Raw genomic sequence first — 144,179 nt, 5'->3', positions numbered from 1 at the left:
GTGGTTGGTGTCTGGATGTAGGTGGGATGTGCCTCAACAAGGGGAAAGATGATGGAGTCGAGGTAGGAGCATGCTGAGAAAATAGGTTGGCCAGGGTAGTTGGGCTTGCGGATCTTGGGGAGCAGGTAGAAATGGGCAGTGCAGAGTTGGGGGACTATGAGTTTGGAGGCAGTGGAGGGGAGATCACTGGAGGCAAATGAGGCCATTGATTGTGCGAGTGATTTTGCCCGGATGGGTCCCAGTGGGGTCGTGGGCAAGAGGGAGGTAAGGCTTGGTGTCGGAGAGCTGGCACTCTGCCTCTGTGACAGATTACCACCACCCCATCTTTGTCAGCAGGTTTGATGGTGAACTGGGGGTTGGTGCGGATAGAGTGGAGCATTACACGCTCAGAGGGGGTGAGGTTGGAGTTGGTGAGGGAGGTGGGGTGGGGAAATTGAGGCAGCTGATGTCATGTCAGCAGTCAGCAATGAAGATTTCCAGAGCAGATACAAGGCTAGTTGGACGGGGGGTGGGGGTGGGGGGGAGGAGTTGGTGGTAACTAAGTGGATGAGGAAGGTTGGAGGGAGGAGAAGGGATCCTCAGAGGGAAGTTGTAAGTTTTTGTCAAAGGAGGCATGGAGGTGGAGGAAGAATTGCTCCATGTCAAGGCAGGAGCAGAATTCATTGGTGTGTGGGCAGAAGGGCATGAACGGGAGCCTTTTCCTGAAGATCGGCCGCTCGGCCTCAGAGTTAGAGGTCGGGGAGATAGTGAATATGTAGTAAGGCTCAGGGGTTTGCTTTAGGGGTGTCCTGAGTGGCAGGGTGGGTGGGGTGGAAGGGTGATGGCATGTGATGGTTGAAGGTTGGGTGTGGTGTGGTGGGTGTTACCTTTGCCATACTTCTGCAATTATGAATTTTTGTGGTTCACTGCACCTCAGATGTGGAATGAGCTACATAGTCTGCATGAGGGAATCTAAAAAGATACTCATGTTCCATATGCAAAGTTTTATGCTCCATCTACCATCGAAAGCCTCTCTTGAATGCTATGCCTAACAATGCCCTCCATGAGCTCCAAGGACCTTTCTTGCCTCCAATGTAAATCTGTGGCACCTCCATGCACATTCACCCAGCATATACTATATAGGAACTAAAGTAACAATAACCTATGGATATCAATTAGCAGAAACCACAATCACTTTGAAACCTCTGTCTTATGTAAGTGATCATCACAACTGGAAGGCTCTCTTGTGGTGCAGTGGTGGAATCCCTACCCCTGGAGTAGGAGGCCCAAGTTCAAGTCCCATCTGCTCCAATGGTGTGTTATAACATTCCTGACCATGTTGTTAGGAGAAATATGTGAACATCATGGGGTTCAGTTTTTGTTGGTTGGCATATTTCATTGTTGAGTTGAAAGGTTTGAGATCATGTGGCAATTAAACCATGAACATCATGGGAGTCTGTATTGCCCTTGCCTGGCATAGCACATAATTTAATTGGAAACCTGAGTGATTTATTGGTGGTCAACAAGTACCACAGGTGGTGTAGTCTTGAGTTATAAAAAATCTGTTAGGTTGTGTGATGCCATTCAGCCCCTTCAGCTTGTTCCTTTTTTCAATAGTTGATCTATAGTCTAACTCCATATAGCAAATAGAGATGCCCAATTGTGGGCTTGAACCCACAATCCTGAGAAGGGTCTCATGCTCTATCAACTGAGCAAGCTGGGTACAAAAAGGAGGAGCTCTTGTGGCACAATGATAGTGTCCATACCTCTGAGCCAGAAAATGAGGGGTCAATTCCCATCTGGGCCAAAGTAACCCTTGTGTAACAACTCCACCAAAATCTTGTTTTAAATAAAATGGTTTCCACTTGGGAAGATAGGTCCTTATCTTGGTCTCTAAAAACAGTAAACACCCTGAGAACCTCTTGTAATACAGTGGTGAGGCCCCTAACTGAGCCAAGAGTTCCAGGTTTAAGTTCTACCTGCTCCAGAAGTGTGTAAGACCATTGGTGAACAGGTTGATTAGAAAATATAAACATCATGCATTTAACATAAAAGCAAAGAGCTGAAACCCATTCAATGTTTTCCCTGGAGCTCAACTGATCTAGTGGAGACATTGAGTTTCTTGCAGTGAATCATGTGCTGAAATATCTCAGCTACAGAATTGAGCTTCTTATACCTTGAAGGCCAATGAGAGTGGATAATACCATAAAATACTTTGATTCATCTGCAAGCTCAGTTTGATGGCAGCTTGTATTGAGGTCAAGATTAGCAAAACACTTAGCATCACTCACTAGATGAGATTGCTTGTCAGTGCCAAGCATCTTTCTCATTTGCCAGCTTGTTTTAGTGTCTACATATCAATGCAGATTCCTGTCTGGTTTTTGTTCTTGCATTTCTTGATGATTTGAATGGATGAGATCCAAGGTGTATGCTCTTTTCCAACTTTCCCAATAATTTCAAAGTCAAATAAGTGCTGAAGATCCTTCTCTACATTTTCTGACATGAAATGTTGTTATTTGTTGCTGTTGATGAACAACCCACAGTTGATTATGAAGGGTGTTCTAGAGCTTTGATTCAGTGACAGTAAAGAAATGGTGATATAATTCCAAGTCAGATTGGTAAGTGGCTTTATTGTGCAGCTAGCAGATGATAATGGTGTTGCCATATATCTGCTGCACCTGTCATTCCAGATGATAAAAGGTTGAGAGCTTGGAAGGTGCTGTTGGAGGAGCATTGATTGTACACTGCAAAGTCTCTTGTGGATGCTATACACTTCCAATGGCTTTTCATTATGAGCAAGAAAAGATTTCCTATTCCCTGGCTTGCAGAGATTGGGTCAGATCTGGAGTTTTATCAATATTTGCTCTATCATGTCACAATCCCAACTGATGGTGACACTGGATAAGTCAGATCCCAGAATAAAATCTGCATTGATACATTATATATTCAATGTTGGCATTAGATTACCATGATAAGTAGTCACTGAAACATAATCATGTGAAGCTGCTAATGTGCTTTCATGCCAGAACACAAGAATGTTACAGAAAAGAAGGAAATATCAAAAATATACATGTCACTTAAGTACATTCATACAGGAAAAGATTTGCAAACTGTTTTCCAACATTATCCTTTTACTGATGTCAATTTCAAAGAAAGTAAGTTAAATTTAGAGTTAGGAACTAACTTCTCCAAGTCTATTTCCCTTGAATGCTGGAGACAATTTTACAATTATTTGAGTTCTAGCATGAACCTAACACAATTCTGATGATAGAAATGTTTTCAGTTCTGATAACTTGAAGATTTTTATCAAAGCTTTCCTGACTTGAAACCTCCACCAATTAAAACTTTGCTTGCCTGAATTAAAAGCCCGATTCTTCCTTCTGAACTCAACTTGAAAGCTGAACCTAATGACTTACTAATTTGTTGTAAAACTCAGCTGTATAAAAAGTTCCATCCCTTCACGCTACAGGAGTACTGCCAAAAGTCACATCCTTACTTGGAATTGATAGATCACCATTTTATTTGCCATTTCGACATTTCTTTTTAAAGTCCTTCACTGAATTGACTCACATCCATTAACCTCTATTTTAAAATAGAAATCCTAACACATTTTACACCTTTTATCAAAGCATGTTTCAATGAAAGCACTTACTTTCATGCAATCAATGGTCACTCATAGCTGGTTGCTGGCATCAGAAAGAGAGCTCAAAAATATATTCAGTGTTTTCTGCTCTTTACATTGCCTGCATTCTTTCAACCTCTCACTGCAGTATGTAGAAGTGGCACTCGTCTGGTAGTATTGGCCTTAATAGTTGATTTCCTGGACAAGCAACAAACACTTTATTAAACAGCTCTGAGAAGTTCTGTCTTTATCCAGTGCTCTTTGGTATAGTTCAGTATGGAGACACACTTACTTGTTCTTTGATTTCTTGTTCATCATGTTCAATATAATGGAGATCACATTTCGTTTCTAGTTGCTTACAATCATGTGCCATTTTGGTCAATTGTCTATTTTACTACTTGCTAATTATGTTAGAAGACAATTTATTTGTACAATATGTTTTTCTTGGGCATGTAATAATTTGTTGTGCATTTTTTTTGATGAGTCATGGTAGTTTTGTTTAAGATTAACTGTTTCAATTATAGTTACCAATTCTTCACCTCCATAATGGAGAAGTGAGGCCTGTTTGCTTTTTACATCTAGATTAGTGGTGCTGGAAGAGCACAGCAGTTCAGGCAGCATCCAAGGAGCAGCAAAATCGACGATTCCTGATGAAGGGCTTTTGCCTGAAATGTCGATTTCGCTGCTCCTTGGATGCTGCCTGAACTGTTGTGCTCTTCCAGCACCACTAATCCAGAATCTGGTTTCCTGCATCTGCAGTCATTGTTTTTACCTGCTTTTTACATCTGCTTGCAAAACCTGCCATCATGCTTTTGAAACATCAGTGAGTGGGAATACTGATGGTGGCTCTCAATGCATATCAAAAACTGAGTAGCCTCCTGTGAGAATCTCATACAGTTTCACTCCAATTAAAATATGATGCTCTCCAAATAGTCGAACACTTTTAAAAAGATTTTCATACCTCAAAGCAGTGTTTGATTTTTCGAAACGTCGAAATGGCAAATACAATGGTGATCTATCAATTCCAAGTAAGGATGTGACTTTTGGCAGTACTCCTGTAGCGTGAAGGGATGGAACTTTTTATACAGCTGAGTTTTACAACAAATTAGAAAGTCATTAGTTCAGCTTTCAAGTTGAGTTCAGAAGGAAGGATCAGGCTTTTAATTCAGGCAAGCTCGTTGGTTTCTTCATATGAATTACCCATGAGGAATTCATTAAGGATCTAGAATCTGAACTACACGTGCTGTTACAACATTGATTGCTCTTTTTCTTTCTAGATTCACTCAAATAATGAATGTCTGAGTATTAGGTGGGTGAAATGCATAGTGCAACTTTCAACACATTAAATTGTATATCTGAGACAGCCTTTTGTAGAATGACTTAACCTAAAGATGACACATCTAACTACATGTTCCATTAATGGAGCTCTAAAGTGTCAGCCTGGATTATCATCTTCAAGTGAGATTAGAATCCATGCGTTTGACTCAAATGTGACAGTACTCCTGTTGAGCAAAGCTATTGCATGGAATTTATCAATTATTGCTGTTATATCCGCCAAATGAGAGACCAGTTCATGGTAGTATAATTAACAATTTAATTAAAAATTGGTTTATGAAACTAGAAATTTGAAATGGATATTCTGCTGGCAAGAGGTGCGGTGAGCTGTGGTCCCAGCAATTCAGAGCATCTAATTTTTCTCAAAGCAGGAGAAAATGATGTCTGTTTTGTCATAAGAAAAGTCACTTTCCCAGCTGTAACTTGAGTCAGCTTTACATTAAGTACTTTGAGCAAATTTGAAAGTATGGAATATGAGAAAGCACCTTTATTTCATTGTTTATCTTATGTATCCACCTGCAATTTAGACGTTTTTCCCCTTAGAAAACAAATCAAGGATTATAGATTTCACTGCACCCTGGGAAAGGTCTCACCACTTTACAAGTTTTGTAATGGCAGTGTGCTGCACAGAAACAGAAGGCATGAGTAGAATAATGAACATGAGAGTTTCTTCTGTAGTAAACATCAGACTTACCGAGCAACGACTATACTCAGTTAGAGAGATTTAATACATAGCACTATGTGAAGGATTCAGAATTTATAGGTGTCAATTGGAAGTTTCTCCATCCTATGTATTTTCCTCCTAGAGTGAAACTATGATTGTAGAAGTTTCACATTAGAATCCAAGCACCAAAGCACTCTTCCTACTGTTGGATCTGAACCTCAGTCCATTCTCCTGCTCTGCCTTCAAACAGTTTTTGGCACCAGATGTGCTCTTCCCATTCTCCATTCCATATCTGCCTTCCCTCCAATGCCACAAGAGGCTGCTGCTTAACCTTACACACCCCCACACACCCCCTCTTACTCCACTATTGGACATCTTCAGCCCCTCCCTTCACTGCCATACCTACTTTCCCATCCCCTTTCCCCTGCCATAGAATCAGTTTCTACTAGCCACCCAGCCCACCCCAAATCCTGGATCATTTCCTGACCTCCTTCCTTCCTGGCACCCTATCACCCAACACATTGAGCATCCTAATGTCTTCATACTTGGCACTCTACTCCCACCCAGCTGGCACCCTACATATCTGGCATCATCTACCCTTATGGCACCCTACCTCACCTACATTTAGCAGCCTATCTTCCCACATGGTGTTTAAGCCTTTAAATTCCAGAATACAGCAGCTCTCTGCTGTGAAAGAATTCATCTTCAGACAGCTTGAAAGAACTGTCACAATGGAAGTACGACCCACATGAGTATATCCTGATTGTAATCCCCTATCAGAAATTCAAACCCATTCCTTTTGTTAAGTAAAAGGCATAGAGTGACTCTGGAAAACAGCTCGCTTCCAAAACTTATCTAAATGCAGAGTTTATTTTTAAAAGCTTTTGTATCAATAAACTGCAGATTAAACTACGTAGGGCAGCCTGCAGTTCAGATCATTTTAAATGTTTATTTCCATGGAAAACTGAAAAATGTGTTGCTGGAAAAGCGCAGCAGGTCGGGCAGCATCCAAGGAGCAGGAAAATCGATGTTTCGGGCATAAGCCCTTTTTCAGGAAATGCCCTAGCTCCCTGAAATCCTGCCTTACATCCCTATCCCTCTTTCTACCTATGTCTTTGGTACCTACATGGACCACGACTTGAGGCTGGTCACCCTCTCCCTTCAGGACCCCAAAAATACGATCCGAGACATCACGGACCCTGGCACCTGGGAGGCAACACACCAACTGCGAGTCTCGTTTGTTCCCAACAAACTTTCTATCAGAGCCTCGAACGACTGAGTCCCCAATGACTAACACTCTCCTCCTTTCCTTCCTTCCCTTCTGTGCAACAGGGACAGGCTCTGCCCGGAACGCCGATTCTCCTGCTCCTGACCTGCTGCCTGACCTGCTGCACTTTTCCAGCAACACATTTTCCATTCTGATCTCCAGCATCTGCAGTCCTCACTTTCTCCTAATTGCTATGGAAAACATCAAAGAACTGAAAGCAAACATTTCCTGAAGTAACGTTACAAATGCCCTCCTGCTAACGGTTTATGCTGGAAGTTGGCACAAAGAGTTCATGAAGTCCTGCGGATTCAGGATTTAGTCCTGTGAAGGCGTGACTAGCACAACATAGCTGACTGATCATCACCATTGTCTTTATGCTGGGGATGTTGGCATGGACACTGGACAAATGAATGACAAGTGAGAAGACAGACTATTAATATAGAACATGAAGGTGTTATATCTGATGCACAAAATGTAAGGAATCAAGTAAGTGAGGTTGTGGTGCAGATCAAAACTGACAGGTATGATGTACTGGGCATCACAGAGCCATGGCTGCAAGGGGTAGGTTTGTGAGCTGAATATTCAAGGATATACATCCTATCAAACCGTTTTGGATAATGTTGAGGGGGACAACTTACGAGGGGAAAGCAGTGAGCCTTTCCCTGTTGCACAGAAGGGAAGGAGGGAAAGGAGGAAACTGTTAGTCATTGGAGACTCAATCGTTAGAGGGTCTGATAGAAGGTTTGTTGGGAACGAACGAGACTCGCGGTTGGTGTGTTGCCTCCCAAGTGCCAGGGTCTGTGATGTCTCAGATCGTATCTTTGGTGTCCTGAAGGGAGAGGGTGACCAGCCTCAAGTCGTGGTCTATGTAGGTACCAACGACATAGGTAGAAAGAGGGATAGGGATGTAAGGCAGGATTTCAGGGAGCTCGGGCAGAAGCTGAGAGCGAGAACAAACAGAGTTGTTATCTCTGGATTGTTACCTGTGCCACGTGATAGAGAGGCAAGGAATAGGGAAAGATATCAGCTAAACACGTGGCTGCAAGGATGGTGCAGGAGGGAGGGTTTCAGGTTTTTGGATAATTGGGGCTCGTTCTAGGGAAGGTGGGACCTGTACATACAGGATGGTCATCACTTGAACCAGAGGGGTACTAATATCCTGGGTGGGCAAATTGTTGGTGCTATTCGGGTGGCTTTAAACGAGCTCAACAGGGGGATAGGAACCAGAGGTGTAGATGCAGTGCACAGGAGGATGAGAGTAGGAAGGACAGGGACAGGATTTCAGGTTCACAGGAATGTGCTGGCAGACAGCAAATTGGTTTGAAGTGTGTCTACTTCAACGCCAGAAGTATCCGAAATAAGGTAGGTGAGCTTGCAGCATGGGTAGGTACCTGTGACTTCGATGTTGTAGCCATTTCGGAAACATGGATAGAGCAGGGTGAGGAATGGATGTTGCAGGTTCCAGGGTTTAGATCTTTCATTAAAAACAGGCAAGGCGGTAAAAGAGGGGGAGGTGTGGCCTTGTTAGGGGAGAAAGTGAGGACTGCAGATGCTGGAGATCAGAGCTGAAAATGTGTTGCTGGAAAAGCGCAGCAGGTCAGGCAGCATCCAAGGAACAGGAGAATCGACGTTTCGGGCATCAGCCCTTCTTCAGGAATCAGACTGGCCTTGTTAGTCAAGGATAGTATAACGGTGGCTGAGAGATTTTTTGATGAGGACTCGTCTACTGAGGTAGTGTGGGCTGAGGTTAGAAACAGGAGAGGAGAGTTCATACTGCTTGGAGTTTTTTACAGGACCCCGCAGAGTTCCAGGGAGGTGGAAGAGAGGATTAGCAAAATTATTCTGAGTAGGAGTGAAAGGAACAGGGTGGTCATTATGGGGGACTTTAACTTCCCTAACATTGACTAGGAATGTTATAGCTCTAGTACGTTGGATGGATCAGTTTTTGTCCAATGTGTACAGGAGGGCTTCCTGATACAGTATGTCAAAGGGCCAACAAGAGGGGAGGCCACACTGGATCTGGTGCTTGGTAATGAACCAGGCCAGGTGTTTGATTTAGTTGTAGGTGAGCACTTTGGAGAGAGTGACCATAATTCAGTTACGTTTAGTTTAGCGATGGAAAGGGATAGGTACATGCCACAGATCAAGAGTTATCGATGGGGCAAGGGAAATTATAATGCGATTAGGCAAGAATAAGGATGCACAGAATGAGGTAGCAAAATACAGGGATGCAGACAATCGAAATGTGGAGTTGGTTTAAGGAACAGATATTGCGTGTCATTGATAGGATGTCCCTGTCAGACAGGGAGGAAGTGATAAGGTAAGGGAACCGTGGTTTACTACAGAAATTGTATTTCTTGTTAAGAAGAAGAAGGAGGCTTATGTGTTGATGAGGCAATATGGTTCAGATGAGGCGATGGAGAGTTACAGATCAGCTAGGAAGGAGAGTTAAAGAGAGAGAGTTAAGAAGAGCAAAGAGTGGACACGAACAGTCTTCAGCAAATAGAATAAAGGAGAACCCTAAAGCTTTCTATAGGTATGTGAGGAATAAAAGGATGATTAGGGTAGGAATAGGGCCAGTCAAAGACAGAAGTGGGAAGTTGAGTGTGGACGCTATAGAGATCAGAGAGGTGCTGAATGAACATTTCTCATTGATGTTCACTCAGGAAAAGGAGAATATTGTAGAGGAGAAGAATGAGGTATGAGACAGTAGACTAGAAAGGATTGAGGTTAGTTACGCACTGGTGCTATCAATTCTAGAAGGAGTGAAAGTAGATAAGTCCCCTGGGCTGGATGGGATTTATCCGAGGATTCTCTGGGAAGCTAGGGAGGAGATAGTAGAGCCTTTGACTTTGATATTTGAGTCGTCATTATCTACAGGTTTAGTGCCTGAGGACTGGAGGATTGCAAATGTTGTGCCATTGTTCAGGAAGGCAGTAGTGATAACCCAGGTAACTATAGACCAATGAGCCTTACTTCTGATGCAGGAAAGGTTTTGGAAAAGATTGTAAGAGATAAAATTTATAATCATCTAGCAAGCAACAATTTGATTTCAGATAGTCAACATGGTTTCGTCAAGGGCAGGTTGTGTCTCACAAACCTCATTGAGTTTTTTGAGAAGGTGACCAAGCATGTAGATGAGGGTAGGGCAATTGACATGTTATACATGCACTTCAGTAAAGCCTTTGATAAGGTTCCACATGGTAGGCTGTTGGAGAAAATGTAGGGGCATGGAATTGAGGGTGATTTAGCAGTTTGGTTTAGAAACTGGCTTTCTGGAAGAAGGCAGCGAGTGGTGGTTGATGGAAAATATTCAGTCTAGAGTCCAGTTACTAGTGGTGTGCTACAAGGATCTGTTTTGAGACCACTGCTGTTTGTCATAGGTGGATGGATTAGTAAATTTGCAGACGACACTAAAGTCGGTGGAGTAGTGCACAGTTTGGAAGAATGTTACAGGTTGCAGGGGAACTTGTATAAACTGCAGAATTGGGCTGAGAGGTGACAAATGGAGTTCAATGCAGCTAAATGAGAGGTGATGCACTTTGGGAAGAATAACAGGAAGGCAGAGTACTGAGTCAATGAAAAGATTCTTGGTAGTGTGGATGTGCAGAGGAATCTTGGAGTCCATGTGCATAGATCCCTGAAAGTTGCCACCTAGGTGGATAGTGCTGTGAAGAAGGCATATGGTATGTTAGGTTTCATTGGTAGAGGGATTGAGTTCCGGAACCGCAATATCATGCTGCAACTATACAAAATGCTGGTGTGGCCACACTTGGAATATTGTGCACAGTTCTGGTTGCCCCATTACAGGAAGGATGTGGAAGCATTAGAAAAGGTGCAGAGGAGATTTACCAGGATGTTGCCTGGTCTGGAGGGAAGATCTTATCAGGAAAGGCTGAGAGACTTGGGTCTGTTCTCTTTGGAAAGAAGAAGTTTAAGGGGGGATTTGATAGAGACGTACAAGGTGATCAGAGGATTAGATAGGGTAGACAGTGAAATACTTTTTCCTAGGATGATGACGTCACCTTGTACGAGAGGGCATAACTACAAATTGAGTTTGTAGTTGAGTTGTAGTTGTTGTTGTAGTTTGTAGTTGTGGATAATTGAGTTTATCCAGAACTCCATCAACCTTTGTGTCATCAGCAAACTTGCTAACCCACTCTCCCACTTCCTCATCCAAGTTATTTATAAAAATCACAAAGATCCCAGAACCAATCTCTGCGCAACACCACTAGTTATTCAAGCTCCAGGCTGAATACTTTCCATCTACCACCACCCTGTCTTCAATGGGCCAGCCTACTCTGTATGCAGACAGCCAGATTACCCAGTATCCCATGCCTCCTTACTTTCTGAATGAGCCCACTTTTGGGAACCTTACCAAAAGCCTTGTTAAAATCCATGTACACCACATCCACTGCTTTACCTTCAATGCACTTTGTTACATAGTCAAAAAATTCAATAAGGTTTGAAAGACATGACCTGCCCCTCAAAGCCATGTTGACTATCTCAAATCAAACTATAGTTTTCAAATAATCATAAATCCTGTATCTCAGAATCCTCTCCAATACTTTGCCCACCATCACCTTAAGACTGACTGGTCTGTAATTCCCAGCATTATTCTTATTCTCTTTCTTGAACAAGGAAATAACAATAGACAATAGACAATAGACAATATACAATAGGTGCAGGAGTAGGCCATTCTGCCCTTCGAGCCTGCACCACCATTCAATATGATCATTACTGATCATCCTTAATCAGTATCCTGTTCTTGCCTTATCTCCATAACCCTTGATTCCACAATCTTTGAGAGCTCTATCCAACTCTTTCTTAAATGAATCCAGAGACTGGGCCTCCACTGCCCTCTGGGGCAGAGCATTCTACCCAGCCACCACTCTCTGAGTGAAGAAGTTTCTCCTCATCTCTGTCCTAAATGGTCTACCCTGTATTTTTAAGCTGTGTCCTCTGGTTCGGGACTCACCCATCTGCAGAAACATGTTTCCTGCCTCCAGAGTGTCCAATCCTTTAATAATCTTATATGTCTCAATCAGATCCTCTCTCAGTCTTCTAAACTCAAGGGTATACAAGCCCAGTCGCTCCAGTCTTTCAGCGTAAGGTAGTCCCAGGAATTGACCTTGTGAACCTACGCTGCACTCCCTCAATAGCCAGAATGTCTTTCCTCAAATTTGGAGACCAGAACTGCACACAGTACTCCAGGAATGGTCTCACCAGGGCCCTGTACAGCTGCAGAAGAACCTCTTTGCTTCTATACTCAATCCCTCTTGTTAAGAAGGCCAGCATGCTATTAGCCTTCTTCACTACCTGCTGTACCTGCATGCTTACCTTCATTGACTGGTGTACAAGAACACCCAGATCTCTTTGTACTGCCCCTTTACCTAAATTGATTCCATTTAGGTAGTAATCTACCTTCCTGTTCTTGCCACCAAAGTGGATAACCATACATTTATCCACATTAAACTGCATCTGCCATGCATCTGACCACTCACCTAACCTGTCCAAGTCACCTTGTAATCTCCTAACATCCTCCTCACATTTCACCCTGCCACCCAGCTTAGTATCATCAGCAAATTTGCTAATGTTATTACTAACAGCATCTTCTATATCATTAATATATATTGTAAAAAGCAGCAGTCCCAGTACTGATCCCTGCAGTACCCACTGGTCACTGCCTGCCATTCCAAAATGGAGCTGTTTATCATTACTCTTTATTTCCTGTCAGCCAACCAACTTTCAGTCCAAGTTAGTACTTTGCCCCCAATACCATGTGCCCTAACTTTTCTCAGTAACCTCCTATGTGGGACTTTATCAAAAGCTTTCTGAAAGTCCAGGTACACTACATCTACTGGATCTTCCTCATCCATCTTCAGAGTTACATCCTCTCCAATGGCCCTACTCCAATGGACAGTGAGGACACTAAGATCATCACCAAAGGTGTAGCAATCTCTTCCCTTAATTCCTGTAGTAACCTTGAGTACATCCCGACCCAGGGGATTTACTATCCTTGTGATTTTCAAAATTTTCAGCACATCCTCCTTCTTAACATCAACCATTCAAGCATATCAGTCTGTTTCACTCTGTCCCCAGAAATGCCAAGGTCCCTCTCAATAGTGAATACTGAATCAAAGTATTTATTAAAGACCTCCACTACCTCCTCTATCTTGAGACACAAGTTCCCTCCACTTTCACAGTTCAGTCCCACCCTCACTCTGGCCATCCTCTTTTTCCTCACAAGTGTACAAAGCCTTAGAGTTTTCCTTAATCCTACCTGCTAAAGCTTTTTCCTGCCCACTTCTAGCTCTGCTAAGTCCATTCTTGTAACCCTTTAGAGTCCTGTCTAATCCTTATCTCCTTAACCTTAAGTAAGCTTCCTTCTTCTTGACTAGAAGTTCCACATCCCTTTTACCCAAGGTTCTTTCAACCTACCATCCCCTCCTTGCCTCAGTTGGACATGCCTGTCCAGCACAATCAGCAAGGGCTCCCTAAACATCCTCCACATTTCTGTCATTCATTTCCCTGAGAACATCTGCCCAATTTAGATGTCCCAATTCCTGCTTAATAGCTTATAATTCCCCTCCTCCAGTCAAATGCTTTCCCATACCATCTCCTCCTATTCCTCTCCATGAGTAGAGTAAAGGACAGGGAGTTGTGATCACTATCACCATAATGCTCTCCCACCAAGAGCTCGGACACCTGGTATGGTTTGTTGCTAAGTAGCAAATCCAAAATGGCCTCCCCTCTAGTCAGCCTATCTACATATTGAGTCAGGAACCCTTCCTGGACACCTGAAAAACTGTTCCATCCAAACAATTTGAACTAGAGAGGTTCCAGTCAATATTAGGAAAGTTAAAGTCACCCATGACAACAACCCAGTTACTTCTGCACCTTCATAAAATCTGCCTCCCAATCTGTGCCTAAATGTCTCTGTTGCTATTTGGGGTTGGAGGAGGCGTTGGGGGTGGTGGGGGGGGGGGGGGTGGGGAGGTGGGAGGTATAGAAATCTTCCAATAAAGTGACTGCTCTTTTCCTATTTCTGAATTCCACCCATACTGATTCTGGACAAAACCTTCCTTGATGACCTCCCTTTCTGCAGCAGTGATACTATCCCTGATTAGCAATGCCATCCCTCCACCTCTTACCTCACCCTCTATTCCTTTTGAAACATCTAAATCTTGGAACACCCAACAACTGTTCCTCCTGGGTATAATTGTAGAATTGACTGGGAGAGGGGCCAAGCAGGAAGGACAGTGGAACAGCCATGGCAGGGGTTTCTGAGAGTAATCCAGGAGACACAGCAGAGATTCATCCTGAGGAAAAAAAAAGCATGGTACAGGGAGGATGAGGCAACCATGGCTAACTGGACCAGTCAGGGATAGCATAAAAGTAAAAAAGAGAAAGCATGCAGTGTGGCAAAATGCAATGGGAAACCAGAGGATTGGGAATCTTTAAAAACCAAACCAAATGCAATAAAGAAATAAAGAGGGAGATTAAATGAGGGTAAGCTGGCCAGCAGTATAAAGAAAGACAAAGAGTTTCCTTGATATATAAACAGCAAAAAGAGAGGCTGAAGTGGACATTGGGCCACTGGAAAATGACACTGGAGAGATAGCAGTGGGGAGCAAGGAAGTGGCTGAGGAAGGATACAAATGCTACAGGAAAGTGTGAAGTGATTCACTTTGGTAAGAGTAACAAAAAGATGGATTACTGGGCTAATGGTCGGATACTTGGTAGTGTGGAAGAGCAGAGGGATCTTGGTGTCCATGTACACAGATCTCTGAAAGTTGCCACCCAGGTAAATAGTGCAGTGAAGAAGGCATATGGCGTACTGGCTTTTATTGGTAGAGGAATTGAGTTCCGGAGTCCTGAGGTCATGCTGCAGTTGTATAAGACTCTGGTGCGGCCGCATCTGGAATATTGTGTGCAGTTTTGGTCGCCATACTATAGGAAGGATGTGGAGGCACTGGAACGGGTGCAGAGGAAGTTTACCAGGATGTTGCCTGGTATGGTAGGAAGATCCTATGAGGAAAGGCTGAGGCACTTGGGGTTGTTTTCATTGGAGAAAAGAAGGTTTAGGGGTGACTTGATAGAGGTGTACAAGATGATTAGGGGGTTAGATAGGGTTGACAGTGAGAACCTTTTTCCACGTATGGAGTCAGCTATTACAAGGGGGCATAGCTTTAAATTAAGGGGGGGTAGATATAGGACTGATGTTAGGGGTAGGTTCTTCACTCAGCGAGTCGTAAGTTCATGGAATGCCCTGCCAGTAGCAGTAGTGGACTCTCCCTCTTTATGGGTATTTAAGCGGGCATTGGATAGGTATATGGAGGATAGTGGGTTAGTGTAGGTTAGGTGGGCTTTGATCGGCGCAACATCGAGGGCCGAAGGGCCTGTACTGCGCTGTATTCTTCTATGTTCTATGTTCTATGAAAGATAGAAAGGGAGGCAAGAGAGGAGGGGGAGTGGCATTTTTGTTAAGGGATAGCATTACATCTGTGCTGAGGGAGGATATTCCCAGAAATACACCAGGGAAGTTATTTGGGTGGAACTGAGAAATAAGAAAGCGTTGATCACCTTATTGGAATTGTATTATAGACCCCCTAATAGTCAGAGTGAAATTGAGAAACAAACTTATAAGGAGATCTCAGCTATCTGTAAGAATAATAGGGTAGTTATGATACGGGATTTTAACTTTCCAAACATCAACTGGGACTGCCATAGTGTTAAAGGTTTACATGGAGAGGAATTTCTTAAATGCGTAGAAGACAATTTTAAGATTCAGTATGTGGATGTACCTACGAGAGAAGGTGCAAAACTTGACCTAGTCTTGGGAAATAAGGTAGGGCAGGTGACTGAAGTGTCAGTGGGGGAGCACTTTGGGGCCAGCGATCATAATTCTATTAGTTTTAAAATAGTGATGGAGAAAAGGATAGACCAGATTTAAAAGTTGAAGTTCTAAATTGGAGAAAGGCCAATTTTCACGGTATTAGGCAAGAACTTTCAAAAGCTGATTGAAGGCAAATGTTTGCAGGTAAAGGGACAGCAGGAAAATGAGAAGCCTTCAGAAATGAGATAATGAGAATCCAGAGAAAGTATATTCCTGTTAGGGTGAAAGGGAAGGCTGATAGGTATAGGGAATGCTGGATGACTAAAGAAATTGAGGGTTTGGTTAAGAAAAAGAAGGAAGCATATGTCATGTACAGACAGGATAGATTGAGTAAATCCTTAGAGTATAAAGGCAGTGGGAGTAAACTTGAGAGAAATCAGGAGGGCAAAACGGGGACATGAAATAGCTTTGGCAAATAGAATTAAAGAGAATCCAAAGGGTTTTTACAAATATATTAAGGACAAGAGGGTAACTAGGGACAGAATAGGGCCCCTCAAAAATCAGCAAGGCAGCCTTTGTGTGGAGCCACAGAAAGTGGGGGAGATACTAAATGAATATTTTGCATCAGTATTTACTGTGGAAAAGATATGGAAGATATAGACTGTAGGGAAATAGATGGTGACATCTTGCAAAATGTCAATATTACAGAGAAGGAAGTGCTGGATGTCTTGAATCGGTTAAAGGTGGATAAATCTCCAGGACCTGATCAGGTGTACCGTAGAACTCTGTGGGAAGCTAGAGAAATGATTTCTGTGCCTCTTGCTGAGATATTTGTATCAATGATAGTCACAGGTGAGGTGCCGGAAGACTGGAAGTAGGCAATCGTGGTGCTACTGTTTAAGAAGGGTGGTAAAGACAAGCAAGGGAACCATAGACTGGTGAGCCTGACCTTAGTGGTGGGCAAGTTGTTGGAGGGAATCCTGAGGGACAGGATGTACATGTATTTGGAAAGGCAAGGACTGATTGGGGATAGTCAACATGGCTTTGTGCATGGGAAATCATGTCTCACAAACTCGATTGAGTTTTTTGAAGAAGTAACAAAGAAGATTGATGAGGGCAGAGCAGTAGATGTGATCTAAAGGGACTTCAGCAAGGCGTTCGACAGGTTCCCCATGGGAGACTGGTTAGCAAGGTTAGATCTCATGGAATACTGGGAGAACTAGCCATTTGGATACAGAACTGGCTCAAAGGTAGAAGACGGAGGGTGGTAGTGGAGGGTTGTTTTTCATACTGGAGGCCTGTGACCAGTAGAGTACCACAAGGATCGGTGCTGGGCCCTCTACTTTTTGTCATTTATATAAATGATTTGGATGCGAAAATAAGAGGTACAGTTAGTAAGTTTGCAGATGACACCAAAGTTGGAGGTGTAGTGGACAGCTAAGAGGATTACCTCAGATTACAACAGGATCTTGACCAGATGGGCTAATGGGCTGAGAAGTGGCAGATTGAGTTTAATTCAGATAAATGCGAAGTGCTGCATTTTGGGAAAGCAAATCTTAGCAGGACTTATACACTTAATGGTAAGGTCCTAGGGCGTGTTGCTGAACAAAGAGACCTTGGTGTGAAGGTTCATAGCACCTTGAAAGTCTAGTCGCAGGTAGATAGGATCGTGAAGAAGGCGTTTGGTATGCTTTCCTTTATTGGTCAGAGCATTGAGTACAGGAGTTGGGAGGTCATGTTGCCGCTGTACAGGACATTGGTTAGGCCACTGTTGGAATATTGCATGCAATTCTGGTCTCCTTCCTATCAGAAAGATGTTGTGAAAATTGAAAGGGTTAGAAAAGATTTACAAGTATGTTGCCAGGGTTGGAGGATTTGAGCTATAGGGAGAGGCTGAACAGGTTGGGGCTGTTTTCCTTGGAGTGTCAGAGGCTGAGGGGTGACCTTATAGAGGTTTACAAAATTATGAGAGGCATGGATAGGGTAAATAGACAAAGTTTTTTTCCCTAGGGTTGGGGAGCCCAGAACTAGAGCGCATGGATTTAGGGTGAGAGGGGAAAGATATAAAAGAGGCCTAAGGGGCAACTTTTCACACAGAGAGTGGTACGTGTTTGGAATGAGCTGCCAGAGGAAGTGGTGGAGGCTGGTACAATTGTAACATTTAAGAGGCATTTGGATGGGTATATGAATAGGAAGGGTTTGGAGGGATATGGGCCGGGTGCTGGCAGGTGGGACAGCTTGGGTTGGGATATCTGGTCGGCATGGACAGGTTGGACTGAAGGGTCTGTTTCCATGCTGTACATCTCTATGACTCTATAACTAAATAATTACTTTGTGTCATTCTTCATGGTGGACAACATAAGTAATATCGCAAAATTCAGAGTGAGGTTTGAGAGCCAAGTATGATGGCCATCACCAAGGAGAAGGTGCTAGAAATACTGAATGGCCTGAAGGTGGACAAATCACCTGGACCAGATGGACTACACCTCAGAGGTTTAAAGTAGACACATGAAGAGATAGAGATGTTAGTGGTGATTTTTCAGAAAAATCACTAGAATAAAGGAAGGTCTCAGGACTGGATAAATTTCTGACATTAATATTTCTTTAAAAAGGGAGTATGACAAAAGACAAAATTACAGACTCATTAGCCTCACCTTGGTCATGGCTAAGATCCTGGAATCTATTGTGAAGGATGAGATTTCTGAATACTTGGGAGTATATGGTAACATAGGGCTAAGCCAGCTTTGTTTCATCAAGGGGAGGTCATGCCTGACAAATCTGCTCAAATTCTTTGAGGAGATAATAAGCAGATTAGATGAACAGCCAACAGATATTATTCACCTGAAATTCAAGAAGGCCTTTGACAAAGTATCACACAGGAGGCTATGGAGTAAAATAAGAGTCTCTGGGGTCAGAGGAAAGGTGCTAGCATGGATAGAAGCTTAGTTGTCTGGCAGATAGCAGAGAATGGGAATAAAAGGGTCCTTCCCAGGGTGGCAGCTGGTGAAAGTGGTGTTCAATAAAGCTCAGTGTTGGGACCACAACTTTTCACGTCAATGATCTAGATGAAGGAACTGAGGGCATTCTGTCTTAAGTTTGCAGATGATACAAAGATAGGTAGAGGGACAGGCAGCATTGAGGAAATAGAGAATTCAGAAGGATTTGGACTGGTTAGGAGAGTGGGCAAAGAATTGGCAGATGGAGTACAATGTGGGAAATCATGTCCTTTGTTAGGACGAATAGAGGGATGGACTGTTTTCTAAATGGGGAGAAAATTCCTAAGTCTGAAGTGCAAAGAGACTTGGGAGTTCTAGTCCTGGATGCTATCAAAGTAAACTTGTAGGTTGAATCGGTAGTTCGGAAGGGCAAATGCAATGATGACATTTATTTTGAGAGAACTGGAATATAAAAGCAGGGATGTACCTGATGCTGTAAAGCTCTGGTCAGACCACATTTGGAGTATTGTGTGCAGTTTTGGACACCATATCTAGGAAGGATGTACTGGCCTTGGAGCGTATTCAGAGGAGATTCACAAGAATGGTCCCAGGACCAAAAAGCTTAATATCTGAGGAACGTTTGAGGACTCTGGGTCGACATCCAAATGGATGTTAGAGGAATGAGTGGGAATCTAATTGAAACTTACAGAATACTGGATGGCTTGGACAGAGTGGATATTAGGAAGATGTTTCCATTGGTAGGAGAGACTAAGACCTGAGGGCACAGCCTTAGAGTAAAGGGGAAAACTTTTAGAATGGAGATATGGAAAAACTTCAGCCAAAGTGGTGAATCTATGAAATTCATTGCCACAGAAGGCTGTGGAGGCCAAGTCATGAAGTATATTTAAAACTGAGATAGATAGATTCTTTTGTATCAAGGGGATCAAGTGTTATGGGGAGAAAGTGGGCGAATGGGGTTGAGAAACTTATCTGCCATGATTGAGAGCAAACTCAATGGGCTTAAAGGCCTAATTTCTGCTCCTATGTCTAATGATCTTATGAGGGAGGACAGTGGGATTTCTTTCATGGTATTGGAATAGCAGGATTTTGCAATTACATTACTGGTGATATTTCGTCAGGATTTGTCTGTTGTACATTATCTATCTTCCTGACATGTACAAAAGGGCTAGTAGCACTGCAGGCATGGGGACCACAGAGTTTTTTTTTTGCAAGGTTTGAGGACTTCACCAAATTCATCTTCATTTCACATGTGCCAAAAGCTGTGTTCCTCCATCTGAAGTGACGTTGACTTGAATCGTCAATACAGCCCTCACTGAACAGTCTTCAAAAAGGTATGAGAATTGATCCAAGTTGTTCAATGACTCACTATGGACATTGATAGTCAAGAGACAGCATTATGCAATGGGGAAGATGGAGGTCCGTTCTCTTCTGCATTTTTAGCCTAAGACCTGTTCTTCTGCTCACCTCTTTGAGCCACCAATAATGTATTGGAGATCAGCCTCCAATTCTGTGCAACTGCAATTCAATGGTCTAGGTTGGAGTGGCCTCAATTCTGGATTGGTGGCAATGTGTAGTTTGGTTAACTCCATGTGTTTGGGGTGAAGTGTTGCAGTAAGTAGTGGAATAGTACAATGGCACAATCCTGTCTGGCTTCATTTTGAACAAGTACTGGGTCTGTGATAAATCCATTAGTGAGGATCACAGCTTGCATGTGATCATGTAGCAGGTAGAGGGTGATGAGGAATTTCTATAGACAGTCAAATTTAAGGAGCAAGCTTCACAATCTCACCCAACTGTCAAAGTTAAAAGCCTTTGTGAGTTGGAAAGGGTGTCATATTGCTGTTGCTCTCTTCGTGAGGAGTCATAAAGCAGATACTTGAGACAGTAGGTGGTGATTGTGGAGAATCTTGCAATCATCTTCCGTATGCTGGACAGCAGGGAGACACCTCTGAAGTTAGCTACAGTTGGTTTTATCTCCTTACTTGAAGGTAGTCATGATTACAGCATCTCCTAGATCTGCTGGCATGGCCTCTTCCTTCCAGATGAGGATAATGAAACTACTTATTGCATAAGTGCTTTATTGCTGTATTTCAGATTCTCAGCAGGGTTTTCAGCTGCCCTTGCAGCACTGTTACCAATGCAGCTTCTCAATCTCATATCCGGTTGGGATTGTTCTGAGGTAACATGATGTGGGATGTCAATTTATCAAGATTCTGGGGTTTTTGTTTGCAGATCCTTATCTGCTATGTAACATCTCAGATGGTCCTCCTTTATAATACTAAATCAATAAATCACAATAAGTAATTTCCTAATTTCTGTACTCCACTTTTTATTAAAGTATTATTTCAATCTGTACATTGTACAGCTTTGAAATTTAAAATGCATGTGTAGAGTTGAACATTATTCATTGCCCTATCCAGGGTGTTAACAAACAAATGAGAGAACTGTTGTTTGAAAGGTTTTAAAAAGGCTCAATCTTCTGGGAAAGGGAGTGGTCATTTTTAAAGATATTATTGGAAGAAAAAGACAGATAAGCGTTTATATTTATAAAAGACATAATTACTTAAGTTCTTCACTCAGAACAAATTGAAAACATTTCAAATGTGAAATAGTCAAATATCTTCCAATCTGTTATGTTTATTCAACAATGGAAATGTCATGTCCTCAAAGTTATTTATAGAGACTGATTAAAATAACCACTCAGTTTGGCACTCAAAGCTATCTTGCATCAAGGGCATAATTATTACTTGTTCCTGGGACAAACCAATCTCCTTGCAACTGTACACGAATGGCAGAAGCATGTTTTAATTTTGGCACATAAAGGAAACTGTTCACTGTCTTGCAGGATTTGACTTCTCTACAGTTGCATCAATCAAAGCAATCAAACAGTAAAGCAACAATTTCTCAGGTCATGCCTGTACCTGGGACAGAAATGAAGTTGTGATTCTCTGCTAAATACGTTCAACCTCTTTCTTGGATGGCTAAGGTTCAGATTATGTGCTCTCAAGGTCATAATTAGCACTATTTTCATTAGCTTTCCCCAAATGAAATGTCCATAATAGAAGGAAGAAAAAAAAGCAGCCAATTACGTGCAGATTCTATGTATGTCCTCAGATATGTCTTTATCATAAAACGTAGAAGATATATATAGTTGTAGCAATATCAAAAATCAAGGTCAATTAGGAGCTCATTATGAGAAATACTAAAATTGATTTGCAACCATATCTTTTCAGCTTGGTAATTTTTAGTGTTAATACTGTGGTGAGGAGCTTCATTAGAACACTTAAGAGAAGACATCCAGCGACTACCCTGAACATTATCAAGAACTTATTCCTTCTGGTAATAAGGCTTGTCAAATGATTCAAATTAATGAGTTGGGATGGAAAGAATTATAACAATAAGGAGTACTCCATATCTTGGATAATAAATTTGAATAGCTTATAGTTTCTAAGTGCTTTCAGCGACCAATACTCATTGAATAAATCTTTGCCATATCACATACTATTTTCAGATTAAATGATTTTTATCTTCTGCAAAAATATAAAATGTGCAGAATACGCATTTCAGCCATGATGATACACCAATAGATTTCTGCCAAAATTAAGTTATTTCCTTGGTTAAGAACTTTGAAGTTGTACTGATAAAATGATATAGTCAGTAATATTCCAAATGTACATATTTCACAATGTTTTAGTTACAATGCAAAACACCAGTACAATTTGGACTGGATTAGTAACACATCCTTGGGAATAGCAAATATACTTGACATTTATTTTAAAACCAGTGAGTCACTCTTAGTACCCACTGTGGATAAAGTCAGAGATCACAGTGTAGTCAGACTGCACCTGATGAAGAAGCAGCACTCCAAAAGCTTGTGATTTCAAATAAACCTGTTGGGCTATATACTGGTGTTGTGTAACATCCGACTTTGTCCACTCCAGACTAATCCCAGCACTTCCACCTCACTACCCATTGTAGGTTAGCACTGATATGATGTACCAGCTTTTATAGCTGTCAATAAAGTCACATCCAGTTACTAAAACATCAAATTGAATTAGAAAAGTATTTAGAAGAAAACACCAAAATTGAAGTGTTAAACATCTTTCTGTACATCAAGAAGGAAGTAACAATCTTGGATTAGCAGGAATTAGGATAAGGGAAACTGTTGTTCAATGAGGAAGCCATTTTATGCTATCAAAAACTAAGACAGTAACAGACCATGAGACCTGTCAGCGAGAGACATTTCAAATGCTTGCTCGCATTTTTCTTATATTGACTTTCTTTCCCTCTAACTGAAATTTCTATTGTCCAAATAAATGTAGAGTCATAAAGTTGTACAGCATGGAAACAGACCCTTTGGTCCAACTTAACCATGCCAACCAGATATCCTAAATTAATCTAGTCCCAATTGCCAGCATTTGGCCCAAATCCCTCTAAACATATACTTCTTTATATGCCCCATCCAGATGCCTTTTAAAATGTTCTAATTGTACCAGCCTCCACCATTTCCTCTGGCAACTCATTCCATACATGCCACCCTCGGAAAGATTGCCTCTTAGGTCCTTTTTAACCAATCCATGCAATCCACCAGGATTCACAAACATTTCCTGCAGACATAATCATCAATAACATGAAAACTCTCCCTAATCTCCCACACCTGACAGGAAGAGCACATCACTTTACTAAAAAAGGTGCTCTTTGCACCTTGACAATCTACAGACACAAAAAAAAGATAGTCTTTCTGCTCCAAAGACACTGCTCCATTACCTATGTTTTGTATTTGTTCATTTTTCTTAGGTATTTGTTTCAAAACAACAGACACAGGCAGCTGTCCGGATTACTGCTCATTAGTTTCACTTCCCACATGGTCAGTCTTTGTCTCTCCTCCATTTTAAAGAGCTCTTGTTTTAATCTTCCCCATTCCCCCACTCCCCCCCCAAAAAAAAACCTCCCAAAACAATGCAACAGCTTATAAAACAGTATATGCTACTCCTGGAATTTAAGCAAATCCATTCCAATACTGAAAATATCTCAAAAAGGAGCAGCTCTTACAGCCATAACTTTTTCCTGTCCTCCATCTTGGATTATCCAGAAACCACCCTAATGTTAATTAAAAGAAACATGCAAAAATATTAAGCAACAATTTAATTTCCTCAATACATCAATTAAAAATTTTACTTACAAGTTCCTACCTCTCCCAAAAATTAAACAAAATAAGTCATTCAGCCCATTATGCCTCCTATGCCATTCCAACATGATCATGGTTGATCTTCTTTGAATTATTGAGTTAAGTTTATGTTGTCTCTCCCTATTTGTTTTGACCTCCTCTTCCTTAATATTTTTCTGAAGTGTTGGTAGGAGCTGAATTTGAATTGCCCAATCTAAGCACTTGCATTGTGGCTGATTTCTTCAAATGTATCTGTTCTCCTGACAGTACTGGTGGGATCCTTCTATTTTCTGCCTAGGATATTTTTCCAAACTGTTTCTCTTTAGTGAATGTCTTTTTAAAAAAAGTTTCATATTCCATACAAAACACTGTAGTTTTTGCTTTGTATTCTATACAGTACAGTAAAATATATTAAACAGAAAAAAAATGGACAGTTTAAGAATACATTAGAAATGTGGGGAGAGGAAGAATTACACATGAATTATTCAATAGACACATCAGTTTTACATAGAACACACAATTAAACACTGTACAGGCCCTTCAGTCTTCAACGTTGTGCTAACCTTCTATCCTACCAAGATCAGACGAATCTACATATCCTTCATTGTACTAACTTCCATGTGCCTATCCAAAAGCCCCAGCTCCCTCAACCTTTCATAGAAATGCCCTCCAGTCCAGCCGGAATTCTTGTAGATCTCCTGTGCACCTTCTCTAAAGCTTCCATATCCTTCTAAAATGAAGGGACCAGAACGGAACATAATATTCCAAGTGTAGTCTCACCAGGGCTCAAGTGAGCTGCAGCATAAACTCATGGCTCTTAAATTCAATCCACTTGCTAATGAAAGCCAACACACTAGACTTCTTCTTGACAACCCAAACAACTTGGGTGGCAACTTTGAGGGATTTCTGGACATGGACCCCAAGATCCCTCTGTTCCTCCACGTTACTAAGAATCCTACCTTTAACCTTGTATTCTATATTCAAATTTGACCTTCCAAAGTAAATCACTTCACATTTTCAGGTTGAACTCCATCTGCCACTTTTCAGCCCAGTTCTGCATCCTGACAATGTCCCATTGCAACCTACAATAGCCCTCCACACGATCTACCACTCCACCAACCTTTGTCATCCACAAACTTACTAACCCACGCCTCCATTTTCTCATCCAGGTCACTTAATCACAAAGAGCAAAGATCCCAGGACAGATCCCTGCAGAACACCACTGTTCATCAAGCTCCAGGTTGAATACTGTCCATCTACCACCACCCTCTCAGTGGGCCAGCCAATTCTGTATCCAGATTTTCCTGTATCACATGCCTCCTTACTTTGAATGAGTCTACCATGGGAAACCTTATTAAATGCTTTGCTAAAATCCATGTATACCACATCCAGTGTGCTACCTTCAATGTGTTTTGTCACATCTTCAAAGGATTCAATAGCGTCTGAGGTATGACCTGCCCCTCAAAGCCATGCTGACTATTAAAATAAAGAAAAAGCAAGGCTGGATTAAATGCTGGCAGACATCCAAGTAGTTGACCAGCAGGGTTTTTAAAGTTCATTGATTCCTAAAATAGTGATGTCCCATCCTATCTCAGGTAATAATCAATAGAGAACAGCAGAGAGGCCAAGGCTGCAGCTGGGACTATAAGTGATGTCCAGGGGCAGCAGGCAATGCTGGTGACTTTGAGAGTTTGGAGATTCATGAGGTAAAAGGCACACAGAGTAGGGAAGGGCATGGTCAGGCTTTTTGGAGGTAAGGTCTGAGTCTGGCTTTCAGCTGCCACCTTCCTGCCCCAATCTTCCCTAATCTGGAGATGATGGAAGCCACTACTTACCAGACATGCTGCACAGTTTTACCAGTTGGGAAAGTTACCACTATTCCCATCTATTGGGAGCAGATAACAATGGGATGAGGCCCTTATTTGACAATTTAAAGGTACAAATTGGCAATAGGATAGATATTTGAATCTTGGTCTTTCCCACCCAGAACCGAATTTGTCAGGTGACAGGAAGTCAGTGGGTATCTTACTCACACCAGCCTATCCCGCACCCCCCACCCCTTCTTGGAAGGGAAAATTTCTATCTAGAGAGAAGGGAAGGGTCAATGTGTTCACCAGAATGATATCATTACTGAAACTGACCACATTTCTTTGTGCTAATTTCCTTTTGAAAGTCAGAAAGGCAATTATTTCCTTTTTCTGTTTTTGTTTTGGAATTGAGAGGTAAGATCAGAAGGAAATCAGTTACTGAGAGTGTGGAGAGTTGATGAACAAGGAAAAGAATGAGTGAATCAAAGGACAATCACCAACTTGCAGCCACTGTGGCTTGTAACAACCCACAATATCAGAAAAAAGATACAGACTGAGAAGGAACAAAAAGATGTTAGAGTGCAAAACAACAGCAATGAGAAAGGTCTATCATATTCTCAGATTTATTATGCGCAACACAATAGTAAATTCAGTAATATTTACAAGGTTACATCGGAATTAATAGTAGACTGTGATGCTGTTCTTCATGTTTGCACTGTAATTCACTGGAACACTGCAACATGCTGAGGATAGATATGTGGGCATGTGAGCAGGAAGCTGCAGTAAAATGATCGACTGTGGGAAGGTTGGGGTCTTGCTTGCACACAGACTGGAAGTGTTCCACAAAGCAGTCACCTAACCTGCATTTGGTTTCTCCAACGTAGAGTAGGCCACATTGGATGCAGCGAATACAATACACACGATTGGTGGAGGTACAGGTGAAATGCTGCTTCTCCTAGAAAGACTGTTTAGGTCTTTTCATTATTATGGTAGCTGCAATTAAAGTATTTTTAGTTGTTTGCGATGAATATTGCCTTAAAGCCCCTTCTAAATCATAATCAATCCAGAAAACAATAACGTTTCTTCAAAACAAGAGAAACAGCAAATTCTGGAAATCTTAATTGAAAGCATTTTGAAAATCAAGGTCAGATTAACTCTTTTGGTTGTTCCACTGTATTAAGAGTACTATTACCTTTTCTATTTTCTGTTGTAGACATATATTATTACCAATGTTTGTTACAATGTAGTTTGAATAGTGCAGTGCTGAAGTGTTTCGGATGAATAATAGCAGAGTTGAAACATAATAAAGTTAGCATTGCCAAAAACAGATACTGTCATGAATACATATTCTGACAAAGTGCATAATAATACTCAGATAAGATAATGTGCACTTGAAAATGGAAGGTAATAACATAAGAATAGCATATGAAGAACAATAATCTTTGCATCCATGACAAAAATATTTACATTGCGATTGTGTTTAACAGAGTCTGATCTTCAAGACTGTTGTGGACCAACCTCTGGTTCTACAGCTTTTGGGAAGGTCAACTTCAAATCTACAAAGAACTTTTAAGCATACTGTTGCAGAAAGGTGTTGAGTGTTGGGAAGAACATGAAATAACATCTTCACACCAAGGGCATATTTCAATGTGCTGTGTGACACTACCACATGCTAATTGGAATAGTTTTAGAGTAGATCTACCAGATCAAAACTGTATTCATTAGTCTCTGTGAGCCATGAGCAGTGGAAAAAATATATTCAATCAATCAAAATCTTAACCTTATGGCCTGGGTTTTCCCTCTTTCTACCACAACCATCAAGTCACTTGTTAGAAATCAGAGCAGATAACAGGTGAATTCAACTGGCTGCTTTCTCTGAACTTCATGTTGCATATGACCAAACTGCATCTCAGCCCACAATCCATCAGCTGAAGCCGCATTCACCCCTTGTCCACAGGCTTTGGCATCCAGCATTTTCCAACCATCCACACCTACCAAGAACCTCTCCAATATACACGCACATCACTTAGGGAGCATTACCTGCATTGCAAGGCACACCAGTGACTAGCTACAATGGGGCCACTTTGCATGCAGGAACAGGCAGCATCCAGGGCTGATTGCTTGCTCTCTTAATATTTCATTCACTTATTACTTACTTGCATGCTCACAACATTCCTGCTTTGCCATATAATGCCATGCCTGATTGGAATATGTAAAACATAAACCTTAAACACCAAAAGCTATATTGATATTGATATGCTCTTCAATGCAGACCCACAGACTGCTTGTCATGCTCGTCAGTCTGAATCTGTTTTAAAGGAACTATGTGCTGTAAGACACATTAGGGTATCAATTTACCACATACAACATGTGCTAACTGCCCATTCAACAAAAAATACTGCATGTTTTTCAATCAAATGGTAATTCTGTAAACTGGTGGGGATAGTCAGTTCAGTCAATGAGGTGCTGTCTGTCAGGGATTCCCAGTACTATCAGTCTGCATACAGTCCAGGGCTTACCACTGTCAGTTGTCCACTTGGCATGCTCACAGTAAGGATATCTGTCTGACTATTGTCTGGGGGTGGGCAACAATCAGTTAGATGAAAGAGCTTGAATATGAGACAGCCTGAATACAGCCTCATATGAATTATTTTGCATAAAGGATAGATCAGTCAACCTGAAACAGGGCATTTATTTAAATGTACTGAGTTTTAAACGCATCTTCTATTTTACTTCTACTGGATGCTATCTGGTGTTCACTGTTGACATGAGTCCATTATTGATGTTCATAGCTTAGCAAGGATAGTGATCAGGTACATGCATCCTTTGTGTTGCCTTAATATCATCTAGTCAAATGATACTTTTGGCTACCTCTGTTGCACTCAACAGATAGTGTCTCTTCACTTGGATACTACCTTTAATACCCATTGCTGCTTGTCCCAGTGGTGCCATTTCTTATGTCTAATCCAGATGTTGTTTCTCTTTACTATTAGCAGCTTCAAAGCGAGCCACTAAATCTGCACTGTCATAGTCAGCAACATCAGCTATAATAGGAGGAAGCATTTCTAATTCTTCAACTGAATGATTCCAGTGTTACAGCTTCTTTGCCTGATGTTCCAACAGTAAGATCAGACATAGCTTGTGCCATTTTAACTGAACTTGAATGCAACGAGAAGCTGTAATGGATTTGACCCCATGTGTCCCAAGCATTAACCTGTGTTTTTGGATTATTAGGCCATGTATTATGTCCCATCTGAAGGGAATCTCAGAGTATCACATCCCAGAATAAAACCTGGATTGTTAGATTCCCATTGTTTTGTTTCAACAGCTGTTTACCGTGGTGGTTCATCACTCAAACATATTCACACAAGTCCCCAGATGTTCTTTAATATAACTTAGGTTTAATAGACAAAGGATAGCAAAAATATTTATATAAAAATATAAAATAAATCTTAAACACAAACATTAAAACATCTGAAATGAAATCAAAGTGCTGGAGAAATTCAGCAGGCCAGGTATCTGCTCTCTTAATATTTCAGCAGGCCAGGTATCTGCTCTCTTAATATTAATGAAACAAAGTTAATATTTTGAACCTGATAATTGTTCCCCAATTTTAAAACCTTTCAAACCATTGTCCAATGCTACCTTTCTATAGATACATGTCAATTGTTAGAAAAACCCATCTAATTCACCAATTGCCTTTCCTTAGGCAAGGAAATCTGTTGCCTCTTACAGTCTGGCTGACATGTAACTCCATATCCATAGTAATATAGCAATTAGGGATGGGCAATAAATGTTGGCCCGGCTAGTGATGCCCACATTCCCTGAATGAATAATAAAAAAAGTCCCTGGGAACTAACACATACCTCAAATAAAACAAAGAACTGAAATGCTGGAAATATGAAACAAAAGAAGTTATTGGAGAAACTCAGCAGGTCTGGCAGCAGCTGGAGAGAAAACAGACTTTTCTCTGCACAGATATTGCCAGACTTAATCATATCTCAATGTGAAGGGTCAATATGACCCTTCCCAGTTTCTCAGACAGCCGAAACATTTTATGATTCACATCAGAGTCTGTTGGATTGAATCTTCTTTCAATTCTGATGGTGAAAACATTTTAAGTTGTGTAGCAAGAACACTATAAACTCCCTTAATCTGGACCCTTCACAGACTAAACGATTGTCAGGTTGACAGGGTTCTCTAAACTGAAATCTTGATGTTTTGCTCTGAAGTTAAGACCTAAGTAATGGTTTCTGGTCTGTTGTTTACTCAACAATATAAACATGGTAATCATTATTTTCAGAGGTGTCCCATGACTACTTGACTAAAATCTCAGGCCTTCTTGGAAATTATGGCTTTCGGTCTCTGATCCAAATGAATTATTTGACTTTTTCCAAGTCAAAAACATAACACTGACCACAATCCATCTGCTTATAAATGCATCTTTTATTACCACTACATCATCTTCCTATGGAGTCTGAACAAAGTGGATATGTGGGAAATAGGTTACTCAGTTAAGTCTCAAAATTTCAGCTACAATCTTCCAGGAATAAATGGACTGGTTGTGCAATGAGCACGCATTGCATGTTCTGTTAAGTTGTGCCAGTCATTGAGTGGCAAAAACCAGCCATCTTTAAAGGAATTACCAGGTCCAGCTCAAAAATGGTCCAGGCATCTTCAGGCTTTTTCTTGTAGATCCAAGATCCCAAAATGTCAGTATACCATTCAATTCTTTTGAGTAACCTGAAACTACTCCATCCTCCATCATCTAGCCCCCAACAAGCCCCACTGTTGCTTCTCTCTTGCTGTAGAGAGAGATGTTCAGCAGTCCATTTCCCAGCTATCCAGAGCAGTTGAGCTGCAGCATGCACTCATGACATGTCAGTGCTAATTACACTGAACATTCAAAGCATTAGGGAGGAGTGATGGGTTAATTGGGCAAATTAGTTGCCCAATCACTCTGCTCCTTCTGAGCACACTTGAAATCAACGCCAGAAAAAAACCCTGAAAGTTGGTAGCAGGGCAAAGAAAAATCAAGTAGTCAATTCACAGTGGCAAATAACTTTGTTGAAGATGAAAACCAGAAAAACAAAGTGCTATTTAGCCCTGAAAGATGATGTGTGAAATGAAGTTTTAATAGGGGGATGTAAACTATTCATTGACATATAAGTGTTAATTGCAGAAATTGCTTCAAGATAGAGGATTAAGGGTTCCAGGAAGAAGGCAGCAGAATGGGGTTGAGAAACATATCAGCCATGATTGAATGCTTGAGCAGACTCAATGGGTAGAATGGCTTAAATCTGCTCCTATGTCTTATAGTCTTATGATCTTATAACATACAACTTAAGAGTGTTTATTTCTTATAAAATTACTATACAAAGGCATCCATGTAACTATATACCCTCCAATTATTACATTTACAGATCTGCATAATCTATTTTGGTAGAAAAATGATGGAAGTAGTAAGGGTGATTAATTTTATTTTTAACATTGTCTGAAATGGGAGTAATATTAACGACAGAATATTCATTCTTCCATGTCAGAGGTAAAAGCAGCCAAAAGATGAACAATTTCAATTAATTCTTGGTTCTTGAGCATTTACCAATCTTATTGACGAAACAATAGACCTATAGCAATTCCATAATAGGGATATTCAGTGTATTTGTTAGGAAAGTGAAAAAGCATGAGCAGTAATACTAAGATTTTTAAAATACTATTATAATTCACTGGGCTCCAATTTTATTATAGTTAGTCCAAGAGACCTTAATTGTACAAAGTATTGATGCTATTATGATCTTTCTGAAATGTGTGTATTTTTTCCTGTAAAAACGTCACTAGAATATTTAAGATTTTAAAGTGTCCCACTCCATGATTTACCCTTTTCTAGAAACATATAGACATTGTCAACTAAAGTTGAATTGAGATTGTTAATACTTAAATCCTAGAAGTTACTTTGGCAGGAGAATGAAAACACTAGCTTGATTGCTGCTTTGTCACTCAATTGTCAAATCCTTGATCTTGACTAACGGTTTTGATGATTATGACTATTTAAACATGCTTGAAGTCATTAAAACTGTCAACTTGCATATTTTGCTCTCATATGCTGATTAGAAGCTATTTTTGTGGACAATTATGTAATAGCCCCATTCACCCATTCCCTTCAACCGTGTGCATTGCCTGACACAGGGCAAAACCTTACAGGGGCCTGAGCGACATGGGCTATAGCAAGATTTGTGGAAGAATGGAGTTAGAAGTCTGGTAAGTCTATTCCCAAGTCAGGAGCTTCTCACTATGTTTTATGCCTTTGACAAGCAGCAAGGCAAGTTTATCATGTAGCAATAGCGAGTTGCCAATTAAGCAGGATTCTTGTTTATTAAACAGCCTACAAATGATCCATCTCATGGAATTCATATTCAACTTAACTTTACTGACTGTGCTGAAACATCTAGATGTCAATAATTCTTCATATGGAAGTCAAGATTGTGCACCTTATGACATCAGCTCATCACTTGCTCTGAATGATATCCATGTTGGACAGTAGGCGCCAGCATTTCAGGGCATGCTGTGTGAGTACCAACCAGATACGTTCCACATCCATGGCTATTGGCATCTCTGCCCCACATACAGGATGCTTTTGCTCTTCAATGCTGTACCTTAGGTTGCAGTCTCAACTATCATTGACACAAAGAGGAATCTTAGCATGATTATTAGTAGGCAGGGTAGAAGTCCAAAAAACAAAAATGCATGAATGATATCAGGCCAAATATTGGGTTGGGTGACTTTTGAACCATTTATTGTGGCTACCTAAAACAGCCATTTTTGAGCATTACATATATAAATAAAAGTCTTTAAGCCTGTTCCTGACCCTTTCTACCAAACTGGATTCCAAGAGTAGAGCAGGTACAACACCTAGAAGCCTCAGCTTCTTTATAGCTACAGCAGCCACCATTGATGGATAGTTACAAAATGAATATCTTTCAATGTTGCTTTGAAGATGTAGGACTCCTTCTACTCACTGGGGTTCCAGTCAACAACTCCTATCTATTCACCCCATTACCAGTTACCCATTATCACTCTAATCAATACCACCTTCCAGACATACACCACAGTCAGATCTCAGGCACTATCCTGAGCAGCAACAGGCAAGGCAGATGGCTGGAAATGTATATCTTACAATTGTTGCATTCCTGATGGAACTCACAGGACAAGTGATCTATGTAATATCAATAAAAGTTCCAAGACCAGTTTTAAAGTCAGGCTTGTTGTGTATGGTATTAATTCCAGGCATGAAAGTGGATCCGGATGCATCTTAATTCCTTTTCCTATTCCATAAATTATGTTGGTGAAAGTCAGGTACTGAAATATGAAATCTGATTTATTAAGGAATTGAAAAATGTAATTGACCAATGTTGTTTTGTCTATTTTGGTAAAGTAAAAAGAACAGTTATGTTGCTGATCCATGATGAGAACGTGAACTTTGTGAAGGCACAGTGTTTTAAGTATCTCACTCTGGTCACAGCAGAATGACATTTTTAGCAGAAAAACACATATTTAGGAACAAGTCATACTTGAGAAGTCAGTTCACAGGACATTTCCCATAGTATCAGTGTTTTAATTCATCGAACACTGAATCAAAGAATGCTGTAGCACAGAAGAGGACATTTGGTCTATGGTAGCAATGGAGGTTCTCTGGTAGAGCTCTCCAACTAGTTCTCTCTTCTTTCCCTTTAGCACTGCAAATATTTTTCACCTGAAGAATCCATCTAACTTTCTACAACATAGACTTTCTGGAAATGCATGTCCACAAATATATTTGTTATAACCAGGTGGAGAAATGAATGTCTCCCCTCCTGCTAATCCCCTCTTGGTCAATCACAAGAAAATATTGTTTTTTGGCATGTTGCTATCACATTTCAATTGAACTTAGTTAACCAGATCACACAGCAAGGAGAGTCAATTGCAAGATTTCCCATTCTCAATATTTTTCCCAAGAGGGTAGTGTTTTATTACAAATTCAACCTAAGAAGAAAACAAAACAAGCCCACATGCATAACACACTAAGCATAAAAAGGGAGAGAGCAAGGTACGTATACACATAGGAAGGTACAGTAATTGGGAGTTAAAAGTTTTTAGAAGCCCTTAATTTGCCAGAGTGAAACCAGAGTTACAATGGTCTTCCTATTGCCTCGTTTCCTCAGGAGTGGTGAACCTTGTGAGAAGCCCTTTTATGCAAACTGCTTTATTATCACTGATTTCTGAGACTGAGAGAAAGGGAACGCAAAGCTTACTTGTCCATATTTCTTTGTTTGATGGAAAGCTACTGTATATGCCATTCCTTTGCAGATGCTGATGGCTGTCTCATTGTGTCTTCCTAAACTGGATTGTAGATTGCAACCTGTCATTGGGATAAGTGCATTTATCATGCAAGTGTAACTAAAACAGGATTTGAAATTGTTGTTCCTTCAGAATTTCAATGCCTTGTGATTAAAATGGTAATTCTGTTCTCTCCAGTCTCATGTGAGTTACCTGGTGACCTTAGCAGCATTTTAGGGCAAAACTGTCCTTTTTAAAAAGTTTAGTCTATGAAAGGCTCAGTTTGTAAAGACAAATGGTGAATATTGATAGACAATTTTTTTCCTTAATTGTAACTAAATTTTTTTTCTAATATAATACCTCAAGCAATATAGCATATTGTTTTGCAAACTTTCATTATCTAATTAAAATTCAATATCACCTAAACAGAATCATAGTTTGATAGCATTTTGCAGTAATGGCTCTTTTGAAATGGTTCATTGGGAGCTAAGATTTCCCTTCACCACTAAGTAAAAGCCTTAAAAGCATTTATTGCAGTGCTATAATGGTTTAAATCTTCCAGTGTCTGGATTGCCAGAGATTTGATGTGACCCATGATGTGGGCTATTACAGTCTTGATCGGAATTGTCCTGGATGCTTAAAGTGCCTGGGGGCAATCTCCACACTTCCTGGGATGCTCACAAAAGATCTTCAACTCAGTTAGAATCAGAGATTTCAGACAGTTCTACAGTCAGTCCTTCAATAATGTGATGGCTGCGTTCTTGTACAACTCCACATTTTATTTTAAAAAATACCCTTTAGAAATAACAATGTGTTGGTGCTGTAATCATGTTACAACTAATGCATTTTAAAAATTCACACTTTAGAAACAGCATCCAATTTGTCAATCATGTTACAGCGAATTTGCACTGAAGAAATGTTCATAATAGTAGAATGACTTGTATTTTAACTACCTGAACAGTTCAGGAATTAGAGATGGAAAATTCCTAGCCTAAATTCTGGTTAACTGTAGAACTGACTTTAAACTATGACTCCTGACTGTGTCCCTGTCCATCCATCTCCCTAGTAATTTGAGTTGACCCAATTCCCTCACCAATACTCCCATCTTGCCCAGTCTCCCAACTATCAACAACCTGACCTAATTAACCCCAATTTCTTCTCCCAGCCCTCTCTATCTCAGACTCTCCCAAACTGGGCCCCACTCCAAACAAGATTTCAATCAAGCTCCCCCCAATTTCCACCCATGATCCCTGGTGACATCTCCTCAACATGAGTTGAAAACCCTACCAACCCAACTATCCATGCCATCCATCTGTTGCCCTACCCTACCGCTAACCTCTCTACCCCATCACTCTGTTGCTGTACCATCTTTTCATCTTATCACCTTGCCACCTAAGCACCCTGACATTCCACCCACATGCCACCCTGTCCCTTTACTGACTTACTTCATACACCTACCCCATTAATCAACTATTTTTTTACCATATCTTTTCAAAGAACATTTGAGGAATGTTTAGACAAAAAGATTCTGAACCCTTTTATGCAGTCTTGTTCATAAGATTTAAGCTAATGTTTTTTTTGAAACATTATTGAATACTTTTTGCAACTGATAACCTTGAACAATCTTAAAATGAGCAGCCAAGTCAACACTTGCATAGATATCAGTTCATTGTTAATTCTCTCTTTTCACTTAATTTGCTCTAAGACAGCTTCTATTTTCACATAAGAGTACAGTAATTCATCAGTAATTTGATCTTTTACTGCAGAATGTGTACGTGTTTTTTACTATAGCGTTCTTAATTTGTTAAATTACCACTCCCAAACAAAATATTCTTCAATAGCTGTTAGACAACTCATAACTTGACATCTCCCCCATTTGAAAAAGTAGATGACAATTCTTTTCTGTATCACCCAACCTCATCACACAATAATCTAGAAGAAACATTCAATGTGTTGAATGGAATGCCTCACCTAGCAGTAAATGAGTAGTCACCAAAAATCAATGAGGTATCAGGATTGGTGGGTTGGAACATCATTCCGGGTAGGACAAACTGACAACAGCTAAGTGTCATAAACATGAATTTCTTAAAGATGATAAATGACTAGCATGATTGTATCATTTTACTCATTTTTAAATACTGTAAAACTGTGGAGCTTACTTTAAAATTTCAACGTTTGAAAGGAAAGGTTTCTTTTTAATTTTCTTAAATTATGTCTCCTTTCCTGTAGGGCTCAGTCTTCAATCAAATTTTGGTTCAGATACCACAAACCTGGAAATTATTCAACTATGAATGCTATGTATCCAAGATATATTCAGTTAATTTTATGTAACCTATGGCAAACAGTCTCATGAGAAATATATATGTTGTTTTACCTGATATATTTCAAAATGACTTGAGGAAATAATTTGAAGAATAACAATTAATTTCAACTAGCCTCTGTATCATTAGGTATCAAATGGACAGTGTGTCCTTCAGTCATTCATTCACCTTCAGAATGTGACTGTCATATCTACATTCTGATATGGCACTGATTCTAATCAGTGATTTCTTTTATAGGCCTTTAAGCGAAAAGAAACTGCTGATGAAGACCATAAAAATAAATGAGCCTTATCGCTTCTCGGCGTCTTAGTGCTTCCCTAAATTTTCGGAGAGAGCTGGAATGGCAGACAATGACTCAGAGCTGTGTGTCTGCAAGATAATGAAAAAAATAAATGTATCCACAAAAGCAATTGTCAGCCATGCATTAATGAGCTGGAGTGTTGACTGCTCTTGATGTGATGTTATTAATTTATATAATAGGTGTGAAGAAAAGCTGCTGTTCCTTCTTAACCTTACAACCATAATTCTGATTGTTGGCAGCTGCAAGTCTGTCATCTCTTTGATATTCTGCTGCCCGTGTTTTTTGTATGTGTTATCTTGCAAAATATTATGTCTTATCTTGTCCTGATTTTAAACAAGTGAAAAATAGGCAATTTATAGAATAATGAAAGGGATTTCAGGATATAAAATAGATAAGAATTAGAGAAATCAAGAGTTCTGGGAAGACAGGGGAAGAGACAGGTCGTGCCACGATGAGAGTTTTTCTGACTCATCGCGGGATATGAGTATGGTTGCTGTGGACAGTCTTTATCCCTGAAGATCAGAATGAAATGCCTTTTGAACTATTATATCCTACATAATTTGTGTTTATTCACAGTGCTATTAAATGTGGCAATTCCAGGAATTTGCCATTCCTTCAATGTTGTAAAGACAATATCATTCCAAATCAGAACGGTGTGTGGATTGAAATGAAACTTCTAAATGGTAGGTGTTTGATGTATCTGTTGCCTTACTCTTTCTAAGAGAGAGAAATCAGGAGTTTGGAAAGTACTGTCAGAGGAGTCTTAGTGAATTGCTGCATTGCAGCATGTGGATGGTACACAGCTGCCATTGTGCACCTGGAGTGAAGGGAGTGAAATGTTTTCAAAGAATGCAACACTGATCAGTTAGACAGGTTGATTTGACGTAGATGGAATTGAGTTCCTGGAGTGCTACCAGAGCTGTGCTCAACCAGGCAAGTGGGGAATATTTCATCACATTCCTGATTTGTGTTTGGAAAATGTAGAGCAAGCTTCGAGGCTTCTTGATTGGAGAGTTTTTCACAGAATAATTTCCAGCCTTTGACCTGGTCTTGTAATAAACAGTGTGATCCTGCTGAGTTTCTGGCTAATAGTGACACCTAGAGTATTAGGGTGTACGATTCAATGGCATTGAACCTCAAGGGGAAATGGACAGAATTACTCTTCTTGACGTTGGACATTACCTGAGCCTTTGAGACCTCAATGCCACTTGTCACTTCTCAGCCCTGTTTTATCATGTTGAAGAGATCATATTCTTCTATTCTCCTGAAGTACTGCTTCAAGTCCTTGGTATATTTTATGATTTTTTTAAAATCTAAGATTTATATTTTACTTTATTCATGGAAAGTGGGCTCACTAGTTAGGTCAGCATTTATTGCTGATCCCTAATTGCTCTGAGGACAGTTAGGAGTTGGCTCCATTACTATGGGTCTGGTGTCATATGTAAGCCAGACCAAGATTTCATTCTATAAAGGATGGTAACTAGGTAATACTTTTATGCAAATCAGCAGTAATCACATGATCACCATTAAACCAGTTTTCAATTTGGGATTTAATAAATTCAAATTTTACCATTTCCCATGGCAAAATTCAAGCCGATGTTCCTAGAACATACTGCATTTCTGGATCATTAATGACCTCTCCCAAATTATATCAAGATTCTGTTTGAGATTCTGCTCTCTTCCACCTCTTTCTAATGTAGAGCAAGCTTCGAGGCTTCTTGATTGGAGAGTTTTTCACAGAATAATTTCCAGCCTTTGACCTGGTCTTGTAATAAACAGTGTGATCCTGCTGAGTTTCTGGCTAATAGTGACACCTAGAGTATTAGGGTGTACGATTCAATGGCATTGAACCTCAAGGGGAAATGGACAGAATTACTCTTCTTGACGTTGGACATTACCTGAGCCTTTGAGACCTCAATGCCACTTGTCACTTCTCAGCCCTGTTTTATCATGTTGAAGAGATCATATTCTTCTATTCTCCTGAAGTACTGCTTCAAGTCCTTGGTATATTTTATGATTTTTTTAAAATCTAAGATTTATATTTTACTTTATTCATGGAAAGTGGGCTCACTAGTTAGGTCAGCATTTATTGCTGATCCCTAATTGCTCTGAGGACAGTTAGGAGTTGGCTCCATTACTATGGGTCTGGTGTCATATGTAAGCCAGACCAAGATTTCATTCTATAAAGGATGGTAACTAGGTAATACTTTTATGCAAATCAGCAGTAATCACATGATCACCATTAAACCAGTTTTCAATTTGGGATTTAATAAATTCAAATTTTACCATTTCCCATGGCAAAATTCAAGCCGATGTTCCTAGAACATACTGCATTTCTGGATCATTAATGACCTCTCCCAAATTATATCAAGATTCTGTTTGAGATTCTGCTCTCTTCCACCTCTTTCTAATCATGTGAATCTGACATAATACATCATATTATTTATTCCTCTCATTTTAATCTCATTACTTTATAGTTCCTTTTTTTCTCCTTATGAAGATCACCCTCAAGTCTCAGACTTCACAGGGTTAGTTTCCTAGTTCTTGGATAGATCTCCCTCACTTAGAGTCAGATGTTCAGCACAGAAACAGACCCTTCAGTCCAACTTGTACATGCCAACCAGATATCCCAACCCAATCTAGTCCCACCTGCCAGCACCCAGCCCATAACCCTCCAAACCCTTCCTATTCATACACCCATCAAATGCCTTTTAAATGTTGCAGTTGTACCAGCCTCCATCACTTCCTCTGGCAGCTCATTCCATATGCATACCACCCTCTGCATGAAAAGGTTGTCCCTTATGTCTCTTTTATATCTTTCCCCTCTCAATCTAAACCTATGCCGTCTAATTCTGGACTCCCCAACCCTAGGAAAAAGACTGTCTATTTATCCTATCCATGCCTCTCATGAATTTATAAACCTCTATAAAGGTCACCCCTCAGCCTCCTACACCTGAGGGAAAATAGCCCCAGCCTGTTCAGCCTCCCCCATAGCTCAAATCCTCCAACCCTGGCAACCATCCTTTTAAATCTTTTCTGAACCCTTTCAAGTTTCACAACATCTTTCCGATAGGAAGGAGACCAGAATTGCATGCAATATTCTAACAGGGGCCTAACCAATGTCCAGTACAGCCGCAACATGACGTCCCAACTCCTGTACTCAATAATCTGACCAATAAAGGAAAGCATACCAAACGCCTTTCAATGAGCTATGAACCAGCACATCAAGGTCTCTTTGTTCAGCAATACTCCTGAGGACATTACTATTAAGTGTATAAGTCCTGCTAAGATTTGCTTTCCAAAAATGCAGCACCTTGCATTTATCTAAATTAAACTCCATCTGCCACTTCTCAGCCCATTGGCCCATCTGATCAAGATCCTGTTGTAATCTGAGGTAACCTTCTTCACTGTCGATGACACCTCTAATTTTGGGGTCATCTGCACAGTTACTAACTATCACTGTTATGCTCACATCCAAATCATTTATATAAATGACAAAAAATAGTGGATGTAACAATGATCCTCGTGGCACTCCACTGGTCACAGGCCTCCAGTCTGAAAAACAACTCTCCACAACCACCCTCTGTCTTCTACCTTTGAGCCAGTTCTGTATCCAATTGGCTAGTTCTCCCTGTATTCCATGAGATTTAACCTTGTTAACCAGTCTCCCATGGGGAACCTTGTCAAACGCCTTACTGAAGTCCATATAGATCACATCTATCATTCTGCCCTCAAACATCTTTGTTATTTCTTCAAATAAAACAATTCAGTCAAATTTGTGAGAGATGATTTCCCATGCACAAGGCCATGTTGACGATCGTAATCAGTCCTTGCCTTTCCAAATACATGTAGATCCCTTTCCTCAGGATTCCCTCCAACAACTTGCCCACCACCGACATCAGGCTCACCGGTCTATAGTTCCCTGGCTTGTCCTTACCACCCTTCTTAAACAGTGGCACTACGTTTGCCAACTTCCAGTCTTCCGGCACCTTACCTGTGACTATCGATGATATAAATATCTCAGTAAGAGACCCATCAATGACTTCACTAGCTTACCACACAGTTTTAGGGTGCACCTGGTCAGGTCCTGGGGATTACTCCACCTATATGCATTTCAAAGCATCCAGCACTTCCTTCTCTGTAATATGGACATTTTAAGATGTCACCATCTATTTCCCTTTTATATCTATATAGATATTCTATATAGACATTCTATATCTTCCATGTCTTTTTCCACTGTAAAAACTGATACAAAATTCTCATTTAATATCTCCCCCGTCTCCTGCAGCTCCACACAAAGGCTGCCTTGCTATCTTTGAGGGGCCCTATTCTCTTCCTAGATACCCTTTTGTCCTTAATGTATTTGTAAAAACCCTTTGGATTCTCCTTAATACTATTTGCCAAAGCTATCTCATTTCCCATTTTCACCCTCCTGATTTCTCTCAAGTTTACTCCCACTGCCTTTATACTCTAAGGATTGACTCAATCTATTCTGTCTGTACATGACATATGCTTTCTTCTTTTTCTTAACCAAACCCTCAATTTCTTTAGTCATCCAGCATTCCCTATACCTATCAGCCTTTTCTTTTACCTGAACAGGAATATACTTTCTCTGGATTCTTGTTATCTCATTTCTGAAGGCTTCCCATTTTCCATCCATCCCTTTACTTGTGAACATCTGCCTTCAATCAGCTTTTGAAAGTTCTTGCCTAATACCGTGAAAATTGGCCTTTCTCCAATTTAGAACTTCAACTTTTAGATCTGGTCGATCCTTTTCCATCACTATTTTAACTCTAATAGAATTATGGTCGCTGGCCCCAAAGTTCTCCCCCACTGACACCTCAGTCACCGGCCCTGCCTTATTTCCCAAGAGTGGGCCAAATTTTGCACCTTCTTGAGTAGGTATATCCACATACTGAATCAGAAAGTTTTCTTGTACACACTTAAATTTCTCTCCATCTAAATCCTTAACACTATGGCAGTCCCAGTCTATGTTTGGAAAGTTAAAGTCCCTACCATAACCTCCCTATTATTCTTACAGATAACCAAGATTTCCTTACAAATTTGTTTCTCAATTTCCCTCTATTAGGGGGGTCTATAATACAATCCCAATAGGGTGATCATCCCTTTCTTATTTTTCAGTTCCACCCAAATAGCTTTCCTGGATGTATTTCTGGGACAACTCTCCCTAAGTACAGCTGTAATGCTATTGCTTATCAAAAATGCCGCACCCCTTCCTCTCTTGCCTTCCTATGAAATCTAAGATGTGAGCAAGTTTTGAGAAGATTTGTAGATCCAGAACTTCAACCTTAGCTAAGTTTGCTCACTGAGCTAGAAGGTTCAGTTTCAAATATTTCACCACCATACTTGGTAACATCAGTGAGCCTTCGGTGAAGCACTCGTGTTATGACCCACTTTCTATTTCAGAAGAAAAGAACAGGAAATGACATCACCAACCCAAGGAAACTTCAACACAAATAGAAAGCAGGTCATAACAACAGTACTTCACTAGAGGCTCACTGATGATGCTACCTAGTATGGTGACTAAACATCTGAAAACAAATCTTGCAGCTCAGCTTGCAAACTTACATCCAGATCTAAGAGGCTGTTCACTCTTCCTTTCTTCAGTCTCAGTGTTTGTCTCCTGGGCAGTTATACAATTAATATGAAAGAATTATGATTTTGTCGTATTATGCCAAGATCTTTTTCATGACATAATCTTGTTGCTATGCTTTTTTAATGAACATTCCACCTTTCAGGCTAGCCTGCCTTCAGGCTGTCACTCTGCCGAGACTCATGCTTCATAGCTTTGTTAACATTATCCAATGTGATGTCTTTTCATTCTTCTTTACGTCTTTTCACTAATGAAATTCCAAGTGATGTTTGATTAAAGTTTCTGAGAGCAGTAGGCAAAAGTTATGTTATCAATCTCTCCTCAACAATAACTCTAGTGATAATTGCTCATTTGCAAACTGTAGACCATTATCTAATATTACAGTGTACAGAATTCCATGCATTGAGATGATTTTCTTGAATGACCTTTCCCATTTTCTTCACATTTCACACTTGATTCACTATCTCAAGACAGTTTTGGAGTTTTTCTAATTTCCTTAGTTATTGGAAGTCTGTAACAGTTTGGTTTTCAGTATCTATTGTGACTTCATAGTTCTTTCATAGACTTTGTGCTGCACAGTAAAAGGTCCTTCAGCCCACCATGTCTGTGCAGTCATTAAGCATCTAATCATCCCAACCTACTTTTCCAACACTTCATCTGTAGCCCTGTATGCTATGATGTTTCAAATGCTCACTTAAATATTACTTAAATGTAATTATAGTTTCTGTCTCTACTATCATTTTAGGCAATCATTTTCAGATACCACCAATCCCACCCTCTCAGTGAAACAAGTACTTCCTCCAATTCCCTCAATCTCATACACCCTTTCCTTAAAATGGTGCCTCCTAGTTATTGCTCCCACTTCTCAGGGGAAATGTTTCTATGCCCCTACAAAACAAACAGTGAGAAACTTAACACAGAACTTTGTGATCTGCCATTGGACACAGACTCCCACACACAAACATTCTTTGATTATCACCCTCTGTCTCCTGCCCATAGGCCTATTTTGGATCCAATTCATTAAATTGCCCTGGGATTCACTGCTGTGACTCTAACTGACATCAAACCTCCAAAATACTGTGCATAAACTGATGGCATTTCCTGTCATTGTGGTCACCCAGGAGCATCCAAGTTTTCTACCATCCTATAGACCATGCAACACACAGAGCTAAACTTCCCTGACATACACACTCTCAATCTTAAATTTAGTTCCTTATATTAATTGTATTCACCTTATCATATCTTGAAGTAGTATATTGACCCTGACTTCAACTTTACTCTGGTGTTTCTGCATTAGTCCCTTCTTTGGGAAAAAAAACAAGCAAACAGTTTTAATTTAGAGCAATTTATAGACAGTCCCTAACAGCAGTTTCTTTACCAGCCAATGAACATGCACATTTACTGTGATGTCATTTCTTCTCAGTTTTAGTGCATGCTAGTTCCCATCAGCTGTATCCTGTTTCTCTACTCAGTTGTTGTTGTAAGTCAATTTTTCGCAATTAAGCATTTCTCCAAAAACACACTTTTAAAAAAAATATCACAGTCAACCCATTAATTCCCTTTGATTGTCACTGTCTGATTTTCAATTTTATCAGTAGTTCTCCCAAAGTTGCAGCTGTTATACCAGACTTCTACTGTCTCCTGAGTGCCATATGCTACCTCCTCTCTCATTGCTGTATACTGGGTCTCCCTCTATCCTCTGCCATCTCCTCTCACTGCTGTATACTGGGCCTCCCTTTATCCTCTGCTGTCTCCTCTCACTGCTGTTCACTGGGTCTCACTCTATCCTCTGCTGTCTCCTCTCACTGCTGTTCACTGGGTCTCACTCTATCCCTGCTGTCTCCTTTCACTGCTGTTCACTGGGTCTCACTCTGTCCTCTGCTGTCTCCTCTCACTGCTGTTCACTGGGTCTCACTCTATCCCCTGCTGTCTCCTTTCACTGCTGTTCACTGGGTCTCACTCTATCCCTGCTGTCTCCTTTCACTGCTGTTCACTGGGTCTCACTCTGTCCTCTGCTGTCTCCTCTCACTGCTGTTCACTGGGTCTCACTCTATCCCCTGCTGTCTCCTTTCACTGCTGTTCACTGGGTCTCACTGTATCCTCTGCTGTCTCCTCTCACTGCTGTACACTGGGTCTCACTATATCCTCTGCTGTCTCCTGTCACTGCTGTATATTGGGGCTCACTCTATCCTCTGCTGTCTCCAATCACTGCTGTGCACTCGGTTCAGTGTATCCTCTGCTGCCTTCACTCTCACTGCTGTAAATGAATTTGAGGTGCTGGGTCTCTGATTCCAAGTCTCAGTGTAGCCTCTCATTTGGTTGGGTTTTGTGCCCTAGAAATATTATTCACATTTTTTGCAAACTTGTGCTTCCTGTTAAATGTTAGACCTTCCTTCTAAATCACTTTCATGATCCTTGGTAGTTGGTAATGCTTTTCTTCAGCTTGATGAGCTTTTTAAATGCTTTCTTGTGTGGGAGATATACAAAATTGCCTTTCCAAATTTACTTTTTCTTTCCATGTTGTTTTATTTTCCTCCTTTATTGAATACCCTGTCCTGCCACTGAAGATGAGCATGCTTCACAATCTGTCTGGCTTTCTTTAGTGCCAAATCCTGTCTAGTCTGTAAAAGGTCTAACATATGAATCTTCCACCATGATTCAGTCGCAAGTTGATTCAAGGCAGAATCCCGAATATAAGGAATTGTCTGCTGGCTGGTAAAGACAATCCACAGATCTCTGCTTTTTTTTTTAAATTTTGCATGCTTTATTATCTACATACTGAAATACATATCAAACACCCTTAACATTTTTTCAGCTGACACTGCATTTTCATTAATGCCATCTGATACAGAAATGCTCTGGTCTAGTCCTTTTTTGCCTTAAGCCTGAATCTGTTCTATAATCTCTGTAACTGTTTTCCAAATCTCCCATTCCTGAATTTGTTGCAGTCCATCAATCAGATGGGATGGTTCAGAGTGGAGGATGAACCTCCATTCCTTGGCTAAGTTCGAGATTTGCACCTTCACCTGTGAATGCATTTATCCCACTGTACGCTGCTTTGTGCTGGTGCTCACCACTGTCTGATCTCCAGGTTTTTTTTCTCATGTCTTGTACTTACAAAGTCCCTTCATGTACTGGTGAAACTTGGAATATTTTCTCTCTTTCTTCTTGAGATTGAGGTTCACTTCAGGAGATGCATTTAACACCTGCTTTTTTCCATTAATGCTGCTTTTTCTGCCAACATATTTTGTCATATGTATAGGTTCTGAAACTGTAGTTTCCCAAAGTACTGCTTCTTGAGTCCATGTTACATTATTCAAGAACTATTTTTGATCTTGGTAAATACACACATTATCTCCAATCAAGTTTGAGCTTCTGTTTCCTTCCAGTTATCTCTGCATAATCATGTGACAATGACATCATTGAGATCATTAGACAAAAGCATAGTGTACATTCTTCTGCTGTTAATCCCAAGATTTTCCAAGCCCAAGCCTGACATTGTTCTAGCCTTGAGGGTAACGAGTGTTTCAGGTTGGACCTGGTCCTGAATTTATCTGTGAACTTTACAACTTTGGACCGTATGGAGAGAGGCTCATTGATGAAATAGTTAAAGATGGTTGGCCTTAGGCACTGCCCCCATTTCCTGTTATGATGTCCTTGGCTTGGATTGATTACCTCCAACAACTGGAACCATCTTCCTTTGAACACAAGGATGAGCATTTTAAATTTTAAGGCACTGGAGAGCTTGGAGCTCATTGGATCGACAAGCGCAGTGGAATTAGATATGATGTGTCAGTGGAATTAGATATGATGATGCAAAACTGAAGATTGAAGCTGGCCAAGATAGCGTTGGGAGTCTGATGTGACTGACAGAGAATGGTACAGAACACAAGGTTGTGAACAGTGGTCAGAAATACAGTTGTGATGAGTTACATCATTACTCATTCTTAACTAATTAATCTACAAGGTTTTGGAATTATTTCACTTTGGCATTTCTGCATCTTTGAGGTTACAGTTCACCAAAATGCATGCAAAGTATTACAGAGTTATTTGTTGTTCAAGGCCTCAGTGCTACAGTGGGCGCACAGAGAGGGGAGCCGGAAGGTAAGCGGAGACCAGTTTAAGTTAACGTTTTTCTTTTCGCAGTCTGTGTTTTTTTTTCAACTAGGAATGGGAACTCGGAAGTCGTTAACAGAGGCTTCTGGGAAGGTAAGAAGTTTGAGTGGAGAAGGGGTGGTAAAAAAGGAGGGGGGGTGGCGTTGCTAATTAGAAATGGTATAATGGCTGCAGAAAGGCAGTTCGAGGGGGATCTGCCTTTGGAGGTAGTATGGGCTGAAGTCAGAAATAGGAAAGGAGCAGTCACCTTGTTGGGTGTTTACTATAGGCCCCCCAATAGCAGCAGAGATGTGGAGAAACAGATTGGGAAACAGATTTTGGAAAGGTGCAGAAGCCACAGGATAGTAGTCATGGGTGATGTCAATTCCCAAATATTGATTGGAGCTCTTTAGATCAAGTAGATTGGACGAGGCGGTGTTTGTGCAGTGTGTCCTGGAAGCTTTTCTAACTCAGTATATAGATTGTCCGACCAGAGGGGAGGCCATGTTGGATTTGCTACTTGGTCACGAACCGGGACAAGTGGGTGAGCATTTTGGTGATGGTGACTGCAATTCTATGACTTTCACCGTGGTTATGGAGAGAGATAGGTGCGTGCAACTGGGGAGGTTTTACAATTGGGAGAAGGGTAAATACGATGCTGCAAGATAGGTTCTGAGGAGCATAAATTGGGAGCATAGGCTGTCAGGGAAGGATGTCATTGAAATGTGGAACTTTTTCAAGGAACAGATACGATGTGTTCTTGATGTGTATATACCTGTCAGGCAGGAAAGAGATGGTCGTGTGAGGGAACCTTGGTTGAAGAGGGAGATTGAATGTCTTGTAAGGAGGAAGAAGGCTTACATAAGGTTGAGGAAACAAGGTTCAGACAGAGCGTTGGAGGGATACAGGATAGCCAGAAGGGAGCTGAAGAAAGGGATTAGGAGAGCTAAGAGAGGGCATGAAAAATCTTTGGCGGGTAGGATCAAGGATAACCCCAAGGCCTTTTATGCATATGTGAGAAACATGAGAATGACAAGAACGAGGGTAGGTCCGATCAAGCACAGTAGTGGGAGACTGTGTATTGAGTTGGAAGAGATAGGAGAAGTCTTGAATGAGTACTTTTCTTCAGTATTTACAAATGAGAGGGTCCATATTGTTGAAGAGGAGAATATGAAATGGACTGGTAAGCTAGAGAAGATACTTGTTAGGAAGGAAGATGTGTTGGGCATTTTGAAAAACTTGAGGATAGACAAGTCCCCCAGGCCTGACGGGATATATCCTAGGATTATGTGGGAAGCAAGAGAGGAAATTGCAGAACCATTGGCAATGATCTTTTCGTCTTCACTGTCAATGGGGGTGGTGCCAGGGGACTGGTGAGTGGCGAATGTTGTGCCCTTGTTCAAAATAGGGAATAGGGATAACCCCAGGAATTATAGGCCAGTTAGTCTTTCTTCCATGGTAGGCAAAGTAATGGAAGGGGTACTGAGGGATAGGATTTATGAGTATCTGGAACGACACTGCTTGATTAGGGACAGCTAGCACGGATTTGTGAGGGGTAGGTCTTGCCTTACAAGTCTTATTGAATTCTTTGAGGAGGTGACCAAGCATGTGGATGAGGGTAGAGCAGTGGATGTAGTGTACATGGATTTTAGTAAGGCATTTGATAAGGTTCCCCATGGTAGGCTTATGCGGAAAGTCAGGAGGCATGGGATAGTGGGAAGTTTGGCCAGTTGGATAGCTAACTGGTCGAAGTCAGAGAGTGGTGGTAGATGGTAAATATTTAGCCTGGAGTCCAGTTACAAGTGGAGTTCCACAGGAATCAGTCCTCTGCTGTTTGTAATTTTTATTAATGACTTGGAAGAGGGAGTCGAAGGGTGGGTCAGTAAATTTGCAGACGATACGATGATTGGTGGAGTTGTGGATAGTGAGGAGGGCTGTTGTTGGCTGCAAAGGGACTTCGCTATGATGCAGAGCTGGGCTGAGGAGTGGCAGATGGAGTTCAACCCTGTCAAGCGTGAGGTTGTCCATTTTGGAAGGACAAATAAGAATGTGGAATACAGGGTTAACGGTAGGGTTCTTAGTAAGGTGGAGGAGCAGAGGGATCTTGGGGTCAATGTTCATAGATCTTTGAAAGTTGCCACTCAGGTGGATAGAGCTTGTAAGAAGGCCTATGGTGTATTAGTGTTCATTCGCAGAGGGATTGAATTCAAGAGTCGTGAGGTGATGTTGCAGCTGTATAGGACCTTGCTAAGGCCACATTTGGAGTACATGCAGTTCTGGTCGCCTCATTTTAGGAAAGATGTGGAAGCTTTGGAGAGGGTACAGAGGAGACTTGCCAGGATGTTGCCTGGAATAGAGAATAGGTCATACGAGGATAGGTTGAGAGTGCTAGGCCTTTTCTCATTGGAACGGTGAAGGATGAGGGGTGACTCGATAGAGGTTTATAAGATGATCAGGGGAATAGATAGAATAGACAGTCAGAGACTTTTTCCCCGGGTACAACAGAGTGTTACAAGGGGACATAAATTTAAGGTGAAGGGTGGAAGGTATAGGGGGGATGTCAAGGGTAAGTTTTTTACCCAGAGAGTGGTGGGGGCATGGAATGCGCTGCCTGTGGGAGTGGCAGAGGCAGAATCTGCAATTTGAGAGGGAGTGGGTACAATCTGAAGTGACAATATTTCAGTTGAATAAAGGGAAATATGGAGCTATGAGGGAGCAACTGGCCAAAGTTCAATGGTGCAATACCTTAACAGGGAAGACCGTGGAGGAACAATGGCGGATATTTCTGTGTATGATGCAGAAGATGCAGGATCAGTTCATTCCTAAAAAGAAGAAAGATCCCAGGAGGAGACATGGGCGGCCGTGGCTGACGAGGGAAGTAAAGAAACATATAAGGTTAAAAGAGAAAAAGTATAACTTAGCGAAGATAAGCGGGAAAACGGAGGACTGGGAAGCTTTTAAAGAACAACAGAGGATTAGTAAGAAGGAAATACGCAGAGAAAAAATGAGGTACGAAGGTAAACTGGCCAAGAATATAAAGGAGGATAGTAAAAGCTTTTTTAGGTATGTCCAAGGCAAAAAAATGGTTAGGACAAAAATTGGGCCCTTGAAGACAGAAACAGGGGAATATATTACTGGGAACAAAGAAATGGCAGAGGAATTAAATGGGTACTTCAGATCTGTGTTCACTGGGTCAGACACCAGCAATCTCCCTGAGGTAACAGTGGCTGAAGGACCTGAACTTAAGGGAATTTCTATTTGCCAGGATTTGGTGTTGGAGAGACTGTTAGGTCTGAAGGTTGATAAGTCTCCGGGACCTGATGGCCTGCATCCCAGGGTACTGAAGGAGGTGGCTCGGGAAATCGTGGATGCGCTGGTGATTATTTTCCAGAGTTCAATAGAATCGGGGTCGGTTCCTGAGGATTGGAGGGCGGCTAATGTTGTGCCACTTTTTAAGAAGGGTGGGTGGGAGAAAGCAGGAAATTATAGACCAGTTAGTCTGACCTCAGTGGTGGGAAAGATGCTGGAGTCTATTATAAAGGATGAAATTACGGCACATCTGGATAATAGTAACAGGATAGGACAGAGTCAGCATGGATTTATGAAGGGGAAATCATGCTTGACTAATCTTCTTGAATTTTTTGAGGATGTAACTCGGAAGATGGACGAGGGAGATCCAGTAGATGTAGTGTACCTGGACTTTCAGAAAGCTTTTGATAAAGTCCCACACAAGAGGTTAGTGAGTAAAATTAGGGCGCACGGGATTGGGGGCAAAGTACTAGATTGGATAGAGAATTGGTTGGCTAATAGGAAACAAAGGGTAGTGATTAACGGCTCCATTTCGGAATGGCAGGCAGTGACCAGTGGGGTACCGCAGGGATCCGTGCTGGGACCGCAGCTTTTTACAATATATGTAAATGATATAGAAGATGGTATCAGCAATAACATTAGCAAATTTGCTGATGACACAAAGCTAGGTGGTAGGGTGAAATGTGATGAGGATGTTAGGGGATTACAGGGTGACCTGGACAAGTTAGGTGAGTGGGCAGATGCATGGCAGATGCAGTTTAATGTGGATAAATGTCTGGTTATCCACTTTGGTGGCAAGAACAGGAAGGCAGATTACTACCTCAATGGTATCCAATTAGGTAAAGGGGCTGTTCAGAGAGATCTGGGTGTTCTTGTCCACCAGTCAATGAAGGCAAGCATGCAGGTACAGCAGGTCGTGAAGAAGGCTAATAGCATGCTGGCCTTCATAACAAGAGGGATTGAGTATAGAAGCAAAGAGGTGCTTCTGCAGCTGTACAGGGCCCTGGTGAGACCACACCTGGAGTACTGTGTACAGTTCTGGTCTCCAAATTTGAGGAAAGACATTCTGGCTATTGAGGGAGTGCAGCGTAGGTTCACGAGGTCAATTCCTGGAATGGCAGGATTGCCTTACACGGAAAGACTGAAGCGACTGGGCTTGTATACCCTTGAGTTTAGAAGACTGAGAGGGGATCTGATTGAAACGTATAGGATTATGAAAGGACTGGACACTCTGGCAGGAGGGAACATATTTCCGTTGATGGGGGAATGCCGAACCAGAGGACACAACTTAAAAATACGGGGTAGACCATTTAGGACAGAGATGAGGAGAAACTACTTCACCCAGAGAGTGGTGGCTGTGTGGAATGCTCTGCCCCAGAGGGCAGTGGAGGCCCAGTCTCTGGATTCATTTAAGAAAGAATTGGATAGAGCTCTTAAAGATAGTGGAGTCAAGGGGTATGGAGATAAGGCAGGAACAGGATACTGATTAGGAATGATCAGCCATGATCATATTGAATGGCGGTGCAGGCTCGAAGGGCAGAATGGCCTACTCCTGCATCTATTGTCTATTATTGTCTATTATTGTCTATTATTGTCTATTATTGTCTATTATTATTATTGTCTATTATTGTCTATTATAATCATTGGTGACCTATAAGCGGCAATTGGATAGGTACATGGATAGGTGCTTAAGCTAGGACAAATGTTTGGCACAACATCGTGGGCCGAAGGGCCTGTTCTGTGCTGTATTGTTCTATGTTCTATTTAATATAGCTAATTCACAGTTGAGTGAGGATGTGCTTGGTAAGCACTTAAGTGTATTTAGATTTGTTCACGTTTCATATTTTCTCAAAGGCAAACACAACCTTTTGAGACATTGCAAGATAACATGAAGCCCATAAAACAGAACATTGGGAGATATCTATTCCAAATTCTCCATTTTTGTAGGTAATTCTTACTATTGCATATCATATTGGAGTGTGCAGGATGGAAATTTCAAGAAGAGAAAACATGCCTAGCTATTTCAGCCTAGTGGGCATGAACAATATCACTGTACTGGTCAGAATATTTTCTGTTTGTAACGTGAATGTTTCAAATAGAAATTAATGTTTAACAGTTCTTTTGTTTATTTTAATAAAGAAAACTGGTCTCATTTATTTTGTTCCATATCAACCTTAACAATTTTGTTTCTTCTTATCTTGCATATTCAATTAAAAACCAGCTATTAACCTGTATTCTACACAGCTGAATGATTCAAATGCTTTATTTCTGTGGCAGGTGGAGATGGTCAGTGTTATTCAAGATAAGATGGGCATATTTCCCCGAGGCTCCATGTGCTTCTCAGTTAGAACATTGTCAGAATATTTGCAGGAAGCTCATTTACATCAAAATTACAGTAACGGAGCCCAGACGAGATCACCCCCATTATTCTTCTGATGAATGCTGACTCAATTTAATTCTGAATTTGATTTATCAATTGTAAAATCTAAAAGCAGATTTATCCCTTTGAGTGCACACCACTGATTCTCTATTTACGAAAACTGGAAATTGTATTATGAGGGAGACTATATTGAATTATACTCTTATCGAGAGCATTATGTAACCAAATTATATGAAATATGAACAGGAGATTCCCCTGTAACTCAGTGATGTTTGATGTTCACCAGCCTGAAGCCAATATCAAGAGGCTTTCACCATCCTCTGGTGTGGGTATTAACTAATTGCTGTTGGTGAGTTGTGGCTGTCATGCGTGAAACTTCATTGGCAGCCAGCGTGATCCCATAGCAAACCGTGAGTCATACTGAGACTGGGAACGCGTTTGTATGGGTATATAGGAAGCCACAGCAAATACTCCTTTTTGTATGACCCTATACAAATCCTTCCAAAAATATCCCTTAGTTTTGTCCTTCAGTGACCACCATGAGTTTGTCTAAGGGTCAAGGATGTGCTTTCAGTTCCCCATATCAAAGTTATTTAGCAGTAAGCTCAGGATCATATAGAGAACTTTCTTCATTTTATTTCAGCTCGTTAGCTTTATTGTAAGACACTGTGATCTTTCTTGACTGAAGGACAAGACAGAATAATTTAAAATGGGACTGTAATCTGCATTTTAACTGTCAGGAAAGTGTATTGATCAGCAAAGGAATACCTGAACAGCAACAAGCATAAACTTTATTGCAATTATTAAACGTAACTTCTTCGAAGGAAATTTTACTTTAATCGTTTGTAGGTTGCTGGTATCACTGGTTAGGCCAGCATTTGTTGCACATCACTCATTGCCGAGAGAGCAGTTAAGAGTCAACCACATTCCTGTATGTCTGGAGTCATGTGTAAACCAGATTAGCTAAGGATGGCAGATTTCATTCTTTAAAGAGCACAGCTGATTAGATGGATTTTCACAACAATTGATGATGGTCACCATTAGTGCAGCTTATTCTTCCAGAATTTTTATTGAATTAAAATTACATTATCTGCTCTGGTAAGATCCAAACCCATATCCCTAGAACATTAGTCTGGGTTTCTGAATTACTAACCCTGTGACATTTCCACTATGCTCCTGCCCTACTTAAAAAGTAGAACATTGGAAACTTCTGTTGTGAATTATAGATTCTTAAATGACTGATTTTATTTCTCCATTGCACTTTGGGGAATACTATATCAAAATAACTGCATTGATGCGAACGACCCCAAATGAAGGAATGACCAAGATTCCACTTCTTGTAGCTTTCCCTTCAATGCAGCTTATGCAATTGAGGCATAAAACAAGTCTGCAAACAGTATTTCAAATAATGAGTTGAATTTTACCTTCAATAGTTGATACAGCAAAGAAATAAGTTTTGTGACCACAAATGCCCCATTATTCCCTATTTAAATACGGTATGATGCAACTACACTGAGCAGTCATGAATTTTATCTGAAGGTCGATCTCAGCTCTGAGTTCCCTGAATGTGATTATCATCAGCCAGACACAGTTCCATGAAACCTCTTTCCCCCAGGCTGCGTCCTTCCTGATAGTTGAGCTTCTCAGCACTCCTTTTCAATTGTCTCACCGATAACATCGTGGTTCATGGCTTTGCCCACTTTTGGGAAAACACCATCTCTTTCGCTTTTCTAAATTATTCACAAAGTTTTCTGGGTTTTAGAATTCTTTTCAGTCAGCATGCATTTTGCCTCCAAGAACATCTGTCTGTTTTTCTGCCAAACAAAAAGTCACCAGAGATTGTTTTGCTTCTCCTCACAGCTATTTTCTGTGATCCTCTTTCTGTCTCCTTCTGCTTTAATTTTTCTCTGTATCTCTGTGATTGACATGTTCACCTTCCAATTTCTATGCTTGCAGCTCTATTTTATCTGCAGCTCTTTGTGTTTTCTAGTCACAAAGCTTCTAGTCGAATTGTTTGCCATTGGTACCACATCCAGATCAATAGTTTCTGGGTCACATGACCTCGCAGTCCTTTCTCCACAAGAAAATTCCAATTGATTGCATTACAGTTGATGCAAACTCTTAAAAGTAATTTTCAAACAATCGTAAAAACAGATTTCACAGGCATTTCCAAGAAATTACAAGTTTTCCTAGCTATACTGTTTCTGACTAAAGGTTTATTCATGGATATTTAGTTTGCTTCTAACTTCTTATGGCTTCAGACACATTCTCCAATTTCAACCAGCCAAATTGAGAATTTCTTTGCAGAAAGCAATCAACTAAATGATAGCAAAATCAGCTGACCAAGTTCATATTTCAACAAATCCCACAAGCTGTTGTTGAAAGCACCCCCATCATTTCTTGCCTACAAGTGGAACAATGTGGCTATGTAGTGTAATCAGGAATTTTATCTGAAAGTTGATCTGAAAGCTGTCCATCTCCCACCCCCAACCACTAGTCATTTAAGGAAGATGAAAGGCTCAAACAAACTCAATATTTTCCAAGAGAAAATCGAGCTTTCAGTTCTAACTACATCATGGTAGAATGGTACAGTTAAAGTTAAATATATAATATTCATGATTCCTGATGAAGGGCTTTTGCCCAAAACATGGATTTTCCTGGTCCTCGGATGCTGCCTGACCTGCTGTGCTTTTCCAGCACCAAATCTGATTCTGATGAGTGATTTTAATCTTGACTTTAATCTCCAGCATCTGCAGTACCAACCCCTGCCTATCCTTTTGTTGCTGAGCCTATACCCTTCCCATTATGGGGAGCCCAAAGCTCTGATGAGATGAATGCAAGACTTACTGCAGTAACTGTTGGCCAGCTACAAATGCTCAAATTAATCCTAACGTAATCAGTGCGATTTTATACAAAAGCCTGTTGGGAGTTGACATTGTGACTTCCCAGCTAGGCAAAGATGATGGGATAAGAAGAGCTCAATTAAGGTGAGGAATGAACTCCAGATCTTAACAGAAATTTGGACAGTTTTGTATTTGCTCCAGCTTTCAAACATGTAACTCTTATTGGGAATAAACCTTTCAGCCTTCACCTCTGTCTAAGTCTTTCAGTAACTAATTTTGCAATAATATTGTGGGATATAGGTAAATTAGTGTTACTTCTGCAATTCTGCAATTCCATTTTACAAAGGAGGTGAACTCACACCACTGGGTAATTGTTTTAGTCAAGAGCTGAGTCAACAAGAATGGAAACGATGTGGAGGAAATGTAGAATTGTTTTTGTATTAGCTAAAATTGTATGTCAGAATGAAATGTGCCAATGAACAATAGTAGGCACGGTGGGCAAATAGATAAGATGTTGTGAGAGGATGAAGTTAAGCTAGATACGCCTGTACAAACAGTAGGTATAAACATCTGCTTCCCACTTTTACGAAAACACAGGAGCAAACCCCAATTAAGAGGGTCATAGGGATCAGAACGGCCTCGGGAAAGGCACAGATGAAGGGGGTAGATAATGATGAAGAAAGAATATGCCTAACAATGACCTATAGCAGGGTAAGGTCAAACAGCCCTGTGAGACCAGGAATAAGCATTTTATCACAGACAAGGCCGGATAAGGCAAGAGGCAAACAGAGGTAATGGGGGCTGGTCTTAGGGAAGTGGATGATGTAAGCAGGGGAGGGAGCAGTGTAAAACAATAGACATCAAATCATATAAATATTATGTATGAATTGAACCTGGTGTGTATGTCCTCTGCCTTTTTAGACACTGGACATCACACCCACTTGCAAGTGTAAAATGAATGACACTATTGATTCAGATCTTGTCTCGGACTGAAATTATTGAAGTGAGTGGGCTTTGTTTCTCACAATATTTTCCCTCTTGCTTATTTTTCTATGTTTACCTTTTGAAGATGCACTTTTCTTTGAACTAGTGTTTGAATTCCAGAGTGGGGGATATGCCAAGCCATGAGATTGCAGTTTGTGATTGAATACAATTCAACTGCTGCTATGGCCTTTGTTGGGATTTCAGGACTGTCTGTGCTGTTGTCATTTCTGGTGCCTTGAATGCCAAATAGTCTGTCAGGTTTCATTGCATTAGTAAACTTTGTAGCAGTTAGAGTCAAACATTGATCAGGGCTGAGAGTCACATGGAGTGAAGATGGCCAATTTTCTTTCCCTAAAGAACATTATTGAATTGGATAGTTTTTTTTTCTCCATTAACAGTTTATGGTCATTATTAGTTGAGCCTTTTTTGAAAAATTTACAGATTTTTATGAACTCAATTCAAATTAAAACTCATGCCGCGAGCATTACCCTATGTCTCTGTACCACTTGTTTCTACATCAGAACCTTGCCCTGCAAAAATATGAATGAAAATTATATCCATTATTTCATGCAAAACAGGAAATGAAGAGAGGATAAAATTAAACATTAAATTTAAGTAAGATTTGTTTATTAAAACAGGGAATATATTTCTGCAAAAAATAGCAGTTATTTGATGGCACATTTCAGGCTTCTTACCTCACCTTTTTGTGCTGTCCCACATCATTCAAAAAAACCACAGCCTTCCGGTACTTCTACCTAGCCTTTTAGTGCAGTCAGGGAGGTGGACCTGTTGCTGTACAGCATTATGCTACGTTGATGTCACATCGGCAGTGAGTACCAGCTGCTTAAGCAAAAAACACACGACATGTACTTTAAATGAACAGCCATGTCTCAAAGTACAAAAGGGAGTAGCTTTCAGTCAGATCAAAATGGAATGTTGTCAATCAGTCTGTGAAGGGCTGCACCCTAAGGTCAATCCAGGGCTTGGACACAGTCAGTCACTTGGGGAAGTTGGAGTCCGCATATCTGTATTCCTACAGTCAGGGGGTGGGCCACAGTCAATCCTGTAAGTCCAGTGCAACTAGTCAGAGGATTAGTAGTAAATCAGTCTGGGAATTGCACAGAGATATGTTGAGTTATCTGTTCACTCATCATTTGGAGCTGACTTTCCTAATCACTTAAGGGAGTGGGCCACTGTCGAACCCAAATGATGACAAGATGTTATGCTGTGCTGGGCATTAGGGAAAAAGTAGCACTCCCTTTTGGTATGGGCCCTTTGAGTGTGACTTCATTTCTGTAGCTGTGGTAATGATAGCCGATCAGTGATGATGTAAAGTCACAATTCATTTAAGATATACTCTGATATTCTGTTTCTAATGAGATGTCAGCCACGTATGTGCACCTAGAGGCTTCTACTTTTATTTTCTCCCTCAGAACCTGTGCTGTGGTGGGTCTATATCATGGCTGGTAGAAAGTGACCTGGTGCACAGTGGCGGAAGGTCCTGACAGGGGTGAGTACTTCTGCCACTGCTGAATGAAGATAGACTGAGGGTGGTACTATATAGATGTGGTGCATACATAATGTGGTGAGATGCAGAGAGGTGTAGCTAGAGCTGCATGAAGGGAATCTCTCCTTGAAACTCCATGAAATTAATACTCAAATAATTTTGGGTAAAGTTCAGCCCATTCAATTTCATGAGCAAACTTATTTTTAGCTGTATTTAGTTTACATTTTGAGCATCTACTCTGTGAAGCATGCTCAGAATCTTGTATGTTACTACAAGATCATCACCTATCCTTCCAATCTCCAATATGTATTGGGCTAAAGTGCTCGACTTTACCCCATTATACAGCCTCTTCATCCCAGGCTCAGTTAACCTTCTCTGAACTGCTTCCAATGGAGGTACATCTCACATCAAGTAGGGAGATGAAAATAATGCACAATACCTCAGGTGAGGTCTCACTATTGCCCTATGGCAAGGTGTTCCTACTTTTGTATTCCATCCCCCTTACAATGAGGGCCAACATTCCAAAAGTCTTCCTAGGTACTTTTTGGGCCTAAATACTATATTTTTTTTTATTCACATCCGAGAACAGCCAGGTTTCTGTGTACTTCAGTATTTTGCAAATTTTCTCCACGTAGATAATATTATGCTTTCATATTCTTCATGCTGAAGTGGACATCCATCATTATAATCAATCTACCAAATTTTCCTCACTGGGAAGTCAGTGCCTCTGGAATCAGTCTATATTACTTGGTAGACTTTTTTGTATCCTTCTTACAAGTTGCTTCCTTGCTTATTATCTCAGTCATTGATGTAGGTCACAATTGCACCAAAAACCTCCATCTTCTTCATAATGACTATTATTTGAAAGGTTATAATCTGACACCCTGACCGTCTCCTCCCACCATCTATGTTTCTTTTCTTCAGAGGCAATTCCTTAATGTGTATCCCCTAGATCAGGATTCATTGTAATCACTTGCTCTGAACAACAGCAACATTTTTTTTAAAACCATAATGAAGGTCTTTGACCCAATTACATTGTACATTATTGCCCTCAATGGCAAAAACAGATCTGTATGCATTTCCCATAAACTGAAATAATTTCTGACGCTGCAAACATTCACTGTCTGTATTCAAAATCCTCTTTAAGATCAGTCGTTTTAAAGTATTAACATACACATGCCCTGAGTCAATGAATCAGTGTAGGATGAGTAGATGTGAGTTAGTTTAAATGTAATTGATACTGATAACCGGTGTAAATCTTTTGTGTTAATCGTTGGGAAAAAAATTGCCTTCTATTGAATTTCTGACCTTTTGGAAGATAATATGTCAAAAATTTGAAGAAAAGCATTATCATTGATTATGATTTGCTTCCAGTCGGTCCCTGCGATGCAATGAATGCAGGGCATATTCTGCTTCATTTATAGAAATATTGTTTCTGTTGCTAGGTTTATGTGGAAAGGAAATAAAAGAAAAAGGTTAAAGAAAAAGGTTAAAGCAAAAAGGTAAAAATAAACATATGTGACAACATCGAAATAAATTACATAAAGAAATGCCTGTATTTGGAAAACACTGCCCACTTGGACAGCACGGTGGCTCAGTGGTTAGCACTGCTGCCTCACAGCACCAGGGTCCCAGGTTCAATTCCAGCCTTGGGCGACTGTCTGTGTGGAGTTTGAGCATTCTCCCCGTGTCTGCGTGGTTTCCTCTTGGTGCTCCAGTTTCCTCCCACAGTCCAAAGATGTGCAGGTCAGGCGAATTAGCCAGGCTAAATTGCCCATATTGCTAGGTGCACTAGTCAGAGGGAAATGAGTCTGGGTGGGTTACTCTTCGGAGGGTCAGTGTGGACTGGTTGGGAATCTAATCAAATAACTCCAGCACAATGGTTGAATTTCCATGTTTCATTTGCTGTCAGCAATCACGCAATAGCAGCATGTAGGCAAAAATCAGAAATTTCCACCGCATATCTGTTCATGTGCATGGGGTCAGTTACCTCAGTTGACTAGCTGGCTATTATGTGATTCAAATTAATGCCACTAATGTGAGTTCAGATCCCATTCTAGTTGAGGTGGATTTGGGAACTGTCATCTTGCCCTTGAAAGTGAAAAGCAATAACAAATTGGCACTGATAAACTGCCAAGATAAATAGCTCAGGATGAAACATCAGAAGACACTGAGCCAAGGACCTGCCTTCGGGCAGATCACTGATGGAATGGTATGAATGAACTGAGTGCACACCTGGTTTTCCTCTATATGTGGTTCCAAGGTTACCTTCTACAGGAATTTCAATAACATAAAACTGTGTCTATTAGCAATAAATACAAAGCCCACAACAATAATGTTTGATGTAAATATATCAGTTAGCATACTTTCTTTGACTTTTTTCAATTACCAATTCTCAACACAATTGTAGTAAGAAATATTCTGCCTTCACATTGATTTGGTTTGATTTTCTTTTCAGTTTCATCATTAACATATACAGAAGGAATTTAAATACTTATACTGAAAAAAAATTTCAACTATTTCAGGGTGTTTGCCATAGCTAACATTTAGGTTATGTTTTTCAGCTCTTTGGTTCCAGCTTGCTCAAATCAGATATTATCAGTGTTACTTGGTGATTTTTTTGGGGAAATCATTCACAAATTCAAAAAATGGAATATATATCAGAGGATCTTATGAAAGAAATCAGAGCGGTCAGTTTGGATAAGATCAAGGTGATCACGGACAGTGAACATGCTTTTGTAAAAGTGAAATTGTATTTGACCAAACCATTGGAGTTTTTGAAGAAACAACACATGCTGTGAAGAAGAGAAACTGATAGAAATACTATACTCAGAATTCCAGACAGTTGCTAAGATGCCACATTGAAGGTTATGTGGAAAATAAAAGCTCTCAATACTGGACTTAGCAATTTGCATTGGCCAGCTTACAGGAAGCAGAGAGTAGATGTAGGGGGCCTTTCTCGGGTTGATAACTACACTTGATGGGGTGCCTCAGGGATTGTGTGCTGGGATTTCAACAACTTATAACTTTTATACCCGATTTGGAAGAAGGGACCTGATGTATGGTTGCCAATTTTACTGATGACACAAAGAAAACTAAAGAAAAATATATTGATAGGTTCAATGAATAGGCAAAATGATGGCAATTCAATTATATTATGGGAAGATGTGAATTTGTCCATTTTGGCACAAGAATAGAAAAGAAGCACATTATCTACTTGCTGCGATATTACTCGAGATCTGAGATACAGAGAGACTTTGTTGTTCTTGTGCATGAATTGCAAAAGGTTAATATCAGGTGCAGCAAGTGATTTTTAAAGTAATAGAATGATATCCTTTATCACGAGGGAGTATGAAGCTAAAAGTAGAGTGGTTATGCATCAATTATAGCAGGCTCTGATGAGACTACATCTGGAGTGCTGGGCATAGTATTGACCATATTTTTTAAAAATGGACAGAAATATTGGAGGCAGTTCAGAGTAGGCTTACGAACCTAATATCTAGAAAAGGCAATTGTCTAATATGAAAAGGTTGGATAGACGAGGCTTGTGATTAGAGGAGTTTAGAACACTAAGACTTTACTGAAATATAAAATCCTGACAGGGTAAATGTAGAGAGGCCGTTTTCCTTATGGGATTATCTAGAACTACAATTTGCTGTTTAAAAACAGCAGTTTGCCAATTTAAAACCTTTTGTTTCCCTCTCTCAGAGGTTTGAGTTTTTAGAACTTTTCTCTTGTAAAAAACATGGTGAAAGCAGAACTCTTGAATGTTTTAAAGCAGAGGTCAATGCGAGGGGTTAAAAGGTTATTAGGGCAGGCTGGAATATGTATTTGAGATTATAATCAGATTAGCTATGATCATATTGAATGGTAGAGCAAACTTGAAGGGCTGAATGGCCTGTCTCTCCTAACTTGTATGTATGCCCAAGAGGCTCAAAAGTAAGCATCCAGAGAATTCAAATTGCTTTGCAGAGTAAGCTGCAAATTTTCACATTTACTTGTATGCAAAAAATTGAATTCTTATAACAATAAAGCATGTATTCATCTCCTTAACTTTGCCAAAAGCCAAATTATTGGATCGCAATTGCTTATAATCATTTACACTGACTTGTCAGCGGAAAATCCAGTCACGTACTTATGTTTGAATGTGGGGACCTCTAGAGGACAAATCAGGCATCTCAGAGCAAGACAAGCAACAGGATAAGTAGACAACCAATCAGATTAAAGAATCCTAACTGAGACCTGCAGACCAGGTAGTTAAAAAAATAGATATTATGCTTAAGATATTGCACAAGGAGTAAAATAAAAAGTGGATCATACACAGGAATAAGTGTAGGCCATTCAGCCCCTTGAGCCTGTTCTGTCATTCAATGAGATCATGGCTGATCTGTGGCCTAACTCTAATTACCTGTTTTTGGCCTATGTTCCTTAATACCTTTGCTTAACAAAATATTATCAATTTAAAATTAACACCTGATCTAGCTTCCACTGCCATTTGTGGAAGAGAGTTCCAAACTTCTGTCAACCTTGGTGTGTAGAAATATTTCCGAACATTTCTCCTGAGTGTGGTTCCTAATTCTAGAATCTTCAACCAGTAGAAATAGTTTATCTTTAACTATCCTGTCCTGTTAATATGTTGATCACCCCTTAATCTTCGAAATTCAAGAAAAAAAAGGCCGAACTGTAAAATCATACCTGTGAAATTGAGATATCATTTTTGTAAACCTGTTGTACTCCCTCCAAGGGCAATCTATACTTTCCAAGATATGGTGCCAAGATATTCTCACAGTACTCCAAACGGGGTCTAACCACGGTTTTGGATAACTGCAGCATAGCTTCTGCACCCTTATGCTCTCATTCTCTAGATATAAAAGCTAACATTCCTTTAGCCTTTTTGACTATTTTATGCAGCTATTGATAGCATTTCAAGTCTCTGGACATCCACTGTATTTAACTTCATATTATCTAGAAAAGAAACTTTAAAGGAACATAATGCAAAACCTAGAGCAGAAGTGTACTATACAGCTCCTTGACCTATATTACTATTCAAAATACTCATGGCTGAACTTCTGCCTCTACTCTGTTTGGTTGCTGGCTGCTCATATCCTTCAGAGACTAATTATCTGTTGATCGCAGCCTTATATACATTCAGTGATGGAAAATAATTTCTCCTCATCTCAGTATTAAATAATTGGCTGTCTACTGTGAGGCTCTGAACCACGTTCTGGATTCTTCAGCCAGTGGAAGCAAACTCTCATTGTCCACTGCTTAAGTTCCTCCAGAGTCTCATATTACATTAAGATTACCTCTCATTCTTTTAAACTCCAGAGAATATAGTTCAAATTTGCTTATCCTCACTGCAGGACAACTTCCTCATTCCAGGAACTATTCTTGTGAATCTTTGATGTACTGCGTCCAATGGAATAATATCCGTCCTTAGATATTGAGATGAAAAATGCACAAGATATTGTCTCAACAAACCTCTACACAGTTGCAAGAGCAGTTCATTATCCTTCTACTCCAATTCCCTCCAATAAAGGCCAACACGTCATTTGTCTTCCTAATTGCCTGCTAGCTTTCTTTGTTTCTTGTTGCAAACACTGATTTCCCTTTGAACGTCAACATTTACATGTTTGACACTTCTTTAAGCAATACATTTTATTTTTCTCATATATGATGTTGGAATTGTTGGCAATACTAACATTTTTGTCCATCCCTAATTCTCCTTGAATTGAATAATTCTGTCGGCCATTTCAGTCACATTGCTGACGGTTCTGGAGTTACATATACACCAGACAGGAGAGGATGACAGATTTCCTTCAAAGGTGTTAGTGAGCCAGATGGGTTTTTAAATTATCTTAATCTGAATAATCTAATAAACAAATGTTATTGTTTAGAAGAGTTGGCTCACAGTTCATTGCTTGGAGTAAGAAATTATCACATTGGGTGACAGGTGCAACAATCTTAATTTCAGATTTTTAAAATTCCAATTTCATTCCTTGCCATGGTGGGATTCAATGTCCCTGCTACATTATCCTGGTGTTCTGAATTATCAGTCTGGTGATATTAACATTATGCTTCAACATTGACATAGATTTTCTGATCTTACAATTGAAGTGAATAACCTCATATATCTTCACATTTTACCTTTTGGCCACTCACCTCATCTGTCTATTCTTTTCAGTCTCTCCGAGTCCTCACAGTTTACATTCCAGCCTTACTTTATATCATCCTTGAGTCGTTAATATTGAATAAAAGCATGTGATATTTGTGACATGCACTGCTCACAGCATGCTAATATATGGAAAGTGTTTCATTTATCCCAACGCTTTACTTTCAAACCTCTATTCGTGCTCATGTGATATCCCAATTCCTTGCAATAATTGCTGTATGATTTCAATATTGCACAGTAGTGTATTTTGACATTCTGTCAAATAAAAACTATCCATACAAAAATCTTGAAGGGATCTAAAAACAACTTTGTGTGTAAGGTGGTGACATGCATGAAATTAATTTATGCAAGAAGCATTTTGGCAGCAGTCTCAACTATTTGCATTCTGTCCCCAATTTCACCCCCTCACCTTCTAACATACTCAATGAACATGTTGTATGTGTCATATCTTGTAGCTGTGCAATAATGACTAGTTTCTATGTGAGCAACAGGAATTTATTCAGTGTTTTACATATTATTGCAGAGAAAATAGGAACAGGAGTAGTCCATTTAATACTTCAAATTGCTACGCCATTCAATATAATCATGGCTGATCATCCAATTCAGTCTCAGGAGCTTCAGGTTCTGTTACTTTCTTAGCATACCTTTTGATCCCTTTAGCTCTAGTAAAAACAGTCAATGCAAACAAACATTCTGGGGAAGTTGGGACCTCTATAAACAGGATGGTCTACACCTGAACCTGAGGGACACCAGTATCCTTGGCGGGAGGTTTGCAAGTGCTTTTGGGGGGGGGGGTTTAAACTAACTCTGCAGGGGCAAGGGAACCTAGACTGTAGCTTTAGGGTGCAGGACCTGGAGTGTAGGGAGGTTAGGAACATGGCATCAATCTCAAAGGAGGGTGCCTGTAAACAGGAAAGTGGCTTAAAGTGTGTATACTTCAATGCAAGAAGTATACGAAATAAGGAAGGTGAACTTGCAGCGGGGGTTGGTACCTGGGATTTCGATGTTGTGGCTATTACGGAGACATGGGTAGAACAGGGACAGGATTGGCTGTTGCAGGTTCCAGGGTTTAAATGTTTTAGTAGGGTCAGAGGTGGGGGTGAAAGAGGGGGAGGTATTACAGCGGTGGAAAGGACGATGGATGAAGACTCGCCATCTGAGGTAGTTTGGGCTGAGGTTAGGAATAGGAAAGGTGAAGCCACCCTGTTAGGAGTTTTTTACAGGCCTCCTAATAGTCCTAGAAATGTAGAAGAAAGGATTGCGAGGATGATTCAGGAGAAGAGTGAAAGTAATAAGGTGGTTGTTATGGGGTCTTTAACTTTCCAGATATTGACTGGGAAAGCTATAGCTCGAGTTCATTAGATGGGTCGGTGTTTGTCCAATGTATGCAGGAGGGTTTCCTGACACAATATGTAGACAGGCCAACAAGAGGTGAGGCCATACTGGATTTGGTTCTAGGTAACGAACCAGGCCAGATGTTAGAATAAGAGGTAGGTGAGCACTTTGGGGACAGTGACCACAATTCGGTGACTTTTACTATAGTGATGGAGAAGGATAAGTGTGCACTGCAGGGCAAGAGTTATAGCTGGGGGCAGGGAAATTATGATGCAGTGAGGCATGACTTAGGATGCGTGGCTTGGAAAAGTAGGCTTCAAGGCAAGGGCCTAATTGATATGTGGAGCTTGTTCAAGGAGCAACTATTGAGTGTCCTTGATAAGTATGTACCTGTCAGGCAGGGAGGAAAGGGTCGTGTGAGGGAGCCGTGGTTTAATAAGGAATTGGAATCCCTTGTTAAAGGGAAGAGGGCGGCCTATGTAAAGATGAGGTGTGAAGGTTCAATTGGGGCGATTGAGTGTTATAACATAGCCAGGAAGGATCTGAAGAGGGAGCTAAGAGCAGCAAGGAGGGGACATGAAAAGTCCTTAGTTGGTAGGATTAGGGAAAACCCAAAGGCTTTCTATAGGTATGTCAGGAATAAAAGAATGACTAGGGTAGGAATAGGTCCAGTCAAGGATAGTAGTGGGAAGTTGCGTGTGGAGGCTGAAGAGATTGGGGAGATACTGAATGAATACTTTTCGTCAGTATTCACTCAGGAACAGGACATTGTTGCCGATGTGAATACTGAGTCAAAAGTAATTAGAATGGACGGCTTTGAGGTATGTAGGGAAGAGGTGTTGGAAATTCTGGAAAGGGTGAAAATAGATAAGTCCCCTGGGCCTGATGGCATTTATCCTAGGATTCTCTGGGAAGCAAGGGAGGAGATTGCAGAGCCATTGGCCTTGATTTTTATGTCCTCGTTGTCTACAGGAATAGTGCCAGAAGACTAGAGGATAGCAAATGTGGTTCCCTTGTTCAAGAAGGGGAGTAGGGATAGCCCTAGTAACTATAGGCCGGTGAGTCTCACTTCTGTTGTGGGCAAAGTCTTAGAGAGAATTGTAAGGGATAGGATTTATGAACATCTGGATAGGAATAAGGTGATCAAGGATAGTCAGCATGGTTTTGTGAAGGGCAGGTCATGCCTCACAAACCTTATTGAATTCTTTGAAAAGGTGACTAAGGAGGTGGACGAGGGGAAAGCAGTTGATGTGGTGTATATGGATTTTAGTAAGGCATTTGAAAAGGTTCCCCATAGTAGGCTACTGCAAAAAATATGGAGGTATGGCATTGAGGGTGAGTTGGAGGTTTGGATTAGGAATTGGCTGGCTGGAAGAAGACAGAGAGTAGTAGTTGATGGTAAAGGTTCATCTTGCAGTGCAATTACTAGCGGTGTTCTGTAAGGATCTGTTTTGGGACCATTGCTGTTTGTCATTTTTATAAATGACCTGGAGGAGGGGCTAGAAGGTTGGGTGAGCAAGTTTGCGGATGATACGAAAGTCGGTGGAGTTGTTGACAGTGAGGAAGGATGTGGCAGGTTACAGCGGGATATAAATAAGCTGCAGAGCTGGGCAGAAAGATGGCAAATGGAGTTCAATGTAGCTAAGTGTGAGGTGATTCACTTTGGTAAGAGTAACAAAAAGATGGGGTACTGGGCTAATGGTCGGATACTTGGCAGTGTGGATGAGCAGAGAGATCTTGGTGTCCACGTACACAGATCTCTGAAAGTTGCCACCCAGGTAAATAGTGCTGTGAAGAAGACATATGGTGTACTGGCTTTTATTGGTAGAGGAATTGAGTTCCAGAGTCCTGAGGTCATGTTGCAGTTGTATAAGACTCTGGTGTGGTCGCATCTGGAGTATTATGTGCAGTTTTGGTCGCCATACTATAGGAAGGATGTGGAGGCACTGGAACGGGTGCAGAGGAAGTTTACCTGGATGTTGGATTAGTGGTGCTGGAAGAGCACAGCAGTTATGGCAGCATCCAACGAGCAGCGAAAACGACGTTTCGGGCAAAAGCCCTTCATCAGGAATAAAGGCAGTGAGCCTGAAGCGTGGAGAGATAAGCTAGAGGAGGGTGGGGGTGGGGAGAGAGTAGCATAGAGTACAATGGGTGAGTGGGGGAGGAGATGAAGGTGATAGGTCAAGGAGGAGAGGGTGGAGTGGATAGGTGGAAAAGAAGATAGGCAGGTCGGACAAGTCCGGACAAGTCAAGGAGACAGTTACTGAGCTGGAAGTTTGAAACTAGGATGAGGTGGGGGAAGGGGAAATGAGGAAGCTGTTGAAGTCCACATTGATGCCCTGGGGTTGAAGTGTTCCGAGGCGGAAGATGAGGCGTTCTTCCTCCAGGCGTCTGGTGGTGAGGGAGCGGTGGTGAAGGAGGCCCAGGACCTCCATGTCCTCGGCAGAGTGGGAGGGGGAGTTGAAATGTTGGGCCACGGGGCGGTTTGGTTGATTGGTGCGGGTGTCTCGGAGATGTTCCCTAAAGCGGTCTGCTAGGAGGCGCCCAGTCTCCCCAATGTAGAGGAGACCACATCGGGAGCAACGGATACAATAAATGATATTGGTGGATGTGCAGGTGAAACTTTGATGGATGTGGAAGGCTCCTTTAGGGCCTTGGATAGAGGTGAGGGAGGAGGTGTGGGCACAAGTTTTACAGTTCCTGCGGTGGCAGGGGAAAGTGCCAGAATGGGAGGGTGGGTCGTAGGGGGGTGTGGACCTGACCAGGTAGTCACGGAGGAAACGGTCTTTGCGGAAGGCGGAAAGGGGTGGGGAGGGAAATATATCCCTGGTGGTGGGGTCTTTTTGGTTTTGGAGGTCCTGGGCCTCCTTCACCACCGCTCCCTCACCACCAGACGCCTGGAGGAAGAACGCCTCATCTTCCGCCTCGGAACACTTCAACCCCAGGGCATCAATGTGGACTTCAACAGCTTCCTCATTTCCCCTTCCCCCACCTCATCCTAGTTTCAAACTTCCAGCTCAGCACTGTCTTCTTGACTTGTCCTACCTGCCTATCTCCTTTTCCACCTATCCACTCCACCCTCTCCTCCTTGACCTATCACCTTCATCTCCTCCCCCACTCACCCATTGTACTCTATGCTACTCTCTCCCCACCCCCACCCTCCTCTAGCTTATCTCTCCACGCTTCAGGCTCACTGCCTTTATTCCTGATGAAGGGCTTTTGCCCGAAACGTTGATTTCGCTGCTCGTTGGATGCTGCCTGAACTGCTGTGCTCTTCCAGCACCACTAATCCAGTATTTGGTTTTCAGCATCTGCAGTCATTGTTTTTACCTTACCTGGATGTTGCCTGGTATGGTAGGAAAATCGTATGAGGAAAGGCTGAGGCACTTGGGGCTGTTTTCATTGGAGAACAGAAGGTTTAGGGGTGACTTGGTAGAGGTGTACAAGTTGATTAGGGGTTTAGACAGGGTTGACCATGAGAACCTTTTTCCATGTATGGAGTCAGCTATTACGAGGGGGCATAGCTTTAAATTAAGGGGTGGTAGGTATAGGACAGATGTTAGGGGTAGATTCTTTACTCAGTGAGTCGTGAGTTCATGGAATGCCCTGCCAGTAGCAGTGGTGGACTCTCCCTCTTTATGGGCATTTAAATGGGCATTGGATAGGCATATGGAGGATAGTGGGCTCGTGTAGGTTAGGTGGGCTTGGATCGGCGCAACACCGAGGGCCTGTACTGCGCTGTATTCTTCTATGTTCTATGTTCTATGTTCTATGTTCTATGTTCTATGCTTTGGCGTCAACCACATTCTGTGTCATAAAGTTCCATAGGCTCAGCACTCTCTGGATGGATACATTTCTCTCGATCTCACTCCTAATTGGTCTACGCCGTATCCTTGGACTGTGACCCTGGTTCTGGAGTCCCCAGTTAATGGGAACATCCTTACTGCATTAGCTCTGTCTAGTCTTGTTCAAGTTTGATAGGTTTCTATGAGATTTCCCCCTCATTCAAAAAAATCAAGCTAAACCAGGTTATAGTACAATTGGTATCTTTGAAATTGTAAGCTTTCGGAGCTCTGCTCCTTCCTTCGATGTGGTATGATAGGGAGGTATAAGAGATGGTATTTATGAGTAAAAAGTGAACAACTTTGAAACTCATTCTTCTAAACGCCTTTGAATATAATCCTAACCAACGCAATCTTTCCTTCTACGTCAGTCCTGCCATCCTGGAAATCAGTCGAGAGTGTAGTGCTGGAAAAGCACAGCAGGTCAGGCAGCACCCAAGGAACAGGACATTTGATGTTTCGGGCATAAGCCTTTTCCTGATGAAGGGTTTAAGCCCAAAATGTCCATTCTGCTGCTCCACAGATGCTGCCTGACCTGCTGTGCTTTTCCAACACCACACTCTCGACTCTGATCTCCAGCATCTGCAGTCCTCACTTTTCCATCCCAGAAATCAGTCCACTAAAGCTTTGTTGCATTCTCTCCATAGCCAGAACATCTGTCCTGAGATACGGAGACCAAAAATGCACACAATTTTAGCTTTTTGCATCCAGAAACTGCTGCAGTTTTTATTTACTTTTCTAAAAGCCCACACCCAGGCTTTCCCCATCAGGCAGAGTGAGCATCAATAGTAAACAGACTGTTGTTAACCAAATGTGGAACAATTGACTGCTACAATACGGACAAGGTAAAAACAATGACTGCAGATGCTGGAATTAGAGTCTAGATTAGAGTGGTGCTGGAAAAGCACAGCAGATCAGGCAGCATCCGAGGAGCAGTAAAATTGACATTTCGGGCAAAAGCCCTTCATCAGACTCTGGTAGACTCTGGTTTCCAGCATCTGTAGTCGTTGTTTTTCCCTAATTGATTTTAACCCTACTGCGAATCCTCTTGCAAGGATGCCTGCCTTGAAGAAGTTTTCCTCCTCTCTCTACAAGAATCTCAGGGAGTCCCTCTCTCACTGCAACTCCGAGGTCACCTTCATCCACTCCGTCCTCCCCCCTAACCTATCACCTTCATCCCCTCCCCCACCCACCTATTGTACTCTATGCTACTTTCTCCACCCCACTTATTTCTCCACCCTTCAGGCTTTCTGCCTGTATTCCTGAGTGGTGCTTTTCCAGCACCACTCTAATCTCGACTTGGCTACAATATGGACAGCAAATGTTGACTGGAGAAAAATCAGGTGACAATTGCATTGCCCAAAATTGACACACATTTTAATTTACAAAACAAATGTTAGCTTTCTGCTTTCTGGGAAGCTATATCATATTGCTTCATAGTTAAGCAATAAAATAAACCATTATATGACATCTGCACAGGCAGCCTGATTGTGAACATTTCGGCAAAATATGCTACAGACAATTTTTTTGTCTTTAAATATACTACAAGGAAATGTAAATTTAATTAAACTTTGGAGTTATTTCTCTGCCAGACTAAGAAGTAAGAATGACATTTTCTAAAATTTAAGAGGCAAATTAGCTCAAATAGTATTTGGTTTATGCCATGAGAGTTTATTTGAACTTATCCTCTTCTTTCCAAGATGGTCTTCATGTTGTTGTCACTGTATTGTAGGACAAAAGAGTAGGCTGCTTAAATTGTAGAATTTTACGGTAGAGAAGGAAGCCATTTGACCCATCATGTGACCCTGGCTCCTGAAAGAACTACCAAGTTAGTCCTATTCTCCAGCCCTATCTCTAAATTCATCACTTTGGATGTACGTCCAGCTCTCTTTTGAAACTTCATCTGGAATCTGCCTCCACCACTCTCCCAGCCAGTGTATGCCAAATCTGAACAACCCTGAGTAAAGATGTTTAATTTCATCTTACTCCTAATTCTCATGCTGACAAGCTTGCAATTGTGGTCATAGTTACTTTGGTTCTTGATAGAAAGATTGTACAAATTGGAGCTTGTGTAACTTGAAATAAAATGCCACATAAATCTGAGTATAATCTATGATAATGCCATACCAACAACATTCGAAAGCATCAGTGAGACTTTCATTTTGTTGTCAGTTGACATTTTATTTAAATGCGCAGTAGATAGAAGTGGTAAAGCACACCACAGATTCCACAGGATATATTGGTGGGAGACTGAATAAAGAAACACATTAATAAAATGCAAGTACTGTAATTATTGTGCATATGTAATTGCCCTGCAGAGATGGTGATGAATAGCATTCTTCAGTCACAGCAGTCCCTGCGATGTAGGACACAATGCTGCAAGAGTGGAAGTTTTGACACAGTGACAATGAGGGAATCTGAAAGTTCCAAGTGAGAATGGTGTATTGCTTGGAAAGAAACTTGCAGGTGGTGATTTTCCCATGCATCTGCTATCCTATCCTTCTAGGTTGTAGAGGTTATACATTGCAATTCAGACTATTAGTCATACTAGTTATAATTCAGGCTGATATCTAAGCAGAAAGATTTTATGCTAACAGTGAAATATTCAATAAGATGTCCTAAATTGTAAAAGATGTAATCAATCAAGAGTTTGTGTATTAGAATGCTATAGACATGGTTAAAACGATTACTTATATTTCACAGAAACATGCAGAATCCTAATAGGTTTATCGCTTTAAGTTGATTCATTTGTCACACCTTATAGTTCTCATAGTAGGTCACAAATTGAGAATTGCTAAATTTGAAAATGAAAAGTTCAGAACATCATATTAGGAATGCACCAGATACACCTGAAAATTGGGTCATGATGATCGTAACAAAATGGCAATAATGCAACATAGGCTCCATCCATGCCAGACAGCTATCTCAGTACATTTCATACAGAATACTTGAGGATTTGTCCATGTTTCAATTAGAGTGAGCCATCTCGGCCTCCTCCAGAGGACCCCACCAACACATACCAGTCTATAGACAATTCAATTCATTATATGTAATGTTTAGAAACAGCTGCAAGCACTGGATGCAGCAAAGACCAAAGGCCCTGACAACACTTCAGCAGGAGTACCCACGCTCCAAAACTAGTCATGCCCTGATACAAGCTACAACACTGAGATCTACTCATCAATGGACAAAATTAACGAGTGACCCCTGGCAATTAAAAGCAAGAAAAATCAAACCCAACCAGTTAGAGCCTCATCAGTATACTCCCAGTCATTAACAAAGCCATGGAAGCCTTCATCAACAATGCCACCAAGTTATGCTTGCTCAACAACAAATCATTCACCAATGCTCAGTTTGGATTCTGCCAGGGACACTCAGCTTTGGATCTTATCTCATCCTTGATTCAATTAAACTGAATTACTAAAAGTTGATAAACAGTGACTACCCTGGACATCAAGCATTTGACTGAGCGGGCATGAGGGAACAGTAGCAAAGCTGAAGTCATTGAGAATTCCTTAGCAGAAAGGAATCCTCTATCTCAATCTCAGAACATTAAGGAATTCCTTTAAGTAGTAGCTGCTTGATAAATGAACTTGTTTCTGTCTTAAGGTCAGAAGTGGTATCTTGGCTGATTGTGCACTGTTATTTAAAATCTGAAAAGCCTCAGAAATTAAGGCTGTCTATGCCTGCATTCAGGAATATCTGGACAACATAGGTGACACTTAAGTGCCAGGAATTTGTCATTTCCAAGAACAGAGCATTTAACCATCCCCTTTTGACATAAAATGGCATGACCATCACTGACTTCCCAACCATTTGGTAAAGACTTAACTGGGCTAGACATGCAAGTACAATGGTTATAAAGGGATGTCAGAGGCTGGGTATTGTGTAGTGCCTTGCTGACTTCATGACTCTCTAAAAAATTTCCATCATCTGAAATTCACAAATCAGGAGTGTGCTTTGGTTGCTGGATGAGATAATGTCAAACTATATTTAAGAAGCTCAACAAAGCAGCATGCTTGATTGGCCTTCCATCAACCACCAGCACACATTGGTTTGTGTTCACTACTGACAATATGCACTGTAGCAATCACCAAGGTCCTTCAAAAGGACCTTCCAAATTTGCAATAGCTACCACCTGAAAAATAAGAACAGCATGTGTGTGGGATATCCACCACCCGCAAATTCCCTCCAAACCACTCACCATCCTAACTTGGAACTCTAATACCATTTCTTTGCTGTAACTGGATCAAATATATGGAATTTCTGAAAACAAAGTACTAAAGTACCTACACCACATCGATAGTGATGGTTTAGAATGGCAGCTCAACACCACTTGCTCAAGTATAGTTAGGGATGACCAATAATTACTGGATCAGCATATGTATGGAATTTATTTGTTGAAACTGGATGGAGGTTGACTCAGATCAGATAGACAACTGTTGTTACCTCTGCCTGAACTGAAAACATTTTCCAGACTCATTTCCAAATTAACAGAAGAAAAATGTACATTGCTCCATTGGCTGTCCTGTATTTTCACAAGCTTTTAGTTATTACTTCATCTAAACCATTTTAATAAGTAACAAGTCAATGAATACAAGGGGCATGCTAATTTCATTTTTCCTTCTGCACCATAAATTTTAATGAGCATTTTAACTGAAATTAGAAAATGACGCCACGTTCTTGGTTTGTTAGCTGCACTCTTTGCCCTATAAAATGTATCAAGGAAAGTGTCATTAACCAATCCTGTGTTATATGACTTTGTCACTCATCCAAACATCGCATAAAAACTGATGCCACTTCAGCTTAAAATTATGGCCATTTGATGCAAATCCGTTTGTCTTTCTGTGGAGTAAATGTGATAGTCCACAAAGACATGTTAGGATCATGATATAAACACACAAATATGAACGAGGAATAGAAAATGTCATTCAACCCCTTGAGACACTTTATCATTCAATGAACCCGTAGCTGATTTGATTGGAATCTCAAATCTGGATTAGGGGAAAGTGGAAACACCATGGTACTGTCATAGGACTGGCAATCCAGAGCCTTGAGCCAATGCTCAAGGGGTATGGGTGCAAATCCTACTATGATCGATGGTACAATTTGAATTCAATAAAGAACTAGCCTAATTATTCTACATTTAATTGCATCAGTTGATGGTTGCAATCCATCTTTTCTTTCATGTGAAGGAGCCGTTATTGGACTGGCACAGACCAAGTTAAAAATCACACGTCACCAGGTTTAGCCAAGATGTTTGTTTGTTTGTTTGGAGTGCTACTCCTTCATCAGGTAGCCAGCAGCACTCTTAAAGGTTGTACTTCCAAATAAACCTGATGGAATATAACCTAGTGTTGTGTCTGTTCCTTTAGGGAAGAATATCTGCCATCCTTTGATGGTCTGGTCTACATATGGCTCCAGACTCACAGCAATATGGTTGACTCTTAACTTGTTGAGCAATTAGGGATGGGTAATGAATGTTGACCTGGCCAGTGATGGCCACGTCCTATGAAATAAAAATTCTCTCTATTCATGACAACCTTTCTCCGTTCTTTGCTTAATCAGCATTTATCTACCTCTGCCTTACAATATACCAAAATTTATCTTCACCACCTTTTCAGGAAGAGAGTTCCAAAGACACATTACCTCAAAGAAAACAAAAAGCCTCATTTCTATTTTAAATGGGTGACATCTGCCTTTTAAACCCTGATACATAATTAACAAGCACATGCTCATTGTAATGTAGGTGGTATCCATCTTTGAGCTGCCTGTTTTTTTAAAGGCTTTAAAATTCTAGCCAGTGTTACTTCAATGTAGATACATTATGTAAATGGCAAGCATCACTTCAAGAGAGCCTGAACTGTCTCGAGGGGAGGGATGTTGTGGCTGGAGTAGGTACTGGTAGTTGTGGGGGAAGTAAATCTAGCCAGAGAAACATCGAATTCTGGCATAGCATGCAGTACAGCAGTTTCTCAGGTTTTCAGATTTTGCACTGGAGGTTTTGGTGGAGGAGGTATATATTTTACTTTCGGGGAATAGGGACTTGCTAGAGACAGGGTGAAGGCAGTCGGAGCTACTGGGAGTGGGATTCATGGAGGTTAAAACCAGGAGGAAGACCTGGGCATCTGAATACAGTGCTCTGTGAATTTCAATGTACTACTGTTAGCTCAGCAGTGGGCAAATGGCTGGTGTGAGTGAAATACATGAAGCAAACAGTTGTGAAGTTACTTGGAGGCTTTGGGGGGGATTCCCTTGCAAAAAGGCACATTCTTGCCCTTGTTGCAGACACTGTGCCCCTCCCCTGAGATCCCTCCCCTACAACACCCCTCCCCTATGACTTGGAATGCAGCCATGGAGTCAGACCTCAATGTCCTATTGGCAGCGACTGTCACCTTCCTGGTAGCACTGCCATTCAGTAACACTGCCAACCTTCGTTTGGACAGTAGTTTGCTGTGGGTAGGACTTGAGCCCTGGGAGAGTTCATTAAATTGCATGCCACTTGCGAAATTAACTGGACAGCGACAGGCTTTCACTAAAACAGACAATGTAGGGCTCTTTGATTGATATAATAAGACCCTTCATCTTCATTAAATCCAGTCTATTGTGCTTGTTTCCATTTTAATACTGACATCTTAAATTTTCATGAAAATATATGATCCCTTTTTACACAATGTATATCTACATAATTCTGAGAAAATCCTCAATCCATGGAAATGTTAAAAGCTCTATTGCCAAATATTAAAGAACACACCTTGGATTGTAATGGTCTGGTTGACAAAACATCCATATTGACAATGATCAAAGCAACATGCAGTTTGTAGCTGAATAGTTTAACTAATGACATTGCACAGACATTACCACATGATCAAGCTAAATCATTTTTGCAATCCATGTAGTTTGTTCACACAGCATAAATTACATGAAAGAATTGTGATTAGATATTAATGGATTGAATTGCTTAATTTCACAGAGAGCAAGACCCCTGTGACTGCAAAGTCTACTGAAGCTGAATCAATGAGGTACGATTATGAAATCTGTCCTTTGATTTTCTTGTATTATTTGCTAGAATTTCTTTGCCTCTGATTGATGATTCTCAAATTTTTTTAATGCCTGAGATTTGCAACAGTGAGCATGCATTTCTGGGTATTTTAAATTGTGCTCTTTAATGTTATTTTTGTCACAGTCTCTGCTTTATAATCTAATAGACAAATGACATGATAGAAAGGAGCAAAACAGCAGTAAGGAACCCACAGAGAAAGGTTAATATACAGTATTAGATTCTTATTGATCATATTTAACCCTGTTCAGTGATCATAGTATTTTCAATTTGTTTAATGAGTATTACAGCCTTCCAGACAGGCTTAAATTAATATCAGCAGAGCAGCTATTATTTGCTATTCCTTTTGTTAAATAATGAGATGTTTCTTGAGCCTGTATTTTAGCACCATTGAAGAAAGTGTGCTGCATTGTTTTCGAGTAGTCCCACAGGTGTTTGATATTTTGAAGCTGACTCCATATTTGTAATAGTTATTATTTTGAGGTTTACATTGCCCTTCATTATAGTATGTGAATAATAATTTATATAAGCAATTAAGAATCATGCAAGTAAAACAATAAAATGATGAAATCACTCAGCATATCTGACAGCATCTGAGGAGAGAGAAACAGAGACCTGATTTTCTCCTCCGTGGAGGTCATAAAAAGAGGAAATAGGTTGTCCCTGAAGATGAACTCTCACCATTATAACAATTAAGTGCTGGGTGAAAAAGTCCAAGGATGACTTCCTTGACTTGCCAGAAATTAAGGTCCTTAAATTGTTAATTAGTAGTCATTTTATGACCTTGGCTCACTACCTCCTCAATTTCCTGCCTCGTTGATGGGTGGAAAGAGGATTTGTTTCTTGACCTGGGAAGCCATGGTGATATGCCTGCCAAGTTGACAATGGGTGGAGTCCAATTGCTTTAACCTGGGATCAATTAGAGGCGTGGACAATGGGCAAGGGTATGGCCGCTGAAAGCCGCACACCCGTAACCTTGTCTCTGACTTTCCACATCCCTCCCAAGTCCCTGACTGCCACACTGGATTCTCTGAAATTCTGCCTTGACTGGCAGACGTTAGGACCCAGTAGCTGCTGGACTGTGATTGGTTGGCCATTTCTGTTGACTTGAGTTGCCAATATCGGGGGCTGTGACAGAGTGAGATATTAACCCTCACTCACATGTCAGTGCTGAACAAGTTGATTGGCGGGCAGTTAGGTGAATTATTTCAGTGATAAGGGTGTCGAATTAGCACTTTAAAAATTTGGAAAAATTCTCCCAGGGTTGATGTTTCAGGAAATGATTCAGAACTGCCCTTCTCTCTAACGAAGCTGCCAGACCTGCTGAGTATTTCCACTGTTTCCTGTTGATTTCTGTTTTCAGGATTTCAGTAACCATAGTATTTTGATTTGATATGAGAATTATAAAACATATGTTTGTCCTTTGGGTGGATAGAAGTAGACTTTCAGTCATTTTTGGGTTGGCAATCTATTACTAATGATGTACCACAGGCATCATTGCTGGAACCTCATCTGGTTACAAACTATATCAAAGATTTTGATAAAGTGATTGAATGTGTGGCAGCTACATCTGCTGATGACATCAAGATAGGTAGGAAAGAAACTTGAGTTTTCTTTTTCTCAAAGGATCATTAGTCAGTGAAATAGTCTTCCACATAGGAGCAGTGGAGGCTGAATCATTAAATATATTCAGAGCTCAGTTACATGGAGTTTGAATCAACAAGAGCCATGTGGTGGGAGATGCAGGAAAGTGAAGTTTGGGCAACACCAGGTTAGCCATGACCTTATCAAATGATGAACAAGCTCAAAAGGCTGAATAGCTTACTCCTGCTCTTACTTCTTGGGTAGATGATCTGACCTATTCCTCACTATGGTACCCACATGGACATGTAAACTTGTCTGCAACTGTTGGGTCTGGAATACCAGTATCATCACTCTAAACTGCACAAAGCTTCTCAAATCATAGAATCCCTACAATGTGGAAGCAGACCATTCAGTCCACACTGCCCCTCCAAAGAGCATGCAACCTAGACCAACCCCTTACCCCATCACTGCATTTTCCATAGCTAATCCACTTAGCCTACATATCCCTGGACATTATAGGCAATTTAGTATAGCCAATCCATCTAATCTGCACATCTTTAGACTGTGGGAGGAAAGCAGAGAACCCAGAGGGAACTCACAGAGCCAAAGAGAGAACATGCAAACTCCACACAGACAGTCGCCTCAGCCTTTAATTAAACTCAGGTCGCTGGCACTGTGAGGCAAAGTGCTAACTACTGAGCCATCCTCTGCCCAAGGTATTCTAGGCATTACCCAAACCTGAAACTGAAAAAAAGTCCATCCAATCATAGGCACAGCAGCTTCTATAATTAAACATCAGTCTTGGGCCACCTGATCAGCTTTACAGACTGAACACAAGCTGTACTTTCATGTTTGAAAGTACAAACACAATCATGTTTGATTTCTGTTTCTGTGATGGAACAACCCAAGCCTTTTGAAGACAAAGAGAGTCCTAATTGCAAATAAAATCTCAACTTTAACATACCTCTCCCTAATTGTAATATGATGAAAAATAGAATGAGAGCAAAAGGGAATTTATATTTAATGATAATTCAACAATTTACAAGTGTCAACCCAAACACATGGAGATAAAAGGTAATAGATTAGAATGTGGACAATTTTAAGGCCTGCCTTGTTCTTCTCTCCTTTCTTCCAGCAATAACAGGACATTTTCTGAAAATGCATTTGCTGGAGATCTACTGACAGAGAAAAACAGTGTAATTTTACAAACAGAAACTTTAAAACAAAACAGGAGCATTTGACTCAGACAATGTATAATCACTTAAACATCTTCAATTTCATAGTTTCAGAGTTCTGTATTCAGTTGTTGATAAAAATTCACAAAGGAATTAATGTTAGTATTTTAGGCCATGTTCAGGTCCTGTCTAGTCTTTTGAAGGGATTCCTACCAAAGTCACCTCATTAACTAATTATGCTGCACCAATACATCCCTCATGTTCAGTTCTAACTCTATCTTATCATAAACCTTTCCCAGAACAAGTCACCATTCACTGGATACCTGCCAAAACACCAGCCTCCCTAGCCCCTCCACTGTTTTGAAAGGCCACAATGCACTGAGACAATGCTCTTCTCCAGCAATGTAGTGGTGCAACAGCCACAGATTAACTCTGCCCATGGCACATAGCCAGCCCGGCAAACGTGCCCTCACACGTGCAATACCACTCCCTCTCCCTCGTCATCGTTTAAACATCAGGCCAGACATTTTTCTGTCTGAAGGCCTTTCCTGCATCTCTGTTATTGTTCCTCAATACTTAGTGGTCACCTGCATCCTGTCTTTGTCCAGCAGGGTAACATTACATATTGACAAGCAGTGAGACAGTTCAAATATGAGCTGTTATTGGCACCAGCGAAAGGTAACACAAAGGAACTGAAGGGAAGCTGAGTTTGTACCCACAATATGAAGTCAATGTTGGCATGTTGACCTTAACAATCAATGATGGGCCTCTGCACCCAACTTGCATTTACCAGAACAAGGTATTAGACAAATCCTGTCTGGCTTATTGTGCCTGATGCAACTGAACTCTGGTATCCACAAGTAGAGCTTCTTCCAGTTCAATTAGCTCATCATTGTTCCTTGGATGACTGTACCTCCTTTCTCACTTCCTCATCTTTAGTCAACTATTGCACATTGCCTGCTCCAATAGTGCAGAGCACTATTGCCAAACTAAACTCTAATGTGGGAACTTGTAACCCTTTCAAAATTGCAAGAAAACCACGGTGTGTTAGCCATGATCTGACCACATTCCCATTTTGTTTTATGCCAAACTGGGATGAATAATTTTCATATATCATCAAATGTTTGATGTTGCATATTTTTTACCATCATCCCATTAAATGGACAGTCACCCCAGATTTTTGACCGACTTCGAGCAGTTCCAAGACATGACTGATCAGATCCCTACAGTCATCTTTGCAGCTACCCAGCTGATCATATACAATTCCCCAATTTGGGAATTGATGGCCCTATATGCTAAAAGTTACCCATTCTTTGGAATGCAGTCAGACAGATTCTCTGCTGACTGACCATGGTCAAGCCACTGGATTGTGCCCCTGACCAATGATACTGAGACACCCCTAACCAACAGCACCCCTATTTGATTAGACAGAGGATTAGTCCCCACCCTGATACAACATGGTCAATTGTTTGTATACACATGCAATATTTTAGCTGTGCAGGCAGCGCACACATGCTGTAGGTATTGAACTGACATCTTTGTGCACTATCCATCAAGATTCCTCCTTCCTTGCCAGACAACACCTTCTGAAAAGTATGATTAGCAGCCTGTCTCTTGGTCTGTGTAAAAGAACTCATTACAATACAACGCTCTGTTAGTCTTTGATTCTGGCTGAAGTACACGCTAACTGATGTCTTGCCTTATCTAACGTGTCATAAGGAATAGAAACTGCAAATACGTAGTCATGTGCTAAGTGAGCAAATGTAAAGAGAGCAAGTGACCAGTCCTGAGATGCAATCTGGTCCTACCAATTAAGGTTCACTGTTAAGAATATTTGAAATTAAATCAGAACCACCAGCAGAGGACCGGTCCTTGCACGTGTGAAATGTCCCTCCTGTGGTCTTTCAGTGCTAATTGCCAGAACACCCTGCAATACAAGTCAATACTTCCTAACCTGCCAACAAATATATCAGATGGATGCCATGATTGGCATGAGGGATTGACAAGTGTTGGCCAACAAGTGTTGGCCTTATCTGTAGATAAGGGAATCAGGTGGCTGGCAGCCATTGACTGTGCTCCAAGATGATGTTTTGGGCTGAACAATATGGAGGCTCCACATAGCCAATGGTGAGTTGAAGTCATCAAGTGCACAGTCTGACTTCAATTCACAATGACTTGCTTGTTTGGTACATGTGTTAAGTTAGGAAGTCAAATATTTATAGGTGAGTTGGGCCATAAATAAGGCATTTATCAAGCAATAACCTCTCCTAATTTGTAGCCTGGTAAGAAAATCACCTCACCACTTTGCAAATGCACAAAAGATGGAACAAGATGCTCCTCATTCACGATAGGCCTCACCAGACAGCTCGCCTGATTCAACAAAGTCTGCCCGAGCCCTCATAATTCTGCCCTATGTTTTCCAAACGAGTTGCCTTCCCGAGTCTATCAGATTACAATAATTGTGTACTTTTGAATCAAATGTGAATTGCAGCAACATCAACAACAGGCTGCTTTATTATTTAGCTCCGTTAACATGGCAAACATCGCTATGCAATCTCAACAGCGTAATCAGACAAAATTCAACAGCGACTGACATAAAGTGATAGGAGGACAGGTGACCAAATGCCAGCTGAAAGAGGTCAGTTTTAAGGATTACTTTAAAAGAGATCACGGGTTACAGTTAGAAAAATGGAGAAAACTTTAAAAAAGGTTGTGCCTTAGAAACTCTGGAGATCCTGCTTTGCTACTGTGGTGGTGCGATTTCAAATTCAGAACCAAATGCTATTTGAATAATCGAATTGATTATCCTCCTGGGGTACTAACTCTGTGGAACCAATAATATTTACAATGGTATTTTGTCATTTCACCAAAATACTCCCAGCCAGTGTGTGCTCAGTATCAGTGCAGTACAACAAAAATATCTTGTCTCTTCATTTCTTCTTCTGACACTTGTCAACAAAAATTGTTCCTTTCGGTGTGTATCTAGTTTGAATGGAGCCTTGTTGGTCAACTCATATTGTTGATATATGTAGACATATCCCTCACTGTAACTAAGGACCACCATGATTCTCCACTGATGTTTGGGCACAGATTTGCAACAGAAATTGAAGTGGAATGATTTCTTAATGGAGCCAAGAGTAGCTAGAGTTAAAATGGAAATTGTATCTGTGTAGCATTCTACCCCATCTCTCTGCTAATGACACTAATTCCATGCTGAAAGCAGATTTTCAAGACCCATGCATTCAGTGAGAAGAACAGCAATGTTTGTGATGAATGTATAATGCTTTCTCTCTTGTCCAATCAGTATTTTCACTGCCAATATTTCATTGCTGGATTGTAATGCAGCCTCTATTTGAAAAGTTCTCCAGCAAATTTTAAAAAGACATGCAACGTGTAGGAATGATGGGCCAAATGCATAGCTGAAGAAATATATTTAAAGATCAAAAGTTGTCATAATGTTAAAGAAGCAAAAGTGTTTTGCCACTGGACTTTAAAGAACAAAGGATCAGAGTCTAAAATCCATTGCAAATGTTATAAAGCCTTCTGATGCCCACACTTGGTTAAAAGTTGCCTTGAAGTCTCTTGGTGACTGAAACCCAGAGCAACTCTCCATGCTTGGACCAAGGCTGCAATGAACTCAGGACCAATGTGATTTTGGCAAAGTCAAAACAGAACAGTAACGAACAAGTTCTTAGTGGAAAAGTGACATTGATAAAACCTTTCACTTTCCTCTTCCTCATGAACCTCCACCAATGCTATTGCATTGGGGCCTGCAACTGTCCCAGCCTTAGACAGTACTACCTTAATTTTGAGGGGTTTGAATTCACAATTGCCCAATTTGACAGTTGATGATTTTTTGCAATTGTCTGGTAGTTTATTGAGAAGCAGCATTTTAGATCTGGTGTGTTGGTTAATTAGGCTAGGAAAGGAAATAAACAACGTGTGACAAAACAACGTGTGCTTCACTGATCCTGAATCCATCCTGTAAAATCGAGTAACGGCAATGCACAGATGTTCCCGATGTCTTGCTGTCTTAGATGGCAGCTGTCTTTGTTCTCGCTCAAGTAGATGTAGAAGAACTCCTGGTCTTTCCTCATGAAGATGGTGGTTCCCCACCTACCCTTACTGATACACATTCTTTTGGGCTATTGGCCACATCTGCTGTGTCAGTCACCTCTCAGTGTAAAACCTCTCAGATAATGTCCATGGGCAGTTACACATGATGCAAGGATGACCATTGTCTACTTGCCCATTTCCATTTGAAGGTTTGTTTTCATTCCTCCAAAGAATAAAACCTTCTCTTACCTGCATATACAATGCATTCATACTAGGGTAGTGTGATACCTGGTATGTTTTATTTATGCTTGTGTAATGCTAGTTACTAAAGTAACAATGTTAAATGAGGTTTCATAGGAATTACCAAATATGGAATGCTGAGTGAACATCAGATGAAAGGAGAACCCTAAAATTCGAACACAAAAAGCACTACCTGAATTGAAGAGCTACCATCCTAGCAGCTCTTTAGGTTAGGCTCTTCTCTTCAAAGGCACAAGAGGCATGTCAGCAGGCAGAGAACTGCCAAATGGGCATGCAATCCCACAGGGGCTTCCAGGAATGTGATGCAGCTATCATCCAGTTTCCTGATGGTGAGTGGTGACATTACCTTAGCCATTAAATTCAGTCCTAGAATGCAAAATTGTAGATTTCCCTGACTGAATTTACTGTCTGTGTCAAATATTTGTGTCTCTAAAGATTAACTTAGTTTAATTTTAATAATAATTTTAATAATACCATTTCACATTCTATTACAATAGCTAACTTGTGTCGATTCATATCTGCTCTTTAACAGACTTCCATTGAGGTAAATAAAAAGATTTTGCTTACCTAAAGCAGGATGATAAGACACAAACTTGACATCAGAACGCATTTCAATTGTATGATAAAGGGATTGTTAGGCGTCAGAAGGATTTGAATGATTATGCATGTACTCTCTTCAAAGAAAGTATTTATTCTGTTTGTAAATGCCGAGATTAAATATAATGCGATATTTAATTTTTACCCTTTTTATCTATAAGGTCAATCAATTATGGGATGATAGGATCAAATACACAAAGCCAGTAATAACAAGAGATTTGAAAGAGTAAATGTCTAGGGAGACCTGAGGGTATAATGGACTGGCTTAATGTAATCTGGAGATTGAATCCAACTGAAACTGATCGAAAGTGACAGTGCATAAATATATTACATTCAGATATTTCTTTTTTAAAGAGTTCCATGTTAGCTTGTATTATACTGAAACCAAGCTATAAATTCCAATTTATTTTATAATTTCTTAAATTCTCATTAGGGTTTTCCAATGCCACAAAGGAGTGGAAGATCGGTTGTAATTTTCTATTAAGTGGGCAGATGAGTTGTATGGGTCATGACAGTCTCGGCTTTGATTTCGACCTTGCTGAGTTAAAAACAGAAGATACTGGCAATATCCATTAAGAGAAAGTGAGGACTGCAGATCTGGAGATCTGAGTCGTGAGTGTGGTGCTAGAAAAGCACAGTAGGTCAGGCAGCATCCGAGAAGCAGGAAAATTGGTGTTTTGGGCATAATGGATACTTATTAGGTCTTCATCAGGGATACTTATTAGGTCAGACTGCATCTGTGGAGAGTGTGACGAAGACAGTGGTTCTGATTTTAACTTTAGTTAATTCATTGGGACTGCACTCTGTGGAAGTGTGCCAGGATAAGATCAGTCTTTGGCTGCTGGCGATGAGTCAGTGGTACCAATCAGAAGGAAGGGAGCAAACCATGTGTGATAACAGTACTGTACTGGAGATAAGGGACTGTTAGAATAAACCACAGGGTCCTGATGGGAAGGTTGGCAGACCCTAGGGTCTGTTTTGGAGAATCATTGATTGTGATCCAAGGAAAAGTATAGGAGGCAAAGGAACTGGGGTTTCAGTAGTCAGCAGAATGGGGTTGAGGTCACAAGTCTGAGTCCTGAGGAGGTGATTGGAAGCAGCACTTCAATGACCAAATTAGGGTGATCAAAGGCTCGGTATCAGGTCAGAGGCTTTCTGGAAAAATTGGAAGCTAGACTGAATCAAGTGTATACAGGTAGGGACCTGGGGGAGCACCTAGCAGCTGGATTTTATAGGAGATGTTCAACTAACTGGCCAGCTCCAAGTGCATTATCCAGTTAAGGACAGTGAGCAGTCTAGAAAGGGGAACATAGGACAATACACAAAACATAGCAGTCCTCACTATGTGACCAGTATGAATGTTGCTGAGACCTAAATAGAAGTGCCTGGAAGCGCAATTGGCTTTTAATTGGGAGATACTGGTGAATTCCCAATAAGACACTGGGTAGTGAGTGAAGTACTCCATCGCATGGGGAGTATCATGATGAAGCAGAGATTAGACTGACGTGACATCATTGAGTGTGGGAACTCATTAGGCCTCAGGGAGACAAACTCTCCAAAAAAAAGATGCTACTTGGACTTAACCAAAACCAAACATAAGATTTAAAACTTTGTTCCCTCTTTATTTACTTACTTGTGCAAGCACTTCTGCATATTCCATGCCATAACTATCCACAATGATTCTCCGTGGTGATATTCAAACTGATTCATCAGCTGAGGAAGGATAACAGCTGAAGGAGGAGGTCTCCTTGTCCTTGCTGACCTGATGTCATGACACTTCATGGGATCCTGAGTCAAAGTTACAAACCAAGAGGGCCACACCCTACTGTCCTCTGTCTCACTGCATTAGTGGATCTATCCTGACATTGTGGGTGGGACATTGGTTGAGAATATTGCCTGGTGAAACTGATTATGTCAGGCTGTTTCTGGACCATTCTGCTGGACTGCTCAACTAATTTTGCACAAAGTCACAAAAAATATCACTGAGAACTTTACAGGATTTATTGGTCTTTTCTCATGTTGAATCTAGTACAGGTTTCATGGATAGATGGTCAGTCTGTGTTTTTTAAATATGTGACTATTTGTGGTATAAAACAACTGAGTAATTTTCTTTAAAGTTGTCTCCATTTATAGGAAAAGATCAAACAATGTTTTTGTGTATCTGGAGTCACATATTAGCTACCACAGGTTAGGGAGGCAGGTTGGTGAGAATTTACCCAAGCCTGGTTGCTTCATGATTTGGAGATGCCGGTGTTGGACTGGTGTGTACAAAGTTAAAAATCACACAACACCAGGTTATAGTCCAACAGGTTTAATTGGAAGCACACTAGCTTTCGGAGCGACGCTCCTGCATCAGGTGATAGTGGAGGGCTCAATCGTAACACAGAATTTATAGCAAAAATTTACAGTGTGATGTAACTGAAATTATACATTGAAATATTGATTGTCTGTTAAGCCTTTCATCTGTTAGAACACAGTGATAGTTTCACTTCTTTCATGTGTAAATCACAAAACCTTTTTTTTTAAAGTTGCATTCTCGGGTTAGCTGTTAACAATGGTGATAGGCAGCATGATAGGCAATGGGGACAGGCAGGAGAGAAAAGTGGCCTAGCAGAGGCTGATAGCTAAGTTCGGTACCCATAGGCAGGGCCTCAACCGGGACCTTGGGTTCATGTCACATTACAGGTGATCACCATTGCACTACACGCATACACTCTCACATACACACGGACACAGGTACACACAGACGCACACACAGACACCCATACACACTCCCACACTCACACATGCACCCCCTCACAGACTTAAGACACTCTGCACTCACTACACACACACACACACACACACACGCACTTTCTCACACTCACAACCCCCACCCCAGACAGACAAACACACACAGACAGACAAAGACCCACATGCACACATATATTTTGTGGGGTGAATTTGTACTTGCAGAGTTACATTGTACTTTGCTCAAAAACTGCATGCATTCATGTAGAACTGGGAGCTCAAAAACTGCATGAATTTATGTAAAACTCTGTTATATCACTTTTTAGATTAGAATTAATCTAAACATCATGGCATAGACAGAGAACAGAGGGGGCCAACACCTTCAACAAGATGCCCTCCAACGCATCTTGTCTACATCCCGCACCTCCACACTGAGACCCCACCCCTCCAATCGTAACAAGGACAGAACGCCCCTGGTGCTCACCTTCCACCCTACCAACCTTCGCATAAACCAAATCATCCACCGACATTTCCGCCACCTCCAAACAGACCCTACTACCAGGGATATATTTCCCTCCCCACCCCTTTCCGCCTTCCGCAAAGACCGTTCCCTCCGTGACTACCTCGTCAGGTCTACACCCCCAAACAACCCACCCTCCAATCCTGGCACTTTCCCCTGCCACCGCAGGAACTGTAAAACCTGCGCCCATACCTCCTCCCTCACTTCTGTCCAAGGCCCTAAAGGAACCTTCCACATCCATCAAAGTTTTACTTGCACATCCACTAATATCATTTATTGTATCCGTTGCTTCCGATGTGGTCTCCTCTACATTGGGGAGACTGGGCGCCTCCTAGCAGAGCGCTTTAGGGAACATCTCCAGGACACCCGCACCAATCAATCACACCGCCCCGTGGCCCAACATTTCAACTCCCCCTCCCACTCTGCTGAGGACATGGAGGTCCTGGGCCTCCTTCACCGCCGCTCCCTCACCACCAGACGCCTGGAGGAAGAACGCCTCATCTTCCGCCTCGGAACACTTCAACCCCAAGGCATCAATGTGGACGTCAACAGTTTCCTCATTTCCCCTTCCCCCACCTCACCCTACTTCTAAACTTCCAGCTCAGTAACTGTCCCTATGACTTGTCCGGACTTGTCCTACCTGCCTATCTTCTTTTCCACCTATCCACTCCACCCTCTCCTCCTTGACCTATCACTTTCATCTCCTCCCCCACTCACCCATTGTACTCTATGCTACTTTCTCCCCACCCCCACCTTCCTCTAGCTTATCTCTCCACGCTTCAGGCTCACTGCCTTCATTCCTGATGAAGGGCTTTTGCCCGAAACGTCGATTTCGAAGCTACTTGGATGCTGCCTGAACTGCTGTGCTCTTCCAGCACCACTAATCCAGAACCTTCAACATATTGTCTAGCTATCACCATTGTTAACATCTAACCTGAGAATGCAACTTTAAAAAAAAGGTTTTGTGATTTACACATGAAAGAAGTGAAACTATCATTTAATTCTGACAGATGAAAGGCTTAACAGACAATCAATTTTTCAATGTATAATTTCAGTTACATCACACTGTAAATTTTTGCGATAAATTCTGTGTTACAATTGAGCCCTGCACAATCACCTGATGAAGGAGCGTCGCTCCGAAAGCTAGTGTGCTTCCAATTAAACCTGTTGGACTATAACCTGGTGTTGTGTGATTTTTAACTTGGTTGCTTCATGGCTACCATGCAGCTTTATCATTCTTCTTTTGGGGATTGCTGTCTCTAATTTTCATGCATATCTCCTTTTTAACTTTTTGCTTTGTCCATGAATCAATGTAGAGACTAAGAGTCAAGAATCCTGGATGTTGGAGATCATGAACATGAAAAGACAGCTTAAGGAACTATGTACATGACAACCTTGCCCTGTTGTTCTGAGAATTACAAGTCCTTCTTATGTGTTATGTCTTGCAGCAGACATATTTTAGAGGGCCATGCTCAAGATATCATTCCCTTGTCACAGGCCTAATGGTATAAACCACTGACTGAGTCCTCTTTCATCATGACACACTGAGGAAAGTGTTTTGCAGCACAGTTGAATTACTTAGCTTGAGCTTAGACATGCAAGTGCGTGTGATTGTAGTGTGAAAATGTATTACAACACCTGTTACCTACCAGCTCGCTGAGTGCTTCAGTACTACTTAGCATATATCTCATTCTTACATTCACTGCAGTAACATAAGGAATAAGAGCATAAAAGTTGTAGACTGTCAGCTATCACTTCATTATCACATAATCTTTTCTGTAAGAAATGCAAGAGTCACCAAATACTTTAGCTGAGAATGTGTGTAGTGTGTATTTGATGGTTACTTCTGTTGTGTGGGTGGCCTCACAGCACCAGAGACCCGGGTTCAATTCCCGCCTCAGGCGACTGACTGTGTGGAGTTTGCACATTCTCCCCCTGTCTGCGTGGGTTTCCTCCGGGTGCTCCGGCTTCCTCTCACAATCCAAAGATGTGCAGGTTAGGTGAACTGGCCATGCTAAATTGCCCGTAGAGTTCGGTGAAGGGGTGAATGTGGGGGAATGAGTCTGGGTGGGTTACTTCAGCGGGTCGGTGTGGACTTGTTGGGCCGAAGGGCCTGTTTCCACACTGTAAGTAATCTAATCATTAATATGTGCTAATTTTAATATTTGCTCATTTACTTCTACAGATTAGAGGATACATTCAAAAAATAGTCTTTTCTTTAGCTGAGATGCTTGTAATTTGATGCTTCAGAAAAATGTCAGTTCCCTTATAAAATCTTTGGGTAAATAATAGTGAGAGGGAATATGTCAGTACGTGAACCATTTTAATTTTAGAGCTGCCACTATCCATTTGTACCAATGGAATGAGTTAAAATTGGCCTTAATGTATATGATAGGAATGCAACAGAAGCTTTAACAAGCTAAGAAGGCTCAAAGCAAAGAAATCATCAGAGATAGATGATATATATTCTGTATGTGAGAGTCTTGAGAAAAATGATTTGCAAAATACTTGAAACCATTCAGAGCTAGCAACTGGACACCAGTGAAACGTAGGTAAAATAGAAACAGACAAATATGAGTTTGCGCTTACAAGTCACTTCACTGATGCGGTAAAGCTGACGTTAACTCCAGTAGAGTAGGAAACTGGGCATGGAAATCATATTATTGAAGAATCCAATTGTCAGTTATTAAAATAATTGTCATGCACAAACATTATATTCCTCAGACACTTAATATCTGGGCTAAGTTCTAGCTGTTGTGTGAAAACAGAGGAGCATACATCCAGTACAGTGTCAAGCTTTGTATGGTCCAGCAGTAGATGGAAAATAAGATCTTTATAATTTATGGTCACAAGCTAAAATATGCTGATGATGAATGAGCATATATCTTAAAAGGTATCATGATTTATTGACCTTGAGACAGATGATTCCCCTAGTGAAAATTTGAGAGACAAGGAACCAAAAGACACTTAAACCACACCTTGGTGTGCAAAATAATGGAATTGATTATCAAGAATCAATTTATGGATTTACTGTGTAGAAATGAGTGTGCAGCCATCATGTATTCAGAAGATGAAACTCCTGTTTGAACAAACTGTGTGATTTCTGTGAAGAAGTAAGATGAAGAAAACCGTGGAAAGCCATGTGCCAAAACTTCTAAAAACGTTTTTAAAGATTCCAACATAAAGGGCTACTGGTCATGTTTAAAGCTGTGAAGATTTGGGTAAAGGCACAGAAAAATATTATAGAAAAATATATTATGACATCCCATACATGATTATTGGTTAATTTTAAAATTGAGTCACTTGCAATGTGAGGAAATGGAAGTTGTGGAGTTTTTGAACTGGTTCAGCTCAATTAATTCTCAAATTGCACGTAATTCTGTGCCTAATCATAAAGACAAACAACAGATTGAAGTTGTTGCCTTCAGTTATTTGCTTGTACTGTTATTTTACATTTCAGTTATTTTATTAAAGTTATTTCAATACTATTAATTATCTCATCTGTGCTTCAATTTAACTTGTTAATGTCAGTATTCAACAAGCTATGAAGACTTCTGTTTGAATGTGCTGATCAGATGGTGATGATCCTCAAAATCATAACATGCAGTCATCAACATAGAGTACTTCTGTGCATTTGAATTTAAATATTTCATTTTTTATCTCTATTTCTAACTGACTGAATTTCCCACAAGTATGTTTACTAAAGTAACTAAATTTGAGCTTTACAATGAAGATGGTCTTTTATCAGAGTCAAAAGTTTGTTGCTGGAGAAGCACAGCAAGTCAGACAGCAACCGAGGAGCAGGAGAATTGACATTTTTGGCATAAGCCATTCATTCGGAAGATGACGAGGGGCTTATGCCCGAAACATCGACTCTCCTGCTCCTCGGATGTTGCCTGACCTGCTGCGCTTTTCCAGTAACAAACTCTCAACTCTGATCTCCAGCATCTGCAGTCTTTACTTTCTCCTATGCTCTTTTATCAGTCTTATTAAAACCAGAGAAAGTCAGAACATTAATAAAATTTATGATGATACACTGATCGTTGAAGGCACTGTAAGTTAATCATCTTAAATAAATGCAACTCTTTTTTTTATTTCTTAAATCCAATTATTTCAGGCATAGGCAGAAGAAAATAAAGCATTGGTTTCTCAGTGCTTTTATATGAAAATAGATGGACTATTTGAATTCAGCATTATTTGGAATACAATTAACACTGATGAAAAATGGTTCTCATGAAAATGAGCCTTCAAATTTTTTAATCAGTTGCCCATTCATTAAATAAAAAGCTTATTCTTCCAAATAAATGTCTTTAGGCAAGTTTGTTCTAAATATAGTAAGGCTGACATATGTCCATTGATAACCTATAGCATGATTTTTAACTAGTGCTGAATATCAAAATAATACAAACTTCAGTATTTGCATTTCTAGAATGATCTGGCAGATAATACTTTCTTGTATTATAACATATATTTGTATCAGGCTTTTTGGCCAGGAAGCAAATCAAAATAAGATGTCAGGAGAGTCCGGACAATTGTGTATTTATGTTAAAGAATGGCAGACAGGTACAAATGCAGTGTAAATATAAAGTAGTGCAGACACGCTAAAGAAATACGAAATACGTACAGTCAGCAACAGAGGCAATGCATTGTCTCTTGTCAAAAGTGAAACAAAAATAATTTAGACATGATGGTAATATCATCAATTGATTAGCTAGTTGATAAGAAGCAGTTGCTAATAAACTAATATTCAATGATGTTATGATAGATCTATGGAAACCTTTGTAAGGCCCACATTTTACTGTGACCAAATAATAGCTCTGGAGTTTGGAATTGATAATTGTACAAGTTGCCCTTGAATTGCATCTGTTGCTGCTCAACAATTCTGAACACAAAATCCTCCTGACATCTATTTACCTGATTTGATTTGATTTATTACTTTCACATGTACCAAGGTCCAGTAAAAAGTGTTGTTTTACATGCTTTGCAGGCAGACCGTACTATACAAGTGCATCAGGATAACAGAGTGCAGGATACAATGTAAAAGCCACCTGAAGTTTTCATTGTTGCTCCACCTTCAATTGGAGTAAAATTCAAGCATCTGAATTTATATTTAATGTATTTATTTAAATCCTGAATTGGATTTATATGGTATCTATGATGTGGATAAAACATTCTAAGATGCTTAATGGTTGTGATAGCAAAAAAAAAGATTAGTGCAAAAAAAGAGATAATAGAAATAGGTGACCAAAGGTTTGGTCAAATTGATCAATTTTAAGGAGGGTTAATAATTTAAAGAGAGCATTCCACCTTGTGAGGGCAAGACAGCAAATGACACAGTGTATAATAGTTGTTTTTTGTGGGAGCCAGGATCGCGTAATGAATGCAAGGACCTAGAGCACTGACAATTGTAAGTCTGGAGAATATTACAGAAATGGGAAAAAGCAAGACTATTAAATACTTTAAACAAACATGAGAAGTTACATTTGATGTTTGAGTGGACGAAGAGTAAGTGGGGACCTGAAAGGGCAGTAGCAATATGTGCTGAGGGCTTGATGTTGGAGATAAATTGGCAGGGATTTGGACAGGCTGCAGTATACTGCTGTGGGAATGTGGACTTTGATTGACAGAGGATGGGATCTTACCAAAAGAGGATTAGAATAATTGAGTCTGAAGTAGCAGTTGGGTTGAAGCATGCGATTGTCTTTCTGATTGGAAATTGCTATGGACCAGACCAAAATGCCTCAAAACATATCTAGCAGAAAGCCTAGAGCCTAAAATTTATTTTATTTTGATCTATTTATTGTTACACGTATTTTGTTCGAAATACAGTGAAAACTAATGTATAGTGTATGTTTAAAGGCAAAAATGACCTTAGAGGTCTATAAAATCATGAGGGGCATGGATAGGGTAAATAGACAAGGTCTTTACCCTAGGTTGGTGGAGTCCAGAATGAGAGGGCATAAGTTTAGGATGAGAGGGGACTGATGTAAAAGGGACCTAAAGGGCAACCTTTTCACCAAGAGGGCGGTGTGTGTATGGAATGAGCTGCCAGCAGAAGTGGTGGAGGCTGATACAAATACAACTTTTAAAAGACATCTGCACATGAATAGGAAGGGTTTAAAGGGTTTTGAGCCAAGTGCTAGCAAATGAGACTAGATTACTTTAGGATATCTGGTTGGCATGGACGAGTTGGACAAAAAGATCTGTTTCTGTGCAGTACATCGTTACGACTCTAAGTATAAGACGCTGCATTCCAAAAGTGATACAATTGGTCAAACGACTCAACTTTAAGCAAACACACTTTATTTTTATACCACAGTTAAAATGCAAGCAAAAAAATATTAGTTTAACTTTAACACTATTGAAATAATTAACAAACAATACACGATTTAACTACTATTCATCAACTGTACCAGTATAGCAGCATCCTATAAACACATGCTTGGCAAAGGCAAATTCAGCCAAACAGATTTCCCTTGCTTGCTATCTCCTTCAGTCCAGGAGAAGGAACACTGACAGAATGAATGTAGCAGCAGAGAGACAACTCAGGCTTTTCGCGGCAGCAGATAGAAAGTTGAATAGAGCAGCTTTAACTCTGAGACCCCAACTTCAACAACTGAAAACAAAACTAAAACCCTGTGTCTGTGAGAGCCTGGCTCTATGCATTCATGTTTCTTTTGTCTAATTTAAAACAAAGCTACTTACTCTGCTTTCCATGGAGCAGACACTTTAGAACTAGGTTTACAATACCCCTCTTCAAGGAAACAGGGCCAACAAATCCCTCGTAAAGGCACATAGTGTTCCAGAGTAGATGAGCAGGCAGCATAGCTCAGGATTGTTCAAATTATGAACAGTCCAGTTTTAGCTTAGAAATAAAGGGAGAATGGTCATGGCTCAGTTAATCCAACTCTTTGAAACTAGGAGATAAATTTCTTTGCAATTGTTGAGCTTTCATGTTAATTATACATGAACCACTCATTTAAAGAAAAGCATCACTCTTGGGACATGGGTGTCGCTGGCTGTGTCAGCAGATATTTGTTGTCCCTAGTTGCCTTTGAGAGGTGGTGGTGAGCTGCCATTTTGGACTGTGGCAGTGCACAAGCTGGAGCTAGAGCCACAATGCCTTTAGGGTTGGATTTCCAGAATTTTGACCCAGTTACACTGAAGGAAAAGAAGTATATTTCTAAGTCTGGAAGGTGAATAGCTGAGAGGGGAACTGGCAGGCAGTGTTGTTCCCATATATCTGCTACCCTTGCCCTTATAAATGATAGTACGTGTGGGTCTAGGAAGTGCTATCTAAGGATCTTTGATGAATTTCTTAAAGATAACACAAATTGCTGTTACTTAACATCAGGCTATGGGGAGTCAGGAGATGAGTTATTCACTGTAATATTCCTATCCTCTGACCTGTTCTTGCAGTCACTATATTTTTATGGCTGGTCCAGTTCAGTTTCTGGTCAATGGTAATCTCCAGGATGTTGATAGTAAGGGATAGAATGATGGTAATATCATTGAATGTCAAGGGACAGTAGTTAAGTTGTCTTGATTTGGTGATAGCCATTGCCGGACATTTGTGTGTCATGAATGTGACTTGCTACTTGTCAGCCAAAGCCTGGATATTGTCTAGATCTTATTGTCTTTGAACATGGACTGCTTCAGTATCTGAGGAGTCACGAACAGTGCTAAACATTGTGGAATCATCAGCAATTATCCCCACTTCAAACCTTGTGATGGAGGGCAGATTGCTGAAACAGATGAAGATTTTTGGGTCTAGGTCATTACTCCGAGGACCTCCTGCAAAGTTGTCCCGAAGCTGAGATGACTGACCTGCAATAACTACAACCGCCTAACAATGTGCCAGATATGACTCCAGCCTGTGGAGAATTTAGCCCCAAATCATTTTATTAGGGATCCTTGATGCCGCATGCAGTCAAATGCGATCTTGATGACAGTGCCTGTCACTTTCACCTCACCTCTGAAATTCAGCTTTTTTTCCCCTGTTTGAACCAAGACTATAATGTTGTGATGATACTGTGACTTTAAGAAGTGAGTGTTATCTTGATTTATTTTAGAGAGAGATTGGGGGACGGGTGATGAGCATTCCATGAAATGATAAGCAACTTGTTTTTTGTCAAAGAGGAACAATAGAAGCAGCCCGAGTGGGTGAGATTAAGCTCTCACTAGATCCAGGATTTTTGGTTAGGTTTCTGCAGTTGTTGCTGGTGTTTCAGCAGGGTTAGAATCTCTGCCAGCAGCTACACTGTCTCTTTCTTGCTGATTGTGCAATGCTATCAGTTTTTCTGAGTTTGCCTTTTTGCCAAAGTTATGTGCATGGGATGTTACTACATTGGAATAGTAACTATTTAGTCATAAAATAATCTATTATTCTATTAAGTTTTCCAACGGAGTCAACTTATTCCAAATCCCTCTTTCTTTTGTTTTTGAAGTGGTTAGTTGCCAAGTAGGGAACTGTGCCAGCTAATGTGTACAGCAAACCCGATGGGAAAAATATGCATAGGAGTGTACTTTACTCAAAATCAAACCTTATGCACGAAAGCAAAATAATTAACATTAAGGGAGGTAACTGAAAGACCAGGTTGAAATGCTACAGCGTAATTATGATTCAGCAGAAAGGTTAGCAAGTAATAAAGACAAAATAGTGCTGCAGTTTTGCATTTGGAGATCCAGAGAGCTATATCAAGAATGTTTGGGTATAGATTCATGCCTGTGATTCCCTTTTGCATTAAGTTCCCCATCTCAGCACATCCATTGAGTGTGTTGGCATCTCTCTACAGAATATCAAGGACAAACTGGAGGAAAAGATACAAAAACTGTTCTCAAGTGACAGTGTCTATGGCTAGTTTTGAGGCAACACTAGAAAAACCTTGGGAACAAAGCTGGAGAAAGTGAAAGATGATTTTTGATATTTTATTTACAGCATGTTCATACAGAAAAATAATAAAATATAACAGAGGGAACCATGGAAAAGAGTTGTGACAAATTTCTGAATTTATCAAGAAATACATATTTCATCAGGGTCAGGGTACTACAGAGCACTTGTAAAAGGCTAAGAAATTACAAAAGAGAAAACAGGAAATACAACTAAAATATGGTGGCAAACAATGAACGCGGAATGTGTTGGATGAGCTTGTTGATCGCACAATTGACACAGTTAAAACGATCCTGCAATGTACTGCACAATTCATCATAAATTCATCGTGGTTTCAGTTCACAACTGCAACATGTGGAGGACAAGAAAAAGCACAGATCAATGTCATCTCAAATGAAGACAGACATAAATCAATTCCATAACTCGATGCATGAGAGAAACCCATAGAAAGGCATACCAAAGGCTTGATAAAAACATTGCCCAAGAGACATTTGTCCTTGAACATTCTGGACCACTCTACTCAGAATATATCTCTCTACCATTTGGATTCAAGTCTTACTTAGAATGGAAAAAAAACAAAGAACTGCAGATGCTAGATATCAGAAACAACAACAGAAGTTGCTGGGAATATTCTGAAAAAGGGTGTCTACACCTGAAACATTAATCTTGTTTTCTCTCCACAGATGCTGCCAATGCAGCTAAGCTTCTCCAATGATTTCTGTTACTCTTACTTAGAATGATATAAATTCAGAACTTTCGCCTTAGGACGCTCTCCTCTTGGGAATCTTGACTCCATCCAGGATGAAGGAGCTCAGGTGACATAGCTTTGTGACTACCACCTGGTGGCTCTGACATCCATCTTTATGAAGTGCTTCGAGAGGTTAGTAATGACACACATCAACTCCAGCCACCCTGATTGCCTTGGTCTGCTACAATTTGCCTCCCATTGTAATAGGTCCACAGCAGATGCCATCTCCCTGGCCCTCCAGTCATCACTGGAACATCTGGAAAACAAGGATACTTATGTCAGACTCCTATTTATTGACTTTAGCTGTGCCTTCAGAACCATAGTTCCAATCAAAATTATCTCCAAATTAAGTGACCTAGGATTCTTTTCCCAGCCCTGCTACTGGTTCCTTGACTTCCTGACCCACAGACCTCAATCAGTAAGGATAGGCGACAACATGTCCTCCACAATAATCCTCAAAACTGATGCTCTGCAAGGCTGCATACTCAGCCCCTTACTATATTCCTTATACACTCACAACTGTGTGGCCAAATCAGCTGTAACTTCATTTACAAGTGTGCTGATGATGCCAGCATATTGGATCAGATAGCAAACAATAATGAAATAAAGTACAGGAAAGAGAAACTTCAGTGGCATGGTGTAAAGACAACAATCTCTCCTTCAATGTCAGCAAAAGGAACTGATGCTTGATGAAGAAGTGAAGTGGAGGACATGCCTCTATCTGTATCAGTGGTGCTGAGGTGGAGGTATTGAAGCGCTTCAAGTTTCTATGAGTAAAGATCACCAACATCTGTCCTGGGCCATCCACACAGATGATACAGGCAAGAAAGCACACCAATGCCTTTACTTCCTTAGAAGACTAAACAAACACTTACAATTTTTATAGATGCACCTCAGAAAGCATCCTACCTGGATGCATCACAGCCTGGTATGGCAACTGCTTTGCCTAAGACTGCAAGAAATTACAGAGAGTTGTGAACGCAGCCCAGTACATCATGAACACCAGCCTTCCTTCTATTGACACTATCTATGCTTCTTGCTGCCTTGGGAAAATAGTCAGCTTTACTTTTTGTCATTTACATAAATGATTTGGATGCGAGCATAAGAGGTACAGTTAGTAAGTTTGCAGATGACACTAAAATTGGAGGTGTAGTGGACAGCGAAGAGGGTTACCTCAGATTACAACAGGATCTTGACCAGATGAGCCAATGGGCTGAGAAGTGGCAGATGGAGTTTAATTCAGATAAATGTGAGATGCTGCATTTTGGGAAAGCAAATCTTAGCAGGACTTATACACTGAATGGTAAGGTCCTTGGGAGTGTTGCTGAGCAAAGAGACCTTGGAGTGCAGGTTCATAGCTCCTTGAAAGTGGAGTCGCTGGTAGATAGGATAGTGAAGAAGACACTTTCAAAGGATGGGGACGACAAACACGAGGGGCCAACACGCTCAATGGATGTGCTGAGATGGGGAACTTAATGCAAAAGGGAATCATAGGCATGAATCTATACCCAGACATTCTTGATATAGTTCTCTGGATTTCCAAATGCAAAACTGCAACATTATTTTGTTTTTATTACTTGCTAACCTTTCTGCTGAATTATAATTATGCTGTAGCATTTCAACCTGGTCTTTCAGTTACCTCCCTTAATGTTAATTATTTTCCTTTGGTGCATAAAGTTTGATTTTTAAAGTGAGGGGAGATAGGTATAAGACAGATGTCAGAGGTAGTTTCTTTACTCAGAGAGTAATAAGGGTATGGAATGATTTGCCTGCATTGGTAGTAGATTTGCCAAGTTTAAGTGCATTTAAGTCGTCATTGGACAGGCAAATGAATGTACATGGAATAGTGTAGGTGGGATGGCTTCAGATTAGTATGACAGGGCGGCACAACATCGAGGGCCAAAGGGCCTGTACTGCGCTGTGATGTTCTATGTTCTACATATGGTATGCTTTCTTTTATCGGTCAGAATATTGAGTACAGGAGTTGGGAGATCATGTTGCAGCTGTACAGAACATTGGTTAGGTCACTGTTGGAATATTGTATGCAGTTCTGGTCTCCTTCCTATTGGAAAGATGTTATGAAACTTGAAAGGGTTCAGAAAAGATTTACAAGGATGTTGCAAGGGTTGGAAGATTTGAGCTATAGAGAGAGGCTGAACAGGCTGGGGCTGTTTTCCCTGGAGCGTCGGAGAATGAGAGGTGACCTTATAGAGGTTTACAAAATTATGAGGGGCATGGTTAGGGGAGTCCAGAACTAGAGGGCATAGGTTTAGGATGAGAGGGGAAAGATATAAAAGAGACCTAAGGTGCAACTTTTTCACATAGAGGGTGGTACGTGTATGGAATGAGCTGCTAGAGGAAGTGGTGGAGGCTGGTACAATTGCAACAGTTAAGAGGCATTTGGATGGGTATATGAATAGGAAGGGTTTGGAGGGATATAGGCTGGATGCTGGCAGGTCGGACTAGATTGGGTTGGGATATCTGGTCGGCATTGGACAGGTTAGACCGAAGGGTCTGTTTCCATGCTGTACATCTCTATGACTCTATGACTATGACTATGACAATCAAAGACCTCTCCCGTCCTGGTTATACTCTCTTCCATCAGGCAGAAGATACAAAATATTGAAAACATGTACCAACAGATTTAAGAACAGCTTCTTCTTTGCTATCATTAGTCTCATAAACGGACCTCTCATATTAGAGTTGACCATTCTCTGCACCTCTCTGTAACTGTAATACTATATTCTGCATGCTGTTCTGTTACCTTGCTGCACTTAGGAAAGGCATAATTTGTCTGGTTAGCATGCAAAACAATACTTTTCATTGTATCTCAGTAAATGAGACAATAATAAGTAAAATCAAATCACTTGATTGGCATCACATTAATAAACATTCCCTCCCTCCACCATAGAAGCTCAACTCTTAATTTTTCCTACATAGAACAATGTCTCACGGAAATATTTGTTTCTGTATTTCTAATTGCAAACACATTTTGAAAAAACAGAGTACTTAAAACAAATCAGAAGATAGGCTTGTAAAATAGGAACTGGTTGAAACACTTTCCAGGGTACAGTCATACTTATGAATGCTTTGACGTTTTTTCATTCATTCACAGGAGAAGGGCATCGCTGGCTAGGCCCAGAATTCATTGCCCATCCTATTGCCCAGAGGCGAGTTAAGAGTCAGCCACACTTCTGTGGGTCTGGAGTCACATGTAGGCCAGACCAGGTAAGGATGGCAGTTTCCTTCCCTAAAGGGCATTAGTGAACCAAATGGGGTTTTCCAATAATCAAGAATGGATTCATGGTCATCCTTCGACTCTTAATTCCAGAGTTTTTTTTAATTGATTTCAAATTCCACCATCTGCTATGATGGGATTCGAACCCGAATCCCAGGATCATTCTCTGGGTCTCTGGATTAATAAGCCATTGCCTCCTCTTACATTTGCATGGAGTTACTTACAAGAGGACCATCTAGTTCAGCTGCCATAATTGAAACAATCTGACTGGCCAGCCATGTCCTTAAAGTTTCAAATGTTTAATAAACTAACATTCTATCCAAACAGAGCTGCAAAACATGATTTGAGATAATACTGAAAATTTGATCATCTGATCATATGGTCATGTGGAATTTATTGTGTGAGGCTTGATCCTGACCTCTGATGACAAATAATATTGTATTTTCCTCAGTTAGCTGTCTTACTTACATCACACCCATAATAGATTTTTTAAAAAATTAAATGGTAAAGCAAATAATTTACAAAACAAAGTGCACAACATATGTTTATGTATAGACAACACTAAAGTTAAAAAAAACTCTGAATTTCAACTGCAAGTATACATTACTGGTTCATTAAAACATCAATGTAAATATCCTTGCTTGCATTTTGACGAAAGGTCATTTATTTGAAACATTAATTATTTCTTTCTACCTATGCTGCAAGTTCTGCAAGTTTTTCCAATATTTATTACTTTAATTTAAGATTTTCAGCACCCATAGCATTTTTCTTTTGTGTGGCTATCTTCTGGGCATTTATTTACTGCTTTTTGACTTTTCAATGTACAAAAACCAGGTTAAAAATGAGTATGCCCAAATACCTAAATCAAACCTACTGGAATTCGCAAACACACCTCTCACACCTCCATCTGGGAAACTACTTCAGGATGCCAGGGCTTCAGAAATAAGCACCAAAGCTATCAGTTTCCTGAGATAATACAACAATGTCATCACAAGCCATTATGAACTTTTCTTCCCTCCCCAGTTTGTGTTTCTCTCTCTCTCCCCCACTATACAGTCGTTTTCAACAGGCAATAAAGTGGTGAGTTCTAAATGATTGGGGGTTAATAGGACAAGGATAGAGGATAAAGTTACTAGACACAAGACAGTAATTTGCATGTGCAAACCCAGAAATAGGGATAATTTCTCCTGTATTAATAGCAACATCACTTAGGAGACAACTCTTCAATTCCGTTAGAGTCCTGGCCAAAGCAAAGGGTGTTTGGGAACTCTATTCGCAGTAGCTTTTCAAAACCAAAGATTAGGGTTTATTCTGCTTAAATAATGCAAAAACAACTTCAATGAAGTTAAATTATTCAGACTGCTGAAGGGAATGGTTAATGTCATGAAACCTCTAATGGCATCTATATGCGGAATCAAATTCATGACATGTACATATTCATTCTGTACAGTTCCGTTTCAGTTCTTTGGCTAATTTTGAAGTCAATCATAAATTTTCTGGCAACATTGCACTACCTCGAGCATGCTTGAAAAGAATATATACACATTTACTGGTTTGCTTGTACTCATGTCACTCATGTCATGCATTGGCAAGTGTAGAACTTTTAAAAAGCCATTCATTCGTCATCATCTGCTTTCAAGGACTGTGGAGAATTTGTTCAGTTACAGAAACCACCCAACATATGTATTGAGGTCCTAAATGGACACCAGAATATTCAAATAGATACAAAGCAAAACACAAGTTAGCAACAAAAGATTTTTGAAAAACTGACACACTTCTACCTTCAAAAAGTCCATTATCCTAAACATACCTTTCCTCAAGCTGTTGACATTGCAAATGAAGTAAAACATAGAAGTGCAAATGCTGAAGATCTAAAATGAAATCAGAAACTCAGCAGGTCTGAAAGCATCTGTGAAGAGAAAGCAGAGTTAATGTTTTCAGTTTAGTGACTCTTCTTCAGAGATTTCCCTGAGATTTTCCAGCAATTTCTGTTTATGTTTGAGGTCATAACAAATGTGATTCCACTGCTTATGGGCAAAACTGGAAAATTTTGACCGGGTAGTTCCCCATCCTTTAAATGCTTCTCAGATGTAAATAAAACAATTGACAGTTTTCGTGTCAATACTATCCGCTTCACCTTTCCCTGACACCCCTACTCCCAACACACAATAGATATTAAACAGATGCAGCCTTAACCTAGACATTCCATATTTGCAAATAATTCATGACCTGAATGTTTTCAAGTTTTGCTGAATCTTAGTTCATTAAGTATTACTACATTGACAGGTTTAAATCTTCTCCAGCTGCCCTCTCTTACCACCTTCTCCCATCACCCACCCCTGTTGCAGTTTCCTGTCTCTCATTCCTTACAGCTTTCTCTTACAGTCCCAAGAAAAGGTCACACAGGCAAAAAAAAAATCCCCTTTCCCTTTAATAGGTTTCCTGGTTCTGCCTCAGCAATGGGCTGAAACAATGGCTCACTTATTTACTTATGTACTGAGTGCTTGATGTTGCACCAATCATGCAGGAGAGACTCTTTCTCTCCTGCATATGCTGCTGAAAGAATCAGTAATGATGTTAATTCTACTCAAAGGACCAATGTTTCTCTCATTGGACACCTCCATGTTTTGCTGGGTATTCTGGTGTCTTTCAAGGGTAAACCTGCTTACAAGCCTCATGTATTTTGAGCAATTAGAAATGGAGGTGATTTGGTGGTGCTGGATAACAGATGAAATGTTATACAGGTCAAAGTGTATAAACTCACATTCCTTCACAATATACTCACATAATCTGCCTATATCCCGCTGACTCTTTATGTCATCCTCACCACTTGCCATCCCACCTATTTATATCATCTGCAAACTTGTTAACAAGATATCCATTTTTCTCATCACAGTCATGAGTATATGTATATTGTAAACAATTCTGTCACCAGCACTGATTCCTGTGACACTCCACTAGCGACGGGTTGCCATTCTGAAAATGTCCATCTTATCTCAACTTCCTGCCTTCTATTAGTTAGCTCGTTCTCCATCCATGCTCATATACTACCTCCAGCAACATGGGTTCTTGTCTTAAGCAGCCTAATGTGTGTGGTACATTATCAAATGCTTTCTGAAAATTCAACTATATTATGTCCATTCTTTCTCCTTTATCTGTCTTACTTCTCACATTCTCAAAGATTTCTGGTAAATTTACAGCCATGATCTTCACTTCATAAAGCCATCATATTATGCTGTTACAGTCTTTTATACTAGATTCTAACTTTATCCTGACATTAGATGTTAAAATAACTGACCTATAGTTACCTGTTTTTTAATCTCTTTTGCAAATAAAGGTAATTTGACAGTTTTCCAGCCTGCTGGGATTTTTCTAGAACCTAAGCATTCTTGGACAATTACTCTCAGTGCATGCGTAATCTCTGTAACTACTTCTATTTTTAATAAGTTAGACTATCTCTTTCTAGAAATTTCTTCCTTTACTGGGTTATATCTTTTACTTGAGCTATGAAGTATTTCTTAAACTTCTGCCATTATTCTTGAATCACCTTTGTTTTATACTCTAGCCAGTTCTGCCTTTGTTCCGTTGTAATTGCCATTATATTTACAGTTATTTCTAACCCAAGTTCCCCTGCCTCAAACTTGATGCTCAATTCCACCATGCAATTGTCATTAGTTCCTTGGGGATCTTATACTTTTACAGCATTTTAAAAACTGCGTCATTACCTATCACCAGATACAAAATAGTCGGATCTCTGGTTGGATCTGCCGCATATTATTCAAGGAAACAATCCTGAGTACACATTCTGAATTCCTCTTCCTGGTTACTTCCATTAATCTGTCTATCAGAATTTGTATGAATTTCAATGTGCTGCTTTTGTTACATACCCTTATATCTTCTGACTTATTTTCTATCCTCATAAAGTCATGAAGTCAACAGGACAGAAAAAGGCCCTTTGGCTTATTGTATCCATGCTGATTGAAAACCATCAAACCATTCCAATCCCATTTTCTGGCACTTAGGCCTCAACCATGTGTACCTTGGCAGTGCAAGTGCACATCTTGATACTTAAATGTCATGAGGTTTTCCATCTTTGTTACTTTTACAGGCAGTGAGTTTCAGATTCCCACCACATTGAGTGAAAAAAGTTTTTTCTGCCAAATAGTTGCTGTTAGAGGGCCTACAGACTACAATCAGAGTCTTATTTACCTTTTCATTTGTACTTCCACCCAAATGGTTTGCATATCTCCCAATCAAAGATAATTTCTTGCTGTTATATTTATTCCAACCCATACAAACAATGGAACCCATTACCCTTTCCTGCTTTTCCTTTTGAAAAATCAAAATTCACTGAAAATTTAATTCCCAGCTTTCATCTCTTTATATTTGGAACAACAATGATATCAAACACCTTGGCCGGGAGTGCCCGACTAGCTCAGTCGGTAGAGCATGAGACTCCTAATGTGAGGGCCGTGGGTTCGAGCCACACTTTGGGCGAGTTGCTCCTTTGTGGGCGGCACGGTGGCACAGTGGTTAGCACTGCTGCCTCACAGCGCCTGAGACCCGGGTTCAATTCCCGCCTCAGGCGACTGACTGTGTGGAGTTTGCACGTTCTCCCCGTGTCTGCGTGGGTTTCCTCCAGGTGCTCCGGTTTCCTCCCACAGTCACAAAGATGTGCAGGTCAGGTGAATTGGCCATACTAAATTGCCCATAGTGTTAGGTAAGGGGTAAATGTAGATGTAGGGGTATGGGTGGGTTACGCTTCGGCGGGGCGGTGTGGACTTGTTGGGCCGAAGGGCCTGTTTCCACACTGTAAGTAATCTAATCTAAAAAAAACCTTAGCCTGTACTAGGGTGGTTAATTCAATTATTTTGTTCCAAATACTAAGCACATTCATGGAAAGAACAATTAATTTTCTGGTTTTTTTCCCCTTTTAACCCTGTTTACTGCTGATTTTTCTAAGTTTTTTTTGGACCAGACCAAACCCTCTCAAAATATATTAAGAAGATAGGTTTTTTCTTATTTTAAAGGACAAGTGGAAGACGTTGTGTTCCACATGCAAATCAATTGGTCAAACTACCAGGCTTGAAGCAAAACACACATTATTCTTACATTCCTGTTAAAATACAGACAAAAGAAGATTTTTTTAAAAAATGAACTTAACTGTAACTCAGTTGAAATACTTAACATGACAATGTACATGTTAATTACCACTGATTAGCTGGTCCTAAATATTAACATTCTATAAACACATCCTTGGCAAAGGCAAAATCAGCAAAATAGATTCTCTCACATAAAATGTTCAGTCTTGGAGGAAAGAACATCAAAAAAAGACCTCTGGCAGAGAGAGAACTCAGGCATTTTACTGTTGCAGAGAGAGATGTTTAGCAGTATCCAAACTTCAACAGTTACTGAAAGTTAAACAAAAATCCTTGTTCTGTGGGAGCTTGACCCCATCTTTTTGTGCTGCTTCTATTGTTCCATCTTTAGCAAAAAAGTCTCACAAGCTGTTTACTTTTTTGCCTTGGAACAGACAGCTTGTCGCCTCTGTCTCAACCTGTCTTCATGAAAAAAAGGACAAAATACATCACTGAAAGCCATAGTACTGTCACGTTGTATAGTCTGTCCATTCTTGCCCCACTCTGGGTAGTGTTGTCCAAGTAGCTGCGTGTAATGCTGTAAGTCTTTGTAAAATGGCAAGGATGGGATTGGAGACAAAAATGATAAAACTTTTATTTTTGGTCAAGCAATAAATTATAGAAGTGACTGGATGACATCATTGTTCTATTTCATTGTGGAACCCAATTGTTTCTCATCAAGAAGTTCAAAAAGTATCATTGACTTCTTGAGGTAAGTGGATCCGGCTAACAAGAAGAGAACCTGAAAGTTGTACATACAATGTGCTCACAATTCAATACAAAAACTAAAGTCACTATCGAACGATGCTGGAGGTGTGGATGATGAATATGACTCCTTTGTTGAATATGTCACATTTCAATGGGCGATATGTATCAAATATCACTGCCTAGTTGGAAGTGTTCTTTTAACCTATGAACTTAATGAGCTGGTGATATCGACCTGAAGCATGGGACACAGGAATAAATATTGTTAGATCTTGTGGATGTGGCTACTACCTTCAGCAAAACTAAAGTAACAAACTTGCTTTAGTAAAGAAGGTTATGGAGATTTAGCATGGATCTTGAAATGCCAACTAGATTTTTAGCAGGTAGCTGATGAGAATTTGCAAATGGCAACATCTGGCACACAGGAGTACTTTAAATAAAGTAGTTATGAAAACTGTAGAACATCCCTTCAGAGTTATATGATGAAGAGTTTTGAGTTTATATTTGGGAACCTGAGTTATAAAGTAGAGATAAAGTGATTTTTGGTTTCATCTCAGTGGAATTGATATTACTGAAGGGTCAAACCAAAGTAATTAAGACATGTATTAAAATATTATAATTTTATTGTTAGGGGATCAGTATGCAGCAGGAGGAAAGTTATGCATCAATCGGACAGGGTACTGAATGAGAGAGAAGCACATCTGGAGTACTGTGTACATTATTGGTTACCTTATTTTAAGAAGAATATAAATGCATTGGAAGCTATTGGAGAAGGTTTGCCACAATAAATCTGGAATGGTGGGCTGTCTTATAAGGAAAGGTTGGTTAGCACAGTTTGTATCTGCTGGAGTTTAGAGAGTAAGGGGCAGCTTGATTATAACGTATCTACCCTTCCAAACCTTCTCAGGATTTCAGATGAAGAGATTAGATTTTTCTTTTCTTCCTCACTCCACAAAAACATGTGAGACTTGGCAACTCTCTACCTGAAAAAGTGACGGAAGCAGAGTTCTCTCATATTTTTAATGCAGAAGTGGATAGATTATTGAGCAGGCAAGGAGTGAAAGATTATCAGATATAATGAGGAATATGGTGGAAACAGATCTGTCATAACCTTTGTGAATGGCAAACCAGGCTTGAGGCACTGAATTTTCTACTCCTCCTTGTTCAAATGAGAAATAGTTCAAAAAAATCTCATAGTTTAAACTAAATTACAAGTTAATTGGTGAGGTAAATGCTAAAGTGTTCTATGAAGTTGAACTTTTATAATTAATAGAAAGATGTCAGAAACAGGTCAGTTCAGAAGAAAAGTTTCAAATCTGGAGATATGCTGGTTAGCAGCCTCAAAGTAGTCCATGTAGCTGGAAAAAGCCTTGAGTTTGTTTTTGTTAAAGTTTAATGAAAAATGTCAATGCGTTTTACCTTATCTCTATGTCTTGGGGTGACATAGCAACAGAAAGAGTCATACCTGGTAAATGTGCAGAAATTCATTGAAAGGAAATGCTTGAATCCTTCTCTGTAGAGTATGAAATATTAAAATGCAGATAGGAAAGATACTTCACTGGAGTTGTGTCTACAATAAATATCATTGAGAACATAATCACTTTGTGATATGACTTGTCCAGTATTACCATTAACTGGGAGTATGTAAAAACAATTTGTGTCAAAGAAATCAGGCAGTAATTGATGAAATTTTACACAAGATACTGGCAGATCAGCCCAGCCAAACTGCAAGTTGAACATGTGTCTGTAAATAAAAGCAAATTACTGCTGGAATCTGAAACCAAAAAAGATAAAATGCTGGAAAATCTCAGCAAGTCTGGCAGCATCTGTAAGGAGAAAAAAGAGCTGACGTTCAAGTCTAACTGACCCTTTGTCAAAGCTGTGTCTGTAAATGTTCAGGGGTAATAACTTATACATCAACAGGTATAAGCCATAAACCAAAATTGTGTTCATACCATGTGGTGATACTCTAGTCCAAATGGAAGCATTGTTAGTGCTGTTCACTCTGCCAACCTTAATGCACAACGTGGTACCAAGAAAAATTTTGTTGTAGCTGAAGTCTCAGAAAATATTCAGAAAGCATTTATGATTTGCATAAGCAAATCTGGGGAGAATTAAGTTTTACTAATTTGATTTATCAAAAGATGTATCAGCATACGGCATGGAAGGTCTGGGAAAATTATGGGATGTGATGCCAAATCTCTAATACACCATGGCCATCAGATCATAAAAGCAAATTCCTCACAAGTAATAGAGATGTATGGTGAATTTTCAAACATGGAGGATGTTGTAGAGAAAATAATGCTGAGGCATATTGCACGTCACATATGCATATTTTCTGCAAATTAGAGCCAATGTTAGAGTCTCATGCTGTAAGATGTCAATGATCATGATAAGCAGAAAAAGTTATCTCAACCAATGAGCATCTGTATAAACCTGAATTGTGTAGTAACCAGAAGAAGCAAATACAAAATTGGTTAAATAGCCAACAAGAAAATAAAAAGAGGTGAAGAATATTGATGGGCAAAAGGGGAACAAAGAGTTTAGTTCAGGTTTGAGTAATGATTGAGGAGATCCATCTAGGAATACAAAAACTTTGCATGGTAGAAAGGAAGTTTGATAGGCAGCCTGATAGAAGTATTATGGAGAAAGCTCAACAAGAGAGATCACAGCCCAAAAATGCATCAGAATAACTAGGAATATGCAGTTTTTTGACAGCAAAAGGACAGACACAGATGTTCCCGTAAGTGAGAGGAGCTTGTAATTGCCAATAAATTTAGATCGAGCAGCGAGAAAGCCTAAACTCATATGGCAGACAATTAGAATATGGGTTTTATTCAGAAGTTGCAAATAGAGATCAACCTGCTGTATCATATCGATTAATCTGTACAGAAGAAATCTTACTGAAGGGGACCTATAAAGTGAAGGCAATGATGGTAACTGGATGTTTTAAGGAATGTTTGGCAATCGAGATCAAACTAGACCCACCTACAGTCAGTAAGGTGTTTTCTATCTTTATCTTGCTATTTATTTTTAATATTTTTCTCACATTTGACAAAGAAATACAATTCTGTTCTTTCAACATTCCCTGCAATCAATTGCCTAAACTTAGTAAAAAGAATATTTCTTCTTCTTAGCCAAAAATATGTTTGACAGGACCTTTTGCTGGGAAACACAAATGGTCCTAATAATTTGGGACAATTCCCCCACAAATGTGGAACGTGAATAGATGCCTGTTTGTAGCAGCAATTTCAATAATGGACACACATTTAGAGTAGAGTATCTTTTTATTTGTCATTTCTACCATGCAAAACTGATACAGTAAAAATGAGACAGTTTTCCTCCAGGACTGAGGGTGCTACATGGAACAGCACAAACGACACATTCATACACAGCATAAAGTGCATAAGAAGTGCAAAACACACAAGTTACAGTGTAATAGAAGAATGATAAGTAATAGGCATTTTTCCAGCAGCAATTCAAAGTTGTGCGAAGAATTTCAGATGGGAAAGGGTCTGATCATACTATGTTAAGGAGCCTGATGGCTTGGGGGAAGAAACTGTTTGTCAGATTGTCATTAACTTTGGCAAAACCAAAATCTGAAGGTATATTATTTTTCCCATCATTCAGTATTAAACATTATGTAAGAAGGATTTTCAATGTCAAAGCTTTTGGAGAATCATTGACAATCTATTAGGGCAAAATGCCTACTATGATAAGAATACTTTTATTCTAAATACATAAATTTCATACCTGGGAGAATGTTGACTGTGAGGTCTGTGATCATGATTTCCATAATATAAAGTGTACATATTCTTAATGCACTTTTTTTTTCAAAGCTCTCATATACGCCAGCTAATATTCTCATTAGTACCTTTGTGTTATTTGAAGATTATTGATAAATGTATGTTCTATGATAGACAGAATTATGTATAGCTTTAAGGTTGATTGTATTAGTTCTACGTGGGTTAAGAAAGGAAACACTTTCTTTCACATTTGTGTTCCATTAGTGGTAACAGGATGTTTGGAATTTTAAAAAAAACCTTATATTTATATGCTGCATTTATACGAGTTACCAAAACACTTTTGATGAATCGCTCAGTGCTTTAGAAAATAACATGGATAGATGAGAGGAAATAAAATAGGGCTGCTGCCTAGCAACAAGGTATTCTATGACACAAGGAGACAGAGTCAGAAACAGATCCCCATTTAGAAAGAGAGCCATCCAAAAGTTCAGGCAGTCTGAATATTTCTGTTAGAGAGAGATCTATGGCAGCAAAGGTGCTGTTGGCTTAGCAGTATCCAATGTGTTTAGGCAGAAAAGAAGCGTAAGTGGTTTCATCACCAGAGGAGAGAGCTTCATAAACAGAAATAAAAGGAGTTTAAGGAAGCCATGTTAAGAAATAAGTGAACTGTTAGTAGATTAAGAGACGTTTAACTGAAAATAGCACCAATTGAATACAGAGAAGTACAACAATACTAATGATGAAGGACAAACTTTTAAAGTAGAAACAGGATATCCCTTCATTGAGGTTTGAGCACCTGGTAAGATTGTTGAGAGTAAAAGGTTAAATCTTCATTGCTGATATCTGTAATAATAGTGTCAGCTAATTATTTTATGTAGTGCAAAATTAATGTTGGTTGCTCTTTTGTGTTATAAGCTTTTTTTGACAAAAGTCCATTTAGAATACATTGTCAATAGGTTCAGAGGCTGACTACCACAGGAACCAACCAAAAAAGAACTTACAGTGCATCAAACCAGGTTTTACTTTGAGATCTGATTTGTTCAGTATTACCATCAGCTGGGATCAGAACAGTTATGAATGCTTTCTCGTTTTAAGATATGGTATTTGGCATTTTCTTTTACAAATCAGCTATTTTATTTGATTAAGTTATCCTTGAAGTTCTTTCTTTTCCTTTTTAAAGAAGTACCTGCCTGATCTGTTTTTTATCCTGAGGGACCTCCATCTGTTCACTAATGAACAGTCATGTATTGTGGTGTGCAGATGTTTAATTTCAGACCACAGGGCTTGAAAATAAATGTCATACTTCCCAAGTTGCTGATAATGATTCTAAAAGCTAATTACAGAACATAAAATATAGCATGCCAAAGCCATCTCTAATTTTAACTAGTTAGTAAATTATGAATATTAAAATTGTAATTTTCTTAACTTTCCTTGATGCCTCAATTGTCTCCACCTCAGATTGTCTTTCTTTCATTTCTCTTTCAATAAAGAATTTTGATTTGGATTAGTCATGTTTCAAGTTGTGGATTTTAGGTCAGAATGGTCCAATTTAAATCCCTTTTTGCTGAACAGTTTTGGCTGCCTTTCCATCAATGGGGTTATGCTGGAGCATGCACTTCTATGTGGTAACATTAATCTTCAAACATTACAAAAAGCTGGAATTGTCTCATAGCATCTGCGCTACAGCTAATCCAGCATTTGAAATTTGAAAGGCAATTGTTAATTTGTAGATCCATTGTGGGTCAGGAGCTTTGATTTGCAAATCAGTTATTTGCCGAAGATTTTTTCTCAATCTGAACCTAATTATTAAAAAAAGAGAAATTTAGAAATATAAGAATATGTTTAGGCCATTCAGCCCTTCAAGTCTGTTCCACTATTCAATGTAATTATGGCGAATCTATGGCCTAACTTCATACACTTGCCTTAACCTTTAGTACCTTTGCTGAACAAAAATGTATCTATCTCAGATTTAAAATTAATTGATCTGGCATTCACTGCCAATTGTGGAAGAGAGTTCCAAACCTCTACCACCTTTTTGTGTATAGACATTGATGCTGAGAGGTGACCTTCTAGAGATTTATAAAGTCACAAGGGGCATGGATAAGGGTGAATAGCCAAGATCTTTTTCTAGGATGGATTGGCCAAAACTAGAGGATATAGGTTAAAGGTAAAAGGGGAAAAATTTTAAAAAGGACCTGAAGGGCAACTTTTTCACACATAGGGTGATGTGTGTATGGAACAAACTGCCAGATGAAGTAGTGTTTCAGGTACAATTATAACATTTAAAAGGTATCTAGATGGGTACATCATTTGGAAGGTTTTAGAGGGATATGGGCCAAATACTGCTAAATGCAGTTTGGTCAAATTGGGATGTCTGGTCGATGTGGATGAGTTGGTCAAAAGGGTCTATTTCCAAGCTGTATGTCTCTATAATTGTCTCAGTACTTCTAAACATATCTCCTGAAAGGTCTAGTTCTCAGACTATGCCTCTAGTTCTAGAAACCCCAAACAGTGGAATGAGTTTATCTTTATCTACCGTCATTTCTGATTAAAGCTCAATAACTTAAATGAGGTCATTCCTTAAGCTTTGAAATTCCAAAGGAAAAATAGGCCTAATTTGTACAATCTCTCCTTCAAACTTAAACCCTGATGTCCAGGTATCATTCTTGTAAACCTATATTGTACTCCTTCCAAGGCCAATGTATCCTTCCTATGGTGTGGTGGCATAGTGGCATCTAACCAGGGTTTCTATATTTTAAGAAAAATTTCTGCTTCTTTACACTCCAGTCCTGTAGACCTAAAAGCCATCATTCCATTAGCTTTCTTGATTATTTTCTGCATCTCTTTGTGACATTTTATACATTTTTTCACCTGAACCCCTAAGTATCTCGGGATGTCCAATGTATTTATCTCATAGCATCTAGAAAGTACCCTCATCAAATATTTCTAAGTTTAGAATGGATAGCCTCACAGTTGCTTACATTGAACTTCATCTGCCACAGTTTTACCTATTCACTTATTTTAAAATTACAAGAGATATTGGTAGACTGTCATCAACGCTGTCCACAATGCTGCCTAACTTTGTCATCAGTGAGTTTGGATGTGTGACTTTTTGTGCTATTAACAAAGTCATTAAAAAATAGTGTATATAATCGAGACCCAACACAGATCCTTGTAGGATATCACTGGTCACATCCTGCCAATCTGAGTACCTAACTATTAACCTACTTTCTGTCTCCTGCCACTCAACCAATTTCACAGCCATGTCAGTAATTTGCCCTCAACTCCATGGGCTTCAACTGTAGATAACTCTTATATGGGGTTTTATCAAATGCCTCTGAAAGTTCAAATAAATAACATGCATAGACATTGTCCTATCCACTGCTGTAGTCACTCTTTGAAACATTCTGTGACGTTTGTCACGTATGACCTACCTGTTCAATCCTGGCTCTCTGTGATTAACTAAAGACACTTTCAAGTTACTCTATCCTTGAATTATAAACTCCAATGATTGGCAAAGCCAACTGATCTGTAATTCCCTGGTTTTTCTTTCTCATCCTTCTTAAAAAGGTGGAGAGACATGTGCAATTTTCCAAACCAGAGGGACAATTCCCTTATCTAGGGAACTCTGAAAGGTTATAGTAAGGGCATCTAGAATGTGCTCCCCAATTCCTTTAACACCCTCGGATGGAAACCATCAGGTTTCATGGAATTTATGCTCTTCAATTCCATGAATTTCCTCAGAATTAAAGTTTTATTTATGTTAATTTTATTTAATCTCTGTTCCTGATCCACTATTAATTTCCTCAGGAAGTCCAGCAAGCAATTCTTTTGAAAGTAATATGGTCAGCTTCAGATTATTTTATTGCAATATCAGTCCTTCCTATCATTTTATTAAGTATATTAAAACCTTACTTCCTCCAAAGTTACTGAATATTTGATTGTCTGAATTAAATATTTTGTAAAGAAGATGAACTTTTGTCACCTGAGATTTTGATTTCTGGATGTCAGTAATATTTGAACTAGAGGGACAAAGATATCATTGATTCTCATTGGAAAGTTAATTTTGCTCTAACAAACAGTCTGATTTTTAACTGTTAATTTTGTTTTTTTCTTGGCACATACTGCCAGACCTGCTAAGTTTCACAAGCGCTTTGTTTTTATTTTAGATCTCTAATATCTGCAGTACTGAGGTATGAAAAGAGAACTGTAATAAAAATACTGTTGCTGAAAATAGAACAGCACTACTGGAATTCTCAACATATGTGTCAAAGTTTACATTATTTTCTAAAAAATTCCAGTTGGTCTCTGACAACAAATCTTACTAAGCCATTGACTATCCTTAATTAGATTCTTGTGCACTTGCAAGTTATGTCGTCCTTGGGCCGCCAGTCCTGCCCCTACATGGGAAATTTCCCCAAGTGGGAACAATAATCCTGCCCATTGTATCAATCTGTGCAAACTACAGCAATAACCTAAGTGGTGTTTCTCTGTTGGCATTGAAGCTGAAAAGCAAGTGGGTTTAAAGAATAACTAATGAGGAAAACATGAACCAAAACTGCAGATAATTATAACTTCTGCCTCACTCCAGCAACCCTGAAATGTGCTAGGGTCTGTTTCAAATAAGGACATTTTAGGACAACCTCTTAACAATAGCAAAATAAAATTTCTGATAAGTATCAGTGCCAGTGGAAGAGGAGGAAAATAAAAAGTAGATGAGGAATTCACCAGTACAGGAGAAGATCCAAACCCTGAAGAATATAAGACCATAAGACCATAAGACATAGGAGTGGAAGTAAGGCCATTCGGCCCATCGAGTCCACTCCGCCATTCAATCATGGCTGATGCGCATTTCAGCTCCACTTGCCAGCGTTCTCCCCGTAGCCCTTAATTCCTCTAGACAACAAGAACCTATCAATCTCGGCCTTGAAGACATTTAGCGTCCCGGCTTCCACTGCACTCCGTGGCAATGAATTCCACAGGCCCACCACTCTCTGGCTGAAGAAATGTCTCCGCATTTCCGTTCTGAAATGACCCCCTCTAATTCTAAGGCTGTGTCCACGGGTCCTAGTCTCCTCGCCTAACAGAAACAATTTTCTAGCATCCACCTTTTCAAAGCCATGTATTATTTTGTACGTCTCTATTAGATCTCCCCTTAATCTTCTAAACTCCAACGAATACAATCCCAGTATCCTCAGCCGTTCCTCATATGCTAGACCTGTCATTCCAGGGATCATCCGTGTGAATCTCCGCTGGACACGTTCCAGTGCCAGTATGTCCTTCCTGAGGTGTGGGGACCAAAACTGGACACAGTACTCCAAATGGGGCCTAACCAGAGCTTTATAAAGTCTTAGTAGTACATCTCTGCTTTTATATTCCAACCCTCTTGAGATAAGAGACAACATTGCATTCGCTTTCTTAATCACAGACTCAACCTGCATGTTTACCTTTAGAGAATCCTCGACTAGCACTCCCTTTGTGCTTTGGCTTTATTAAGTTTCTCACCATTGAGAAAGTAGTCCATTCCTATATTCTTTTTGCCAAAGTGCAAGACCTCGCACTTGCTCACGTTAAATTCCATCAGCCATTTCCTGGACCACTCTCCCAACCTGTCTAGATCCTTCTGTAGCCTCCCCACTTCCTCAGTACTACCTGCCTGTCTACCTAACTTTGTATCATCGGCAAACTTCGCTAGAATGCCCCCGGTTCCCTCATCCAAATCATTAATATATAATGCGAACAGCTGTGGCCCCAGCACCGAACCCTGCGGGACACCGCTCGTCACTGGCTGCCATTCTGAAAAAGAACCTTTTATCCCAATATGCCCTCTCACTGAGCCTCAGAACAAAGTGCTCCATCAACATCTCTGTACAATATATCTTAAACTTTATTCACTCCTGAAGTCTCTTTCTCAATAAATGTCATAACATGGATGTCCTCTAATCATTCTTTTGTAGTTCTTCACAGATTATCTACTGTATCATGTATGTACCATTTCAGGGCTATACTGTTTTTATTTTCAATTACATAATTTTTCTCTTTATGGAATCAACACTGCATGAGAACATTGAAATGCTCACGAATAGATGATAACATATCTGTGAATTAGAAAAGTGAACTAATATTTGTTTTAATGTTGCAGCAGCAAAAAGTGTAGAACGTGAACATGTAATGGTATGTAAAAATGCATCTTTGGCTGTTATTCCAGGGTGGTAAAAAATGTCTAGGACAGTGTACCTCGTGAGTTGCCATTGGTATGTTTTCAGTGTTATGATAGTCAACAAGTTTGTTATGAACTCCAACCACTTCCTTTTAAGTTGCTCTTGCTGAACATTTTCCCTCTCTTTTTAATATCAATGTGGATTTATTTTCATCCTAATTTCATAGAGTCAGAGAATAATACAAAGTGGAAACAGGCCATTCAACCCAACTTTCCCATTCTACCCAGTTTTCACATTTTAAAAGTATCTCATTTACCACCCCCTGAGAAAAAGAAAAGGAAAATGAAATCACCATAGGAAATGATGTCACCTCAGAAATGACATCACCAACCCAAGGAAACCCAAACATATAAATAGAAATCAGGCTACACCACCAGTTCTTCCTCCAGAGGTTCACTGAAGATGTAACCTAGTACGGTGACGAAATGTCTGAAAATGAGCCTTCCAGCTCAGTGAGCAAACCTACATCCAGAACCTCAACCTGAGCTACAAATCTTCTCAAAACTCACTACCATGCTGACTATCTCAAATGAGTCCTTGCCTCTCCACATGCCTGTAGATCCTATTTCTCAGAATGTCTTCCAACAACTTACCTCCATGGACATTAAGCCCACCAGTCTGTATTTAGGCATTTCCCTGCAGCCTTTTTAAAATAATAGCATTTCATTAGTCACCCTCCAATCTTTAGACATTTGATCCGTGGCTGTCAATGATACAAATATCTCCAGGAGGGACCCCGTAATTTCCTCCCTAGTCTCCCTCAAGCTACTGAGTTACACTTCATCTGGTCCCGGGTAATTATCCACCAAATGTGTCCAGCATCTCCTCTTATGTAAAGTGGAGACTCTTCAAGACAACACTATTTATTTCCAAAGTTCCCCAGCATCCATACCTTTTTTGATGATAAGTACTGATGAGAAATATTCATTTCGGATATCATCCATCTCTTCAGACTCCTCACATGGATGACTTTGTTGATATTTAAGAGGCCCTATTCTTCCACCTTCATGTACTTGTTAAATCTCTTTGGATTCTCCTTTACTTTATCTGCTAAAGCCATTGTGTCCCCTTTTAGTCCTCCTTATTTTAGTCCTTTATTGTGCTCTGATACACTTTATACTCACTTGATCCCAGCTGCCTATACATATCATATGTCTCCTTGTCACTCTTGTGGTACTCTAATTTGCAGTTCTTATAAAATCAACAGATCAACCTTCCCTTTCATTTGCTCCTGCCATGTCCCCTTCTGACTTTGTTTTGTTTTACTGCCAATGAAATTGAATTGCTCTCGAGAACAATCATACATAAAATAACTTGATATTTTCATAAATATTTATAGAGGGAATATCTCTTCAATTTCAAATCTCAAATACTGCAACTGCATATTCTATGTACTAACTGATCTGAGAGAATGTATGAAAAGTCGAATGAAATAGAACAGCATGAATCCTTGCTTCAATGGGCAACACCTCAAAATCATATTTTCAAGCTTATGTCTCTGTCTAGCTAAGCTCTCCTTTGCAAGCACAGCTTGTCTCTTACTTTCAATTCTCTCCTATTTCACGGTCATGTTGTCAATTGCCTTTAAACATCAATATTTCACCTTGTCTGCTCTCTGTTTTTCCTCATAGTTATGTTTTTGAGATGTATTATATTTATCTTTTTTTATGTAATGGAACATTGTCACCAGCAAGCTTGCCTTCATGTTATACACCATTCCTGAATTAGATGTAGTGTAGTTCCTTCATTGTTAATGCAGAAAATCCTGCAACTCCCTGACTGATTGTATTCCCACAAAGCTTTCACTGTATCAAGTAGAACAATCCAGGACAGGATGCCATTCTAAACTCATCCCATTTGCCTGCATTTGGTCTACATCCCTCTATTCCCCGCCTGTTCATCATGCAGGGACTATGGAATAAGGATCACCACAATCTGATCAAGGACAACTATCTATGGCTAACTTCAGCTTTCAGTGAAGCCCATGAACTTATTAACTTTATAAAAACTTGCAGCTTTCCTCTTTCTTACGCTTCAACTTGGATAAGATTGTCATGGACATAGCTGATACTTGCATAAGTTTGACTACATTACCTTTGTAGACTAAATAATATTTTTGCCCTTGGCTTGGCTGCTAGTTGCAAGTGAAGGAGCACATTCAAGAATGACATCAGCTGGCTTACTGTGGCAAAGTAACATTAGGTCATTAACTTATAATTTACCTTGCAAGTGTCAAAATGTAATTGTTAAGTAAAATCATCTTCTAAATGGAAAGATAGTTTCTACATTTCTTTATGCCTGTTCAGCCGACCATTTAGCCACCCACCAATTGTGAAATTATCTCTGAACTTGTATTGGACCAACTGATTGGCTGAGGTTAACCCCTCCCCTCTCCAGATGACTGATTGATGGCCCAGCCCTTGGACTGATTGTGGCAGTACACCGAAATGACTGAATTGAGTCCACTTATGCACAATGGAGTAATACTCCCCTCTTCTTTTTCTCTCATCACCATGCACTCTGTGCAAACTGTATGCATATGTTGTGTAAGCTGCTGGCACATACACTATGGGTGGCACGGTGGTTCCGTGGTTCGCACTGTTGCTTCATAGTTCCAGGGACCTGTGTTCGATTCCAACCTTGGGTGACTGTCTGTGTGGAGTTTGCATATTCTTCCTGTGCCCACATAGGTTTCCTCCCGGTCCCTCATTTTCCTCCCACAAGTTCAAAGATATGCAGGTTAGGTGAATTGGCTGTGCTAAATTGCCCAGAGCATTCAAGGATGTGTAGGTTAGGTACTTTAGTCAGGGGAAATGTAGAATAATATGGTAGGTCTGGGTGGATTACTCTTCAGAGGGTCAGTGTGGACTAGTTAGTCCTAATGCTCTATTTGTGCACTGTGGGGATTCTATGAATATCACTTTTGATGCAGAATCATGCCAACCACCAACTTGTCCTGAATTATCAAACTGCTCTTTCACCATTTCTTAGATGAACATGCTCCTATTTTACCTTCTTTGCTCATGTGACTATTTCCTAATCCTGTCCATTAAAATATAACCATCCAAATAGGAGTAGGGCATTTAGCCCCTCAAGCCTACAACATCAGTCAATAAGGTCATAGCTGATCTGACATTTCTCAAATGCTCTTTTCTGTCCTTTCCTCGTAACCTTGATTCACCAACTGACCAAAACTCTAACCATCTCAGCTTTAAATATACACAAGATGATGTCCCCATTGCTCTCAGTGGCAAGGAATTCAAAAGACTCTCAACCCTTTGAGAGAAGCAATTTCTCCTTATCATTGTCTTAAATTGATGCCTCAATTTATTCTGAGACTATGCTGGCTGATCCTTAACTCTCTCATAAGGGCATACATCTTCTCAGCTTGGACACTGTTAAGCCCCTTACCATACCTATATAATTCAATGAAATCACCTCTCATCTTTGTAGAGTTCCTTGCACTTATATCCCAACTCCCTCAAAATAAGGGCCAACATTCCATTAGCCATCCTGATTGTCTGCTGAACCTGTGTGCTAGCTTTCTGTCTTTTTTGCGTAAATTTTCCCCAAGTTGCTTTGTGTTGTAGTTTTCTACAGTTTCACTCCATTTAAATAATATTTTGTTCTTTTATTCCACCTTCCATAATGAACAATTCCACATTTTCCCACATTATACACTCTATTTGCCAACTTACACACTGACTTCACATATCAATATCTCCCTGCAAACTGTTCATAGCCTTTTCACAGCCTGGTTTACTACCTATTTTAATGTCATCAGCAAATTTGACTACAATACATTCACTTCTTTCCTCTAAGTCATTAAGATCTCCTTCCTATCGGAAAGATGTTGTCAAACTTGAAAGGGTTCAGAAAAGATTTACAAGGATATTGCCAGGGTTGGAGGATTTGAGCTATAGGGAGAGAATGAATAGACTGGGGCTGCTTTCCCTGGAGCGTCGGAGACTGAGGGGTGACCTTATAGAGGTTTATAAAATCATGAGGGGCATGGATAGGATAGATATACAAAGTCTTTTCCATGGGGTGGGGGAGTCCAGAACAAGAGGGCATAGGTATAGGGTGAGGGGGAAAGATATAAAAGAGACCTAAGGGGCAACCTTTTCACTCAGAGGGTGGTACGTGCATGGAATGAGCTGCTCGAGGAAGTGGTGGAAGCTAGTGCAATTGCAACAATTAAAAGGCATCTGAATGGGTATATGAATAGGAAAGGTTTGGAGGGGTATGGGCCAGGTGCTGACAAGTGGGACTAGTTTGGATTGGGAATCTGGTCGACATGGACAAGTTGGACCAAAGGATCTGTTTCCGTGCTGTACATCTTTATGACTCTATGACTCTATAAATATTATAAACAGTTTGCAGTCCTAGCACTGATCTTGTGAATCCCACTGGTCATGGATTGCCAATCTGAAAAAAGGTGGCAACCTGAGAACACTTTATTCCCACTTGTTGTTTTCTATCCATGAGCCAATTCTCTACCTATGCCAATACATTACATCCAACACTGTGGGCTCTTATTTTATGTCAGCCTTTTATGGGATACCTTGTCAAATGCCTTCTGAAAGTGCAAATACAACACATTTACTGATGCCTCTCGCTCTGGTTGAGACTTCTTCCAAAAACTCTAATAAATTAGTCAGACTCACATTCCTTTTCATGAAGTCATGCTGATCCTGCTTGATTAGATTATGATTTTCCAAATGTTCTGCCATTGCCTCCTGAAGTATTGATTCTAACACTTGCAAAGCTGGTGCATTGCCAATCTCCAATTGGAAAAAATGGGCCTGGGATACATTATCCTGCCTTTGTCCCCATGAAAAAGCCTTTATGGGAAAGCGGTAGATGTGGTGAATATGGATTTTAGTAAGGCGTTTGATAAAGTTCCCCATGGTAGGCTACTGCAAAAAATACGGAGGTATGGCATTGAGGGTGAGTTGGAGGTTTGGATTAGGAATTGGCTGGCTGGAAGAAGACAGAGGATAGTAGTTGATGGTAAAGGTTCATCTTGGAGTGCCGTTACTAGCGGTGTTCCGCAAGGATCTGTTTTGGGACCATTGCTGTTTGTCATTTTTATAAATGACCTGGAGGAGGGTTTAGAAGGTTGGGTGAGCAAGTTTGCAGATGATATGAAAGTCGGAGGAGTTGTTGACAGTGAGGAAGGATGTGGCAGGTTACAGCGGGATATAGAGAAGCTGCAGAGCTGGGCAGAAAGGTGGCAAATGGAGTTCAATGTAGCTAAGTGTGAGGTGATTCACTTTGGTAAAAGTAACAAAAAGATGGGGTACTGGGCTCATGGTCGGATACTTGGTAGTGTGGATGAGCAGAGGAATCTTGGTGTCCATGTACACAGATCTTTGAAAGTTACCAAGGTAAATAGTACGGTGAAGAGGGCATATGGCGTACTGGTTTTCATTGGTAGAGGAATTGAGTTCCGGAGTCCTGAGGTCATGTTGCAGTTGTATAAGACTCTGGTGTGGCCGCATCTAGAGTATTGTGTGCAGTTTTGGTCGCCATACTATAGGAAGGATGTGGAGGCACTGGAACGAGTGCAGAGGAGATTTACCAGGATGTTGCCTGGTATGGTAGGAAGATCGTATGAGGAAAGGCTGAGGCACTTGGGGTTGCTTTCATTGGAGAAAAGAAGGTTTAGGGGTGACTTGATAGAGGTGTACAAGATGATTAGGGGTTTAGATAGGGTTGACCGTGAGAACCTTTTTCCACGTATGGAGTCAGCTATTACAAGGGGGCATAGCTTTAAATTAAGGGGTGGTAGGTATAGGACAGATGTTAGGGGTAGGTTCTTTACTCAGCGAGTTGTGAGTTCATGGAATGCCCTGGCAGTAGCAGTGGTGGATTCTCCCTCTTTATGGGCATTTAAGCGGGCATTGGATAGGCATATGGAGGATAGTGGGCTAGTGTAGGTTAGGTGGGCTTGGATCGGCGCAACATCGAGGGCCAAAGGGCCTGTATTGCGCTGTATTCTTCTATGTTCTATGTTCTATGTTAACATTTGTTAACATAGCAAAAGTAAAGAACAGAACACCTTGAGAAGCCTTGGCTGTCTCAACCCAAATAACATACTAATTCAGACTGGAGGACATGATTAAAGTACATGCTTAGCTTTTGTGATTAAGGTTTTTGAGGCATCAAGTATCTTGATTGGGCAGGAGTTAATTTAATGCCAGTTAACTTAATGCCAGTGAAGTGTGCAATTAATGAGAAGATTCTTGCTACCTAAAGAGGGAGTCATCAGAAATTCATCATGTCAGGAGGGAGAACTAAATTGCAATGGTTTTATCACTTATGACAAGATCTGATTTCTGGATTCTCACCTGATAAACACATTATGGTTGCCATTATTCCCACTACCTCATTAACTGGAAAACCATGCCCATTTAGATGAGTGATGTTTCAAGTGTAACAGAACACTTTTCACTCTGTATGCAGCACTTTCCACTCTTAAGTATTACATTTTCTGTGTAATCTATTTGATAAGTGATATAAACTAATGGCTGTATCACTTTGTACCAAATGAATATTAGACTTGCAAATAGGAAGGGGAGTGTTTAAATCCTTCCTTTTATGAGTATTCCGCAATCTTCACTGGATGAATTTTTCTAGTTCTTGACTAGGTCACTCAATTGTTGTGCTGTGGCTATAGAGTACTCAATCTCTTGGGATGTCAGCATGAACAAAATGTAAGAAACAGCTACACTGCTTAAATGTATCACCAATTCACTATCCGTTTCAAAACAAACATCACTTTGAATTAGCATTAAACTTCAGAAGAGAATGTTAGGTTTTAAAGGGGAATATTGAAGGAGTTTGAAGAAAGATGAATTTTCCGTGGGCTGTGAATGAAGATGAAAGTCAGATTTAACAAAAGTTTGAAATAAAATATCTGTCTAATATGAAGATGACTAAAATGTTTAACTATGCCTTTTCGAGAGGAATATACACTGACTTTAAAGGGTAGAGAAAAGTGTGAGGAATTCTTGAGGTTGAATTTGCTGTACTGAGGAGGCAGCAGTTTCCAGTACTTTGGATTTTTAGATCCCAGTCTATTATCCCTATGGATGCCTCCTAATACTCTACGTCTGTCATGGACCTGGAATTCAATAGAAGTGCACTTCCTTCAATGAAGTTTCCTTGATTAACTAAATACTGTTATTCAACAATAGTTTGTACACTGATGCTACCTCTGTCCCTGAATTTAAAACTAACTGTCAGTCTTATCTTAACTGGTAAATACCAACAAATTTGGATTTTAGAAAGTGCTTCAGATTCCCTCAACTTATCAATGTTTCCAATATTGTTTGAGTTGTTGAGCTAATTCCTTTGTCCTTTGTTGCTGTAGGAATGGTTTCAGTCTTGTCCAGCCAGCTCTGTTTCCTACTTTTTAAAAGGGCAAGGATTTTAATTTTCTTCTGCTGCTATTAGCCATCTTCATTTCATGGACGAGCATGTCCTGCAACCAGGCTGAAGAATTGAGAGTGCTACAGTGGGAGTCGGTCTGATCAGGTGGCTGGATGGCCGGTTTGCAATGCAGAGCAATGGCAACAGCACAAGGCAGAGGTTACCAGGAAGAAATCTCCTTCTCAATGTCTCACCTCAGCTGTGGCATAGTAATTCTCAGGTTAAACCACTTCCATGTGGCTCTGACTGAGTGAGCAGCCCAATGGAATAGCAATGAGTGAGGGAGCACTTTGTGAACATGCACTGGACACTAGATGATGAGCATTAGTGGGTCAGTAGTATCATGCTTATATTTTCACAGATGATCGTGGTTGGCATCTTGTGATAGTTGTCAACTTTATCGATGTACAATATTGAGTAAGGGTTGTTTCTGATACTTTGCTGCCACCAAACCTTCTTTGTTTTTGTTTTCTCTCAGACCTATCGAGTGACTAATGATAGAAGATACACCACCATAGAATATGTACAATTGAAACACTGCTTCTGGATAACACAATGTTTATTACATCATTTATTGCAGTAAAGACAACTATATTTGATCAGGTTTAGTAACTCAGACCAACGCTTGTGCAGATAAATCTGTAAAAGCCAAAATAGTTATAGCATGAGTACTAACCCCTTCAGGGCTATTACCTTATAAAACGGTACCAGGAAAAGTTATACTTTGAGAAGAAGGGCCTACTAGTATTCACTGTTCATGATTGCAGCCAATCAGTCTATATGAGATGCCTGAGCAGTGTTGTAGTTAAACTGAGTGTCTGACAGCACGAGTAAACAGAGAAAAGTTGATGCCCCTTACCACTGCTGTGTGCTGCAAATATTTGTTTTCTTTTAGTGAAGCCTTGTGCATCAGTGAGAGGCATTGATCTTCAAAGCTGTCATGCTTCCGGTTAGATGATTTGATGGAAGGGCTACTGGTGCCATTACCTGGGAAAAGAGCTTAACATTTTCTCTCAAGCCATCCAACAACATCTGTAATGAGATGTCGCTAAAGCACAAGGCAAGCTTCTGCTTCATGTGCAGCATTTTCAATGAGGGGGAGGCAATCTCCACATGCTGAATAGAAGCGTCTGGTTTGCAACAAGTCCAGTGGTGTCCAGCTGACCATTAAATATGATGCCAGAACCAAAGATCCTGGAAGATATTGTACCCTGGAGTGAGCATTATCTGTTCATGTTCCCCATATGTTTTGCTAAGTCACTCCTGCAAAATCTACTTGCATCAATAATGAAATGTTGTAGTATAGCTTCCGGATAATTCTGTACCTTTAAGCCAATGACATTCAGTCTTTATGTGCCAGTTCACTTGCAGTCACTGTGTAACAAAATCAATATAGTTTCTTCAAATTTGTGTATGCAATGTTTTGTAATATTAGTCAGCACAGAACTCAATCTATTTATGGAAGTCTGTGACATTTTGTTAATAAGAACCTAACTCTTGTATCTATTGCATGGGCTAACATACAGAACCAGACAACACATTATAGTGACATTATATGGGTAATAAAAATTAATGGCAGTAAGTGGGCATTCAAGGCTGAAAAGATGAAAGCAATGTGATAATTGAGAAAAGATTTTATCCTATTAGTCATCTAAAAATTTGTTTGGGTTGAGAGCTAAATTTACAACTGCAGCCAAGACGAAAGGCTGCAAAGCTATACTGCAGCACAATGATCATTCTAACTCTCTCTTTCTGAAAAAAAAGGCAGTATACAAGAGACCAAGGACAGCTTTATATTAAAACAATTTTGACAGTGCTGAAGGTTGGTTTAAAGATAAGAAAATTATCCTGCCACAAAGTGTTTTCAAAAAATGGAAAAGACGTTTTCGATCTAAAGAGGGCTTACTTGTTTTTGGGCATTGGTTAATTCCATCATTTTCTTTTTTCTAAAAATAGCATCAAAATAAAAACAAGTATTTTTATGGTGTGAATGCTGCCTTCAATATTTTAAACCAATAACAGAATATTTCAGATTTTAAAATATTGACTTGTAGTTTCTGTTAATTCCACGATGCATAGGCTTGAGTTCATGTTTGGATGAAAGATGGATACTTCAATCAAATGGTGAATAGCTCAAACCCTTGCAACAAAAAGAAAGGCATTTTCCAATGCCTGCAACAGAATTAATATTCTATTTCACCAAACTCTCTCTTTGTGAGACAAATTAAAGACAGTTAACAGTGTAGCCATCAGTTTTAGTATGTTTGGTGTAAACCTAACTAATTTGTGTTCAACAACAGTGTGCAATACCCTCATGCACCCCACCACGATTTGCAGGAAATGGGGGTTTTAACAAACAGTCTCTTCTCTTCACCACTGTCAATCAAAATGTCTCTCAGAATGCACTGTTTGACCTATGGAATTCGGGATCAGTGAATATAAGTGAACACAGCAAGACTTCTACATAACTAAGTTAAGTTGGCTTGCTATTACTCTAGCTATCACTTTACCCACACAGGCAGATCTCACATTTGGGAGACAGATCTAGAGTTTTTCTCTCCCACACTATCACGACACAACCACATGTGCATGTCACATTATTGGAAAGAAGGGAGAAAATAGTGTAATAGTGTGATCAATGAGGATGCAGACAATTGTGACAATTGTGAATCAGGTCAAAACATAAGAGTTTGAGACATTTATAACAAGGGTTTACAGAAAGTTGCTATCCTGTTGTGTCCAGCCCAAGTCATATAACTGTGTAATGAGCAATGGTTAAGCCCTGCAAAGAAAGAGACAGCATATCTAAATAGCAACCTTTAATCACTCATTACATAAGTTGACAATTTGATGATCAATATATCATTGTCCACCTAGGAAATTCTGCATCACCGATCCTGGGCTCTGTGGATTCTTGTGTGGTTAATTAGCCCAATCCTAGAGCCACATCTATGGCTATGCTTCTGGCCAGTGTTTCTGGGAGGTGGAATTGGCCCTTAGCCATGAGATTGCTGGAATTCCTTCGTCTCGTCATTTTCTGTACTTCCTCTTGCTGATGGATATTTTCAAAAAGTTGTGTCCTTTCATGCAGGACCTTCCTCCAATTTGATTTCTTCTGAATGAGGGTCTCCTGTGTGTTGATATCAATGTTGCATTTCTTGAGTAAAATCTTCAGTGAGTTGTTGAAAAGTTTCCCTTGGCCTCATTTTATTATGGTGCATTCTTTGAGCTGGACAAAGTACATTTGCTTTGGACAGTTGACATCCAGATGTCCGAAACATCTGACTGGTCTAGTGGAGTTGGCTTTTAATGATCCTGGCCTGGAGGCTGAGTTATTGGTTCCTTTAATGATGCTGATGTTAATGTTAATAAACCTGTCCTCCCAACTAATGCACAGAATCATCTGAAATAGTGCTGCTAATATTTTTCACGGGCCGAGACGTGCGTCTATGTGCAGTCCAAGTTTCAAAGCCATTTAGCAACTGTGTGGAAAAGGTGGTAATTTGTAATGTTTTGCTTGTTTGTTTTGACCTGATGCTGCAAGATTTCATGAATTTGGAGTTAATGTGGAGGACTTCAAGGGACATTTTCTCCTCCCAACTGCAAACCACCAGTAGGAAAGCCTTGCAAGTGAAATTCTGATGATGGTGTCTTGGAGGAATGATTCTAAGAGTATTGGATTGAGGAACAGTTGTTCTAATTTTGGTAGAAACCCTGTCATAGTTATAAGAAGGAGTATTTTGCAGAGCCAACAGGGCTGAGTGTGTTGTTGTTTCTGCTACTTAAGTTTGTTGCTGGATGGTCCATTAGTTTCATTCCTTTATAAAGTAGTTTGACCAAACTGAAAGGCTTGCTGGATGTTTTACGTGAGCATTTAAGAGTCAACCAAGTTTTCTTATTTAAAGGACATTGTTAAGTTAAATGGGTTTTTACAACAATTGACAATTCTGTCACAGTCACCATTATGTTCCAGATTTATAACTTGAATTTAAGTTTGAGAACATGTCCCCACAACATTAGCCTGGTCTTTGTATGGTCAGTTCAGTGACATGACCACCATATTACGATATCATCTTTGGCTCCAAAATTTGTATTTATCTCTACTTTCTATGTCTGGGCATCTTTCTAAAAAAGAGCAGTGGGTTGGATTGAACAGCTAGCTATTTTTAATCCCAACATTCCTAACATGTTGCATGAGTAAATTCCTTGACATCTTATTATAATGTAGAATGAAGGCATTGCTTTCCATATGTTGATGGAAGACAGCATGGTTTGTTTGTTAATTTATCATTTCAATGTATTACAATAATAAATTGCCTATCAGATGAATGTTTTCAGAAACAAATGTTTGCTCTTAAGAAAAATTACAGTATTTAATGCACGATGAATGAATTTTCTGTGTTTGGGCTGTGAACCAGGCTTCGATATTTGATTAATTTAGGTTTTGAATTTCCAGATCATTTGTCTTTGCAATGCTCGGCTGAGTACGCTCAGGCTGTTTTCTCTGGAGCATCAAAAGCTGAGGAGTGACCTTATAGAGATTTATAAAATAATGAGGAGCATGGATAGTGTATTTTCCCTAGGGTAGGGGCTCCAAAGCTAGAGAGCATAAGTTTAAGTTGAGAGGGGAAAGATATAAATGGGACCTAATGGGCATTGAGTGTGGTGCATGTTCAGAATGAGCTGTCAGAGGGAGTGCTGGAGGTTGGTACGACTACAACATATAAAAGTCACCTGGATGGGTCCATGAATAGGAAGGGTTTAGAGGAACATGGGCCCATTGCTGGCAAATGGGACTAGATTTAGGTCAGCATGGACAAGTTAGACCGAAGGATCTGTTTCCGTGTTGTATATTTTTATAACGTTATGACTCTATGATCAGCCATCAGGGCAATAATGTTTCCAATGTTTGAGTGAGGATGAATCCAAAGCAACTTGGAAAAAATGTTTGAAATTCTTATAATCTATGAGAGGAATTTTGCCAGTGCAGTGCTGGAGGAACCAAGATATACTGAACCAGATCAGTATAGCTCCCCATCAGAGGGATGCTTCCAAGTGGATAAACTCAGCAATGCTGCAAACCTCAAATGTGGAAGACCTGCCCACATAGTGGCAATGCCACTTAACTAATATTATCCTGCCCTGTCCTATCTCACCAGCAGGATGAACCCACCAGATGTGACACCATAGTGGTAGACAGATGGGAAGGAGTTGCCCAAATAGTCCTCAATATTCTTTACCGTAGAGGCCTGCAATGTTTGGTCATTAAATATATTCAAAACTGAGTTATTTCAGTCTGTAAGGGATCAATGTTTAGTGGGGAAAGGCAGTAAAGTGCAGTTGAGAATGAGGAGGTCTGTGATCATCCCATAGAGTAGTGGAGCAGGCACAATAGACTGAATGGTCTAATTCTGCTCATGTCTCTTATGGTCAATAGTACTGTAAACCTGTGTTACAGAACCAGCAAGTTAAAGTACAGCTGTTCAAGTACAGCAAATTCTGCACCCAATATTGTAACTGTAATTCAAAAAATTGCTCAGTGGTATCCTTTAAACTAACAACTGAACCAATTTAACCTGGCAAATTACTGCTCTCTCCAGCTGTTCTCAATCATACTGGCTGTGGAGTTTGATCAAAGACACCATTTCACTTTCCAATCCCATGACCTTGACCATCAAGAAGGACAAGAACAGCAGATGTATGTGAACACCTCCACTTGCAAGATTCCCTGCAAATCGTATGCCTTCCTGGCCTGAAACTATTCAGCCCTTCCTTCAATGTCAGCCAGTAAAAATCCCAGAAAATCCTCATAAACAGTATGCTGAGTTACTTCCACCCAAGGACTACAGTGGTTCCAGGTGGTTTGCCACCACTATATCTTTGGCAGTCAGGGATGTGAATAAATACTGTTCCAGCCAGTAATGCCTACACCCCATAAAGAATGAGGAAAAAGTGCTATGTCACAGGAGTAGGTGCTTCCACAACAGAGATCAGGACTGGACAAGACATTAAGGCAACTTTTGACAGATTAGTGAATTGGGAAAATAGCTAAAAAAATCAATTAAGTGTTAAATTTTCAAGACTCAAATTGACAGACTTTTATTTGGAAAGTGCAGCAAGAAGAATCATGGTCTAATAGTTTATTGGAAGAAGGGATAATTTGCATACTCATTTTCTAATATTTCAAAATTCCAGTCAGAAATTAAAAACACACCTCACTACAGGCATTTTGGTTGAGCTTTACCTCTAACAGCAAGTAATAAGCCCACGCTGCATCAAATTTCAGACCCAACTTTGACAATAGCGGGACTCATTCGAACAGGATGGATCATCAGGACAACGGATTCAAGAAAAGAGGGAGTTGATAAAGAAAAAGAAGGAAACATGCATTAGGTACTGCACATTAAAAACAGGGGAAATTCTTCAAATGTTAGAGGGCAATGAGATCCTTAAAAACAAAGTAGGAGGGCAAAGAGGAGCCACAAAATACCCTTGGCAGAAACGATTAAGAAACAGCCCAAGGTATTTCATAAGTACTTTAAGAGTAAGAGAATTACAAGGGAAAGGGTGGGGTCCATTAGAGATGAGAGGAGCAATCTGTGTATGGAACCAAAGGATGTGGGTGAGGTCTTAAATGAACATTTCTCATCTGGATTCACAAAAGAATAAGTTAATGATGTCACTCTTTTTAGTTTTGTTATATTGTCTAAACATTACTCTATTATCTAAACATTACTCTATTATCTAAACATTACTCTATTATTTTCATTCAACCCTTATTCGAAATGTATTTTATAGCTGATTGTGAGAATTGTAGTTATGTACAATATACTGTTCACCCACATGGTTAGTTTCAGTGCTGTCTAATCGATCCATGTGTTAAGTCCAAATATTTCAACCATCTTAGTAATTAAAATTGTGATTTTAGGCAAATCTGATAGATTTGTATAATGTTAAACACATTGCTTGAATTTTAAAACAGGTTTAAATCTGTTAGTTATTTTTATCACAGTGAGTTTTTCACAAACATCATTAGTTGAGGATGAGTTTAGCTTTGTACTTAAAGATAGTTTTCTCTAAGTATTTGACATTTACAATTCCACAGTGTGTTATTCCTTAAGAAATAGGTGTTAATACAGCTCAAATTGCTGACTTGATTATCTTTCTTGTATTACTAAAGCCAGTACACCGCCTATCCCAATGATTAAACAGACCTATCATGCCAACCCTCAGTTCAAACCTTTGAGTTTAGCTTGTTAGTACCCCTGATGAAAGTTAAATTATAATAGAACACTTAGTTTTGAATGTTTGTCCACTTCCTGCCCTACCTAAGAGAACTGGACACGAATCACTCCTGGATTAGTATTACGTAAGGGTTGTAGAAAAGTCAGTGGAAGCCGCGTGTCATGTCCTTTGGGAAAGCCACCCAAAATTAATTAGAGACAAATAAACTGCAGATGCTGAAATCCAAGGTAGTCAAGCAGGAAGCTGGAAGAACACAGCAAGCCAGGCAGCATCAGGAGGCCTAAAGAAGGGTTACATCCAAACATTGACTTCTGCACATCTTCGGGGCCCTCTGGCAAATCAGAATCCAGGGCTGTCTATTGCAAGCACCACAAGTAGGTGAGTAACTTGGATTGGAGAAGATTTGTAGCTCAGGTTGAGGTTCTGGATGTAAGTTTGCTGCTGAGCTGAAAGGTTCATTTTCAGAAGTTTTGTCATCCTACTCGGTAACATCATCAGTGAGCTTCCGGTGAAACACTGGTGTTATGGCCTGCTTTCTCTTGATGTGTTTAGGTTTACTTGGGTTGGTGATGTCATTTCCTGTGCTGATGTCTTTTCCTGTTCTTTTCCTCATAGGATGATAGATGAAATCCAATTCGATGGGTTTGTTGATAGAGTTTGGGTTGGAATGCCTTGCTTCCAGGTATTCTCATGCGTGTCTTTGTTTGGCTTGTCCTAGGATGTTGTCCCAGTCAAAGTGGTGTCCTTTCTCATCTGTATATAAGGATACCAATGATAGTGGGTCATGTCTTTTTGTGGCTAATTGATGTTCATGTATCCTGGTGGCTAGTTTTCTGCCTGCTTGCCCAATGTAGTGTTTGTTTCAGTTCTTGCAAGGTATTTTGTAAATAACGTTCATTTTGCTTGTTGGATCTGGGATGAGGTGGTGGTGGTGGGGGGTGGGGAGAGAAGATTCCCCTCCCACCTCATCCCACATCCAACCCTCCAACTCAGCACCACCTCTTGAACTGTCCTACCTGTCCATCTTCCTTCCCTGCTATCTGCTCCACCCTCCCCGCCCCCACCTATCACTATCACCTGCATCTACCTATCACCTCCCCAGTTACCTTCCCCACACCCCCACTCCCACCCTCATATTTACCTCTCAGCCCCCTTCCCCCCCGCCCATTCCTGATGAAGTTCTTATGCCTGAAATCTCGATTCTACTGCTCCTCAGATGCTGCCTGAACTGTTGTGCTTTTCTAGTGCTACACTTTTCGACTCTCACTCTCCAGCATCTGCAATCCTCACTTTAGGGTTTTGTTAAGACATCCCTATTTTTATACTCCATTCTCTTTGAAATAAATGACAATTTTTTATTTGCATTCCCAGTTTCTTTCTCCAATTTGTATGCTATCATCTTGTGAATTATGGAGGAGGACTACAAATTCCTTTGGTCTGGAGCTGTCTGTGGTTTTCTCCAATTAAATAACACTCAACTCCTCTATTCATTTTGCCAAAGGGCATAATCTCATTTTCTCTCATGTTGCATTTGCCAAGTTTTTGTCTATTCCCCTTAACTTGTCCTTATCCCTCTGCAGACTCTTTGTCATTTTCCCCATTGCCTTCCCACCTATTTTTGCTAAATACAGATTTGGCTATGGTACATTTACTTTCTTCATCCAAGTCATTAATAAATACTAATTGTGGACCCAGCACTGTTCCATGTTGCACTCCAGTAGTTACAAGTTGCCTTGTTGAAAATGCGCACTTATCCCAACTTTGTCTTCTAATCTTTGTGTATTATTTACTCATGGGATGTGGGCATTGCTGACTGGCCAGCATTTATTGCTGTTTAGTAACAAGTGGTGAGCTCCCATCTTGAACCACAGCAATTCACCTGCTGTAGATTGATCCATAATGCCATTAAGGAATGAATTCCAGAGTTTTGACACAGCAACCGTAAAGGAAGAATGGTACATTTCCAAGTCAGGTTGGTGAGTGGCTTAGAAGGGAACTTGCAGGTGGTGGTGTTGACATGTATTCTGCTATCCTTATCCTTTGAGACAAAAGTAATTGTGGGTTTGGAAAGTCCTGTCTAAGGATCTTTGACAAATTTGCAATGTTGTAGTTAGTATACACTGCTGCTACTGAGCATGGGTGGTGGAAGGAGTGAATGGTTGGGGATGTGGTACCAGTCAAGTGGACTGCTTTGTCCTGTTTGGCGTCAAGCTTCTTGGGTGTTGTTGAAGTTGCATCCATCCAGGAAGTGGAGAATATTCCATCACACTCCTGAACTGAGCCTTGTAGATGATGGACAGTCTTTGGGGAGTCAGGAAATGAGTCACTCATCACAATATTCCTAGCCTTTAACCTGTTCTTGTAGTCACTATATGTATGTGATTGGTCCGGTTGAGCTTCTGTCAATGGTAACCCCAAGGATGTTGACAGTGGGATTCAGTGTTGGCAACACCATTGAATGTCAAAGCTTGGTGGTTAGATTGTCTCTTATTGGAGGTAGTCATTATTTGGCCTTTGTATGGCATGAATGTCACTTGCCACTTGTCAACCCAGGCCTCAAAGTTATCCAGTTCTTGTTGTATTTGAACATGGACTGCTTCAGTAATTGAGAAGTCACAAACATTGCTGAACATTGTTCAATCATCAGCAAGCATACCCACTTCTGACCTTATGATGGCAGGAAGTTAATTGATGAAGCAGCTGAAGATGGTTTGCCCTAGGGCACTCCTGAAGAGATGTCCTGGAGCTGTGATGATTGATCTCCAAAAACCACAACCATCTTCCTGTGTGCCAGGTTTGACCCCACTCAGCGGAGAGTTTGTCTGTGTTTCCCATTGATTCCAGTTTTGCTAGGTCGCTTTGATGCCGCACTCAATCAAATGTCTTGATGTCAAGGGCTGTCACTCTCACCTTATCTCTGGAATTTAGCTCTTTTGTCCATGTTTGAACCAAGGTTGTAATGAGGTCAGCAGCTGAGTGGCCCTGGTGGAGCCCAAACTGGGTGTCTCTCAGCAGATTATTGCTGCGTGGGCGGTGCTTGATAGCAAATCAAATTAACCCTCTAGACATGCTGTTATACTACCTCCAACACCATTTGCTCTATCTTATTAACCAGCCTAATGTGTGTGATACCTGATCAAATGCCTTCTGAAAATCTAAATATCTGCCCAACTATAAACACTTCATAGTGCTTTTTCTTTATCCTGTTTGTTTCCTCCTCAAAGAATAGTAATAAATTTGTCAGGCATGACTTCCTCTTTGTGAAGCCATACTAACTCTGCTTGATCATATCATGATTTTTTATAAATGTTTTGGTATTGACTCCTTTATGATATATTCTTTACCATCTTCTCAATAATCGATGTTAACCTAACTTGCCTATAGTTATAGTTTTGTTGTCTTTTTAAATAAAGGTATAACAAAGACAGTTTTCCAGAATGTGAGGATTCTTGAAAGATTCCTACCAGTGCATCCATTAACTCTGTAGCTACTTACTTTTATTATCCTATGATGCATCAGGTTCAAAAGACTTATCAGTAATTAGACGTATTAGTTTATCTCGCACTTTTCCTCTGATAGTTATTGTATTTATTTCCTCTCTTCTCTTCCCCGCTTAAATATTTAATAATTTTGAGTACTATTCTTGCCTTCTACTGTGAAAACTGATGTAAAATATTTATTTACCCCCATGCCATTTTCTGGTTCCCCATTGTTATTTCCCTAGTCTTGTTCTTTAAGGGGCTTGTGTCAATTTTATCCTCCCTCTTCCTTGTTTATGTTAAAGAAGCTAGTGCTATCCTTTCTGACCTTTCTTGCAAACTTACCCTCAGTTTATCTTCTTGCTTTTTTTTGGTTACCTTTTGTTGATTATTAGAATGTTCCCAGTCCTTTGGTTTACCAGTAATGTTTGGCATGTGGTATGTTTTCTTGCTTTTCAACTTGATGCTATCATTACTTCCTTACTTTAATCAAAATAGCTAAATTGCTATCTACCATCATACCTGTCACAAAATTCTCATTGAAATGAATAAAAATGAAATAGCATCACATTTGGAAGACGTTTAAATGTCTTCTGTTGTTTTGCAGTTGTAAGCAATACTTAGGCAGCTGTAACAATTTTTAGTTTATCTTTGTTTAAAACCAAAGAGTGAAAGAACTTGTTAATAATCAATTGACTCATCATTTGAGCTGAAGCAGTAAGTTGAAAGATACAGCCTTTACCTTGTTGTAATCCCAATCATCAATGGTACCTTTTAAGTAAATATGGAATAAATCAGAAAGTGCAGTGATTTACGTCAAGTTTTCATTGTTTACAACAGAAAGATTGCTTATGCATTTTCGATCTTATGTATTTCAGGAAAGTAAAAATAAATGCTATTTCTTTGTACTCCAAGATTCAGAATAAGCATTAGTTGAATATCTATTCCCTGACAAGTTGTGAATAGATGCAGACAATAAATTGCATTTAATATTAATTAAAACCAGGACAGATCTTCTAAGTTGGCTTAGCAGTCTACTCAACAGAGGGTGTCCCAACACTTATGGGGTCACTTAATTCAGCATTAACTATCATTAAACCTTTTAGGTTGCTTCAATCCTTTCTGAAATAGATTTTGATTTTGAGATTCTAAGAATCTTTGTTCGACACTCAAGCTATTAGCAAGTTTTGAGAAGACTTGTAACTGAGATTGAGTTTTTGGATGGTTCATTTTCAGACATTTCATCACCATACTGGATAACATCATCAGTGAGCCTTTGGTGAAGAGCTGGTGTTATGTTCTGCTTTGTATTTATGTGTTTAGGTTTCCTTGGGTTGGTGATATCATTTCCTGTGTTGGTGATGTTTTTGCCTGTTCTTCTTCTCAGAGGGTGATAGATGGAGTCCAAATTGATGTGTTTGTTGATAGAGTTCCGGTTGGAATGCCATGCTTCCAGGAATTCTCGTGTGAGTCTCTATTTGACTTGTCTTGGGATGGATGTGTTGTCCCAGTCAAAATGGTGTCCTTCCTCATCTGTACGTAAGGATACTAGTGATGGTGGATCATGTCTTATTGTGGCTAGCTGATGTTCATTTGTCCTGGTGGCTAGTTATCTGCTTATTTGTCCAATGTAGTGTTCATTATAGTTCTTGCAAGGTTTTTTTTGAGACAACAAATTCACAGAAGAAACTCAGCAAACCATCAGACAGACAATCATACCAACATTAAGCAGGAGAAAGGAAGGAAATACACTCAATAGACAAGAAGGGAAAGCACTAGAAGGTCTCAAAAAATGTAAAAAAACACATTGCTATGCCACCTGCAGACATTTTAAATTGAACAGACTACATTGAGAAAGCAAGCGCACCACTTGCAGATGTCAACATTACGATCAGTTGGTGACCGCACAACTAAAGAACCGAGTCACAGCATTACTCAAAAAACTTCAGAAATCTGGAGAACTAAACAAGACAGGCTTCTAAAAAATGGAACCAGATGGATCCAACATACCATGCGTCTACAGATTACCCAAAATTCACAAACCAGGAGACCCCTCAGGCCCATAGTTTCACTGCCTGGAACACCAATGTACAGATAAGCCAAAGAACTACACCAAAAACTAAAACACTTAGTAGAAGACTCTCGCCACTCTATTCACTCCACTCAAGAATTCCTGAGCACCATCAAAGACACCAAGATAGAAGAGGATGAAATAATATCTCCTTTGACGTAACAACCCTGATCACCTCCATCAACATCAACCTGGTCAAAGAAACACCGACTACACTGTTAGAAGAACCAAAGGCACAGACACCAAACACTACCAACTTAATCAGCAAGGACAGCGTTGTCAAGCTAGTGGACCTATGCCTTACCACCCACTTCATTTTCAACAACAAAACCTACAGACGAACCAACTGAATCCCCATGGGATCTCTGATATCAGGTTCTTAGCAGAGGCAGTCATGCAGAGACTCGAACAAATAGATATGCCAACATGGGCCCGCTATGTGGATGACACTTTCACCATCGCTAAATGAAACAAATTAGAGGAAACCTTCAAGACCATCAATAATGCTCTTACTGGCATAAACTTCACAAAAGAGGAGGAAAACAACCCCAAAATTTAGGGTGGCACGGTGTCTCAGTGGTTAACACTGCTGTCTCACAGATCCAGGGACCCGGGTTTGATTCCCACCTTGGGCAACTGTCTGTGTGGAGTTTGCACATTCTCCCTTTGTCTGTGTGGGTTTCCTCCAAGTGCTCCGGTTTCCTCCCACAATCCAACGATGTGCAGGTTAGCCTTGCTAAATTGTCCCATAGTGTTGGGTGCATTAGTCAGGGGTATATATAGGATAGGGGAATGGGTCTGGGTAGGTTACTCTTCAGAAGGTCGGTATGGACTTGTTGGGCCGAAGGGCCAGTTTCCATACTGTCGGGAATCTAATCTAAAAATGTCATTCCTAGATGACACAGTAGCACAATGGGGAACTTCAAACCTATAGGAAAACAATGCTTACGGACTGACTACTGACTACAGAAGCGATCTTCCCAATGCCCACAAACAAAGCTGCATTACAACATTATTTCAATGAGCCAGTACACCTGCAGCACAGAAGAATTACGAAGAGCAGAGGAAGATCACCAATACAGCATATTCAAAAAGAACAGGTACTGAACAAACACAGTCCACCGATTTCTCAGCAACAAACCCAAACAAGCAGACAGAACACGCCCAGGAACCTAGCCACTCTCCCCTACATCAAGGACATCTCAGAAATGACTGCCAGAGTACTCAGACCTCTTGGCATTGTGGTAACCCACAGATCCACCAACACACTAAAACAGCAGCTTATGAACTTAAAAGACCCTATATAAACAACAAGCAAAACAAACATAATTTACAAAATACCTTGCAAGAACTGTAACATCACTACATTGGACAAACAGGTAGAAAACTAACCACCAGGATACATGAACATTAACTACCCACAAAAAGACATAACCCATGATCATTAGTATCCTTTAAGATGTGGAAGGATACAACTTTGAGTGGGACAATACATCCATCCTAGGACAAGCCAAACAGAGACACACATGAGGATTCCTTGAAGCATGGCATTCCAACCGGAACTCTATCAACAAATACATCGATCTGGACTCCACCTACCACCCTCTAAGAAAACGATCAGAAAATGAACCAACACAGAAAATGACATCCACCAATCCAAGGAAACCCAAACGCATAAATATTAGCAGGACATATCACCAGTGCTTCATCGGTGTTATGTCCTGCTTACTGAAGACTCAGTGATGATGTTACCTAGTATGGTGACGAAACATCTGAAAACTAACCTTCCAGCCCAGCGAGCAAACTTACTCAATCTATTCTCCATTTTTCTTTCTTGCATCAGTTTGATTCTTAGCTGAACCACAGATGAACAGAATTTTTATTCACATTCAGGAACCATTCCTAAACTGGAGCACTGTCTGTATTATAATTTCCCAATGTAAAGTTTACATTTTATGCATAATCAGAAATGGTTCCACAAATAGTTTTTATCTGATTTATTTTTATTTGAAATTTTACTCTTGGCTTCTTGTTTCCCTTTATTTCAACAATGAGCAGAAATGTTTACATAATTAATTGGGTGATGACTGCATTCAAGTATGTTTTATGAATGTTCGCCAGCACCAATATTTTTGACCTTTAATGTGAAAATATTGGTGCTTGCAAGCATTCAGAAAATTACTTGAATGCAAAAGTTGCCCCTTACCTAATTATCTGCAACTTTTCTGCTTATTCTCATTTACTTGGGTGTGATAACATATACTTTGATTTTTAAAAGGCTTTGAAATATACAATGCTTGGAAAAATAATTTCAAAATCTCAAGATGCTATTGTGTATGCATAAATAGAGAAGATAATGTGCAGGCAAAGTGTTATAGAAATTGTTAAGGGTAGTAATTTTCTCCTAACCAAAACAATGATTGCAGATTTATGTAAGTATGTCTTTTGTCTTTACTTGCATAGTAAAAGAAATTTGTGCAATTTAATGCACAACTTCAAAGAAATAAAAGAAGCAATTCTGAGAATACAAATGGCAAGAGATCCCATTTCACAGTACTATTCCATTAAAACAAATGTTTGAAGCTTCAATTATTTTTACTTACTGATTTTGAATTGTAATTTATTGATGCAATGGTAAGTTATCTTGCAACTTATGCATAATTATAACTGGAATACCAATGCCCATAATTTAGCAACCAAATTTACATTCCAACTGAGATGTATACTGAGGATTTTTATTTTACACAGTGCCTAATTTGGAGGTTCCCACTTAGTAGTTTGAGAAGCCAGGCAATTTTTCAAGACAAAAACTGAAGGAATTGTGGATGCTGTAAATCAGAAACAAAAGCAGAAATTGCTGGAAAATCTCAGCTGGTTTGGCAGCATCTATGGAGAGAAATTGGAGTTAGCATTTCCAGTTTGGTGACCCTCACTTAGATTTTTCCAAGATATCAGTCTGAGTTGTGTAAAGCAACACATGGCTTTCTTCAAGGCTATAAAGCACAGCAAGATTTCTATACTTTCGCAATAAACAGCAGTTACATTTTTAAAAATGTTTTAGGTTACATCAGTCCTGTCTTGCAGGAAGCTATAAATAAGATGACCTGGACTGAGGATCAGAAGAATAACGTCAAGCCCAAAATTAATAGCTATAAACTGATTATCAGTTCATTTTACACTGTTTTTGATCTTCGATTTCTATGTAGTATTTTTCTAGTATCCATCTAACACCTAGAAAATGATAAAGTGTGAAAACAAGACTAATGTTAATGTGTGAGGGCATGACTGTTTTGTTTACAATGATGTATGAGGATTATTAAATGCAGTTAATGCAACACTGGGTTCCAAGAAAGCTGAAATCACAGTTATAAATAACTCGTTACTGCATGTCCCCTTATCCTTTTGACCAAACCAACTGTAAAAAGCCCAATAAAATTAAAACAAAATATACATGAATTCTATGGATGTACATATAATAATTAAAACAATATATTGAACTCAATTTTTCAGCATTTCCATTTTTTTGCTTTGTAAGTTAAGGCAGACATTTATTTGTTGCTGTCTGTTGTTATTTTTGGGTGACATTGACCATACATTGATCCCTTTCAGGAATAAAAGGAATGAATGCCGCAGCAGTTTATATTTTATAAAGCACCTCTAATGTAATTAGTTGTCCCAAGATACTTCACAAGGGGAATATAAAACAAAGTATGGCACCAAGCTACAAAGGGTGTTATTATAACTTGAAGCCATAGCATGCAGGAGCAAAAGTGAGAGATGGGTTTGAATTCATGGAACATTGGCACCAGTACTGGGGAAGAAAGGACCTGTTCTGATGGGATGGTCTTTATTTGAATCATGCTGGTACCAGAGTCTGAGTGAATCGCATATCTAGGATTGTAGACAGGGCTTTAAACTAAATGTGGGTTGAGGTGGGGCGGGGGGGGAGGGGGGGTGCGGAGTGGTGGTGAGGTGGGTTGGATGTGGATGGGGAGGGTTCAGTCATCAGGGAAATTAGAAAGCTTAACTTAAAGGAGAAGGTAAGAGTACAGATTAGAGATGTGGCAGATGCTTACCAGACAATAAAGGTGAGGGACAGAACAGATTAATATCTTTATGCACAAAGGAATTATAAAAAAAGTAGGGAAATTTAACAAATTTAAAAGCTTTTTATATTAATGCATGAGGCATTCAAAACAAAATTAATGAATTAATTGCACAAGTAGAAATAAAACGGTACAATTTGGTAGCGATTATTAAGACATGGTTACAAGGAGACTAGGTCAGAGAATTGCATATTCAGGGGTACTTAGCATTTCAGAATGAAAGACTGAAATACCTAGTAGAAGAGTCACAGCACTCCATCCACTCCACCCAGGAATTCCTAAAAATCATCAAAAACACCAAAATAGAGGAAGACGAAGCAATGATCTCATTCGACGTAACAGCACTGTTCACCTCCATCAACATCGACCTAGCAAAGGAAATACTCACCACACTTTTAGAAGAGACCATCACACACACCCCAACCACCATCAACCACATTACCAACGAAAACATCATAAAGCTAGTGGACCTGTTCCTCACCACCCACTTCACTTTCAACAACATAGTCTACAAACAAACCAACAACACACCCATGGGATCTCCACTATCAGGATTCATAGCAGAAGCAGTAATGCAAAGACTAGAACAAACAGCTCTACCAACCATCAAACCAAAAATCTGGGTCCGCTATGTAGATGACACCTTTGTCATCACAAAACGAAACAAGATAGAAGAGTCATTTAACAAAATCAACAACACCCTCACAGGCATAAAGTTCACCAAGGAGGAAGAAACTGACAACATACTCGCATTCCTGGACGTCACAGTCGAAAGAAAGGACAACGGAGAATTACAAACCTGTGTATACAGAAAACTGACAAACACTGACCAAATACACCAGCAACCATCCCAACACACACAAACAAAGCTGTATCAGAACACTATTCCAACGAGCCACCACACACTGCAGCACAGACGAACTTCGGAAAACAGAGGAGAACCACCTATACAACGTATTCATGCAGAACGGATAAATAAAAAATACAGTGCGCAGATTCCTTAAGAACAAACCACGACAAGCAGACCAAACACAGCCAGAAACCCTAACCACCTTACCATACATCAAAGAAATTTCAGAAGTGACAGCCAGACTACTAAGACCCCTCAGAATCCTAGTAGCACACAAACCCACCAACACTCTCAAACAAAAACTAACAAACTTAAAAGACCCAGTACAACCCATGGACAAAACCAACGTCATCTATAAAATTCTATGCAAGGACTGCCACAAACACTATGTAGGACAAACAGGAAGAAAGTTAGCCACCAGGATACATGAACACCAGCTAGCCACAAAAAGACACGACCCCCTCTCCCTCGTAGCCCTACACACGGATGAAAGAAACCACTATATTGACTGGGACAACACATCTATCCTGGGACAGGCTAAGCAAAGACATGCCAGAGAATTCCTAGAGGCCTGGCACTCCAACCACAACGCCATAAACAAACACATAGATCTAGATGCCATCTATCAACCTCTCAGAAAACGAACAGGAAATGACATCACCACAAACCCCAGGAACCCCATCCAGGAGAAAGATATAAATAGAAAGCAGGAGACAATAGTTTCGCTTCACTTGGAGGTTGCCATCGATGATGTTACCTAGACAGGTAATGAAACGTCTGGATATCAAACCTGCAGCTCAGTGAGCGAACCCACACCCTACACTAAAAGGAAATGGAAGTGGTGTGGCTTTGTTAGTGAAGGAAGAGGTCAGTGTTGTAATGAGAAATGACATAAGCATGGGAGATCAAGATATGGAATCAGTCTGGATTGAAATAAGAAATAGCAAAGGGAAGAGGTACTTGTGAGGAGTAATCTATAGGTCTCCAAACAGTTGTTCTACAGTGGGGCACAGTATCAACCCAGGAAATGTTAGAGGTTTGCAAGAAAGGTACTGCAATAATCATGGGTGATTTTAACATGCACATAGATGGAAGGGTCAAATTGACAAGGGTAGCCTGGAGACAGAGTTCATTGAATGTGTTAGAGATTGGTTCCACAATATACTGCTCTAAGAAACACCCAGAGAGCAGGCTACTCTGGATTTGGTATTGTGTAATGAGGAGAGATTAATTGATGACATCATAGCTAAGGATCCTCTAGGAAGTAGCGACTGTAGTATAATAGAATCCAAATTCAGTTTGGGAGTGACAAAGTAGAGTCCCAGAATAGTATTTTGGAATTAAACAAAGGAAACTGAATAGGCATGAGGACAGATTTGGCCCACGTAGATTGGGCAGGAAGGCAAAATGGTAAGACAACAGATGAGTACTGGCAGAGGAAGTACTCAGTTCCTCACAACTAAAATATACCCCAGTGAGAAAAGAAGATGACAAGGCAGTTAAAAAAAAAATCCATAGATAAACAAGGAAACATAAAGTCAAAAACTAAGGTATACCATATTACAAAGGCCAGTGGCAGGCTGGAAGATTGGAAAATGTTCAAACACAAACAAAGGGATAATAAAAAAAATTAAAAGACCTAAGGTAAATTATGAAAGAAAACTAGCACAAGATATCAAAAAGGATAGCAAAAGCTATGGGTATATAAAAGGAAAGAGAGTCACTAAGGTGAATGTTGGTCCCTTAGAAAAAGAAACCAGACAGTTAGTAGTGGGGAACACTAATATGGCAAGGATGCAAAATCAATACATTTTCTCAGTTTTCATGATAGAGGACAATAGCACCATTCCTACTGGAACCGGTAAAGTCAGAGGCAATAGATAAGGTAGAACTTAGAACAATCACATCAATTGAGAAAAGGTACTCATCAAACTATTAGGATTGTGGACAGACAACACCCCAGGCCTGATGGCCTACATTCTTGGTTTTTAAAGGAAGTGGTGGCGGAGATAGTAGATCCAAACGTTACAGTATTCCAAAATTCCCTGGACATGGGAAAGGTTCCAGTGGATTAGAAAATGGCTAATTTAATGCCCTTATTCAAAGAGGGAGGGAAACAAAATGTGGGAAGTTACAGACCAGTTAGTTTAACATCTGTTGTTAAGAAAGTGTTAAAATCAGTTATCAAGGAAGCAATATCAGAACATTTGGAAAGCCAAAACGCTATCCATCAGAATCAGCAGGGTTCTCTGAAGGAGAAATCATGTTTAACTAATTTGCTGGAGTTCTTCAAAGATGTAAAAGTGAAGTGAACGATGGGGGTGCTGCAGATGTAATTTATCTGGACTTCCAGATGGCATTTGATAAGATGCCACACAAAATGTAAATTCACAAGGTTGGATCATATGGGATTAAGGGTAATTTATTAGCCTAGACAGATGACTGGCTGATGGACAGAAGACAGAGTCAGGATAAGTTTTTTTTGGAAAACAAGATGTATCTAGTGGGGTGCCACAGGGCTTGGTCCTTGGATCCCAGCTATTTACAACCTACATTAACGACGTGGATACAGGGATAGAAGACACTATAGCCAAAATTGCCGACAACACTAAAATATGCAGGACCATAAATTGCAATGAGAAAATAAGAACATTACAAATGGATATAGATAGATTAGGAGAGTGGGCTAAAATGTGGCACATGGAGTTTAATGTGGATAAGTGCAAGGTCATGCATTTGGGTTGAAAAAAATGGGAAGGTGACCTATTATCTTAATGGGGAGAGACTTTGACATGCTCCAGTGCAAACGGATCTAGGTGTACTCATTCATGAGTCATAGAAAACTACCATACAGATACAGCAGAAAGTACAGAAATTGAATCGAATGATGGCTTTTATAGATTTAGGAATAGAATGTAAAGGTAAGGAAGTACTATAGCAATTATACAAGGCATTGGTGAGACCACAACGGAAATGTGCACAACTTTAGTCCCCTTATTTGAGGAAAGAAGTGGTGGCATTGGAGGCAGTTCAGAGGAGGTTCACTAGATTGACCCCAGAGATGAGGGGTTTGTCGTACGAAGGGACATTGAACAGTTTAGGCCTACACTGTCTGGAATTTAGAAGAATGTGGGGTGATGCATTTAAGGTATTCAAAATAATAAAAGGTGTGAATGAAATAGTTGTGGAGCGGATGCTTCCTCCTGTGGGGCAATCTAGAATGAGAGGTCATAGTTTTGGGTTTAATGGGGAGCAAATTTAAAAGAGAGTTGAGGAGAAACTACTTCTCCCAAAGGGTTGTGAATCTGTGGAATTTGCTACCCCAAAGTGTGGTGGATGCTGGGACAGTAGGTAAATTTAAGGAGGAGTGAGACAGATTTTTTATTGGTAATGGGTTGAAGGGATATGGAGAGAAAATGGGGGTGAGGACCATATTAACCATGGCCGAATGGTGGAGCATACTCGATTGGCCTAGTGGCCTAATTCTGCTCCTATAATTGATGAACTTATGAACTGATGAAGAAATGAACCATTCAGCCCATCAGGTTTGCTTTGTTATTCAATGAGATCATGGCTGGTCTAATTAGCCTTAACTCCATTTCCCTGCCCCTTCTCCATACCCCTTGATTCTCTCACTGATGAATATAACATCAATCTAAGCCTGGAAT

This window comes from Chiloscyllium punctatum, chromosome 9 (genome assembly GCF_047496795.1).
Source record: "Chiloscyllium punctatum isolate Juve2018m chromosome 9, sChiPun1.3, whole genome shotgun sequence".
Classification (NCBI taxonomy): Eukaryota; Metazoa; Chordata; class Chondrichthyes; order Orectolobiformes; family Hemiscylliidae; genus Chiloscyllium; species Chiloscyllium punctatum.
This window is presented reverse-complemented; position numbering follows the sequence as displayed.